At 40.5% G+C, this 144179-nt stretch overlaps 4 protein-coding genes across 7 annotated transcripts; 1 reads left to right on the top strand and 3 right to left on the bottom strand.

Annotated features, from left to right (window-relative positions):
- Positions 1–15605: 15605 nt before the first annotated feature.
- LOC128473527 (glycoprotein-N-acetylgalactosamine 3-beta-galactosyltransferase 1-like) lies at positions 15606–21570 on the bottom strand. 2 transcript variants are annotated; one of them, XM_053455778.1, is made up of 5 exons: positions 21364–21570; positions 21074–21204; positions 18720–18914; positions 17221–17882; positions 15606–15845 (listed from the first exon to the last, which is right to left on the bottom strand). In XM_053455778.1, the coding sequence occupies exons 3-5, from the start codon at positions 18910–18912 to the stop codon at positions 15618–15620; spliced, it is 1083 nt and encodes a 360-aa protein (XP_053311753.1). In that variant the 5' UTR covers positions 18913–18914; positions 21074–21204; positions 21364–21570; the 3' UTR covers positions 15606–15617. The 2 variants fall into 2 exon arrangements, with proteins under 2 accessions (XP_053311753.1, XP_053311754.1); XM_053455779.1 differs by having other exon boundaries at positions 21507–21551.
- An 8113-nt stretch (positions 21571–29683) lies between these two features.
- On the bottom strand, positions 29684–56640 carry OS9 (OS9 endoplasmic reticulum lectin). 2 transcript variants are annotated; one of them, XM_053455772.1, is made up of 15 exons: positions 56392–56612; positions 54707–54883; positions 54434–54497; positions 54032–54108; positions 52677–52775; positions 51578–51779; positions 44514–44669; positions 43825–43961; positions 41470–41512; positions 40913–41001; positions 40374–40604; positions 35884–36085; positions 33254–33421; positions 31240–31352; positions 29684–30109 (listed from the first exon to the last, which is right to left on the bottom strand). In XM_053455772.1, exons 1-15 carry the CDS (start codon positions 56542–56544, stop codon positions 29969–29971), a joined length of 2052 nt encoding a protein of 683 aa, XP_053311747.1. In that variant the 5' UTR covers positions 56545–56612; the 3' UTR covers positions 29684–29968. The 2 variants fall into 2 exon arrangements, with proteins under 2 accessions (XP_053311747.1, XP_053311748.1); XM_053455773.1 differs by lacking the exon at positions 33254–33421 and having other exon boundaries at positions 56392–56640.
- Positions 56641–71037: 14397 nt separating this feature from the next.
- On the top strand, positions 71038–119574 carry B4GALNT1 (beta-1,4-N-acetyl-galactosaminyltransferase 1). Of its 2 annotated transcripts, XM_053455775.1 has the most exons (12): positions 71038–71146; positions 85389–85440; positions 103842–104042; positions 105846–106019; positions 109193–109299; positions 109979–110016; positions 112119–112299; positions 114569–114661; positions 116222–116412; positions 117729–117869; positions 118421–118658; positions 119083–119574. In XM_053455775.1, the coding sequence occupies exons 2-12, from the start codon at positions 85436–85438 to the stop codon at positions 119295–119297; spliced, it is 1584 nt and encodes a 527-aa protein (XP_053311750.1). In that variant the 5' UTR covers positions 71038–71146; positions 85389–85435; the 3' UTR covers positions 119298–119574. The 2 variants fall into 2 exon arrangements, with proteins under 2 accessions (XP_053311750.1, XP_053311749.1); XM_053455774.1 differs by lacking the exon at positions 85389–85440.
- A 3227-nt stretch (positions 119575–122801) lies between these two features.
- LOC128473523 (solute carrier family 26 member 10-like) lies at positions 122802–141522 on the bottom strand. Its single transcript, XM_053455771.1, has 18 exons — positions 141230–141522; positions 139188–139298; positions 138519–138679; positions 133927–134091; positions 133114–133266; positions 132667–132749; positions 132348–132495; positions 131102–131215; positions 130724–130801; positions 129873–129968; positions 129526–129632; positions 129352–129421; positions 127684–127863; positions 126420–126480; positions 125775–125854; positions 125048–125102; positions 123768–123874; positions 122802–123220 (listed from the first exon to the last, which is right to left on the bottom strand). The coding sequence occupies exons 1-18, from the start codon at positions 141492–141494 to the stop codon at positions 123182–123184; spliced, it is 2073 nt and encodes a 690-aa protein (XP_053311746.1). The 5' UTR covers positions 141495–141522; the 3' UTR covers positions 122802–123181.
- Positions 141523–144179: the final 2657 nt, after the last annotated feature.

Below are 144179 nucleotides of genomic sequence, written 5' to 3'. Positions count from 1 at the left end.
CATCGGTTTTTTTTTTTGGTTTTTTTTTAAACTTTATTTAACATCATTGATGCTTTAATCTAAGTCCCGGTCGGCACCCCTTACTCTCCGTGACTCCGTCGCGGTGCCAGCATCTCATGTTGAGCGCCGGACTATACCGGCGCTCAACATGAAATGCCGGCAGAGCGAGAAGACGGATGCCTCCCGCTCTTACCGCAGGACTCCGGCAACAAGGTAAGTGGGGGGGGGTAGTTTGAAGGGGCAGAGGGGGGGGTAGTTTGAAGGGGCAGAGGGGGGGGTAGTTTGAAGGGGCAGAGGGGGGGGTAGTTTGAAGGGGTAGAGGGGAGGGGTAGTTTGAGGGGGGGTAGTTTAAAGGGGCAGAGAGGGGGGGTAGTGAGGGGGGGCGCCAGAGGAGTAGTCCGCACAGGGCGCCACAACGCCTAAGGCCGGCTCTGGTTACGGGCTGCCGTTAAATAGCTGCATCGCCTTTGCTGACCGTGGATCCGGGGAGGAGAGCCCACCCCGGAAGAAAAATGGCCGCCGTACCGATCATCAAAGATCGCGGCGCCCGGCTAAAACAGCTTAGGAAGCGATCGGAATCGCTTCCTAAACTGTAAACTGTGTTGCTGACATGCCTCGATATCGAGGCATGACAGTAACAATACCCCCTTACCCCGATAGCCTTGTGATTGCTCCAAGGAGCAACCACAAGTGCCATCCTGTAAATGACGTTGCCGTCGTTCACAGGATGGCATTAACAATAGATCTGAGTTCACAGATCGATAGATCTGAGTTGAGAACTCTCGAGCTCCTCCTGCAGGTTGAATGCAGGTACTGCATCCAACCATGCAAGGTCAATGGAGCCCATCTCACTAATGATAGTGACTAGTAAAAAAAAAAAAAAAAATGTAAAAAAAAATATTGTTCAAAAATGTTCAAAAATTTTTTTAAAAATATGGTAAAAATCCCCACTGTCACCAAAAAAAAAAGAAGTTTTTAATAAGCAAGTCCTAAAATTCTTTATCTTTACAAAAATTCCAGCATGGAAAGAGTTAAAATATTGGCATTACAAATGCCCATAGGGTGTCTAGTATTAAAAATATATGATTTGATGGGGTAAATTGAATTGGCCAGGTTCAAAAATGTCCCAAATATGGGACATGGGGCAGGGGATCAGATGTCTAAATGGCAAAAAAATACACACCTCACAAAGGCGGCCTTTTACCTCCCAAATAACCCAACAAACCCATGCATGTGGGGTATCACTGCGCTCAGGAGATGTTACTGAACACATATTGCTGCCATTGTGTTTCCTTTTATGTCACAATATATTGTATCACAATTTCATTGTGAATATATCCTCTAAATTAGACAAAAAAATTGTATAGCCAGACAAGAGCTTACTTTTCTAGTTTGGGTAGAGTTCTTAAAAATACCAAGGTGTACCAGTCTGATAAATATAATATTTAAAGAGGGCAAAGGCAATCTGTTTGGGCAAAAAGTTGGCACTGGGAAGTTGTTTGGGAACAAAGTTGTGTTAGTTCTAAGGTGCCTGTTCTATGAACCGGTGTTTATGCTGCAAGGATAATTGCATCTAGCATAGGAGTGAGTTTAAGTTGTAAACATTCTTACACAATTATTGTGACCTCAACAGTTGTTGTCATTCTTTTTTTTATTTCTTCAAAATGGGCATAAAAATGTGTATTTCTTATACTTAAACTGTATCTGTCTGTTTTAAATGTATGCTGTGTTTTGTTATTTTCTAATGTTACCTGCCAATGTTAAATGGTCAGTCTGGACTGGAACATGGTTGTTCTGGTTTGCTGCTTGCACTTTACTTTTCCCTGTACTTTGCTAAATGCTAACAAAGACCTGCCTGGCACACTGTCCTGCCTCTGTTAGCCCTAAACAGTCACAACTACATGTGTATTTTTTAAATTTACTTTTAAGGTGCTTAGTGAACTACATGGTCATTACAGAGAAAATATAGAGCACAGGAAAGCCTTTAAATTGAATGTCTCAGTGGTACCTCCTTCCTGTGACAAAAGAGATCACACTACCAAACACATTAGAAGGCTTTATAGGGCAAGCCGGCCTAGTTTTTATATGATATAAGTAAAGTTATGTTTTTGTTTTTTATTCCATCTGCTTAGATTCTACTATTGTCTGTTACGATCAGAATCTGAAAGAGTTGGCTCCAGACTTGGTGATCCTACGAATTTGACCATTTAACAGAAAATCCTGCATGTGGTGTAAAAAAGCCTGCAAACTATTTGGCAGACACAAAAGTACAATCTACTTTACAGTGAAGCTAGAACACACATGCTGGGGTAAGATTAATGGGACTGTTTACAAACATATTTAAAATATACTTAGAGCATGTCCTTTTATACATTCTGTGGAGCGCATCAGTAGTTTGGTATAAATACAAAAGCTCTATGTCTGGTTTGGGTACCAGTTCTGTTTATTACCTTGCAGGTGTAGGTCATGTGATTTCAAGAAACTTGACCTTACTTTTGGCTGAACTCTCTTCCATGATGTAAGAACTGCAGGTGGTGGGAATTTGACTGTAAACGCAGTCTGAAACGTGAAGAAAGTTATAAGGAAACCTGTTAAAACCCCAGCCAGGAAGATGATCCAAGAAAGGGAATAATGCCGCAATATCATCATGAAAAAAACCTTTAAAGAAAACACAAACATAGGATGAAATTAATATTTTGAAGTGGATGAGTGAGATTTGTAGATTGATTGGGTTAGGCTCACTATGTAGCTATGCATCTTGAATGAAAAGCTTAAATATATTCTAAGTGCATAACATAGATCAATAACACCTTTTTACTCCCAACTACCGTAGTGATAGACTGTAACAAAGAAAAAGGCTTATATAAAATGCGTGGTGTTCTGGGCTAAAGTCAGTTTTAATTATTCATTAATTATTAGTACAATATTCTGAAGAGTCATTCTACCACCAATCTGGACTTAAGTGGATAAAACATGAATATCGTTAAGCATTACCCTAGTAATGAGCAAGCACTTCTTAATTTGCTTGCTGCAGTTAAGAAAAAAAAATAGGTGAAACATTAATGCAAAAACGCATAGTAACTGGCAATTTGGATAGGCATGCATGGCAGGTATGCAGCACATGCTTCAAGTGCCACTATAGTAGAAAAGTGAGGCAGGTTGAGTACTATTCAAAAATGGGCGACGTGACGTGGAAGAACTTCACACTGTCCCAGAGAGACTCGTGAAAATATAGAGGCTCCAGGTCAAATCCGGCAAATTTTAGCTATGTACATAGATTCTGATGCCTTTAAGTGCTTCATGATACACTATATGGACAAAAGTATTGGAAAATCTGAGCAATCTCGGTTCTAGTTGATCTCAAAGATGTTGGATGAGGTTTAGATCAGGGCTCTGTGCAGGCCAGTAAAGTTCTTCCAAACCAAACTTATCCGACCATGTCTTCATGGGTTTCCTATGCTGGAATAAAAAAGACCTACCACAAACTGTTCCCACAAAGTTGAAAATGTAGCATTGTCCAAAATCCAGGCTTTCTGATCCAACGCCTGGACTCACAAATGCTCTACTGGATGAATGGGCAAAAATTCTCACAGAAACACTCCAAAATCTTGTGGAACGTCTTCCCAAAAGAAAGGAGGCTGTTATAGTGCAAAGGGGGTACCAATTTATATTAATGTCTATGTATTTGGAATGCAATGTAATGGAAGGTATAATGGTCAGGTGTCAGAACATTTTTGTCCTTATAATGTATCTGAAGTCTTGTAGAGAAGTTAAATGATAGTGTGACAGCTTAAGAATGGACTCTGGTTAATGTAATGCCGGTGTATATATTATTATAAGACAAATGGTTTTTTAGCCCCTTATGAACTGGGTTCGTGACCGATGCTCTTTTAACATATTTGGGGTACTTGCATTTAGCTGCAATGGTCTTCTATCTCATTAACTGTACCCACACACGTTATATATTGGGTTTTTTTTTCAGGAAACAGAGGGCTTTCATTATTCAAAAAATCATAAAATATGGTAAAAATTTTACAAAATATTTTACTCATCTACAAAAGCTAATGAAAAAAAATGCTAAATACCTGTTCGCTATTTCAAAACCACTTTTTCAAATCTGGTAATCCTGTCTCCATATCCTGATTCAATTTACCTCCGTCAAACCATTTATTTTCCAAAAATGGCATTTTTACACTTTCCATGCAACAATTTTTGTGATTTTAATTGTTTCCACACAACTTGTACTTTACATTTAAATTTACAGCTTCTGGTATATGTCACTTCTAAATAATACCCCAATATGTTTTCAGGAACATCTCCAGAGTACAGTGATACCACCCATGCATGGGTTTGAAGGGTTGTTTGGGGCTAAAAGGCTACATTTGGGACATGCACAATTCAGCTTTTCAACTCAAAATGTTTATTTATTTATTTTAATTTTTTTTTTTTTTTTTAGTAAGCTGGGCCCCATTGACTTGCATGGTAAAAGTAGATAGTGGAGAGGGGGGTAGATAGTGGGGAGGGAGTGAGAGAGGCAGGGAGAGGGGGTAGATAGTGAGAAGAGGTAGAAAAGGGGGAAAGGTAGATAGTGAGAATGAGTGAGAGAATGAATGAATGTGTGGATGAATTGTCTGAATGAGGGAGATAATTAATGAGTTTGTGAAAATGCATTAATGAATGTGTAAATTTGTGTGAATGAGAATAAATGATTGTGTGAATTATTTATGTGAATGAAAGTGTGAATTAGTGAGTGACTGTTAAAGTGTTTGTGTGTATGATAGATGTATAATTGATGTAGAGCAGGATGTTTGAGCCTTGGGGACCACGATGACACAGGCAGGGTGTTTATGGGACAAAGATGGCACAGGCCGGGCTGTTTGGGGACAAAGTTGACTCATGCTGGGAGGTTTGGGGACAAAGATGGAAAATACTATGTGTGTAATGTGGGTGCTGGTCAGGTTCTATGTGGGCAATGTGGACGCCAGAGCTGGCTTTAGGTTGTGCAACCTATCATCTATGCCTGTAGTTCTATCTCTTGCTATGTTTCCATACATTATTATTGTATACCTGCAAATACGGGATTTGTATGTCTGATGTGTCTGATGTGTATATGTAACCAAAGAAAAATGGGCACTCACGGGTCTTTGTAGCAAAGTGCATTAAACACTAGTTTATTTCAATCAGCACGGCCAACGTTTCGGACCACCTCCGGTCCTTTCTCAAGACCGCCTTGTCTTCTTTTAACTCCTTAAGGACAATGGGCGGTCCATAAAGCCATCAAAAACAATGCATTTTGAGCCCGTACATGTACGGGCTTTGTCATTAAGGGGTTAAAACTCCAATTGTTTGCTTCTTTGTCGTCTACACTGCTGGACCGGGAAAAAAATTTACGTATATGTATCTGTCTAGTCTGCCCCTAAGTAAAGACTTAGACCTTAAATCATTCCTTGGTATTGTCTTAATTGTCAGAATAGCTTTATGTCTATCTTACACGTTTTTATATTCCCTCGCTGTACTAAATGATGCTAGCACCCTTAAAATTGAATTTGGTAACGTTCTGCATAAGATATTTGACTATCATGGCTTGTAAACATCGCACCGAGGTAAGGAGAATGGTCAGGCCTAGGGAGCAACCTCCATAAATTACTAGTCCTTGATCATGTCTGAGATTTAGAATAATCTTATGCCTAAAGTTAATTTATCTACCTCCCTCTCAGTAAAGTAAAATGTCCTTACATTACATTTAATCCTCTGACACTCTAGTTTTAAATGATGACTTATTATTATCATATGAAATAAACTTTCTTCCTGTACCCTTTAAGTATTTAAGAGTTTCTATCACATCTGAGGGAGCTCAGTGTGTAGAATTCTATGTATGCCTTTTTCCCTCCAAGATATAAATATTGAGCTCCCTTAGTCCTTTGTTATATTTTTTAATCCTATAAATCATTCAGCCTGCCTCTCAATTTATTCCAATATTTCATTATCCTTCTGGAGATGGGGTCTCCAACTGTCCACAATACTCTAGTTAAGGTCTGACCTGAGATTTGTAAAATGGCAGAACCACCTCTCTCCTTCCACTATTAATGCCTTTAGCTATACAACCGGCACTTCGCTAGCCTTTTCCACTCAACTATGTTAACACTGCATTTGTATATATTCTACAATATATAGGGTCAGATGTCTTACTGAAATCTAGATAGTTTATGTCTACTGTTCATCCTTGGTCTATTATTTAAGTTACTCAGTCAAAGAAATAAATTAAGGTAGCTTCACAACATCTCTGTGCAGTAAACTTGTGTTGTTTCTGATCCTGCAAATATGTTTAACAAATAATGGCAGCTTGGCCTCATGAGACTTAGTCAGTTTCAAAAGCCCTAATGCATTTATCCTGAAAAATATTGATGATTTTGTAAGTATGTGGCTCATTTAGATGCTTACAGAATGAATTTGGCAGTTACAGCCACTTGGTGGAGCCCTTAGATCAATACTCACCACTTGGCTGTTAGCCCATGGCGTGCAGTGAGAGCAGCTTTAAAGGAGAAAAGGCTGCTGGTGAGGTAAGGGAGTGTGAGAGAGAGCCTTCCTATTTCATGTATATGAGTTTTTCCTCTGATATTGTAGCCCAGTCTTTTAAGCTCAAGATAATTATGTTGTACTGTACAATAGAATGTATCAATCCCTTAAGGATGTAATATTACACCCCCACAAATCCAGGACTGAAAGCTGAAGATGTGCTACCTTTACCGAACCCTGAGAATTCCTGCCGCGATTGGAGGGAGAGTCCGAGTAGACAAGCAACAGCCAATCAGAGCTGTTCTGAGTGAATCATAGGCACAATGTATTATTTGAACAACTGTGCCTGGAATACACTTCAATTAGAGAGGGGAGGCCCAGGCTTACCAGCAACAGCCGATAACTATAATTTTAAGAATTTAAAACAAAAATTAAAGAAAGGTCTACTTTCCTGAAAAATACAATATAGAAGTTGTATGGTTATTGGTTAATCTAAATGAGAGGGGAGGAAACTATAACTGAAAACAAGCAAAATGATTTTAACCTGTCACGATTCCACCCTGCCAGCCTGGACTCAGTATTTATTTGGGTGTTATGTATGTTGCAGCCTCTAGACTTTGGTGCCCTAATACATGGAACATTTTACTTGAAATGTACTGAACGTTCCAAAGGCTGGTTTTATGTATTTATTGTAACATCCTAATTTTATGCAAAGGTTTTAAATCATTTTATCATTTGAAACAGTCTATTACCGTATTTGCTCAAAAATAAGACAAGGTTTTTCAGAGCAAATGCTCTGAAAAATACCATCGTCTTATATTCGTCAAATAGAGGTCTGACTATAAGACTAAGATCCAGATCACCTACAGCACTGCAGGGGACCTGGATCCTCCTCTCTGGCAGCCGGTGAACGTTTGCGCGATATGCCGCTGCTACCCATAACTTCCGCTGGGGCTTCTACGACAGAGCACTGGCGTCACATGACCTTCCAGTTCTCCACCATAGAAGCCCCTGCTGAAATGCCGGGTAGCAGCGGAGGTTGTCTGCACGCTTGTGCAGACATTCACCGGTTGCCCCCACTAGACACCAGGGAGTCTGAAGCACAAGGGACAAGTCTGGGGATGCATTGGTAAGTCTGGGAGCTGGCAGAGTGGCATATCAGGCAGTATAAGGCATATCAGGGAGGCAGAGTGGCAAATAGAGGGGGGTATAAGTCATATCCGTGGGTGCAGAGTGACATATAGGAGGTATAAGGCATATCTCGGGGGCAGATGTGCATAACTGGGGGAGCAGGTTGGCAAATAAAAGGAAATAAAAACAAGAAATGCATTTTTCTCAATCATAAGTTTTATCAAGTATGAAAAATTAGTTTACATGTGAATTAATATTTACCAGTAAAACCTTTCCTATAGGGTACATTCAGGCTTTTCCCCCTAAATTAATATTTAAATTTTGGGGGGTCGATCAGATACGGTATATCCTTTAACCTGTTTTAAAGTATTTATTTATTGTACTGTTGCATATAGCTAATAAAATACTCTATGTTTTGGTCCTGTGCTACTGCTAAATGTTTTCTGTTGGATTCTACCCATTTTTACCATGCTTGTCCTGACCTTGCTCTCGGCTCCCGTTTTGGCTCTTGTTCTTGATCGCCTGTTATTGGCCTCGCTTGCTTAAGTTTATAACACACAAACAACGAACATCTTTCATGTCTTTATTGAACACACCTATTAAACATTTAAAGTGCTGACAGAAAAAATAAGTGAACTCTTGGATTTAATTACAGGTCCAACTTCCTTTGGCAGATTTCAGGCCATTCTTCCTTATAGAATTGCTTAAACCCAGCCATATTCCTAGGATGTCTGGTGTGAACAGCTCTCTCGAGGTCATTCTGTAGCATATTTGTCCTAAACAACTTACCAGTGCCATCTTTGACAGTGCTATCTTTGCAACCAAACTGTATCATTTTAGCCCCCAAAGCAGCATGCCTGTGTCATATTTGCCCCCAAACAGTCTACCTGGCTGATATGTGCCATCTTTGCCACCAAACAGCTTGTCTGTGCACCCAAACAGTCTGCCTGTGCCATCCTTGCCACACAAACACTTACACATCCATGCTCACACACAAACACATTCATTACATTTACTGGATATTGGAGTCCATAGCGCAGGAGTGTAAGAACACACAGTTCACAAATGAGACAAAAGCTGAATGTTTGAATATAGGTATATTAAACAAAGCAGATACATCTCACCATAAGCAACAAAGTAGGATGCGTATCAAGTATACAGACTGCTGGGGATTACAGTTAGAATAGTCCAGGTAAGAATCCAAGAGGTCCTCAGATGTATAAGGGAAAGAGGGCAAAGGTACATAAAATACAGACACGCTAGTAAACAAAACAGCAAGCTGCGGAGAGGAGTTCAACTTCAGGCAGACCAAGGGGTGGCTACGCCTGGCAGTTTGCAGGGCTGGGGCTGAATCCTGACACACATTCATTTTAACACACACATATGCATACATTCTCATTCTAACATACATACATATAGGGCTGCAACTAACGATTATTTTCATAATCGATTAGTTGGCCGATTATTTTTTCGATTAATCAGATAAAAAAAATGAATGTAAATTTTTCATTTATTTAAAATAATTTAATAAACAAATGGTTAAATACAAACAGCAGAATAAAAAAGACTTTGATAAAATGCATTTCTTGTCTTTATTTCCCAACCAGCCCCCCTAATTTATGCACATTTGAGCCCAGACATGCCACGCTGCCTCCCAGACATGCCACGCTGCCTCCCACATATTCCACTCCACGCTGCCTCCCACATATACCACGCTGCCTCCCACATATGCCATTCCACGCTGCCTCCCACATATGCCAATCCACGCTGCCTCCCACATATACCACTCCACGCTGCCTCCCACATATACCACTCCACGCTGCCTCCCACATATTCCACTCCACGCTGCCTCCCACATATTCCACTCCACGCTGCCTCCCACATATGCCACTCCACGCTGCCTCCCACATATTCCACTCCACGCTGCATCCCACATATTCCACTCCTCGCTGCATCCCACATATGCCACTGTGCCAGATACGCCTTATACCCCCTGATACACCACTCCATCCTCCCCAGACATGCCACGTTGCCCTCCCCACATATGCCACTCCACTCTACCCCCAGATATGCCACTGCGGCCCCAGATATGCCTTATACACCCGGATACACCACTCCGTCCTCCCCAGACATGAAACACTGCCCTCCCCACATATGCCTTATACCCCCAGATATGTCACTCCGTGTTCCCCAGATATGTCTTATACCCCCAGTTATCTCATAGTCCCCTCATAGAGTCACAGACCTGTTCACAGCACACTGACACCATACTTTTATAAATAAGTACAGGGTTAATCTTCACTGCCCCCAGGATTTAGATTCCCCTTAGTTTGCCCCCCCTTTATCTCTAACTGCACCGTAAGTTAACTTTATTAAATTAATTAAATTAACCCTCAGTCCTCATTAAATTAACCCTAAACACCCCATTAACCATAACTACCCCTAAATGAACTCTAAATACCCCATTAACCACAGCATCCCCTAAACTAACCCTAAAGACCCCATCAACCACAGCATCCCCTAAATTAACCCTAAAGACCCCATCAACCACAGCATCCCCTAAATTAACCCTAAAGACCCCATCAACCACAACAGCCCCTATCTTAACCCTAAACACACCATTAACCACAACTGCCTCAAATTAACCCCAAACACCCCATTAACCACAGCTGCTCCTAAATTAACCCTAAACACACACCATTAACCATAGCTGCCCCTAAATTAACCCTAAACACCCTTTTAACCATAGCTGCCCCTAAATTAACCCTAAACACCCTATTAACCATAACTGCTCCTAAATTAGCCCTAAACACCCCATTAACCATAGCTGCCCCTAAACACCCCATTAACCATAACTGCCCCTAAATTAACCCCCACCTCCCCAAACTTTCAGTAGCCCAAATATTAATTTTATACTTACAGTTAGATGAGTGTCACAGCCATGTGGTTCTGGCCTTCTGGGAGAAGGAAGGGGCGGGGCCAGTTGTCACAGTGATTACAGGGAGGGACTGGTAAGTAGGAGCTGTTGCTGTGAGTCAGACTAAACTATTATATAATGAGGGGTATTTTTCAGAGCGTTTGCTCTGAAAAAACTCATTTTATAATCGATAAAAATCGATTCAACTAATCGAAAATGAAATTCGTTGACAACGATTTTCATTATCGATTATTATCGATTAGTTGTTGCAGCCCTATAGGAAGCTGTTGGGTTATGTGAAAACTACACTTACAGTATTGCGAAAGCGAAAATTACTGTGTCACGAACGCACCCTACTCCAAGCGTGCACATGACTTGGTTCTGGTGGTAAAAGGGTTAAAATTCACTATCTGTCTGCCCTAGACCGGAAATGGTAATAAAAATATCCACCCTTAATACCACCCACAAATAACTATAATGAGGTAACTAATATCATAACGAATCAGACTAAAACCCCACACAATATTACAATTAATACACAATTATATGATTTCAAATTACCGATAAAATGGTCTCATCGGGTAACGTGAGTCTTTACCAGACAAAGGCAGAACTTAATAAAGGAATATTTATTATGAACAAAAAAGATTATAAATGGATTATTTACACCAAACAGATACAAATAAAAAGGAGAAATTACAGAAAACCCAATTACTCACTTGAATGGTAAAGTAACAGTTTTTCTGTCCGTAGGGCTCTGGCAAGGAAAGATGGCAACTTACTCAAAATTAGATTTTGGCCCCTAGTAAGCACACTTTAATTCCCAAGTACGGGATAATTTATACATGTTGACTGCAGGTCAGGACGGCCTCTGTGATGAACGGGGCGGAAAGATAGGAGCGGCTACGAGATAGGGCCACCTTTTTGACACCTAGCAAGGGGGGGTTTTCCATTTACAGCACCCTATTTCAAGAAAAGCTTGATATCTTGAAGTATGGATTTTCTAAAAAGGTTATATTTTCAGATTCAGAGTTGTCAGAATTTTCTCTTTCCATGAAGACCTTACACGGTCAGTCTGTGATCTAACTTTTGTTTATCTCTTAAACAATTGGAAATACCCCAGGAGAGGTGTCAAATTTAGACAAAAGGACTCCCATAACAACACAAAGATGGCAATTGGCTATAGTAAACCTCATGTATGGTTCATTGGGTTCACATCGCATCTCATTTAAACTCTCACCACTCCACCCGCGTACCATTTCTGCCTGAATGGGTAACCAGTCCATGTATCTACTACACACACGTTTACAATCAACTGTCCACTGGACCTGACATACTGAATTTGAAGGTTATCTTTAACAAATAACATCTGATTGCTCTCCAAAAATATCCTCTTTACTCATCTGCAAGTTTATTATTTAACCCCTTTAGATAACATAGATTTTAGTAAAAAAAATGCGTAATTCAGTCATTAACACACTCTCATTTTTTACTTACAAAGTAAGATTGCTCCTGCAGTGCCAGCGGTGTACAGAGAAATAATTACTCTGAATTTGCATTTAGAAGAAAAATGTCTTCTTATTTTTACAATGCAGTCTGTAATTGGCTCACCTTCTCTTTTGACTCACAGCCAGCCACTGATATTCAAAAAAAAGAACACAATTCAGACGTGTCCAATGCGTTATAGGTTAGAACAAAAAAAGGGTTGTATCGTGAACTCAACTTTTTTTTTAACATTTGTTAGTACTGATATATCTTATGAATTTAAAATATATCCATAATAAGTTAAAAGGGCTGTACAGTTGTAAAATAATTTCCACCTTCAAAATAATGTTTTTTTTTTGTATCCCTGGCATTTGGGAAAGGAGACGATAGGTTAATTTTCAAGTGCCTATGAAGCAAGTCCTATTTTTGATTCAAATTATTTTTCATACACAGCCTTAGGACTAGTGTTATAGGACTAGTGTGCCATTTCATTATCCAATCAAAATCAATGCACACAGCCCAGTCTTTGCAAATCGAATTAATATTTTAACTTTTTTTTTTTACTTAATTGATTTGTTCCCATTTGTTGCTTTTTGATATTTTGCAACAATCTTGTGATGAATTATTGCACTACATGACTATGTATCATTATGGTGCTCGAGAACCACCTTATTTTGTCCTGCTTGTACAGTGGATTCCATGTGTACATCGGTGTAAGATACTGAGACCTAGAAAAGTATTTAAACTTTCTATTTAAGTGTTGTGTTGCCTAAGATCTTATTATGTGTTTGCCTTAATACTGCAGCCAAAACATACATTGGTAATATGAAAACATATTTTTTATAGCACCTGACAGCCCAGACCTAATTATGCTAGTACTCCAACAATTACAATGCGTATTACCGTGATTGAAAGCAGTGGACAACAACCTACCTTATCAAAAGGTATTACAAAAAATGTAGAACCCCACAGGGCCCTGCAGCCAGGTTCATTTGTTGGATACTTCGTAGACAAAAGATATTTTGCATATACAAGGAAGAAGTCTCTTTGGCAGTGATTACTCCTTGAGTTGGGAGAAAGTCAGCCATTTTGCTAAACAGGTCAATTACCTTTGTGACAGTGGTATGGTTTTATACAGTGGCAGGCCAACAATGAAGTCAACTGATAGAGTGCTGTAGTTATTGGATCTATTTCCTCAGCCAGGGTAGACCCAAAATCAGTGGAAACAAGGGTGCTTGGACAACATCAAAGCTAGAGGCTTCGTGGTGACTTGGTTAGGAGTCTCTGTGGTGACAGGACCCAATTTTATAGAACTTCCATCAATGAGGTGGAGAGAGACAGGTCTATTCTTGGCTTGGACAGCAAACGGGAGGTTGATGGCAAAATGGCAGTGGTGTCAGGGCAAAACAACCTTACCAATGTAGGGAGATAGGTCTCCCAGCAGCAGAGAGGGCAGAGGACTCCCAGCAGCAGAGAGGGCAGAGGACTTACCTCTAGAAGCAGCACTGGCATAACTACAGGGGTCAAAGCGGTCACCTCACAGATCCAGGTGAGAAAAGAGTGTATCGGGGTCCTGTTACGTCATGTGACCCTGCTGTGAAACAGAGGCTGGCCGCACAGTGTCCAGCAAACTGCAGGAGTGGTGAGAGGTAAGCGGGGCAGTTGGGAGGTGGGATGTATGTTTGTTTTTGTTCATTTGTTTGTATGTATGTAGGCAAAACATTACTGAAAAAGACTAACCTCTGATCCCTTCAACCCCATAGTAACACAATTGTTTGCGCCCCTGGAACCGTTTACATTTTCTTACTGTTCTGATGTCACTTGTTTATAATATGTTACAGACTAACGTATAAATGATTTTTTAGTACAGTACCAACACATGAATAAGTGTTTTGATGTCTAAGATGTACCGTTTTGAATACTATTGGGTGTACACAGGTTATACTGGAATATACCATGTATGTTTGTGTTCTGGATTTCGGTGCAGCATACATTGTATATGAAATGTATGTCCTATCTATGAACAAACTCAATCAAGCCTGAAGAAGCCTTTTTCTTCTTGTTTCATTATTTCATCGGGTTGATACCTTTTCAGTTGTCCCCCAGTCCTGGATGGAGACTATCCCAGCTTTTTAATTGAAAAACGACTCAAGACAGAGTGTCCCTGGTGTTCTATGTTCAGGTTTTGTACATATTTTATATATATATATATATACATTATATACTTTACATGATTCCCTTGGATATCCTGCACAGTCTAGAAGAGCAAAGCAGTCTGGAATTAAGGGTGTACAATGATTCTGACGTTCCTGTGGGTTTCATGTTGGCTCAGTTGCTGTGTGGCATTCTCAGCAGGATGGGATCTTCCCGTCTCTTGGGAGGAAGACAAGTTCTAATCTTAAATCCTGAGTCTGAAGAGCCAACATCAAAGTCCTACAAGCATCAAACCCTATGGACATGGTAAGAAATACCAAATGGTAGATGCAGGCACAAACAGGCTGGGTCAGGATACAACCCAAAGCCAGGAAACAGAAACTCAAATATTAAAAGCAGAAGGAGCAGGGGCACTTCAAGAAACCACAGGACTGAGCACAAGTCTCCAGATCTCAAGCGGGCATTCCTGTACTAGGCATCAACACTTTGGTGACGCAGCCATAAGCATCAATACCAGACGCAGTTGCAGTTGTACTGGAGAATGTTTATAGTGTATGTTACATTTAGGTGTCTGTGTAAGTAGTGTATGTAAGTAAAAACACAATGATAATAACTTCACACAGTGAGATGTTTTAATGAATGGTTATTTTCCTACTGTAGTTGTTTCCATTACACCAGGTTTTCTGTGTGCTACACAAAAAATACCTCTGGCTTCTTTTTGGTGCAGTAACTTGTTCTGCATCCGGTCAGAGCTGCTCACAAGATTTGCCCATCGTTACAGTAAAAAGAAACCAGTTATTGATTTAATGTGCTATTAGAAGCAATGTCCTGCATGATCTGTTATCTCATGTTAATGAGTACGAAATAATTAATATTGTATTATAAAGTATTCAGTATATAAATTCGTTTCCTTTAAAAAAAAAAAACATAACAATGCCCCTTCTGCAGTACAGGTATGTAGTAAACTAATGACATCCTTTCCAACATTCATTAAAAAAAACCCACAAAGACTCATAAAAGTAGTTCAATGCAATAACATCATTAACTGTGTACAATGTTTCGGATGCCATATGATTGTCATGTATGACTATATATATATATACACACACAATTTACTTAAGTGTCTTGCAAACTGAACATTTAGTAATCCAGTTTTTGTTGATTCTTCACCAGTATATATACGATTAGCACTATGAAGTGTGCAAGAGCTCTTTTTTATATTTAGTACACCTCCTCCTGGATCAGCATAGTTGACCTTTAAACATAGTCCATAAGATACTTCTTTAGAGGGAAAGACAGCTAAAAAAAGACTTGATATTTCCCCCCATATATTAAAGTATAGTGGATAAGTCCATGATCATCCTTCGCCACAAATATATTTCCTTACACTTATAGACTTGCGGTGAGAATTCTCTTATGTTTTGAGAGATACGGTTCCATTGGGTCTCATAGTTTTCTCCTGTACTACAGTCTCCTCCTGGGTGTGAACCGGCAGTCTATTTGCATTCTCTGGTAATGGTGGCTGGTAACGATATTGGTATCCATATGGTCTAAGATGGTAGGTGAAATATTCTAAGGTATGCATGAGTTCAGGATTAACGTAATGAAATGATATTGCCAAATCTGAACAGCACTGTGGACCCTGTGGAGAAAAGACATTGAGCATATGTTATTTTTTTTTCTTTATCCTCTTTACTAAATGGTAAATATTCCATTTCAAAATATTCCATTTCTGATAAAGGTCTACTGCTCGTATGCTATTTTCATTTGCAAGCTTCCTCTTGCATCGTGATCTATCGCATTGCATAAGGCAGGGTTGTCAGCCACATCATATTTTAAGATAACACTTTTTTTTTTTACTTCCTTAATTGTTACTTCATTCTTACTTCCTTAATTAAGTTGATTTAGTTGATCTTGTAGTCCCTACTTGTACTCCTACCTCTACTGAAATGTACTTTTTCCGTTTTCATAAGTTTTCATAATTTTTCATAAATCATCCATATATCCTGTATTCCACTCTTAAAAAATGTATTTTTTTTTAAAACACTCATTTTACTCCTCCAGCACTAACTATGGTTCGTAAAATTCCACACAAAACTTTGCCGACATCAGATTTTTATTTCCAAATAAAAATATCTATAATTTGAGGTGGCCTACACTGTAATATATGTAAATACCATATATTATGGTGTATTAAAGGATAAAACGTACCATTTATAAGTTGTGTGAACATTTTTAAATAAAACACAGTGTCCTTTCGCCATGTTCCAGTGCTCACCAGTATTAAATCTTGGCAGACACTTTAAGGGAGAACTCCCACCAAATGTTCTACTTTTTGAAACAGTTTTAGATGTTGTATTTTCAGGTAGCTGCATATTTGTAGTGTCTATGTGTGTTGTAGTTGTGATATTTGAGTCCAATCTACCATGTTAACACTCCTTCTCCTTATCATAATGCTTTGTGGTAAACAATAGATTTACCACAATGGCTCAGTCTCAATCATCACAGACTACTGAAAGTCAATAGAGTTAAGGAAGAGTCTGCAGATAAAGGAAATTAAATGACACAAAAATCCTTATTTTGTTGTGTAGTCAAACCTAACCACCATTACTGTATACAGCACTGTATTTTACCTTCAAGGAGAAAAATATTTTTCCATGGGACCCCCTTTAAAGTAAGCTAACAAGTAGAAACTAATTATTAAAAAGTATAAAAAGTGCCAAATAGTGCTAGCGTCACATAGACAACTTGCTAAGTATAATATTTGGTCTATTGGTCCAGTTGGCAATTGTGGTAACCACAATTAAAGTAACCAGTATTTTAGCATAAAAATGTGCCTTAAATGCAAATAGACAATATAAGATGGTTGAGGAGGACACTTTCCCTTGGGGGGGGGCTATGCTAGAAAGTAGGCAAAAGATGTAGCACATTAAACAGTTTTAGTATTGCAAATGGTATTTTTTGTGTTCAATCATTTTGGGTTTCCCAAGGCTTTCGTGTCGTTTTTGTGTACTTACCTCAACAATAGGGTAGAAGCAGTAGCTCCAGTACCAAAAACTTTTGCTAAAATGCCCTGTCAGGTGATAATCTGGCGTGAATGGATGGAACGTTTCTCGTTTTTCAGTATCCCTGGAATCTCCAGCTACAACCCCCATCTTTTCCATGCACTGACCCAGTGCCAGGTCTTCTACAGAAGTTGTGTGGGCACAGACGCCAGAATGAAATCCTTCCACAAATCGCTTAAGGGCTTCTTTGCTCAGTACGTAGCCAGCTCCCCCACTCATGTAACCCTGTTTAGCAAAGGGTTTGAAGCGCTTGCCAAAGTAGATCGGCTGCTCAGGAGTATAGTTCGAAAGCATCCAACGTAAATTATCCACTACCACGTATGTGTCATCGTCAGCTTTGAAAAACCAGTCGGCCTGGTTGAAGTAGTGCTTGTGCACATATTGAAAGGCTCGAATTGTCTTCCAATAGAGCTGGTCTCGGCCTTCCTTGGTACCCAAACCAATCGTTGGGAAGGTTTTATTGTCAACAGAGCTCATAAATAAGACCACGTTGCAGTGACGTGTCCAGGAGTACTTTAAATGTATTGCTTTTGTATCCAGATTTGTTGGTCCTGTCATGATCCAGCAAAGCACCCTGACTTTCCTGAATAGGTCATTATTTACACTGCTATTACCTGCAACATAAAAATATAAGAAATACAAAAAAAAAATTGGCATTCCGTAACGCACATTAAAATGAAACAAAAGTAAGTTAGCAGAAGCTGCTTCATCTGAAACAAAGAAGACTAGCAAGCAGGAAATATCAACTGATACAAGGAAGAAAGGAAATACAGATTGTTTTAAGCTACATCCATATGATAAAGAGTTGATTAAACATTAAATATTTTTGGAAAGCTACATGTTTATTTGCCCTGTTTATTATCCACAGAACTTGCAAATGATTACTTTTATCCAGAAATACTTAGTATTAGGATTATACTGGTGCTCTCACAGTTGGGCTACAATGATTTTTTGGGAACTATGTGTTTGCATGTGTGTTTTATTTAGGACTAATGTGTTCTTCAAATACACTTTAAAAATATTTGGTTTGTCCCTCTTCTCATCCGAAACAATTGCACAATAATGGCACCATAAAATATGGGTCTGGTACTCAATTATTTTTGGTGCTGGTTTTTATTTCCCAAAAAGTCTCATTGTGAGATATATATATATATATATATATATATATAGGTACCGACACCCAACTGTAACATTGTGCCCTGACACCCACAGCCCTTCCCTGCCACACCTAGCCACCTACGCATACTTAAAATTGTACTTAAAAAAACAAACCTTGCCTCACAACACAAAAGGTTAAACTTACCTTAAAATAGACAGTTTCTTAGAATAGAAAATTTGATGTGTCCAACACTTGATGGTTTTACTAGCAAATATCAGAGCAATGCTGTTTTGCACGTAATTATTCACTACGTATCACCTGTATGTAAATTTTTTGCTGGAGGAAAATTTACCTGAAAAATGGCTGTGAGCATTGTGAGACAGTAAATAATCGTGCAGATTATTTTTCCACGACCGAATCTCCAAAGGTTTTTGAGTTTCACCATACTCCGTCATAACCCGAAGTAAGAAGAAAGCAGTGACAAATCCCATCAAGATACCACCGTTAAATGCCACCCATGAAGTCTTCCCAGAGATAAATGCCATTCCTTTAAAGAAAAAGAACATGGTACATTATCAGATTACATCGGTAACTTAATGAAGTCTAAATTGGCACTTATTTTGGTATAATAAAGAGGTTTAAAGAAAGCGGAGGGTTTTTTTGTTTGTTTTTTTTTACCCTCGGCCCTCAATTCCTCTACATGGCACCAGTTAAATCCTGAACTCAATCACAATGGAAAATCACCAATGATGTCCCAATGATGTACAATCTCCCAACTTAATAGGATTAAAGGAAAAAATGACACTGTGCACAGGCAGTACGTCTAAGACACACACACCCTAAACACTTGTGAACTCTTGTGAACTCCAAACTACCCAGTATCTGTAATGGGTAGCCTAGAGCTCAATGCTGCAGGGTCACACATAGTGTGTGGTCTCGCTCCTTTAGGACCCCCTCCTTTAGGAAATGTTGGTGAGTATGTCATAAGCCTTTGCAAAGCATTTACTGGTGTAAGTACAGGGTCCCGAGACCCCTTCTTCCTGTCTCCTCATACCGGTTCAAAATAGTTTAGAAAGGGCCCTTCCGACCTGGACCACACCAATTTACTTAAAATTCACAGGCTAAAGTTACAATAGCCAAAGTTGGTTAGAATAGAAAATCGGACGTATCCAACACAAATTGTTGATGGTTTTACAAGCAAACATCAGAGCAATGCGGATTGTTTTGTAGAGAATTATTCACTATGTATCGCCTGCATATAAACACAGCACTTCACGCTTTCACTGTTCCCTGAAAGAAAATGAAATGTCTCTAACCTTCATAAGTAAGAAAAGAATAACATGCACATAAATATGGTGTGCCAGATATCTGCAAATCTGTAGATCTGTGAATAAATATTATCTACGCTTGTAAAAGTCAAACCAGTACATAGCAAAGTAGTTTCACATATTGTGAAAATATAGAACATGAGCCATTTATGAGACCATGAAACAGTCTCTCTGCCAAAACACAGAGAGCTATTACAGTACAGTCCATGTAATTGCAAACAATTCCATTTCAAAGAGGTATATATATATATATATACACATATACCTATATATATATATATATATATATATATATATATATATGTATATATATATATATGTATATATATATATATATGTATATATATATATGTATGTATATATATATATGTATATATATATATATATATATGTATATATATATATATATATATATGTATATATATATATATATATGTATATATGTATATATATATATATATATATATATATGTATATATATATATATATATATATGTATATATATATATATATATATATGTATATATATATATATATATATATATATATATATTTAAAACACAGAAAATGTTACCAAGTACTCAGGTGAAAATAAGTCACCATAACCTGCAAGTACTAGTAGAGATCAAGTTGCAAACAAATTCAAATAAGTTAGCATCTCAATCTGAAGCCAAACACCTCTTCCTTGATGCCCTTTATTCCTAGGAACTGCGAATGCTCCGCAAGTCACGGAAATGTGTATATGAGCAACACATACTGTGAAAGGAAGGTATGTGAGAGTCATACGTCATCTTCGTGGAGAAGGGCTTACTTGGGATGTTAACCCCTTGATGACAGGTGACGTTCCTGACTGCATCGGTACACACTGCTAGTGCAAGGCGCTGCTGTTTTATGACAGCTTAAACATAGTGATAAATGGGGTTATATTCAAAGAAATTAGAATGCTTCGGTTTCTGTTTGGGCATTCTCTTAAAAGAGGGTCTGAGCCGAAACAGCAGGGGGGATCCCTTACAGTAACACAATATGATCAGAAAAACAGGGCTACAGAGTCCTGTGCCTGAATCATTACGTAAGATTTAACAACAATAGTTAAAGTGACTCCCCCCAGTGATGTCACTATGACATCATCAGGGGGCTCCCTCTAGTTATAATAGAGATTCCCCCCTCTACAAGTTGAATTGCTCTCTGTCAGGTGAAAATTTACATTATCCAGGTTCATCTCACTCCATACATCTCAAGGCATTTCTGAATACATGCTGTAATATAGATCATTATTATTATTTATCGTTTTATATAGCGTCATCATATTCCATAGCGCTGTACATGTATGAACCAAAAAGGGAAACAAGTTAACTTTGTTTCAAAGAACTTCATTTACCTGCTTGCTGAACAAAGGGTAACGTTCCAGTTTTTCAAACGCTGACGTTATTATTGCTTTAATAGGATGTCCCAGGGTTGCCACAAAAGCAGGACAGAGAATCGGTCACTCCGTCATTGAACTGGAAGCACCTGCAAGAGAACAAAGCATAATATAAAGGCAATTAGTAACAAAACAAATACACACATAGGTTAAGGTATAATATGAATCACAAATATATATATATATATATATATATAAAGTTTTGAGCATCAAACACATACACCGTATACAGCCTTTCTCACACACACCTGTAAAGGAAGAAACGTAGTGTGGACACACACTTATGACATCATCTAGACTTTCTGCTTCGCTGTACTGCACCCTCCTTGATTACACGTGTACAACTTATTCATTACCTTTCAGAGCACATCTCAGGCAAGCATTCACTTACAATGTGTCAGATACCGAAACCTGTAAGGCTGGTTATCCTGAGCGCAGCCACCTGCAACCACTTCTAGTGCAGCGGCTGCTATTAGGCAATCGCGCTACTACTGTATGACGGCTTACTAGAGAGTTCTCATGAACAGCCAATCCCGTGCCTGAACGTCACTTTCCATTCACTTATTGTTCCGAATAGACGCGCCCACTGTTGTGGGAAGTGTGAACGCGATGCCTGTCATCGATACGGAGGACGGGTGAAGCGGACCGCGTATGCCCGGCTTTCTTTATTGTTCGCTGATTTACTAAAGGCTGTATATAAGGGAATACTTGATATGGGAACATGCGCTGTGTGGGTTTTTCACGTGCTTGTAGTTTATTTTATTTATTTTGGGATGAAATAGTTCTGAATCATTAGTCTTGGGCACAATATTTTCTTATATATTATGATATATATTAAATTATGATATATATATATATATATATATATATATATATATATATATATATATATATATATATATATATATATATATATATATATTCTAAGGCTTGGGGATCAGGAAAACGGGGAGAAGCCATTGTTAGCAATACATGGTGCCGAAGATATTTGATGTTTGCTAAAGGGACCACTTGCAGTCCATGACAGCCTCTATAAGTAGGAAAAAAATAGCAAGCACTTTCTGAGGCTGAAGCTGCAGCTCTGCAGTTGCCCTCCTCCCCCAGCCATGGTCCAATGATTCTTTCACTGATTGGCTGCTCAGTGGGCACATTAGAAGATGACAGGCAAATATACCACCTGTCAGGAGATGTGCAAGCGAGGTCCATGTAGTCGCAGTTAGAGAGACCACACATTAGTGCATATGATGGCTGCGGCCATGAGTATTAATGACAATGTGGCTATATGTAGACCTCAGCTCTCCCTGACATTCAGTGACCCAGCCTCCTCCTGGAAGTAAGAGAGATGAAGAGATAAGTCAGAGTATGCTTCTGGCTAGCTCAGGTTGGACAATGGCCCCCATTCCCGATCCGCCACTGCGCCATCAACATTATATTCCCTACTTCAGGAGGCCCAGGGTACGACACACTATGGAGGATGTGGCGGCGAGCCACACGCCAGTATAGAGTTAATGGGCTTGTTGGGAAGATCAATCCCATTTAGCAGTTTTGGAATGTAAAACATTGGGAAAGCTAGCAAATGATGTACCCCAAAGCCTAATTCACTTGTAAAAGTAATAGAACTAGCAGGGCTGATAGTAGGGCTTCTAGCACCCTAGGAAAAGAAGGATTCTTATACCCCCCTCCTGTAATATATTTACTAATGTATTTTCTGGAATATATATTTCACTATTTTCAAGAAAAGAATTTTTTTTAAAAATCATCTTTAAGAGGCTGGTGCTTTTCTCATCAATATTTGATTTTAAACATATGGCAAAATGTGTCCTTATTTTTATAAAAAGCATGGTACGTTTTTTTACATGGAAACATTTAAACATCGGTAGCAAGTCACCTGCATGAATAGCCTACTGGTGCCCTGGACTGGTTATATTTACTGACCGGTTATTGTTTAACCAGGAAGATCACCCCGGGTCAGAATGACTTTATGAGCTAAAAAAGGGGATGTGAAACAATTAAAATTACAAAAACAATTGTACTGTGGGTCAAAGGCACTCCCGTTCATTTTAGATATATGGCATGTGGCAGCAATGTAAGTGGGAATTTGACTCTTACCAACTTGGAGGTACCTGGTTGCACCTAGACAACTGGTGTCCAGATGCTGGTAGCCTAGAAGGACAGGACATCAGATTTGTCCCAAGCACTTGTGTTGACAGAGGCCACCAGATTATGTCAATGTACACCAGGTCCTTTAAGGTTCTACATATGGTTCCAGTGTTACCAGTGGGGAACCAGTAGAGAAGAAGTTTTATCAAACATTGGTATTACAGAGGGTGTAGACATGTTCTAGCCAAGTCAGTTTAGGGCAACCCAAGGCTTCTCACAAACATTAAAAAAAAATTAGTCATGTCATTTTTTCACACCATTTTCCATTTAAATTCTGCTAAACCTCCCAAATGAGCTGATCGGCCTAACACCTTTTCATATGATGGGATTTTAGCCCATTCAGTAGAAGTTCCACTAGCTCCACCGGATCCTGGCATGTGCAGAGACCTAGTGGATGTCGTTACCTCTCAAACAATGTTCCAACTTGTAGTTTTCATATGGCTTTTAGAAGAGATAACAACGTTCAAGTGAAACAAACGCTTGGTTAGTGATGTGCAGGATACCTGAGACAGGGTGAGAGAAATTATCAAAATCCTTTCTCATACTTCTCTACAGCATGTCCATCTTAGCGGTGAATGCATCTGGAGAATGATTTGTAATAATATCCGGTCCCTTTAATTATAATTTTGACTTTTAGGAGAAAAATTACATCTAGCCATAGTAATTATCTAGCCATTACCACACACCTCTGTTATACCCGCAAGTCTTGCCTGTACAAACAATGCAAGCAAGGATATTTTATTACCACAGGGTGAAAGGAGTAGCTGCTTAGGGCCCAGAGGTCCTCAGGGGCCCATCCATAGTTGCCCTTTTGCTATCGGTTGCCCTTTAATGCACTGTCTGACTCTTGAGTGTCAACGTGGTAGTATGATGCTAAAAAAAACGGTCACTCTCATACATGGCAAAATGCATAAAAAATGAATTGTTGACATAATTATTTAACAACCTGTCGTGTTTACCAAACTATTCCAGGAACTGAGTTTCTTACATAAGTTTGTATCGTATGAAGAACCGCAAAACTCGTGTGTGGAGTATGGAAAAAAAAACGAAAGGGCCACTGAGGGCAATGGAAAATAAAATAAAATTAGCATTTCATTTTCCAAAAGATTTTGTCTTGGGCATTAACTCTTTTTCTGCATGTGTGCGACAAAACAAGTAACCAGTAACTAGAGCCGTTCCAGGTCTGGCAAACCCAGGTAACCCTATAGGGACGATGAGGAAATATAGCATATATATATAGGGAAATATAGCATGGGACAGCATTTGGGTTATATTCATAAAAAACAGAAGTTTACAGAAGAGTTGAACATTTCAGCTCCCCGATATTACAATGCATTATATATGGCCCTGTTGAGCATCTAGTGGACGAAAGGCTGGTGTGGGGAGATTGTTTGGAAGTTATATCACCAAATTAATACCGCATTGTGTATGGACGCCTCAACCCAGCCTTCCTTGCATGAAAATCTCGCTGGTTTTTGCCTTTCACAATGCGTGGTGGTTATATGCAATACCACATACACATTTAGGAGCACACGCTTAACACACACGCAAGAATACACACACTTACATCTACACACACTCACACGAAAGCATCCTCACCCTATCTTACCCTACTTATAAAAACATTCCCTAAAACAAGTGTCCTTGTTTCATTTAAAATATTGTGAAGTATGTAATGGTAAATTATTTTCATTTGTCCAGTACAGTAGATACAATATTCACCTCAGGATAGATACGGAAAAGTCTCATTTGAAGGTGTAGATAAAAAATTACTTTTATGTGGTATTATTAAGGGTTATTATGCTTCCTTCATTATTAATGTAGTTTATTTGTTATGTACCTTGGTAGGTTGAATTGTAATAGCATAAAATAATATTTAAATGATATAATTCTATAATATATAATAATATATTATATTCTACATTTTTCACTGTAGGAATGGAGAAGTTGTTTCCATTTTGACACCCAGTAGAACGCAGTTGTTGTTGCTAGAAGTAAACAGCAATGCTGCCATTTTGTTGTATGTGAGTATGTGTAGCCGAATGCGATCTTATAATGTTGTGAAAGTTGGAGAGCAACATTTGAGGTTTCTTTCTACTCATCAAGTACGTTCATTTAGATTGTGGGGGGCTGTTGCATTAAAAAAGGGGCAGGTAGACCCAAAACATCTGCTCGACGGCAATACCTTTCAATGGAGAACTTTTTAAGAACACCACAGCAGATAAAAACAGTAAACCACAGACAGGTCACAGTCACCTTGAACTTGGTAAAGCCCTGTCACCTACCTACCCCAAACCACATCCCATCAACAAGCCTTCCTCTTATATCAATGAAAGTACTTGGAGGTATGTGTTTTTAATTCAAGCTATTAACCCCTTCAGGACCGGGATTTTGATACTAACGTGTCGCTAAAGGACCGGAGCCGTTTTTGTGTTTTTGCCATGTCTTTCTTCAACTGTAATTTCTCTCTTATTAATTGGTGCACCCACACAAATCATATATTGTTTTTTTTAGGACAAGTAGGGCTTTCATTTGAAACCATATTAAGCTGGGTAGTACATTGTTTTGTTTGAAATAAACTGGAAAAAGTGGTGAAAAAATGAAAAAAACGCATTTTTTTACAGTTTTGTATACATACAAATTGTACACACATTGAACCAATGGGAAAAAATTATCCCAAATATATTCATTGAGTTGTCCTGATTTGGAAACCACCCAACATGGCCAGGATTTTCATCTATTTTGACCAGTATAGGGCAAATATTGCTAGGCATGCATCGTGTTTTTGAAATGTAATTTTTTGCAAATTTGGCATGGTAGTCTAATAACTGCAATAGTTGTCACAGATACTGATTATCCCCCCAAAATTATATGTTTATGAAAAGTAGATAAGTCAAGGTGTACAACTAGGGTCATTTTGACACTTTTCAAACAGGGATTTTATCGCCAGTTGCTGCCAAATTTTGAGGTATTTTTATATTTTTTTGGGTTTTTTTGCATATGTTGCAATGTTGCTTTAGATTTTATATTATATTTTGTATAGAATTTGTGCAACTGCAGAAAAAAACACCAAATTGTGTTCACCAACATCCCCCGGTTCCAACAAGGCCTCACATGCATGGTTCATGCATTTTTTGAGGAAGCTATGAGGGCAAAACTGGAACATGCGCATTTTCGTTTTCACATTTGGAATTTTCAGAAATTGGTTTCCTGGGCCCATATCCCATTTGGGACATTTTGGAAGCCCCCCGCTGTAAATTACCCCATAAAAGTATATATTTATGAACAGTAGACAAGTCAAGGTGTTCAACTAGGGTAGTTTTGACAGTTTTCAGCTAGCCATTTCTTCACTCGTTTCTGCCAAACTTCACAGGGAAATTATTTTATTGCGTTTTTAACGCATACATTTCAATGTTGCACTGAATTTCTTGCACACCATAAGTGCAACAGTGGAAGAAAACACCACATTTTGTTCACCAAGATCCCCTGATTCCAACAAGACCTCACATGCATGGTTCATGCATTTTTTGAGGAAGCTATGAGGGCAAAACTGGAACATGTGCATTTACATTTTTTTAAATATTTTTTTTATCAGATTGCTTGTAAGTGACAGGTTTAGGCCGCTGACATCAATCAGGGAGACCGATCAATAATCAGCGACTTAAAATGTCACCGACAAGTGATCAGGTAATAATTATGATTATTTCATTTATTAATAATTTGTGTTTTTCATAATTACCCTAGATGACCCCTCTCTCTTTGTAGAGCAGGGTCATCCGTGGGCTGCCATAATGATCCGATCACTCCTATTGGCCAGGAGCGATCTGATCAGCCCAGCATTTGACCTGGAAGCACCCTGGACTTTCAGGTCAGTGCTGGTATTTTTTTTATTATTATTTTTATTATTTTTTTATTATTTTTTTTATTTATTATTTTATTAGTATTTTTTTTAAAAAAATTATTTTTTAATTTTTTTTTTTAAACTCTTTCAATGCTGATGCTCCATTGAAGCACAGCATTGATTGATATTTAGTCCCCACAAGCTTGTGGGGACTAATATTAACCCCTGCAATGCTGCGATGGGGGTCATAAACAATCGCAGCATTGAAGGGGTTAATTGAGGAAGAGGGGGGGTAGGGGTTAACTATGGGGGGGCTGGTCTCCACACTAATGTGGAGACCAAAGAGCCCTGTCTCCCTGTCCCTGAAGCTGCCTCTGGCAGCTGGGACACAATCTCCAGTGGACTGGAGATTGTGGGAGAGGAGTCTCTCTGATCAGCCCTACAGGGCTGATCAGAGGACTTCTGGGGGTTCGTTTTTGCTGCTGGAGGTCTGCCTGGGCTTCCAGGCAGACCACCAGTAGCAGAACCCCCTAAAAAACGGGAATTAACCCCTTCAATGCCGCGATCGCGGCATTGAATGCAGCGATCGCGGCATTGAAGGGGTTAACGCTGCACTGATGCTCTCATGGAGCGATCAGGCAGCAGGGGGGTGTTGGATCAGGCCCCCACACTTGTGTGGGGACCCATTCAACACCCCCACCCCTTCCCTGAAGCTGCCTGTGGCAGCTGAAACAGCGATTGCAGATTTTTCTGCAATCGCTGTTTCTGCCTAGAGAATCACTCCGTGGGAGTGATCGTAGGCTTGGGGGCGGGCTTAGACAGGCTGTGCTGTCTGCCCAGGACTCCTGGGCAGACGGCAGCAGCAGCGCCCCCGCGATCACCGCGATTGTGGTGATGTGGGGGCGTTTTTTGGAGGAGACGTACCTGGTACGTCCCGGTCTACCGGTGACTGTTAACCAGGAAGTACCAGGTACGTCCCGGTACGGAAGGGGTTAATTGAATTATATGAAAGAAGAACAAGCAACACATACAAACAATTCTTGATACAGATTCTAGTGGTTGTAACCGTTGGTCCCATAAATCAGATTTATATAGTGTCAGTGGATTCCTTGGCACTGTGGCAATCAGTGAAAACATTTAAAACCAGACACAATAACAAACTGGTCCAAAGGACAAGAGGGTCCGGCTCTTGTGAGCTTACAATCTAGTCGGCGGTTGAGGGGGGCCAAAGTGAAACAATAGGAGAGGACTGCTTGGATGGGGATGAGTTGATAGGGTCTGGATGATCTGTAGAGGTTGTTGGCCATTCAGATGTCTTGATTAGGATGATGGCTGAGAGCGTTTGGAGGAAAGGTTGTACGCTTGTGGAAAAATGGGGGGTTTCAGAGAAGCCCCCCATTTTTTATGAATGTATGCATTTTACTTATTTGCATTGCAGTATTTGCATTGCAGGGCATGGAATTAAATATACATTAACAAAAAAAAAAAGTGTTGGCAGTATCTTAATCACTTTCCACAAACTAAAGAAGGGTTGTTCCTGGAAAGAGATGTTAGTAACCATTATGGGAACACTATAACATTGATATCACGTATTGTTCCTATCTTCTTTGTTTTACGCATTCACTAGAGATACTACAGTGATATGCTCGCCGGCCTTAAGCTCCCTGGCTATGTTCATTGGGGAAAGGCAAAGGACCTTTGTACATATCAAATACATTCAGTAAGGCTTTCCTTGTTGCAATCTGACCAAACCCAATGACCCCTGATTAATCATAACATCTACGTTTGCAGATCACTTGCCTGCATCATACTTTGTGGGGAATTTAATAAAGTCTTGGCAAATATTAGCTGTGCTAAATGTTGCGTGTATTTATTTTACGTACGTAATATGCTGTGTAGTGGGAGTTTTATTCAGCTGTACAAACTTTACATAGTGATTTAACACCTTTTCTCACCACCCTGCATTACGATACGTATCTTTTTCATAAAACAAAATTAGGAATTATCTTATCACACACATTCCAAATGTTTCCCTTTTGCACTATCCAATTGGATAGAAATACTTTAACCTGACATGTGTGTCTATATATTTGCTTATTTTAAAAGCCACAATTTATGCAGATTTTGCTAAGCCTGCAGCGAGATGTTTTTAAATTGTTATTCATACCATCAACATTATGAGCCGTTACCTCTACTCACGTCAACCTGTTGATTCTTCAGGTTTTAAAAAGAAACCTCTTTAATGAGAGCTACCATGAAAATGTTTTAAAAGGTAGCATTTTCTGCTACAAAAACTTCAAATACAATTCCTATACTTTTTTTTTTTTTTTACTTATTCAATACTTCCTGAGCTATACAATTTTTTTTTTTACAATATAGAAGAGCAATACATAACTGTCCTGTCCATCACTTGGAAATAATATTTGTTCCATTTAAAATAAATCTGAAAATGAAGAAAAAGGCAACACAATTACATTCATGGTCTTAGAATTTGGTCTAGAAATCCATTAACATTCAGCAACGGAGCTTTGTAGTTCTTGACCGAAGTGAAAGAGCATAAAAACCAGTTTAAGCCTTTAATTTTATTTTGGGAAAAACAATTCAAAGTCTTTTCACTTTAGCACCAAACACTTAAAAGGAAACCGCATTTAAAATAAAGGTCCATCTTATTATGTTTTGTAATGTCCAGCGGGTAAATTCTGGTGCTGGCTTTATCACAGGTCTTCTACAAGACCGTAATCCACGACCTATAGAATGTTGCACCTTGCCATTAAGTTTGTGATGAAGCCGTAGTCCACTATACAGTCCAATGTTTTTCGGTCTTCCTCTGGTCGCCGAGTTCAATGTTTAAGTTAAAATTCCACATCATCTGAGTCTGTTGCTGCACTGGTGCTTTTTGAATCATCTTGATCTTGGGTCCACACAAACCGGTAGTTGTCTTCCAGCTGCTGCTGCCGCTTCTGTTCTTTATGTGCCTCTTCTGTGCCTTGAACCTGAAGAGAATTTAATTGAGAAATATGAAAAATTGAGAAGTTAAACCGATACAGCGTTTAATTGAAAGTTTTCAAGACCAAGTTGTTAGGTCCCCTTCTCAGGCATTAATGAAGGTAAAACAGAATTTTCTTAAATACAAGAGCACAGTTCATAGATTTACAAAAAAGGTAAAACAAACAGGTAATGGAGAATTTCCTCAGCAGTAAATTAGCCGGTCTAAGAAAGATCTAACAGATAGATGCAGATCAGTCAGAGCATCTTTGATGGGTTTACTCCCTGGTTAGAAGGGACATAAAGCTATTTGAGACAAGCCAGATCCATGAAGGTGTTAGCAGGAATAAGTTAGTAGTTGTTGTTTCATGTGACAGGATTGTTAATTTGTAAGGTTATTTCGGGAGATAAATTTGTAATCCCCATTGAGGCCAGTGAGTAAGGCATTAAACCAGCATATCAGTTTGATTTATATATATCTCCCATATTTTTCTCTCCCACTGGGTGCGTAACAATCCCATCAGTACTAAGAGCTTCACATCATGTATGCTGTGCCCAGGTTGGCAGAAATGCTCTCCTAAAGATGTATCTATTTCTTCTGGTTGATCATATGTCTGCAGGAATTAAATCGTGGGCATTTCATACACATAAGGCATACCACGTTGGATGATTTGCACATAAAACAGCCATTGTGGTGCGAGTGTGACCCTGGTATTATATTATCCATGCTGTGGATGTCTCCCTTTTGTTGGCAGGGAGAGGTACCATTTGCCGTTTGTCTGCGAAGGGTGCTCCTCACCATCCATTATTTGAAGTTGGAGGGGGATGTGGGAATAGAGAAATGCAAAATGAAGCACACAATGGGCAATATCTGTATACCGATCCAAATTCTTGCCTTTTCCTCCGTCTACGTGACCTTGTCAGTTACCCGTGTATTCATAGTTTCTTTTACTGTTCCAAAAATACTAAGACTTGCCACAAATGATTCCATAATAATGTAAGAATTACTGTCAAATAAGTAGCAGTAATACTGACTTACATCTCCTACATAGAACATAAGTTTGTAGGGGAGGGGGTCTGCATTACAGTGTCCCTTCGAGAACCTCTGAGCCAACAGTTCTACTTTGTTATGACATACCAGTATATTGAAGACAATATCTTTCAAGGTTTTGGTATCCTCTTCTGAAAGCAAGTGTGCATTGTCATCATCTCCAAATCCACCCGTTGTGAGTATTTTTATTTCTATTTTACCTGTAAAACATAAAAATACAATAAAAGAAAAGTAGGGCATCTTATAAGATTGTGAGCAGGAGTGAAAACATCCATCATCAGGATGTTTATCCAGAGAAGCATAAGATGCGGGTGACTACAAAGAAATCTCTCAAGAATAAAAGTAAGAGGTTTCTAAATGTAAATGAAAAACAGATTTGTGTTCAGCTAAAATACTTACATAATCTTAAACCAGAAAATGAATTTGGATAACTGCAGCCTTTTAATTCAAGGATTTGACATTCTAAAAGCCAGGTTCTACAAGGGAATACTCAACTGACCTTCGTGATACCTTTGCTATTGGGATGCTGAATGGTTTAGGCATAATACCATCACGAACATAAGATCCAAGTATAGTATAAACGTGTGCTGCAAAAGGTAAAACTCAATAGGGTTTAAGAGAAATCTGGCTCTTCTAGTCTGCCCGCTTAATATCTGTTACATAATATTTAGAGAGACTGAACAGTTCTCAGAAGGCAATGTCAAGCAAGGGTGAGTAAGCCTTATCCAAGTGTCTACTGTTCAAGCAGAAATAAATGCTTTCTACCCAGGAACAGAACGCTACCCTGTTGGAATTAGGCCTGCAGGAACAAACGCAGCCCTCTACCTACAGAGACATTTGACAACTGAATTGCAAGATGGAAGAATTTCCAGGACACCACATATGTCAAATGTTGCAGAACCAAGTCTATGTCCCACTCTAAAGTGCTCATTAGGTTTTTAGGTCTCAGCACACCCCACATATGCATTGCCGGGAATTCTATACTGCTCACCAATAAATGATTGCCACAATCTTTAATAAGGTCTTTCTTTGAATGCCTGCTTATTAAAGGCAACTCACACCCTGTAAACTGACTGAATTTGGTTTGCTTTGCCCTTCATCAGTTGTAAAAGTTTTAAAAGTGCATTTCATGTCCCTTCTAGGTGTGATTAACAAATGAGTTCTTACCCATTTATCAGACTCGGCTAGAAAAACTTTATGGACAGATATAATACACACTTTTATTGAACCCTTGGAATAAAAGGCCAGCCTGGGAATATTTAGTATTTACATGAATACAAAAGAAAGTAAAGTTTGTTCCCATGGAAACTTAAAAAGCTTGTAAACCATGCCTGTTTTCATGTGATTAAATCTGGAGATTTAATGCTGGAGAAGTTAATTAACCCCTTAAGGACAATGGGCGGTCCCAAAACCCATAGTAAACAATGCATTTTGAGCCCGTACATGTACAGGCTTTGTCATTAAGGGGTTAATATTGCATAGAGGTAATAAGAATCTTTAGTAGTAAATGGTACAAATAACCAACTTCTGGTATGTGTACTCGATCTTAGTGCATTAACACTAAAGGATATCACAAAATCTTAATATTTTGCATCTAGGTTTTATTCCCTCGTTGCTGCATCATGTTATAACCAAAGTTTGAGGTAGACTCCAGATATTCAGAAAAAAAAAACATTTGAAGGAAAAATCAAATCATTGTGTGTTTCAGGATCGGACAGAAGAAAACTAAAAATTGTTAGTATTCGGAAAGGAAACAGCGCAATAATATGGCACCTGTGAAGGCAAGTATTTAGCACACGGGAAGCATTCTGTGAAAACAGGCCCGAAAGTAAGTGCAAAAGCCCCAAGTACATTAACACCTTAAGAAAGCACCAGCCCAGAGAAAAGCAAGTTACATCAGACAGCCTCCACACATTAGCAAAGCCATTTCATTAATAGTGGTGAAGCTTGGTGAGAATAACATGTCCTTGCTTTAAACAGCTGTTCAAATGCTTTGGCAGAGAAATACAAAAAGGGAGGAAGGAAGAAAAGCACTCCCGGAACAAAGAAAACGATACGCAACCGTGTGGATAGTGGAGAGTATCTTTTACGTGGGGCATACCTTCTGCCTTCAGCCCTTCCTTTTCAAGCAGGTCTTTAATAACATTCTCAATTTGTTTCAGCTGTGAGTTTTCGTGGCTCATCTCTCTCACCTTCCTTTCATTCTGCTCAGGGCTGCCTCGACGTATCTTAGTGACCCTGACTTTAACACGACCATCAGTATGATCATCTAATACGAAAAGGTAATAGTAAAAAATTAACCCTGCAGCCAAGATCTTTTTCACTGTAGAAGAATACTGTACTTCTGGATCCCTCCACTACCCAATATGGAAAGGAGTCATTGTTAAATAATTATGAAGTTGAGTGTCTGTTTAGGACAAGGGGATAAAAAGTGCATTGATACTCTATTCCTCACGGACATACAAAACAAGCATTACCTGATTTAGACTCCAAACGCATACAAAAAATATATAAATAATTAAAACCAAGCCAATTGCAACAAAGGATGACTTTTTTTTTTATTATCATGATTTTTTGGTAACATACATTTACAACTCCCAAACAACTGTATGGTTCGAACAATCTCAGAGTTCTGCTGCATTCAAGTTGTGAGTGTACATTTGAGTTGGCAGTAGTAACCATTGCATGAAAAGCCAACTACTTGCAGTTTAGAGAACAGACCTAAAATTTCCTCAATTACCTGCTCAGACTCCTCCACTTATCAACCTTCAAACTCACAAAACCTAATTATATTCAATATAAAATCTGTTCTCCCCACCTTCAAGCAGCCTGTCTCATTCCCCATCAACCTCCTAAAAGATTATCAGCTCACACAAGCAGGGCTCGCTTCTCCTGCAAGACTTACCGTGTGTTAATATTACTGGCCCACTTTACATGTTTTTGTTTTATGACATGAATTTCCACTCTCCCTTTACAATAAACAGTGTGGCGTAATGTAATATTTCAGTTAAATAGTTAACCCTAGATGCATGTGCATGCTAGTGCATAACACTGCTGTTGTTCCCGGATATACTGGTTTATGATAACCACATCCCCACCTAGGTGCTTTTTCTCCAAGGTAAACAAGCCCAATTTTAAAGCCAAGATCTTCATTACATTTGTTGCCAGTTTCAGATCTTCCAGTTCCACTAATTTTTGTACTGCATGTACAGAGTATTGTCTTAACAATAGAAGCAATATTCTTTTTTCATCATTTACCTTTCAATACAGGATAATAAACTTGCTTGGTTTTGCTTAAGAAGGGGCACTGTTAGAAAGTGTAATCGGCTAGCACCCCCAAGGTCTTTTCTCTGGGCTGTTTCTTTCTCTCCTAATTTGTTCTTGCTAGGCAACACAATTATACTAAGAACCTGTCAAAGTCTCTTAATAAAAATCATTAACATATTGATGTATAGTTATTTAGGGGAAGCCAAGATCTTTCCATTAATACATTTGATTGCTTAATATATATTTACACACACTATATGACCTATGTGGACCCCTCTCAATTATTAAGTTTAGGTGTTTCAGCCATACTTATTGCCAACAGGTGTATAAAATCAAGCACATAGGCAGCCATCTCCATAGACAAACATTGGTAGTAGAATGGGTCACCCGGAGGAGTTCCGTGAATTTAAATGTGGTCATAGAATGCCATCTTTGCCACATGATGCCCTGCGCCAGGCCACTATTACTGTGAAAACGGAGTCTATGAGTAGCACAGAAGGGCCCAGCCACGAAGCACTCAAAAAGTGCTGATGTGCGTATAACAAAACAAAATACAATGCCAAGTGTTGTCGGAGTAGCGTAAAGCCCACTGCTCTGGAGTCCAGTGGAAACGTTCTCTGATTAAACACAGAAGTCTGATGGATTCATCTGGGTTCAGCAGGTGCTGGGAGAACGCTACCTACAGGAACGCATCGTGCCTGCTGTAAAGTTTGGCAGAGGAGGGATAACGGTCTGAGGCTGTTTTTCAGGGGTTGGGCCCCTTAGTTCCAGCGAATGGTGAAGTTAATACTACAGCGTACAAAAGACATTTTAGACAATTGTACGGTTCCAACTTTGTGGCACCAATCTGGGGAAGACCTTTTTCCTGTTCTAGCATGACTGTGCCCCATGCACAAAGCAAGGTCTATAAAAACATGGTTTGTGGTCATTCAAGACCTGACCTCAACCTCAAAACACCTTTGGATTAAATAGAAACTCTGATTGCGAGCCAAGCCATCTTGTCCAACATAAGTGCCTGACCTCACAAACGCTCTACTAGATGAACAGGCAAAAATTCCCAAACATACACTCCAAGATCTTGTGAAAAAACCTTCCCAGAAGAGTGGAAGCTGTTATAGCTGCAAAGGGGGCACAACTACATGGTAATCTCACTGTTATGGAATGGTATGTCCAACAAGTTCATATAGTGGGATGGTTAGGTATCCACAAACTTTTGGTCATATAGTGGATAGATATATATATATATCTTGTATTGGTTTTTAGCACACTAGCTCAAGTACACAGTCTGAAATGAGCAGATGCCTTACAGAGATCCAAAGAACTTACAAATAAAAAGTCCTATTACCATAAAAACTGAGTGCCATGATTATTTTTAATAATTGTGAATCGGAACACACATACGTCCCACATAAAATACATAGTTATTGGGGGTAAGTCTTGTTGAGGGAAATGCATTATACATACCACTAGGTGCTTGTACCGCAGATTCGGTGCTGCTTTGGCTGAGGACATCACCATTCTCTAAAGACTCCGTCTCATCTTCTTTGCCGTTTACAGCATTATCCAGTTTGTCTATTAGTTTGTTCAGTGTTGTAGCCAGAGACGTAGATGCCTGCTTACGATCAAATTCTCCCTTCAGACCTTCAGTCTCAAGCTCTTCTTTTGCCTACAAGAAAAAAAAAAAAAAAAGACAATATTAAGAAAAAAAAAGAGAAGGTAAGAATTATGCTTATTGTCAAGGCCCTTTTGCCAATTGTTTGCTCATCGGGTGCGAAACAAACTTCGACGATGTTCAGCTAGCCAACAAAAACATTAAGATGATGAGCATCACTGGAGTTTTAGTCCCACAAAAGCTAGAGTGCCACCTGTTGGCTATCCCTGTAATTGTAAAATAAAAGTTCATGATTTTCAAGCCCAGATTTTAGTTTTCAGTACATCACTAAAATAGTAGAGCTGAAACAACGAATCGATAAAATCGATAATAATCGATAACGGAAATCGTTGCCGACGATTTCCGTTATCGATTAATCGAGTGATCGATTCGTTGTTGGAGCACTCGGCTCCTTTTACTTACCTCCGCGAGCGTTCCCCGCTTCTGCTACACGCTCTGCAGTCTCCGCCTTCTTTTAGCTACGTGACGGATGTGACGTGTTCCGGAGGTAAGTATTCTTCATGTCTATGTGCACAGATCGCACAGAGCCACTCGCACAGAGCGGTTCGCTCTGTGCGAGTGGCTCCATTCGCACAGAGCGGTTCGCTCTGTGCGAGTGGCTCCATTCGCACAGAGCGGTTCGCTCTGTGCGAGTGGCTCCATTCGCACAGAGCGGTTCGCTCTGTGCGAGTGGCTCCATTCGCACAGAGCGGTTCGCTCTGTGCGAGTGGCTCCATTCGCACAGAGCGGTTCGCTCTGTGCGAGTGGCTCCATTCGCACAGAGCGGTTCGCTCTGTGCGAGTGGCTCCATTCGCACAGAGCGGTTCGCTCTGTGCGATCGGCTCCATTCGCACAGAGCGGTTCGCTCTGTGCGAGTGGCTCCATTCGCACAGAGCGGCTCCATTCGCACAGAGCGATTCGCGGGGGTGGGGGTCCACGGCGGGGTGGGAGTGGGGTTTCAGGGGATGCAGGGCAGGGTGTGAGTGTGGGTGCAGGGCAGAGTGGGGGTGGGGGTGCAGGGCAGAGTGGGGGTGGGGGTGCAGGGCAGAGTGGGGGTGGGGGGTGCAGGGCAGGAGACTGGGTGCAGGGCAGAGTGGGGGTGGGGATGCAGGGTGTGAGTGTGGGTGCAGAGCAGAGTGGGAGACTGGGTGCAGGGCAGAGTGGGGGTGGGGATGCAGGGCAGGGTGTGAGTGTGGGTGCAGGGCAGAGTGGGTGCAGGGCAGAGTGTGAGTGTGGGGGCAGGGCAGAATGTGGGGGCAGGGCTGGGTGCAGGGCAGAGTTGGAGACTGGGTGCAGGGGCACAGTGCAAAGTGCTGGGTGCAAAGTGCCAGGGCTGGGTGCAAAGTGCCAGGGCTGGGTGCAAAGTGCTGGGTGCAAAGTGCCAGGGCTGGGGCAAAGTGCTGGGCGCAAAGTGCTGAGTGCTGGGTACAAAGTGCTGGGTGCAAAGTGCAAAGTGCTGGTGCAAAGTGCTGGGTGCAAAGTGCTGGATGCAAAGTGCCAGGGCTGGGGCAAAGTGCTGGGTGCTGAGTGCTGGGTACAAAGTGCTGGGTGCAAAGTGCCAGGGCTGGGTGCAAAGTGCTGGTGCAAAGTGCTGAATGCTGGGTGCAAAGTGCTGGATGCAAAGTGCCAGGGCTGGGGCAAAGTGCTGGGGCAAAGTGCTGGGTGCAAAGTGCCAGGGCTGGGTGCAAAGTGCTGGGTGCAAAGTGCAAAGTGCTGGGGCAAAGTTTCTTGAACAGTAATAGTCCACCTCTTTTCAGAATGTTTGGGGTTATTTTGTTTCATAAATATTGTGTTTGGGTTCTTGTACTTTGAAAATATTGTTTTTTATTACATCATAACAAAATAAGAATGTTAATGTAAATTTTAAGTTGTTTTTTAACATCCAGTTCATTAAATTCTTTTAAATAAACGAAAAATTTGCATATTGTTTTTTTTTATCCGATTAATCGATTAATCGAAAAAATAATCGGCCAACTAATCGATTATTAAAATAATCGTTAGTTGCAGCCCTATAAAATAGGTTGCGTTTCAACAAACTTCTTGTTCACTTTCTAAGCGAGCGCTGTGCCCATTAATGGCCTGGCTTACCATGAAAAGAGACACTGCATAAGAAGAAGAAAAACATCCATCCACTTTTTTGGTACTTTGATACCAGGGTCTATGTAAGTGTCCTTCCACAGATATGCAAGTTTTTTAATGGGTCATACAGAACAGCATCATTTAGGTATGACAAAGTTAGTTAAAAGACCAGTAGAGTCCTACTAAAAAAAGGGATTTCATATAAAACACCACCACATGCGCATTCTCAGCACGCTTTTTTCCTGACCATTTACACAGTCTAAACATGCCAATTACATCAGTTTAAGCAGGACCTGTTCTTTCTTTTAGAATACCTCCTTGAGCCACTAAATGATTGTTCAGTACTATACCTGTGAGCAATCTATGCAAACAAGTTATGCCTTAAAATGACTTCTCCCTGTTTATATGATGAAACATAACCTGCTTAACAGGTTGCATTTATACTCCTCAGTTTCAATTACTACAGTATTACTGTCACATTTTGTGATCTGCTAAATTGACACCTAAACTGTCAATGCAAAAGTACCCATCATGTGACAAATCTAATATATATTACACATACACACACAGGCCACTTTATTAGGTACACCTGTTCAATTGCTTGTTAACAGAAATAGCTAATCAGCCAATCACATGGCAGAAACTCAATGCATCTAGGCATGCTCAAGACAACATGCTGTTCAAACCAAGCACCAGAATGGGGAAGAAAGGGGATTTAAGCAACTTTGAACGTGGCATGGTTGTTGGTGCCAGATGCTGATCTACTGGGATTTTCACGCACAACCATCTCTAAGGTTTACAAGGAATGGTCCGAAAAAAAAAAAATATCCAGTGAGCGGCAGATGTGTGGACGAAAATGCTTTGTAGAGGTCAGAGGAGAATGGGCAGACTGGTTTGAGATGACAGAAAGGCAACAGTAACTCAGCCATTTGTTACAACCAAGCGGTTTTCTTGAACATAATAATGGCCTCCACAGACACCAGATCTCAATCCAATAGAGCACCTTTGGGATGTGTTGGGACAGGAGATTCAATCATGGATGTGCAGCCAACAAAACCTGCAGCAACTGTGTGATGCAATTTTTTTAAAATAACATTTTACCCACAGGGAAATCATTCTTTGTACATAACTACATCTTGATGACGATGCAAAATATTTAACTCTGGAGGAAGTATAATTTAAAATTCAGGAAGATGTAATTGCTCTACAAGCACAATTAAACAAAAGGTGGAGTGAAACATAAACCTAAAGCAAATGTCAGTAAACTAAGGTACAAGACACCCCTACTATAGAACAATGCATGTTAAAGTACTCTGAAGTCTAAGAAAACAGAAAAAAAGAAAATCACCTTTCCCAACACAGAAACTACAACTGTGATGCAAAATTTCCTTTATTCCTCCATAATCTCTTGCCACTGATTGGCTGCTTCAACGGTCAGTAGCACTAAAGTGTTTCCAACCAAGTCTTGATAAAGACCTCATCGTGAGGTCGAAACGTTGTTGTTCTTCTCTTTCAATAAATCTGCCTGATGGAACCCTTGAGTGCCTGGAGCCTTTTTCTATTTTGATTTACTGGGGAGCTGGCCCTTCCTGGCACAGCTAAGCACCTGAGTTCCTGTGGGGAGTGTGTGCAGATTCCTAATTCTGGTGACTTCCAATGGGAGTATGTCCTGTGACTGACAGCTTAAGCAACCAATTAAAAATCAATGGGAAGACTTTAAACATGCGCACTGTAGTCCACACAGACCTCTGCATGCATCATTAAGCAGAACCAGCACTGGGTCACATGCAGTCAGACAAATGCATCTCCCATAGGGCACTTAGCTGGGGGACAAGAAACTGACAAATGCTTCGGATTTCTGACGAATGCCCATGCACTTGCAGAACAGAGCCACACGCCGATCATATGCTTTAAAGTGCACAGGGTGGCTGGACAGCCCCTTTAACAGGGCAGGGATAACACAATAGAGGGGCATAATCCCACAGATCCTCAGAATAGGAATTTAAGATGCACGGCCCCATAGTATAGACGTAAGGCAGGGTTTTATTCCAATGTGTAAAACACAATGATACATTTATCCAGTGTAGAGAATTGTACATGTTGGAGATAGTAATCCCCACCACCTGAATATCCATTTCTTTTAAGCATATATAGCCTAAATAAAAAAAAAATCTCATGATGTATTAATATTGGGAAGAAAACTTCACACATGTGGAAAACGTACCTCATTTATAATGTTATCAAATTCCTTCTCCATCTCAGTTTTCACATTGTCCTTTATCTGAGACACATCCGATTTGGGCAGCAGAATATTTTCCAGTTCCTTCTCAAACTCTTGCATTATTATCTGTTCATCTTCCTCTTCTTCCGTTTGTCTATCTGCTAAAGAGCCCGAGTCTTCTTCACTGTGTGCACCCTGTAAACTTCTGTCATTTCCATCAGTTTTCTTCTCCGTCTGCCATTGAAAGTAAAAATGGTGCAAAAGACAATGAAATATTCAATATGAATATCAAAAATGTTTGACTTTGCGAGATGGTTGTGTCCTTCCTTGCCCACAACAGAGAGTTGCAGTAAATGGTAAATGTGTGTGGTGTGTGTGTATAAATACGCTATAGGGCACACGGACTCCTGGATAGTTGCTATACATGTGGACTTTGATATACCATCTTTAAGGTACACTCAGAACGAACTCGACACATTTGCGGCCCTTGCTTAAAAGCACAGAAATGGGACGGTACAGTACTGCCAATAACCACGGCCTACCTTTTTAGGAGTCTGTTTTAGTTCCGTGATGAATTTCATCAGGTCTTCCGGATTCCGTATTACTCTATAGCGAAGCTTCTTTGACAAATCTAAAAATAATAATTTTCTGTCATTTAGTTTTCATCCTGCTTGAACCGATGTATCTATTATAGACTAACACTATGAAGCGTACATTTTGCAGACAACCAATGTAGCATCAAATCAATGTGCAGAGAGAAAATACACAGTCTGTATCTGGTTCTAGAATTGGTAACCACATATAGGCAACTGTATTTTAACCATCTTTCAAAATGAATAGGCCGGTTATCATACTTACTGAAATTTTTTACTGTAAATCAACATTATGGATTAAAGCAAATGGAAGGGGTGGGGGGGTCAAGATCATCCTACTCTCCCAACTTTCAGCAGTAACAGACAAGCATTGATTGTGTGTGTGTGTGTGTGTGTGTGTATCTATAAACTGCCTGGAAATTATATCAATAAACTTGGAATAAATTCAATTTACAAAAGAACATGGGAGAAATAAAAAAAAATAAATAAAAAAAAAAATCACTAACCTGCAGGTGCATCCGGTGGCTTATTTAAACTGGGGAATGCTTCCTATATGAAAAAGAAAAAAAAACAAAAACAGATTGCATTACATTTAATGTACTTGGTGCCAGCAGATTCCATAGCGCTGTTAATCACACACAACAATAAATTGGTACAAAAGGAGAAGACAGTCCTGCCCTTGCACGCTTACAAAAGGTTGTATGCACGGGTAAAATCCTTAATACGGGAGTGAGGAGAAATGCAAGCCATGAGAGGAACGAAGAGGGCTATACTTGGATAGGACCCTGCATAATGCAGAAGTTAAATCTTTATTTACATAAAATGTAACCATACTATAAAAGGGCCAACTCAGCTTTTCTGGCTGGGTTTGGCCCTTCATCAAGGTATCAGGGCATTATGTAGATAAAACCAACAAATGAAACCACCCCTTAGAGTCAGACAGGCTATACTAGAGGAAACTAAATCATACAACAAATCAATTCAATAACTACAGAAAAAAATTATTATCAGTGAAATATATAGCCTCTAACTTGTAGGTAGTTATTGCAAAATGTAGATCCATGCATCCCCAAGCAGCGGTGTGGGTCCCGCAAAGACTCTTGTGTATATGTACATCCATTGAACCGGCTGTTAGCCCCTTCAGTCCCCTATGGACGTACCGGTACGTCCAAAAGACGCATCCCAAGAATCCCCCATGGACGTACCGGTACGTCCTGTCCTTCTGTGACACGGGAGATCAGGCTGTCGTTTGACAGCCTGGAGTCCCCTCTGACAGCAGAAGCCAGCATTGCTGGCTTTCTGGTGTCCGATCTCACGTAACAGCTTCCGTCACGATCGGGCATTAAATGCCGATCAGGCATTCCCTTCCAGGAGGCACAGTCCCTTACATCCCATTGCCCTAACACAACATCCAAACAATATAACCCTCCTACCCCCGTTCATAACCCCCAAACCCGTTAAGCCATAAGCATAACAATTCTACAAATAATGTACACCTTATAGTATGTTCCCCATAAGTGCTGGGAAAGTATGGAAAATCTATATAAATCAGGTATTTCTGAAATCAGGGCACCTGAATTGATAAACTTGGAGGGGATTTTCCATCACTTTACCTAATTTTGTGAGGATCCAGAGGGAAAATTTATAAAAAAAATTAGATTTTTTTTCTAGTTTTCGCTAGTTTTTACTAAATTTCTAATCCTAAATTTTCAGCTAATCATCTAACTATGGTATCAAAAGAAAGCTCTATCTCTCCTTGAAAAAACAATACATTTACATTGGTACACTATTCACAGGAAAAGAGAATAATCGCTGAACCGACATACCGCAAAAATGGCAAGATTGCTCTGGGACTTGAGGCACCAAAAACCCTTGGGATTGAAAGGGTTAATGAGAGCTACTAAAGACTTTTGTGATTATGTATTACCAGCTGTGTACAAGGTGTTGATGTCTACTGCTGCAACACTCAACCTTACCCATACTTTTAACAACTTCAAGTTCTCGAAGCAGGATCCTGAACAATCCAAAACACGGAAAGCTTCCAAACACGTGCAGTTCCACTGTGGCATCGACTCATAAGCAACTTACCACACTTCCAATATACATCCAACCCTTTTTTCTACACACACAAATCCACACTAAACACATATAACCAGTGGCTTGCCCATCTGACTTTATATTTACAACTAGTTAACTAGTGTGCCAACCACTGTGTAAATTCTAGGCGCAGTGTGGAATACAGATCAACCCATCCTATAGACATCTTAGATCAGGCACGTCCAAACTTTTTTCGAAGAGTGCCAGATTTCATGAAGCGAACATGTGCGAGGGCCGACCGTTTTGCCTGACACTATGAACCATTAAAATTAAATGCAAAATAACTATTTTATGCAAAGCTTATTGAAAACGGCATGCTTTTCGTTTTGTGACTTGGATGACAAATCTAAACAGGTGTTAAATCACTCTGCCTTTAATATAAAAGAAACAGATCTATATTTGAGCAACTTATCTGTGGGGCCTTATCAGTCCGGAACGCGGGCCGCAATTGGCCCTCGGGCCGGACTTTGGACGCGCCTGTCTTAAATCAATGCAATACCTTGAGAAATCTCACTGGTTCAGCTATGCATTACGCAACTCAGTCTTGCAGAAGAAGCTTGTGTAGGGATTGTTTTAAGTGCCAACCAATATAAAAGTTGCATAGTTTACATGTTACAGATGGTTTAGTGAATAGTATGTGTCAGAGGGGGAACAGACCACTGATCCCCTTTGGAAAAACAGGGGAACTGAAGTCTCAAGGTAAACCACAGTAAGTTCCTTCACATTTACAATGATAACATGCTCTAGAGAAGATGTTATTTTACCGTGTCATCTGCCTCTGTCGCCTGCCCTTCTTCATTCTGCTGTCCAAGTATCTTATTCCAGAAGTCTGCTTCCGGGTCCTCCTGGACGAAAGCTGCATCATCCTCCAAGCCTTGTTCTTCTACAGATGCTATAGGTACTAAAAAAAATAAAATAAATATAAATATATATATATCCATGCGGGTGAAACTACAAGGCCTGTGATGCAGACTTATTCATTTATTCTTTACACTTCCCCCTTAACTCAAAACATGTGCTTAATGTGTTGTGCTCGCTAGACAACGTTTTCTGTTCTAGCAAGTTAAACAAACTGACATTTCTTTCATCAAAAAGGTACCAGCTTCAAAACAGAGCAAAAAAAACCAAAGCAAGCAAACCCAAACATTTAAAAAGTTACTCCTGTTACTATGGCAACAAAACTTTTCAACCTATCAATGCCCCATGCTTTTGTTATACAACTAAAGGTTAGATCTTTTGGCCCCAACAAAAATGATAAATGGTACAAAAACCGACAGGACAAAATGCAAAATGTTGCTGAAGCAGAAATATATTTTTAAAGAGCCAGTAAGGTTTACTTTTATTATTTAAGAAATTATAAAACAATGTTAGTACATTTTGTATTCCAAAGCCTGGCATGCTGAAAAAAGCTGGTGAAATTAGTGGGTGTTAAATATTTACCCTTATTACATACCATCTTCTTCACTTTGCTGTTCTGGACTTGTAGATATAGATTCTTCAACTTCATTTCTCTTCAAGCCTTGGTTTGAAGAAGAGGTAATTTTATTTGCTTTAAGGTCAAGCGTTTTGAGCTCCTCTGATAGTTCCTCTACTATCCGCTTTGTGTCAGCTGTAAGAAGTTTAGCAAATCAAGATTAGACGGCACAAAACAGGTATGTATCCACACATACAAAGGTAATAAACTATTTATGTGAGTTATTCCGTATTAAAGACTCCAGTGTGTACTCCAGTGGCATTTGTTGGGGGTATGTTGGGTTTGCAACGCAGAGAGGTCCCAAGTCTCCCGGAAATTACATATATCTCTCTCTCTATTCCCCTACCTTTTCCACCAATCACTTCTCATGTCCCGCAGTTCTACTTCTTCTCTAGCCTCTTCTGACTTCTTTGTTCGCTTCTCCCCTGTATCATCTGTGTCGACCAGGCCTCCCGGGGTACTTCTGCAAAAGGGCGGAGCCAAGCAGCAGTTCCTTCCCTTTTCCTCCAATCAGGGGAAAGGCTGTGCCCTTTTGCAGAAGTATTTGGGTAGGTCTGATCACCAGAGTAGATACTGCAGAGAAGTGGATAAAAGAAAGAAGGCAGAAGAGGCAAGAGAAGAAGAGCTGCAGGAAAGGAGACAGGGGCATGAAAGACAGATAGGGAGACAGAGCAAGAGCATGTGTTTTTACATTTTAAAGTGGGGGGGGGATGCGCGAAGTATAGAATGGACCAGAGCACCAGCACGTTGAAAGCGTTAACTTCCTGACTTTACACGGGCCAGCCTCCAGTAAATAGGTAATGCAAAGAAGGCTTAGTGGGCCCTGCAAATCAAAATTAAAGAAGGGAGAGGGGAGTTCTTGATACCATATTACTTGTTTAGCAATGGACCAAAACAAATCTACACTGGCCCAGTAAAGGGAGACATTGGAATCCTGTTCAGCTGAGTAGCATTTAAAATAAATAACGTGTTTTAGTAAGCCAACACATGCAAGCAGCTTGTCTAATATCTGTATATCAATCCAAAAAAATAAATAAAATAAAAAAGTCATACGGGTGCGGTTTTGTCCCGTAAGACTGGCTTCCAAAAGATTAATCCTGTAGCTGACTAAAGGAGGACATCTTGTGGCAACTTTTGATTACTGCACAAAAACTGGACTCGTGTACTGGGCGTGTTTTATTTGTCTCACTCAGAAACACGACGTGTTTGTAAGCCTATTTCTTTCCAGTTAAGTAAGAGCTTGAAAACCGTACAGATATAGATCATACCCCAATCATAAATTGGGACGGTTTTCAGATGTTGGTTAGTAAGCAGTTCAGTATGGGAGGACAGAGCTGGCCTCTTGCTTCTTCTAACCCCTAACTGTTTGTTCCATCACTAGCAGTTTCGGAAAAAAAACCCTGTAAAGTTTAATACAATCCTGGAATGTGACACCATCCAACATGAGGCTGCCCCTCAAAAAGGGAATGCATACACTATAGCCAACACACTCACATTGATAATTACTGCGACAATAAGGGGAGCGGTGGCTCGCTAACTGGAGGACTGAAACAGGAAGTTCTACTTACCGAGAGCTTCTTTTCCCCGTCAATCCCTGGTGACACTAAGGATAGACTCCTCCTCCGTACCTTATAGGGCAGGACTCAAAACTTTAAAAAGGGCCCTCCCTCCTACTAACACCAGTAAATACCAAAGACCACACAGGCAAAGCAATCTGATGCAACAAAATTTATTGAAAAGAAGGGAGGGAAAAAAAAACGTGTCACCAGGGATTGACAGGGAAAAGAAGCTCTCGGTAAGTAGAACTTCCTGTTTCCCTGCCATCCCAGGTGACACTAAGGATAGAATTACCAAAGAAGAAGGGTGGGAAACTAAGGAGACAAAACAGCCTCAAGGACCTTCCGACCGAAAAGAGAGTCCTCCTGAGTCATCTGGTCGAGACGGTAATGCCGCACAAAAGCGTGGAGAGTCCGCCAAGTAGCCGCCTTGCAGATCAGGTCGGGCGAAAGACAACATCTTTCGGCCCAGGAAGTGGAGACTGCCCTAGTAGAGTGGGCACGGATCCCCACAGGAGCAGGTTGGCCGGCTGCAGAATACGCCAAGTTGATGGTTGCAACAATCCACTTCGCGATGGAAGACTTGGAGATGCTGATGCCCCTGTTGGGCCCTGACGAGGCCACGAACAAACGAGAGGACTTACGCAAGGGTAGAGTCCGTTCCAAATAGATGGTGAGGCATCTCTTCAGATCCAAAGTGTGAAGAACTTCCTCTTCAGCCGAGCCAGGAGCAGGAAAAAAGGTAGGCAACACGATCTCCTGGTTCTTGTGGAAAGCCGACTGGACCTTGGGTGCGAACTCTGGCGGCAGAGAGAGAACCACCTTACCCGGGAAAAAACGGAGAAACGTTTCCATCATAGACAAAGCCTGGAGTTCACAAATCCGACGAGCGGAAGTAATGGCTACTAAGAAGGCCGTCTTCAGCGATAATAGATACAGAGAAAGCGACTGAAGAGGCTCAAAAGGAGGTAATGTGAGTCTTCGAAGGACAAGAGTCAGGTCCCACGGAACCATCCTGGTGACCGAACGAGGACGAATCCGGACGATGGCCTTGGCAAAACGTCTGATCACAGGCAGAGATATAAGCTCGAACCCGAGGAGAGCACTGATGGCAGAAATCTGCACCCGGATCGTAGAAGGCTGAAGTCCATAGTCGAAGCCTTCCTGGAGGAAGTCCAGAATAGAGGCAGAGGAACAGGAAGTTAGCAAAATCCCCTTGGAACAACACCAACTGTGAAATCTCTTCCAGATCTTAATATATCGCAGAGAGGTAACCTTCTTTCTACTCTGCAGAAGAGTCTCAGCCACATGATAAGAAAAACCTTGCGCTCTCAGCAGTCCGCGTTCAATCTACAGGCCGTCACGGCAGGGTTTGGGTGTAGGAACGGACCTTGATGTAGAAGGTCTTTCCAAGCTGGGAGCTTCAGAGGGGTAGAGAGACCTAGAGCAATCAAGTCGGAATACCAGACTCGCTTCGGCCAGTCCGGTGCTATCAGGATCACGGAGGCGTGGTCCTTCTTGATCTTCTGCAGGACCCTGGAGATTAGGGCAAACGTATGCGAGACGGAAATTCCATTCCTGTGAGAAGGCATCTATTGCCAAGGGACGATCCCGAGGCCTGAGGGAAAAGAAGACGGGAATCTGAGCATTGTCTCTGGATGCCATCGGGTCGATCTTGGGCAAGCCCCACCGTTGGACAATTAGATTGAAGGCCATCGGATGCAGAGCCCACTCGCCGCTTAGCACAGGAGTTCCGCTCAGGAAATCTGCTTGAGAATTCAAAGTTCCTCTGAGGTGAACAGCGGACAGAGTCATGTGATGGGACTCTGCCCAAAAAGAAATCCTGAGCGATATACGGAGAAGCCAAGGACTTCTTGTGCCCGCTTGTCTGTTGATATAGGCCACCACTGTCTGATTGTCGGAACGAAGCAAAATGTCCTTGCCGGCGAGCAGATGCCCCCAGTGATGCAAAGCTTTTTCTACTGCAAGCAACTCCAGACAGTTCGAGGGAAGAAGTTTTGCCGCTGGAGACCAGAGACCCTGCACAAACAGGTCTTGATACGTAGCTCCCCATCCCTTGATGCTGGCGTCGGTGGTGAGAAGTACCTTGGAGACAAGAGACCATCTTCTTCCTGCGGCAGGGACGTTCTGATGGAGCCACCAGGAGAGGGAAGCTCTGACCTGCGGAGGAAGACAGACACGCCTGTCCAGAGCCAATGGGTTGTCTTCTAGATGGTTGAGGACAAATCCCTGATGTATTCTCATGTGGGCCAGGGCCCAGGGCACTGCATACTTTGCGGAGACCATCTTGCCCAGCAGGGACATACATAACCGTAAGGAGCTGCGGCGTGCAGAGCGAATCCTGCGTACTAGGAATCGAATCCCCTCTATTCTGGCAGTCGGAAGGAAAGCTTTCCCGGAGCAGGAATCCAGATGAAGACCCAGGAACACTAGATGTTGAGAGGGAACAGTGCAGGATTTGTCCCAGTTCAGAATCCAGCCGAGATCTTGTAATGTGTTGACCACCGTGGAAAGATGAACCCGAAGAATCTGTGCCGACCGGGCATGGATTAGCCAATAGTCCAGATAAGGAATGACTGAGATTCCCTGGACACGGAGATGGGCCGCCACGACTGCCAATCGTGAAGACTCTTGGTGCTGCTGACAATCCGAATGGAAGGGCTTTTTGACTGAAAATGCTGGATAGTTGAACCCCGAGGAATCGCCACTCTCCGGAAACGTTGATGAGATGGATGGATGGGAACGTGGAAATATGCATCTTTTAGGTCTAATGAGGCCATGAAGTCGTTGAGGCATAAGGTGTCGAGGGTGGATCTTACGGTTTCCCTCTTGAACCTGATGAATTGGAGGTGGCTGTTCAAAAAACGCAAGTCTATGATTAGGCGAAGACCACCCGGTCTCTTGGGGACCAGAAAAAACGGAGAATAAACCCCTTGGCCACGTTCTGGCCAGGGGACAGGAACCAGGACTCTGAGGTCTGACAACTGCTGGATGGTGGATAACAGGACCGACCGCCTTGCCTGGTCTGGAGGAAGGTGGGAGATCAAAAAACGGTGTGAAGGTCTGGTCCGGAATTGAAGTTGATAACCGTGTGATACAATGGCTCTCACCCAAGGGTCTCGGGTGAGTGAGAACCAACTGTCGGTGAAAAAAACGGAGCCTTCCTCCCACCAGAATGGAGGAGGCGTCATGCAGCGTTCTTGGGGTCTTGAAACGCTTTGGGAAAGGCAATCCTGTCAAATCTCCCCCTTCCACGAGGGAATCTGCCTCGGAAGTTCTGTTCTCTGGACGAGGGGTTGAATCTAGAACTATGGCCTCTAGAATGTCCCGGGAAGAAAGGCCGAAAGGACTGCCGTCTTTTCGAAGGAGGCTTACGTTGAGGCATCCAATGCTTGTCCCCTGTGGTTTTCTCCAAAAGGGACTCCAGCTCTTCCCCAAATAAAGTCTTACCCTTAAAAGGGATATTAAGAAGCCTGTTTTTAGAGGCATTATCCGCCGCCCAGGCTTTGAGCCACAAGGCTCTTCTAGCCGCAACCGAAAGCGCTGAAGCCCTGGCCGTCATTCTGATGTTTTCAATGGAGGCATCACAGAGAAAATCCACGGCCAATTTCACGGCAGCAACGTTTTTGAGGATAGTCTCCCTGGAGGTTTTGGCAGCAATATCCTCTTCGATCTGGGAGAGCCAAATCTTGACAGCTCTGGAAACTGAGGCAGAAGCAATTCCCGGCTTAAAGACAGCAGCTGAGGCCTCGAAAGATTTCTTAACTGCAGCTTCGGCTTTCTTTTCCATCTGGTCAGAAAAATGAGAGCCATCCTCCAGAGGCAGAGTAGTCTTCCTGGAGACCTTCATAACAGCAGTATCCACCAGCGGGGTAGCACAAAACTCAGCAAAGTTGTCATCAAAGGGAAACATGCGTTTAACCCGCCTGGACAGGTTAACCCTCCTTTCCGGGTGGTTCCATTCCTGCTTGATAATGTCAGAAAGCGCAGAATGAACAGGAAACGAGGCAGACTGTTTGGAGAAGCTGGCACCAAAGAAAGCGTCATCTTTTTGGGTGGAGACCTCCTCCAAATGCATAGCTGACCTCAAAGCAGAAATTAAGGTCTCAATTTCTTCCACCGGGAACAAAAAAGAACTTTCCTCCCGGATCTCTCCTTCCTCTGAGGAACCTTCCTCTACCTCAGGATAGTCAAACTCAGAGTCTGAGTACAAAGGCTGACGTCCCAGGAGAGCGGGGTCTTGTACCACTGGAAGGTGATGATAGGCAGGAACAGTCTGATGGAAGGCAGAGAAGGTAGACTGCATCTCCTCTTTAAGCCAGGTCAAAAACTCCCTACCCCCAGACGGCTCAGAATCCGCTACAGATCTCAGGCAAGCGGAGCAGAGTTTCTTTCTTGAATCCTGCAAAGCCTTGTGACACCCGGAGCATTGGGCATGCTTAGACTTCATAGCAGCTTTCTTAGGCTTGTCCTCAACAGAGGGCGGCTCAGAATTATCAGGGGCCGACATAATGAAAGATGCAACAGCACCTGACCAAAAGAAAACAGCAGGAACACACATAGCAGCCAAATCACTTACCTTCTATATATATAGTGAAAAGGAGCTGAAATTAGGCTGTAATCTGCAACAGCAGAGAGTTTGGCACCAAAAATTTTAATTGTGACCAAAACGAGGCTTGGAACGCACAACCGGAAGTGCAGAAGCCTGAACCGGAAGTCTATAGACGCCATAATGGCTAAAGCCAGTAAGCCGCAACAGCGGCGTCTAGCCGCTGAATCTTCAGACCGGCGTCTAGCCGCTGAATCTTCAGACCGGCAGGCGTCCCCGGCCATAGGAGGTCCCGGCAAACATGCTGGCAACTCCGCAACACGACCGGCGGAACTGCCGTGCTAACCGCTGAGACGACGGCGGTGCAGCCGCGATCACCGCCAGAACAACGGCGATCACCGCCGGGACGACGGCGCCACCGCGGCCACGATCACCGCCGGGACGACGGCGCACCGCGGCCACGATCACCGCCGGGACGACGGCACCGCAGCAGTGTCCAGGAACCGGGACAAGCGCTGAGCAACGCAGCACCAGCCAACCGGCTAAGGTGCAAGGTATCCCCCAGGAATGGGGGCTTAGCCCGGGGAAAAACAGCTCAACCTAGAGCCGAAGAAAATAATAAAAGGTAGACGAGTCCTCCTACCTGGTAGGGCAGGAAAGAAAACTGGTGTTAGTAGGAGGGAGGGCCCTTTTTAAAGTTTTGAGCCCTGCCCTATCAGGTACGGAGGAGGAGTCTATCCTTAGTGTCACCTGGGATGGTAGGGAAACACTTATTTGGATGTCTCACATTTTGGTGTGCCCTCGAGACACCATTCTGATAAAGGAATTCCTAATAAATACAATGCTTTGATGCCAATAACAATTGTATTACTTTTTGACAGGATATCTACCAGTTTACTTCACCAAGTTTCACTTACACACTTGTGCCTTCACATATTCAACATATTGCTCTGGACTGAGGGCTGGATGGCATCTTATGGACTGTGGCATGCCAGTGGAAGGCGGACGTAAGAAGGGATGATGGCAGATGCGAGTGGTGTGCACAGTCAGGACGTATGTACAAGACTGAGGCTCATCAACACGTGCAATGTAATCTCCGGAGCCTTCTTCACACATAAACTGCAGGTAGACAAAATGACAATGTTCTGCATATTATATAATAAAATGTTTAATTTCCAAATACAAACAAAGGAATAGTATCAGTAATAAACATAGCTTCAACCAACCATTTATGTACCCTTAAATCTGGATTCCAACCAATCCCAAAATTCATCCAGCCACCATAACTAATTACTCGCAGGAAACAAAAAGAAAAAATGGGGCTTTGCTTTGGCCCATATCAGTAAGCAGACAGCACAGCATCAACACACAAGAACTTAAAGGGACAATGTTTTTAATGGTTTAGAGCAGAGGTAGGCAACCTTCAGCAGATGTTGTGAACTACATTTCCCTTGATGCTTTGCCAGCATTATGACTGTAAGAGCATTATGTGAGATGTAGTCCACAACATCAGGAGTGCCGAAGGTTGCCTACCCCTGGTCTAGAGGGGAAAAAAAGGAAATCTCTCCATAGTACATAACACTTATATTAAGTAATGCATGCATTTAATGTTCATCTATCACCACTAGGTGTAGTATATAGAAATCTGCAAATGACATTGCAGTACAAGTGAAGGACATGGGATGTGAAACAGATACACAGACACAATAAAACCAAAAGAGCTTGCATTCTAAGTAAAGTGAAGTTAAAAAAAAAAAGTTTTACATCTGTAATTGAAACAGGATCCCAAAATTTTGTATTTATATATTTAGTGTGCTTTTTTTGATTTTGCATGTTTGATGCCAATACGCTAAATTAATTTAGTGTCAGCCTTTCATCTCGGTCACCATTTTCCATGTAAATAGACACAAAATGGACAACTCCATATGCTTCATGAAACAATAACATCCACAAAAACATGTATTATAAACATGTAAATATGCTGGGTCTATTGGCTGACAATGTCATCTTTCTTACCCTGACTTCTGTTTCCCTGGACTTTCCATTCAAATCACATTTGGAGCCATTGACATACATCTGGCTGTGATAACGTTTCAGTCGATGATGCTTTGAAGCCTACAAAAAAAAAAAAAAAAAAAAGGTTTAACAAACATGAAGACTAAGAGGTTCTCTTTATTTAATAAGAAAAGGCAGAGGTATGTTGTCTGTTTGGGATGATTATTTTGTGTAAACAATATTACATAACCACGTAAATCAAGAAATCCAAGGTTACCAGAGTTTACAAAATAAACAGAAAAAGTTATGTAAATCTTTGTTTCACCTTTCGAGACAACAAAGTGCCATTTTTCACTGGGGTTGGAAAGGGGGGAACACACATCTGATAATGCAGACTGCTCCCTTTATGGTGTGTTTGGCATAGGTAATGTTAATGGTTTTAATTTCATACAACTCATTATGTCTGCAGGCAGTTCTTTGTATGGCAATTAAATGTTTATAAAACTAGAGTGCCCACTAGACACCTGCAAATGGGCGAAAATGATTCAGACACATTCTTCGTTTTGGCCCAATTCGTTGCCTGGTGCCCACACTCTCGTTCAACTCTCTCAAGGTTTCCTTACCTTCTCTGCCGACCCCTTCCACATCTTCTATTTTTTATCTTCTTGTGGTCCGCATCTCTAAGGACATAACCCGACGGGAACTCGGATCCTCCAATGTGGGGAGAGGACGTCACCACAAGCACAACCGTTTTGCCCCGAGTTCAAGTAAGGGCAAAATGATGGCTGGGTTATGTCTGCGGAGATGCGGACGAAGATAGCAGATTTAAGAGAGAAGGGAGGAGATAGAAGATGAAGAAGATGCGGAAATGGTGAATGCGGAATCCGAGCTTTTTGCTTGGTTTTTGGAAAACTCATGGGGGAGTCTGGCCTCCTTTTTAAGACTGCATACGAATGGACAAAAGTACCAAAATTCTGTACGTTTGTACGAATCCGAATGCACAAGTCCAGCGACCACCCAAGTACAAGATCCTGCAAATGGGTTTTCATTGTAGCTGAAGGCTGAAATATGCCATAGGTTTTCAAATGGTGAAACTTTAGTGGGTCCAACCTTGAGAGTGTCTATATCAGGGGTGTCCAAACTGTGGCCCTCCAGCTGCTGCAGGACTACATCTCCCATAATGCTCTTTCAGCTAAGGGGCTGGCTGAGGAGTATGGGAGATGTAGTCCTGCAGCAGCTGGAGGGCCGCAGTTTGGACACCCCTGGTCTATATACTTACATACTGTAGTGAAACTCTTTTATTTTGTACTGATCAAATAGAAGTACATTAGGGTTTTACATGTTAGCAGCAATAACGGAGAAGCAAAGTGACATACCTTTGCAGTTTCATTGTTCCAGTCAAACTCAGACTGGTAATTCCCGAGGTACAATATGTCCCCCTTCACCTCAGATTCTAGGAAGAAATGAAAAAACCCAGTAGTTATGAATCAGTCGCAAGATGATCAGCAAAACCCAAACAAAATGGTGTAGAAAACATTAATATTAATCTTAATTATGTTTATTTACACATTCTACTTCAAATTTACACTAATGGCTGGTACCACTAAGCAATGCAGTGTGTTCTGAGAGGTTAGGTCATCATTTATTTCCAAAGAGCTGTCCAGATAGAATTTTACGTGAACGGATGCCCTGGATTCTATATTCTGTTTTATGCACCCACTCAGTGAACTCATTGGAAGCTTTAGGCACAACGCTGCATCATCCATACACAAGCATACCTTCAACATGGTACTGATGTATATGTTTTCCGTAACAGAACTCATACGTCCACCAATCTTTAGTCTGTAAAACAGGTTAAAAAAGAAAAAAAATCTTTAACATTTTACATGATAAATTTAAGCTTCTGCATGTGACATAAATTTCAGAAGTGTCGCTACAATAGTTGGTTCAAATCTCGCAGTCTTGGGGGGGGGGTTTATCATGTACTAAATCATACAACACACTGTGTAATAATACAAACCACACAGAGTCCATTCCAATTTTGGAAATACCTTGATGAGACACGGAGCTGCTTCCATGGGCTTAAGCAGATCAGATATCCCAAGCCCTGAATACGTCTGCTGTTCTTCATCTTTGTCTTGATGAAACTTGACAGCAATAGCTGGAAGCTTGCACTCATAATTTTGCTTGTACTTGGAGGAGATGGTGACTATGTTGTCTGATTTGCTCTGCGTTTCAAACAGAAGAAAAACAAATAAAATTATATTTTTTTTGCTTGGATAGCACATTGCCCAAGCTACCAATCACCCTTTGGCACACAAGTCTTTGGCCCGCTAAGGGCTCAGCATGCACACGTGTTTAGTGAAGGGGCAAAAAGGGAAATGAAACATTCAGAAGAGGACGTGGTAAATATATTTACATGTAAGTTACGATATTATGCAGCGGCTGTAATTTTATCTCGCCGAATCCTGTTATTTCCAAACAGCCGTACTAGAGCGGTTTACACAAACTGAAAAAAAACTTGTTAACAATGAGGCATCTCCTATTTGTTTATTATCTCATTTACTTAGAATACACTGACTAGATTTGTCAGCAAGATATAGGAAAGCTTAATGCAGTTCTCTACGCCACTGACTTCACTGTATAATACAAGGGTCCATACCGGGCCAAGCTCAGCCCTTCTTGTTGGAGAAACCCATCCAAATATTACTCGCTGCCGGCTCCAACTTCTATTTAAGCTTTCAAAATACCTAAGGAAACGTTTTGGTAACCCCCTGAGCTGCTTCACGTACAGAAAAACCCAATTTAATAAAAAAAAAAAAAAAAAAAAAGTAAAACGTCCCATAAGAAAAACAGTACCGTGCTATCTCCAAAAGCTACGAGTTCAACATCAAGAGCACAAGGTCGAAAATAATCCGTGGGAATCTCCAGACGTTATTGTCTTGTCAAAATAATGTTTTTTTTTGTTTTTGTTTTTTAACAAATCTCACAGTACATCGCATAATAGAATTGCAAAGAGTACATATATTATGCAGAGGCAATAATATATTATTACAGTCTTTTAGTTATATAAAGCTTCATCATAATCCAAAGCGCGCTGCGTGGGATAATCACAACCCAGCAAGTAGTGTATCGCGCACGCATCCGAACGTACAGAAAAGTAGAGGAAACGTGATGTCATGGCGCCTTGGATGAACACATTTATCACAGTAAGTATTTGTGAGGTGGGCTGCCACAAAAGGTCCATCCCAGTGATTACCACCAACAAGGCTGGACTGACTCAATAAAGCGTAATAAATCACAAACTTTTTTTCATACCGTTCAGTGACACTAGCGGAATATTTGCTATAGAGATAACACAATTCAGACTTTGCACCAGATCCACTGAATTGTTTTTACCACTTCAAATCCTCACACACACTAATATATATATATATATATATATGGCAGGGCCCTCTTCAGCTGTTTCTGTAAGTCGAATTGTTATGCTGTATATTACCTGTCATGTCTGTTTTTACCATTGTACAGCGCTACAGAATATGATGGCCCTATATAAAACAATACACTCATGCTCATACACCTGCTCTGGTATTTAAGCAAGGCTCTTTTGTCGGCCACGGGGATCCTATTATAAATACCTAATATGTTAAGATAGAGGTGCAGGTTTTGAAGGTATAGCACAAGTACACTATGTTAACAGCTGCTCCAGTAAGGCGCCACTTCCACTCTTTATTACCTGCCCTTTGATCACCGGTTCTGAGAGGATCTCGATACCGTATTTCATCTCCGTCAGCTCCTCGAGGTTGAGGAAGCCCAATGAACCCGAGGCGACACCGCAGAGGAAACATGACACTATAAAAAGAAGCCCGCAGCGAACATACACCGCCATCTTCACTCTCCTTGGTACAATAACATGCACCTTCCTGTGTAAACTCTAGAACACGATCCTTTCATCAGCCGCCAAGCCATTGGCTAATGAGGTGACAGCCAATGCGACCATTGGTCCAGGTAGCTGCTCTTCATTGATCACCGCCCACAGCCAGCTTCCTTAGCTGTTGCTCCACCCCTTAACCAATCCATAGAGCGAACCTCAGGGAATGTTCTCGTCTGATTGGGTAAACTTTCCATCACTCACACCACCCTGTCATTCTCGATTGGTTGGAAAATGTCCGGCGTGGGCTTGTTTTGGCTGTCTCTTGGGTTGGCATCAATTGGTCAGAATCAGCCGTACCGAAGACCAATCAGGCGAAGCTTTAAATAATAGACGTAGCGGAAGGTTATTCTAGTAGGGCGCTGTGACATTTTGCAGAGTTACGGCTGCGGGAGTTCCGGTGCTGGGCTCGCTGTGTTATGTAATGTGAATTAGATTAAAACACAAAAATACAGGAGCGCATCAGCGGGTGAAATAATCCGCGCCAATCAAACTAATATAGAATAATGGGAGTGAGAAATGCCCATAGATTATAATGAGAATGAGAAATGCCTATAGATTATAATGAAAATGAGAGATGCCTATAGACTATAATGGGAATGAGGAATGCCCATAGGTGGTAATGGAAATGATAAATGCCCATAAACTATAATGGGAGAAATAAATGTCCATAGGCTATAATGGGAATAATAAATGCTCATAGACTATAATGGGAATGAGAAATGCCCATAGATTATAATAGGAATGAGTAATGACCATAGACCACAATGAGAATGAGAAATGTCTATAGATTATAATGGGAATGAGAAATGCCCATAGACTATAATGGGAAGAGAAATGCCCGTAGACTATACATTCTTTAAGTAAGTAAATTCTAAAAAAAAACCAAAAAATGAAAGTGTAAATATACTGAAAACAGAGATAGGCATGTTAGTTAATGAGAACCAGGAAAAAGCAGAAATAACTTATATATAATAAGTATATATGAAGGTGGAACCTATGGCAATAGATGAGAAAATGCTTACTGCAAAAAAACTTGCAAACCAATTGTGATTGGATGACTCAGGACAAGGTTCTGCAGCAACTAAAGAAAGTTAATGTAAGCAAAGCTCCGGGGGTATGGCGGTATTCACCCACGAGTACTTAAGGAGCTAAGTGTGGAAATGTCCTTCCAGGATTCTTTTCTTTCAGGAATTGTACCAGAAGATTGGAGGAAGGCAGATGGGGTTCCTATATTCAAGAAGGGTTATTAAGGGATAATATTCAGGAATTAATTGGGAAGAACAGTGTTATTAGCAAAAATTACAAAGAACAATAAGGATATGGAATTCTCTGCCTGCTGAGGTAGTTTTATCAGAGTCTGTACAGATGCTTAAACAGCAACTGGATGAATACTTGCAAAAACTAAATATTCAGGGATATAATTTTTTTTGGAAAGAGCAACAAACTGGATTTTTTGCCTTATTTTGGATCAACAGCAAATAAAAGATGTGGGAGAGGCTGAACTTGATAGATGCATGTCCTTTTTAAGCCTATGTAACTATAATACAAACTAGAAATGACCAATACAGTGGCAGGTTTTAAGGGGTGGTAGTTACAGACAATATGTGCATTTTTAGTACCCTACATGTCGTGCGTTTTGCCATTTTTACCATATGTTGGTTTAATGGATCCACACAAATACATCCTTTATCAGGGGAGGGCTGACAGCCAAAGGCCTGGGGGGCAAGTCTAGTCGAGTGGCCTGTTGCGCCACCGAATCAGCCCACCATCCATGCCCATCTTCTCCTTATTTTCTAACGCATATTGATGAAATGTGATGGAACTGGGAGTAATAAGCACACAAAAAAAGTCATCATACACGGGATGCCTGAACCCACAATTTAATGCAACTAATCCTTTTCAATAAAATATGCAGATTGAAATAGAGTAAATAACACAAAACCTTTACTTTTCCTCTCACTGATTTCTGGGCCTTCAAAGTTTTGTCCTCTGAAGTAACTACAAATTCAGGAGGGCGTTTTATCTCTGGGTAACTAAATATTAAATTTGTTCAATTTACTCCTACAGAAATTAAAGTGCCAGGAAACAGATGACCAAATACACACACCAGGACAGGCTCTGCCTTACAGACACCCAAACACACACACACAGCAGGATAGGCTCTACCACACCGACACCCAAACACACACACCAGGACAGGCTCTGCCACACCGACACCCAAACAAACACACACACACCAGGACAAGCTCTGCCACACCGACATCCAAACACACACACCAGGACAGTCTCTGCCACACCAACACCCAAACACACACACCAGGACAGGCTCTGACACCCAAACACACACACCAGGACAGGTTCTGCACACCGATGCCCAAACACACACACCAGGACAGGCTCTGCCACATCAACACCCGAACACACACGCCATCCGACACCCGAACACACGCGCCATGACAGGCTCTGCCACACAGAAACCAGACACACACCAGGACAGGCTCTGTCAAATGGACACCCAAACACACACACCAGGACAGGTTCTGCCACACCGACACCAAAACACATACACCAGGACAGGCTCTGCCACACTGACACCTAAACACACACACCAGGACAGTCTCTGCCACACCGACACCCGAACACGCCAGAACAGGCGCTGCCACACGGACTCCAGACACACACACACACCAGGACAGACTCTGCCACACTGACACCCACAACTGGACGGGCTAAGCTACAACAATAAAAAAAAAGTACCGTATTTGCTCGATTATAAGATGACCCTGATTATAAGACGACCCCCCCCCCAAATCTGAATATTAATTTAGGAAAAAAAGAAAAAGCCTGAATATAAGACGACCCTATAGGAAAAAAGTTTTACCAGTAAATGTTAATTCATCTAAACTATTTTTTTTAAAATAAAAGCTATGATTGAGAAAAATATTTTGGTTTTATTTCCTTCTATTCTCCAACCTGCCCCTCAGTTATGCACATCTGCCCCAGAAATGCCTTATACCCCCTATATGCGACTGTGCCCCATGATATGCCTTTTAACCCTTTAAATGGAACTGTGCCCCATGATATGCCTTTTAACCCTATATGCCACTGTGCCTCATGATATGCCTTTTGACCCCCTATGTGCCACTCTGCCTCCAGAAATGCCTTATACCCCTAGATGCCACTCTGGCATTTAGAGGGTTAAAATGCATATTATGGGGAAGAGTGGCATTTAGGGAGGTTTAAGGCATTCAGGAGGCAGAGTGGCGTATAGAGGGTTAAAAAGGCATTTCTGGAGGCAGAGTGGCATTAAAGGGGTTAAAAGGCATTTCACAGAGCACTCTGCCTCCAGAAATGCCTTATGTCCCCCATTTAACACTCCCCGGGCCCCCCCCCAAACTTACCGGTGCTTCTGACTTCCCTGTCATGTAGCCGGGGCAGCGTGTAGATCCCACGCACTTTTACGCTGCAGCCGGAAGGAGGCGTGGCTAGCAGAGGGGGTTGTCTGTGTCCATCCCGCAGACCTTCCCCGACTGTCAGAGATCAGAGTTCCCAGAGTTCCCCGCTGCTAGCCACACCTCCTTCCTGCTGCAGCGGAAGTTGTATATCTGACTAGTTGGTTCCTTCCATGAGTCTGTGCATCCCCATACTGCAGGGCAGCATTTTTTGGGACTGGTTAGCAATATGTAAAGGTTATATGTGTCCTGGAAAACATGGCCAATATAGTCACCCTAATGCCCCACACCCTTCTGTATTTCCAGCTAGCCCTACATTGTACCGTATTTGCTCGATTATAAGACGAGGTTTTTTCCAGAGCAAATGCTCTGAAAAATACCCCTCGTCTTATAATCGGGGTCGTCTTCTCAGACCCCCCAAAAAATGTCTGCTGGGTTCATGCTGCTTACCGGTCGCGAGCAGCGTCTCTTCTGTTAGAAGCAGGAGGACAGGAAGCTTGCAGCGTCCTCACAGAGCTCTATCTCCCCCTCCCTCCTCTGGGGGCGGGGCCAGAGAAGTTGCTCTACAGCCGGTCCCCTGCAGAAGTCTTCGAGTGAGAGATCTGCAGTTCAGGTAAGGGGGTGGGGGAGGGTTTTTGGGTAAGTATGTGTGATTAATGTGTGTTTAATGTGTGAAGTATGTGTGATTAATGGAATGAATGAGTATTTAAATGTGTTTGTGTGTGATAGCATGGATGTGTAAGGGGGGTGGGGGTTGTAGCATGGCATAGGGAGGCTGTAATCCCACTACTATCATCCCCAGGTTCCAGCATGTACTGGCTGCCTTGGCTTGATAGGAGTGTGATTGCTGTTAGCAGTTTGATATAGATATATATATATATATATATATATATATATATCTATATCAAACTGCTAACAGCAATCACACTCCTATCAAGCCAAGGCAGCCAGTACATGCTGGGTTAAAAGGCATATCATGGGGCTGAGTGGCATATAGGAGGTTAAAATGCATTTCTGGACCTCCAGAAATGCATTTTAACCCCCTATATGCCACTCAGCCCCATGATATGCCTATATACCTCCAGAAATGCATTTTAACCCCCTATATGCCACTCAGCCCCATGATATGCCTTTTAACCCCCTATATGCCAGAGTGGCATATAGGGGTATAAGGCATATCATGGGGCAGAGTGGCAAATAGGGGGGTATAAAGCATTTCTGGGGGCAGAGTGGCATAACTGGGGGGAGGCAGGTTGGCAAATAAAAGGAAATTTAAAAAATATATTTTTCTCAATCATAGCTTTTATTAAACATGAAAAAATAATTTACATGAATTAATATTTACTGGTAAAACTTTTTTCCTATAGGGTCGTCTTATATTCAGGCTTTTTGTTTTTTTCCTAAATTAATATTTTGATTTTGGGGGGTCGTCTTATAATCGGGGTCGTCTTATAATCGAGCAAATACGGTATATTTATCCCATAGACATCCTCCTCCTTTAGTATTGATTTATGTGATGCCCCCAGCTTGTGCCCCCTTGTGAATGAATGCCCTCACTGATTTAGTTATACATTATACAGGGCCAGCAAAGCCCACTTGGTGAACTCAACCAGTTGAAACCAGAACCCTATTGCAAACTCTTCTGTCAACTTCCCTTTGCCCACTCAAGAATGAGAGGTAAGCCACAAGTTAGCCTGGTAGTATTTATGATCAGTAACGTATGACCAGGCGTCTAAGCCTTAATGTCTTAATTCTTTTCATGTGTCATCTTCTGATAAAACGAAGAAAAATCCTCCTCCCTGATGGTTTGACAGTGGCATATAAAACTCCCATTGAATGAGTAACAATGCCTGTATTCAGAGTACATTGAATTACTTAATGATTAGCATATGTTTTGCAATAGTTGGAAATTTAATTATTTGAAAACCAGTGGTTTTTTGGAGAACGCATAAGAAGCAATTTGTTTACTGCACTGGAATATGTTTAGGTCATAAACTATTAATAACCCCAAATATTCGTGTAAGAAATGAATACATGAATTAATTTGGTTGAGAACTGTTTTTTCATAGCTTTTAAATTAATTTATTAACCCCTTAAGGACAGAGGATGTTTCAACATTTTTACGGTGCTCACGTTTAGCTGTAATTTTTTTCTCTTATTTATCGTACCTACACAAGTTATATATTGTTTTTTTTTTCAGAACCAAAAGGACTCTCTGTTTTTTTTTTCAGAACCAAAAGGACTCTCCAGATACCATTTTTTGATCATATAATTGAATTGCCTATTTAATTTTTTTTTTAAATCTTGAAAAATTGAAAAAGCACCTTTTCTCACTTATTTGAAAAATCTTTTACTCATCTACAAAAGCTAATAAACTGTTAAACTGATTCTACTATTTGTCCTGAGTTTAAAAATACCCAATATGGCAATAACTACAAGTAGCATATTGCTAGTTCAAAACCACTTTTTTCAAATCTGGTAATCCTGTCCCCATGCCCTAATTAAGACATCTTCAATTTCCTCTGATCAAACCATATATTTTTAAAAAACTAGACCTCCCTGCCAAACAACACCCCAATATGTGGTCAGCAACATCTCCAACAAGTGATAGCACCCATGCATGGGTTTCTCGGGCTGTTTGGGGCTAAAAGACTATATTTAAGAAGTGCACATTTTTTCAATTTCGAATTTTACCATGTGGTAATCCTGCCTCCCATGTCCTATTTGGTATATCTTTGAACCTGGCCAATTAATTTCCTCTGATCAATCCATATATTTTTGAAAACTAGATGTCCCAGTGTATTTCAAATGGTGATATTTTAACCCTTTCCACACACCAATTCTACCACCAGCCTTTATCAAGGTTTTTGGTAGTAATTCTTTGTTGATTTTTTTCCACACACATCATTGCATGAATTTTCAGCCCTTGGTACATGTCACTGACAAACAACACCCCAATATGTATTCAGCTCAGCAACATCCCCTGAGTACAGTGATACCACACATGCATAGGTTTATCAGGTTTTTTAGGGGCTAACAAGCCACATTTGGGGAGTGCACATATTTTTCTTTTCATTTTGGCATCTGGTCCATCTGTGCCCAATTCAATTTACCCCATCAAACCATACAAATTTTTAAACTAGACATCTCATGGGTATTTGAAGTGGTGGTATTTTAACTCTTTCCATGCCAGGATTGTTTTGATACAATGATAATTTTGGCACTTGCTATTAAAAATATACTTTTTTTATATTTTTTTGAACTGGATGCTGACATCACCGCATAATTATTTATTTATTTATTTATTTATTTTAACTATTTTTATTTATTTTAATTATTATTTTTGATATTTAACTCACATTGTGATTAGAAAGCTGGGCTCCATTGACTTTATGGTTGAATGCAGTACTTCCATTCAACTTGCAGAGTTTTCAGAAGTGTCTGGAGAGACCCACCTGGAAACTTTTTTATCAGGAAGAAACTGTATCAAGAGGAATTGCTTACTAGGCTTACTTTGAAACTAACGTGATTTATTTTGTTTGACTGGGTAACGAAATAATATTTCGAGGAGGGGCAGTACATATAGTCTATCCAGGCCCATGTGCAAGCATTTTCTTCGACCTCCCTGTCCCATACTCCCTGGTGTACAATCTCGCCCTCCACTCCAACACCAAAAAAAACCCATAACAAAATAAAAGTACTTGCCACACAGACTCTACAGATTATGAGAAGACCGGCAGAGTCTTCCCTCCATCTGACCCTAATGTGCACCCTGCATGAAACGTCCTCACTCCACATTTGCGGACCAGGGGAGGAGCACACATAATATACAGATTTTATAGCAAATGAATGGTGTGCGTCTAAGGTATAGATCAAATAAAGAAAACATGGAAACACAGCATTGCAGGTATACAGTAGATCAACCGAATAAGACATACAAACCCTGTATTTGCAGGTTTTGTTAAGTATTACATGGAAACACCACTGTAACTACACCTGCATACCTGGTTGCTTGTATCCATTTACTGTATAATCACATTGTACCTGGATGTTATTATGACTTGTATTGTCAATAAACGAAGAACGTATTCGGTATTTCTGGGGATTTTGCCAAAATCGTAAATAATAAATATTAAGTATAGTATATAGTATAGTATAATAAGTATAGTGCAACTGAATATCACACAAACCCAGCCTTGCAGGTATAGATCAACAGAACAATCCCAAGCAAACTCAGCATTGAAGGTATAGATCAAATAAATAATGCATGCAACCCTACATTGCAGACATAGATCACAGGTCACAAACCCAAAGGCCAGCCCTGACACCCGGATTGCACACATAAAACCTGCCTAGCACCCAGATTTAATTCATAGGAATTGCCATCTTTGTCACCAAAGAGCAAGACTGTGCCATCTTTGCCCCAAACAGCCTTTTTGTGTCATCCTTGCCCCATCTCAGTTGTGATTCCTGCTGCCCCTTTTGCCCCATGTTAAAGACGGCTCTGTGTCTCTCTAGATTTCAGTAAGGCATTTGACACTGTCCCAGTAAAAAATCCCAATGCAGAATATAGCGTTCAAGTCAGCGAACTAATTAGGTCTGGAGACTAAAAGGTAAGCAGGCACTGGGTTGTATACCATTAGTGCTATAAAGATAGGTGGTTCTGCCACAGATCTCTAGTATTGTGTACAGTTCCGAGGACCCCATCTCCAGAAGGATATTAACATTTCTCCTAGTGAGGTTCGGATCCTGTATGAAGGAGAACAGATCCTGCTACACAAGCAGATACCTTTGGAGTATATACTTTCTATCTTACACTGTGCAAGCAACGTTTCTTGTACCGCAAAGGGGATGCTGGAACCCAGCAGAGTCACGTCACATTAGGTTACGTCACTTGACCCTGATGCATTCCTGCTTCCCCTGAGCAATAAAACAGAAGTGAGTAACACAGAGTGATGCAACGGGCCCCTGCGAAAGTCTGCGAGCAGCACAGAAAGATCTGCAGTTCAGGTAAGGGGGTGAAAGAGGACGTGTGAATGAGTATGTGTGATTGAGTGAATGAATGGATATCTGAATGAGGGAATATTTGTGAATGAGTATGTGTGAATGAGGGAATTAATGAGTATCTGAATGAGCAAATGAATGCATATCTGAATGAAGGAATATTTGTGAATGAGTATCTGTGAATGAGAACTACTATTTGTGAATGAATGAATATGTGTGTGATGTGTAAGTGGGGGGCATGGCACAGGGAGGCTGTTTGAGGCAAGGCTGGCACAGTGGCAAAGATGCCATCCTATGCTTCCAGTATGAGTGCTAGGCAGGTCCTGTGGATGCAATCTGGGTACCAGGACTGACATGATACTAAAGGAGGGGGCTGGCTGGGTGGCATAAATACTCAATGTGGGGATGGCTGGGGGCAATATGCAAGGTTGTAGGGGGCAATGGGGCATTAATTCACAATGCTGGGGGATCACACAAAGCAATACTAAAGGGTGGGCTGTCTGTGGGATAAATATACAATGTGGGACTCATTAAGTTAATAATCTTGTATGACCCGCAAATGATGTTATACAGTAAATGTCCAACTGGTCCTTCCCACCACTGATATAGTTTATATCTGAAGAAACAATGGGACACATAACATAATCCTTTTATTGGGCAACCTTTTGTTTTTTGTTTATGTTATATGAGACAGTGGGGGTTCTGTGCACTCCGGGACAAAGGAAACCAAACTGGAACCAGAATTTGTATTTTTTGCAAATCAATTGCTACAATACCTGATGCAGGTCCATATGCAATGGGTTGGTATCACAGTGCTCCAGAGCCATTAATTACATTTGTGGAGCACAGAAATTATAAGTGTTAAGAGAACATGTTTTCCTCTGTGTTGACTTATCCTATTATTTAAATTACCAGTAAATAAAAAAGGGACTACACATTCACATCAGTGAATTATGTGCATCAGCATCTAGCTACAGTCGCAGAGTATCTATGTGCTATGGTTGTCTGTAAGCTGGGTCAAGAAGAGAATTTGTCCAAAACCTTGAGAAGCTATCAGGGTGTCATCCAAGGCATTCTCCGTAAGCAGGGATCTTCTCGTGCAACCAACAACTTAGTGTTGCTGCTAGATACCATGGTAACAAACTACAGCCAGATCACATTGTCAGCGTGCAGAAAGAATTGCCCAATCACAGGAGGTATAGTCACATGTCCCTGCCGCACTGCGTTGACGTTTAATAACAACATGGATCATATTCCTGTAGCAGATGGCCACCCCTTTAGAAACATTTTTGATCAGCACAACAAATTCACAGACCTATAATTACCCCATGTGCAAAGTGGCAAGGAATAGAGATCCTTTCCATCTTTTTGCTAGACAAACATGGACTGCATTTCTAAGCAAACTATGACATGGCTAGTGTGGGCGCAAGTTAAGTATGGGCTAAACGCTTGGCCCAGTTCAGTTTGGAAGTCAAGCCCTAAGTAGTGTAGGCTGTAGGTCAGATCTTTGATCAGACAGGACTATTTCAAGAAAGGAGGACACAGTTCATGTCATACTGACTGGATCCCATTTACTTAAAAAATACTCAGCAGCACAATCAATCTAAAATAAAGGCAGTCAATGAATGTCTTACAAGTTAAAGAAACTAATGAGTCTCGGTGGTCTCATTAGACAGGTATATAAACTCACAATCTCAGCCTGTAGGCAGACAGTCATCAAAACACTTGCCCAGGTGAAAGCAGATGATTCCTAAAAGATGGCCTTATCCTTTACGGTTTTAATCCTGTTACATTTGAAGAGTAACAAGAACCTAATTGAAGAATGGGGTCCTACCGTGGACTTTCTCTTTAGTAGTATCTTGCCAAATACCATCGGCCATAACCAAACCCCAACTGATGGGTCAGCACTGCCCACCAGAATTCTACAACTGTGGGAATTTTGTCCAAAGTACTTGATCCAATCAACCACAGATCTAGATTGCCCCCACTCCATATGGGCTCATCTGACGCCCCAAGCTCCATCTCTCAAAGGCAAGCGCTCAAGGCTAACACCTGACCTCAAGTGATAACATAAATCCGGGGAGGGTGGGTGAGATAATTTGCTGAGTGAATAATAATCTCAAATTAGGAAGCCCCTATCTAGCAGGTCCTTTTAAACACTTCCATCCCAAAATCCGCCCCTTGTGAGCTCTCCGTATCAGTATCACATACAGTGCAAACAATAATCCGAGTGACCGAAAATAAAGTTAGGCAGATGACAATCATGGAATCAACCATAAGGTGTAAAGAACAAAAACAAACATGTTACACACATGTACAAACCCGTCCGTCAATGAGATCAAAACCCTGGTATGGGGCGAGTACCTTTCAAGACCTGAAGGCAAAACCACCCAGTAGTAGTAAATGTTTGAAATAACGACAGCCTGGTATCGCCATCTAGTGTCGCAATATACGGGGACCAACGATTAAACAAAAATTTAACTTTGCTCTCTTTATGAAGAACGGCTTCAAGCCAATCCACTTGAAACAAAAAGCGCAACCGCGACAGGACCAAAGGTAGCGTCGGCGGCTGGGGAGCAATCCATTGTGACAATATAGCCCGTTTTGCCACTGCTGAGAGAATGAGCAAGAGAAATTTAGCTCTCGCTACAGTGGGAGGAACATGGTCAGGAAGTACACCAAAAATTGCCCAATCTACAGAGATTGCAAAACGAATGCCCAGGGTGTCTGTAATGTACAATTGTAATGCATTCCAAAATGAGGCAATAGAGCTACAGGACCAAAGGCCATGAAGAAGATCGGCCTCAGGCAATTGGCACTTGAAACACCGGGAATGGTCTGATAAGCCCATTAAAAACCGAAGCTTCAAATATAATATATATATTATATATTAAAATATATATTTTATAAATTAATAAGTACATTAATAAATTATATATTTATTTATATTTTATATTTATCTTCTCTTTATAAATTGAATAGTAAGATGTATCCTGAAATAAGTACCAACAAATTCTAGGTATGATAAGTAGCTTTGAAACCCCAAATTGTCCTAAATCTTCTTATATATTTCATGTCATTTTGTGCATGTCTATAATATTGTCATTTTCTGTTTTGGGAGGTATTATGAAGGAATTTAATAATATAAGTAATCATGAGGAGATAAGGAGACAGGCTGTTAGTTTACCTAGTAAGAGAACATACATTAATACAATAATCAATGAGGTCATCACATTAATTTAACCAAATAAACACGTATTTTCCCAACTCGTTGTTTTTTTAATAGAATCTGTTGTTAAATGTCAGATCTATGCCCTTAATTCTTCATGTGCTATGCTACATAATACACTATATACGGATTTGCCTTACACAATATGGACAGCATTTAAAATAATAAAAATGGCTCTTATGCATATAACAATGGACAGAAGAAAAAAATATTAAATTGGTCAATCCGGTAGTTAAACTCAACCTTATTACAGCGCTGCGTAGTATGTTTGCGTTGTATAAATATATGAATATTATAAATATTATATGTGTGATTTTATTTGGAAGCTTATAGAAGCAGACTAGGGAATGTTCCTAACAAACCGGATTGATGGCCATTAGGAACATCTGCTCCTTTTATTCCCATTAGGATTAAACACAAAAAAAGCCACGTGCACTAATTACAATCCACATACAAAGGCTCTGTCATCTCAGGGAGATGCCACATAATGGAAAAAAGCACCTCTTGCAGCTGCTGCAATTAACCCTTATGTTGCCAGAGCAGTCTTTTATATATATATATATATTAATATTTAGTGTATGCTTCACAACAACAGCAGCAAAACTGTCCATTATCATAATTGCCTAGGAAATTTGTTGGAACGTCCCTCATTGTGGCGCTAAATCAAATATTAATGTGTGTGTCTGTTAGGTAGCACATCATTATCCTTACAGTGGCTATCTAAGAATATCTTATGTTGACAATAATGCATATGATATCTATCTATCTATCTATCTATCTATCTATCTATCTATCTATCTATATACAGCACATATTGACAATAATTTATATGCAGCATAAAAATAAGTGAGAAGAAAATGTAATGGTTGTTTTCCTATGGAATTTTGTTTTTTCAAATTTCTTATTTTCTCTTCTCAAGAACTAGAAAAATTGCACTCTGAAAGTTTTATTTCTTATAAGGCCGCCAATGCAGCTACAGCCATATTCTGTTGGCTTCGCATAAATATATGTAGACATACTGTCTCTGATACTACATATATAGACAGAAATCAAACAGGCACCCACAGACGTGCACCCACATACATGTGTATTATCCATCATACATTAAGGTGACCAGATTTTTTAAATTACACCCAGGGACATTTTTTTCTTTTAATTGGCAAATGGTAAAAAAAATTATATTTTATAAGCATATTTTCTTCAAATATGCAGTGTATTTGGTATGTGGTTACAAAGTGGTCGTATAATTTATGTTATTTATCACATTCTTTCCATGAGATGAAAAAAATACTTCTTAGAATCTTTTGATCTGGGGAAATAATTTGTCTGGGAGCAGTGTCCTCAATCCGGGGACTGTCCTCAGGAAACAAAGGACATCTGGCCACACCCTATCATACATGCATAGTCCAGGTTGGTGGCCACACAAGACAAAGCTGGTGGCTGCACCTTACAAATATATTTTTTTAAGAACTGCTCTATATAATGGAATTTAATTACACACTGGTTAGACTGTGCTTCGTCAGTGTTATCACATTGTAGCGCAGTTCAGCACGTAAGGACGCAGATGAGTCTGTGGGCCATTGTACATAGTGGATCCATGAGTTCTAAGAATTTAGGGTAAATCAGATTTTCTTTATTTTAAATCGTTTTTGGTGGATGGAGGGTACAGAAGGAAAAATTAGGGAGGCGGGGGGAGTCAGAACAGCAACACAAGGTTCCAGCGAAGAGGCACCAGACAGCATTGTGGTAACAAAATGAGAAACATCATGACAGTTGAGCAGTAGGGCACGAGCAATCATGAGCAAGGTACACAGTGAGACATGGTAAAGTACACAACACTCTCAGAGAAATTCGCTGTGAGCCCACTCGGAGAGACGAGGGAGGTAAACAAACAGGGAACAACAAAGCAACCAAATTAGAGAGGGGGGAAGTCATGACAGCAGCCTCGGGCGCCAGTCGAAAAGCCCCAGACAGTAGTGTGATAACGAAACGAGAAACATCATGACCATAGATGAACTGGAGCAGGCACACGCGGGCAGCACAGCGAAACGTGTCATAGTACAGAACTGCGAGCCCAGTGGGAGGAGGAGGAGGAGGGAAGGAAAAAAAAAAAAAAAAAGGAATGAAAGAGATAGAAAACGGAGAGAATGAAAGAGAGGAAGAATGAAAGAAGGGATGAAAGCCCAGCTACCCAGCCGCACAACCCAGGGGGAACATGTCTATGCCGTTAGTCCAATAAAGGGCGAATATCAGACCCCAAAACAAATTCCACCCGTAGAACCCAGTCTTTAAGGGTGGGGCAGGGCTGTCCCAGCGTTGTAAGAATTTAGTGTCCTACTGGAGACAAACACAATGATAAACTTCCATATGCCAACATAATTTCAGGTTTAGAAAAGGATACTGACTGCATACTGATGCAAGAATGTATTGCAGGATATAGCATATGAAAAGAAAAACAATGGGATTCGGTTAAAACCAGAACTGTTCTTTTACACTTTTAACATCTGTGATGTTATTGCAATAACATGTCTAATTCCAGAAAAGCACATGTTGTTGTTATCACATAGGTGAATAAGGCACTTGTAAACAGCTTGCGTCAGGCTTTTATTGGCTGCCCCACGGCATTTGCATCAGTGACGGTCACTTTGTCTTATGGGGAAAAAATGCATGCAGCTTTTCCATGCAGCACTAGATATATGCCGCACCGCGCATTTGTCGCCACAAGGGGCGCTAGTTAGCAAATGTCATTCGCTGAACAGATTTAGAGGGTGTGCAACGCCGAGCGAAAGGGGACATCGAGGCAGATGCTATAAAGAGTGGTATGCGGACAATTGTGTTCTTCAATGCCCATCTCTCTCGTTAAGAAAACAAGGTAAGCTCTGCTTATTGTATCCAATCCGTAGCTTGATGTACGTTACATGTAACAGCTGTATGGATGGGGATCAGAGTCTATCTTTTTGTGTGCGTGAGATATGCTCATAGAATGTCGACATTTGTATTGGGATCGGGTGCTTTTGTTCAGAATGTTAACTAATTCATTGCTGATCTTATCCAAGGCGAGACATAGCATCAGTGTGGCACGCTGGCCTGATGGTCAGAGGCTACGCTACTGCTATAGGGTCTCACCAAAGCATTACAGGGGCGATCGAAGTGATGGAAACCCTGTGCTTGCGTTTAAAAGGCCATTGATGTAATGTGGTGACCTGATTTTGAGGATTCCATAACGAGAATGACAATTGCGTCATATGCATTAGGTTATATGTATTAAATGAATATGTTTTACCTTGAGTGATTGGGAGCAAACCATTTATGGAATCTTACCTCTGATCTTTCAAATCTTTATATGGTGTCACATTGTGTTGGATGCATGTAGAAGGATAGTGGGAATTGATAAACCGTGGGACTGACATTCTCAAGATCTGCCCCACCATCTAGGATTATGAGGTTGCAATAGATGTAAAGAGTTTGCTTTGGACCCATAGGCATAAACAAGATGGCTAATACTGATATCAGAACTGTTGGATAAAATTTACACAGTACCTCAAATGTATAATTAAGGAAAGCCCTGCTAGTGATGTCAGCAATCCAGACAAATGTGTTGACTGTACATAGCATAAAGTCAGCAGACATCCAAGCTTCAATGGGATACTTTGCATATGAGGCTGTTTGCTCATCCTTACCCTTGTGAAAAGAAATGAAGACAATAACCTGAACCTGCCTTCACATGTTGTCTATGAGTCTACATGAGGTAATCTGTCCCACAAGAAACAAAAAATATTGTCTCAACAGGATTAGAATGTGAAGTTCCTGGCGCAGGCCACCTATATTAATTCTGTGGGGCTGCTTTACTATATTAAAAAATGGCATACATATAATTAGAATCTGTGGTCAGTTTTACAATAAGGGGTCATTATTTTGTTTGCTTACAACACTGTAGTTCTGGTTTTAGCGGTGTTACTGGTGGCATTGCTAGGTTGAGGGGTTTATAATAAGCAGAGATCTGTTTCTTGTGAGGTCAAAGAAAATGAAAGCACCGATTGATAACAGGTGGCATTAGCAGACCCATGCTGTAGGGTTGAAGTCTTCTATAGAAGCTTGATCTTGTCCTACTATCTGTAGGTTGGGCACTGCCCTAGGTCAAACCTTATATCTCTGAAGGTTGTGTTCTGGGTATAGCATGCTATAGAGGCTGAGCTTACCAGGAACTAATTTCCATAACGTCAATATGTCCATTAGAACCAGTCCATCAAGCACCAGTGCACTGCGGAGCTCGATCACTTAACAGGACGATTTACCACATGGAAATTGGGCAAATCTAACAAATGGAAGAAGATGTACATCTTGGGAGATAGATGGGGAAGCGAAAATAAGATAGCCGTCTCTAAACCATTTCTATTTATCTAGTGGTCAGGGTAAAGGTGTATGATTTGAAGATGGAGGATAAACAAATTGCACATTTTCAGCAGAATTACATTATGTAGCTCACATGATTCCTTTAAAGAAAAGATCTTCAGGAATAATAATTGAAGAACATCACTGACTTGCTAGAAGCACTGAGCCAGACCTCAACATTCATGGGGCATCTGGATCATTGAAATAATGTGGAAACACAAGTAGGGAATGGAAAGTTGGGAAAGAGGTGACATGGGATATTTTGTTGTAGAAAATCAACCATTTACCTTTTTTTTACTTTAAATTTAAACATACATGAGGTAAGGATAAGCTGTCCTAAATCTAAGAACAATGACTGATTAAGGTCTGAGTTTCTACATCAGGAAAAATGGGCAGACTAGATGGGCCAAATTATTTTTATCTGCCACCAAATTCTGTTTCAAATTTTATTAAATAATAGCTGTTCATTTTTTTATTTTATTTTTTTGGGAACTCACAGCATTCAGGGTATGTGAGTGTCTCACAACACAGCTCTTTTCTCAATCATAGTTTTTATGAAATATGAAAAAATATTACTAGTAAAATGTTTTTCTTATAGGTAGTCTTATATTCAGGCTTTTTCTTTTTTCCCTAAATTAATATTCAAATTTTGGGAGGGTCGTCTTATAATTGAGCAAATATGGTAATTACCTGTGTCTACAAGAGAGGGCTAGCATTTTAATTATAATTTCGCACATGATGATCATAGTCTTTAGTTGACAGTGATGCTGTTTCTGGTATACTCCATAAGCAGCGTGATATGCTGTGTATGTTAATACTTTCAGTGAAACCTGTCTTCTGATTCCAGGCTTGCCCTGGTGGCAACCGTAGACTAAACGTCCCTCTGATACAGGCTCCCTAGATTCCTGCTGGGTACGTCTGGCTCTAACACCAGCTCTGACCCTCGGAATACATTCCTTGAGTATTGTGTATATAAGCATATTACTGTACCAAATAGCTATTTATTAAAACATAATTAATAAATAATAAGATTAAGGTTACAATTGACGACAGCGGAACTTCCTGCCTGCATTCCGCAAGGGGGCCTCCGGGTAGCCATAAAATTCCCAGTTATGCTGATATACCAACTTTGCTGAGCACCTCATTTGTGCGCATAAGATGGACATATTTATCCCGTACATCTGGAATACAACATGTTTTGTGGTCCACAATGACCCACCTGATCCTGAGGGAACAGTTCACTGTCCAAGACTACTGGAGGTACATCCTTGGCTTGCTAAAAGACTATTCCATTATTGAGGAGGACTAATATCCACCCCCTCTCTTGGCCTCTTCAACTCCTGAATTTCGTTGTAACTCTTTCCCCCTGCAATTGCAACATTTTCACCTTCCCGCCATCGCCAGTTGTCATTCCTATGGTGACTCCACGATCTCTGTGCCCCTGTAACTATTTCACATTTTACTTTTTGTCATGGTGATTGCTGCTTCTATGTACTTCTGTCTTGCATCCATGCCTGAATGTTTGTGCTATTCTGCGCCACTTACAGATGTACATCTTATTATTGAATGTACACTTTGTGCCTGTATACACTTGGTTATGCTCTTAACGATTGTGTTCTACACTGCTTCATATTATGCCATATATTGTGATTTGTAGATTTTGTCTTAGAAAAAAACTGAACATTAAAAACCAAACAAAAAAATGCTGTCAACAAGTTACAGTGTGTTAAGAAGTTTTGGTAAAGTCCTGCTCCTTCCCAACACATCAAAACAACATAATTTCAGGAGGTTTGTATCCGGAGTCTCTGGAAATAAATAGAGAGTTTCCAGGTATGGCCAATAGTGTGTGATAAAAATGAGAAATTAAACTGCATTCATATTAAGTTTAAGAAAAAGCTTCTCAGCACTCAGCAATTTTTAGCAATGTTTGGCTAGGGACAATACCAGTCAGGATCTGTGGATGGCTCAAATCAGCCTGTGTGTGATGTCAATTAAACATAAATTATACAATTAGGAATTGTCCTGTAAGTAACCATATTCACAATGATCCTAGACAATAACTATTTAATGTTCTTATTGTGGTGCTTATGAAAACATTACTTATCTGACATCCTGATATTGCTTTCAGTGGGGATCATTGGTCAGCTCGAAAGACCAAAGCATCTCCCCTGTCAGGCCAACCAATCTGTGATATCTATTTGGGGTGCTCAATTAAATCTTCCAACATGACACCATAATGTCATACCCAAGTGTTCTGCTTTATTATGTTGCAAAGATGTAAATGCTTGGACCTTCCTCGAACCATGCCACTGTCCGCAAATAACTATTCTCTGCAACAAAGGTGTCCCGATTTGGGAGCCAGAAATGTTGAGGGTATAAACTAACCCTTGTACTTTAGCAATTACAGGCCTGTAAGCTTTTTGGAATCATAGGTATTTGGGCCTTTGTTCTGTACCGGAAAGACAAGTCATTCAACAATTCTTGCAAGACTATCCTTAACAGCAAGGGTGGGCCTAGGGTTAGTGGTTCCTGGGTAGAGTATTTCTTTACCCTACTCAGTAAATAGCACACATGCTCACACTAATACAATATACTTACACATACATACTTACATACATACTCTCCCAGCGATCACTAGGCTCACCATTGGCACCATACGCTGAAACACACACTCATGCAAACATACACTAACAAACATCCTAACATTATACAGTATGTTCAAACACAGTTAACACTATATGCTCACACATATTCCCATATTCTAACACCATACACTTATAGACACACTCTAACATTATACACTCATACACTCACCCTCTCCTTCTCTTACCCTCTCCTCCTCTTCCTCCCCTCCTCTCTCTCGCCTTCTCTTGCTTTTCTGTCACTCTCTGTTCCTCTCCATTCTCCATGTCTTTCCCTCATCCATTAGCAGTGTAGCATGCTTGCTCTCCCTCCCTCTTATCTCTCTAGTGGAGCTCTCCCTTCCGTGCAGGTTGCGCTCACCATAGGGTCATGTAATGTGTCTTATGTCACACCACAAGGTGCCTCTGTTCCCGGGTGCCTGGGTGTTGAAAACCTGCCAAGTCTTAGAACGGTTTACACATCTAATTTCATGAATCTTTTTTTTAAAGAATTTGACAACAGATAGCCTGCCCATTTTTTTGTTGTAAATAGCTCTAAACTCACTTGGCCTTGGGTCTTGTCTTATAATAAAGATGGGCATATCTATATTCAATTTTTAAATTCTCACTCTGCATTAACCTCTACCACTTCTTCTGGGATACTGTTCCATGGATCGACCCTGAAGCCCTTTAAGCTCTAATTATAGACCATTTTGAAATAAACTGTGTGTCGTTATGTATTTAATTTGATAGCCTAGTGTCCAACAAATAATGCATATTAAAGCAATTTGTGAGTACTTAATAAGAAGAAATGATTTCGCCTGTAAGAATGCATGTGTATTTCATTGTTCTGCTTCTTCATTTCCATATGAAGTGTTTGCAGTGTTATACAATTCTTCTTTTGTTCTTTTCAAAAATGGAATTTGCGGTGTTATGGGGGCAGTACGATGACAAGGACACCATGTAATATTGTTACTTTTATGTGGGCAGATAACAATACATTAGTATTCTCCTACAGTTTAACAAATTTGGCATAGTATACAATGTACCTTTGTTAAAAAGTTTTGATATTAAAAACAGGCGTGTCATTTGGGGGAATTTAGTTACCCTTTATTGGTAGGTGTCTACAGGTGCAGATTGTTTAAACATATACACTGATCAGCCATAACATTATGACCACCTGCTAATATTGTGTAGGTCCCCCTTTTGCCACCAAAACAGCCCTGACCCGTTGAGGCATGGACTCCACTAGACCTCTGAAGGTGGTCCTGTAAGTCCCGTAAGTTGCGAGGTGGGGCCTCCATGGATGCATCCTGGTGCCATGTGTTCTCCAAAGTAAGCGTCGCACCCGACCATTGAAGGCGCTTTCGTCAGCAGACAGGGGTCAGCATGGGCACCCTGACTGGTCTGCGGATATGCAGCCCCATACACAAACAAAAACTGTGATGCACTGTGTGCTCTGTCACTTTTCTAAAAGAACCAGCATTACCTTTTCAGCAATTTGAGGTACAGTATCTTGTCTGTTGAATTTGACCACACACGGATCAGCCTTTGCCACCACGTGCATCAATGAGCCTTGGCTGCTCATGACCTTGTCACCGATTTTCCTTCCTTGGACTACTTTTGTTAGGTACTAACCTCTGCAGACAGAGAAACCCCAAAAGAGATGCTGTTTTGGAGATCCTGATGTCAATGTGGGATTCCCTCACTCTAACAAGATCAGGTCTCCTAGCAGGTTTCCCTGCTGATGATCACACTTCATAGTGTGATCAGGAGAGCAGGGTTACGCAGTCGTGCCTCCTGGTAACAGTGTCATCAGAGACAGGGAAAAGCTGCAGGCCCTGTAACAGTCTGTCACAGGAGTAGAAGGAGAGGGAGAAACACAGTAGTATGAACTCTGTCTACATTGACGGCACAAGGAGACTGTCATTATTATTATTATCTTTTATTTATATAGCGCCAACAATTTACGCAGCGCTTAATACAATACATATATTCAAGGGGTATGACAAGACAAGAATTGACAGACTAAGACAAACCGATACATTAGGTGGAGAGAGCCCTGCTCGCAAGCTTACAATCTTGAGGGTCATTTCATCGAAAGGGTTTTCCATATTTCAAAAGATATCCCTGGGGTCTCAAAAGCCCTCATATAGGATCTAAAATTATGCTTAACTGCTCTTTCCTAGAGAGCAGTGGAAAAAATATGAAAATACAAAAAATATAAAAAAAATGTATTTTAAAACTGTATAAAATAAAATAAAAAGCATAAAAAAACAAAACACAAACATTCATACCATCCTGTATCCCTCACCTAACAAAAAATAAAATAAGCTTCCCCAAACCTGCCAAACCTATGCATGTGGGACATTGTTGTACCCGGGAACAAATCATTTTTTTTCCCAGCTCTACATATCCTGGGAAAGAAACCCTAAGCAACATTGTAGAGTGTGTTTGAAAAACAGTTTGTATTTATTATTATTATTATTTGTTTTTACCACTAAAGTGTGCAAGAGAGAACAAGGAACAAGGAAGAGAGAACCAGGAAATATAGAAACAAGGAGTGCAAAAAACACAATTGTCATTTAGACAGATATGTAAAAAAAAAATGTTAAAAATGTGTGGGTGTATCGATGCAACTCATATACATCGTTTGTTTAGGCACAGACACTCCCTCTCAGACGTCTTCTTTCTTTAACCGCAGTCCTTAAGACAATAATTTGTATAAAAATACAAAATATTATGACTTGATTTCAATCTCAGGACAATATATGTAAAATGTTATTTTTTATATATATATATAAACATTTTATATATTCACATTTGTAGCTAATAAATGTTTATAAATTACTTTTTGTATTTTTTTATTTGAGTGTATATATATATATATATATATATATATATATATACATATAGTATTTCATGTAATATATTTTTTTATAGGGATTAAAATAAAATTATATAATTTTATGTTCATAGAAATTATTGTATTCATTTATCATTGAATAAGACTCTGTATATACACATCTTCCTTTGTTCTTAAGCTTTATGTTGGTTATGGATAAATGCAATACAAGACACTCCCAATGAACAATAACTATCTACAAGTGAATAGAATTACAAACGGGTGGAGGGATCGTGAATGGAGATGCTTAACCCTATAAAAGATAAACGCTAGAGAAGGGGGGCATGCACTTGAGTTAGGCCTGTGTGGTGAAACGCATCTCACGTGCCCCCCTTTGGTTTCTATATACTTGCCTCCTCCTAAGGACTGGCACCAATGTTGACTGCAGGACCCAGCATCTAAAGCAAGAGGAAGTCCGAGAGGCAGTGTCTGTGCCTAAACAAACGCTGTATGTTGTATTGCTACACTCACATTATAAAAGTAAGCCTCAGTTTTTCATTGATTAAACTGGAGATGTTTTAACAATACACACAGTGGTCTGCTTTTTGTTACTTTGTATGGATACAGCGCCTGCCACCTGATGTAATCCAGAGCTCAGCCATATTGCCTTTAATTGGAAAAGCCACAAGTTGCCACAACAAGATTCTCAATACATAGAGCTGTGAACACCAGAGTGGTGTTTTCATTTATTTATTTATTTTAAATGGAGAGCCCGAGGATTCATGCTCTTCGTCAGTCTACTACAGTGCCAGTGAAAAAGGGTGGTCAGTGCTCCAAACAGTAATAGGTCCACAGTGCAGCCGAGTCCCCAACCTTACTCTTCTCGGGCTGCACTCCCCCAAAGGCATATGCAGCCCCTTCTTACCCAGGCATAAGTCTTGGGTGGGCTGGATCTTGAAGGAGTCTTCAAGCTCATTAACGGGAGTCTTCAAGGGGGATAGGAGGCCAGAAGGCGTAATCCACTCCCCCCAGCCAAACCGGAAAAAGTCTACTGTGACCTTTGGCGACCCAATGGTGTTTAGCTCACTAATGAAACCAAAAAGCACACATGCACTGAAAACCAAAAAAACTGAAAGGTGCAGGTGCGATAAGTACCAGTGTTGACCATAGGCCCAAGCCGAATGGCTGGTAAATTAAAAAAAATCCCCCTCCACCACTAGCCATAGGAAAGGGCAATTTTAAGGCTGGGAAAAATAACCCCTTAAGGACAACGGGTTGTACTTTAACCCATTAAGCACAATACATTGTGAGCACGTACATTTATGGACTTTGTTGTATAGGCGTTAAAAGCCAGCATCAAAAAGGGATCCAGGTGAATAGTGCGCCTACCGACCCATGCACAGTGAGAAAAAATAATGTGCCCCCCGCACACCACTCAAAGTGCCCAGTGCCCCAGCGGATTCATGACAGGGGACACTAAAACAACCTCAAACTCTTGGACGCAACTCCCAGCCTTAAGGCCAGATGACCAAGCTTTTCCTGTCTCACAGGTATTCACTTGATCTTAACCAAAAGGCCAAGAAGCGATGTATTACTCTTAAAAATTGTGTTTTTTGTGCTGCTTGTATCATTTAAACATAGATAGCGGTTTATCTACTTGACTTAGTGAGCTGCATTCAATTATCTACACTTATTCCACTTAGTGCCTTATCACCTTTTTCATTTATTTATGTTACATTTAGGTATAGAGTGCCAGCAGACTTCTTACTGTCATTACAATAGGGGAGGGGGTAGTGAAAATTAACAATATCAATAATCATAGAAATCACAGAAATCAATTTCACGTGACCAAGATAATTCGTATAAGCATTGTCTTTGCCTCTAGGTCAAACACAATGACTGTGAAGTAGAGAGACAGAAAAGGTGTTATAATGTTACAAAGTTAAAAGAAATTTTGTAAACTATAAATAAATTAGACTTTTATAATAACCCCTTGATCTTTACAAAGATGGTATGTTAGCCGGTTCTACTTTTTTGTGCATGTTTTTTATTATTGCAACTTTAAAGAGAATGACGAAGGAAGCAAGAACACAATCTAAAAAAAAACAAAACTTTTTTATTTATATGTTTTTTTATATATAATCTTTTTAGCGGTTTCGCATATCTTGTGTAAGAAATCCACTCCACACCAATTTTGCAAACAGTCTATGAAAAATGTGTATTTTGTTTGTCTCAAAGTTTGGAAGAAACCGGTGGTGAAACGGTGCATGAAAAGTGACAAAATGAACCTAGATGGTTGATTTTCCAGAAACACATACCATTGCTGAGCAGTTTTGGTTTCTGTCTCACCTATTCATGTTTAAGTGCTAGTATTCCAAATTTGAATATTTACAGCTTGGAAAAGGTCATGAGTACCTTGCAATATTTGCCCTGATATTTCCAAAGTTGAAAATCCTATGTGTATGAGATGGTTTCCAAATCTAGTAAATAATTATATTTTGGGTGATTTGTATTAAATGGAAATATACTGTGTTTATATACTATGTGGGTAGAAGTATGTGGACACCTGACCATCACACCTGTAGTAGCTTGTTTGACGTCCCATTCCAAAACCATTAATATGTAGTCGGTCACCCTTTTGCAGCTATAACAGCTTCCACTCTTCTGGGGAGGATTTCCACAAAATTTTGGAGTGTTTCTTGCCCATCCAGTAGAGCATTTGTGAGGTCAGGCACTGATTTTGCACAAGACTGCCTGGCTCGCAATCTCCATTCCAGTTCATCCCAAAGTTGTCTGTGGGGTTAATGTCAGGGCTCTGTGTAGGCCATTCGAGTGCCTCCTCACCAAAAACTATACTATACATCATTAATGTAACTTTCAGGGAAATGTCTGTCGGTGTGTTGTCCTCAAAGTATGAGTGCAGTGTTTTCATCAGTTATGAGAAGTGTTCAAATAAGGAGTGATTCCTTGATCCTCTAAATATTGTCATTGCAACGGCAATGAGAGGATGTGGTCAATCTAAGTAATTGTACCAGTTATTTTAAGCGGGTGGTATGAAGAAATAGGCCAGTTGGGTGAAAAGTAAAGTGTTTCTGGCAAGGTTGTAGTTCTCTCCAGCCATCAACGAGGAAGGCCTGTCAGTGTAAGTTTTAGGATTCGGGTGTTGACCCAGAGAAGCGTTGTTTCACCCGGAGAGTTCCCAGGTATGTCAATATCACTTCGCAACAACACAAAAATAACAAGCGCCAGGGTAAAACCTTTTGCGTGCAAAATGTTGTGCAGACATCAATCACGTCGAGTAAGAAATCATTTTTAATGAATATTGATTGTTACATATAGTTTGTGTTCAGATCATTATAAGGACTTTGGTGCTTGGTATTGATTGTTATGATAAAGCCTGAACAAATAGGGCAGGCTGACATGAGGTTGTGGGGACAAGGTAGGGTTTATACAGTATTGGGCAGGTTAGGCAGATAGGTCACAGAAAGGTCAGGTTAGTGGTTATGTAAAAAAAAAAAAAAATAGGTTATATAACTTTATTTTCATTTGCGCCTGCGCTAGCGCATTGCCGCTCTTTTTGAGTGGCTCGTGCTGCCTTTTAGTGTCTGCGCGGGTGCCTCGCGCCGCGCTAAAGGACGGGAATTGCACCTATAAATAGGTGCGTTCTGAGGGGCTTTATCACTTACCTGGCGATCCACTGAGCGATTACTGCACTGACCGTAGAGTCTGGTGAGCGGTAGCGAAGTGGTGAACCGAAGAGTCAGCATGGAAGAGCTGATGAAGATGCGACCTCCCACCCACCCTTATGTTTTCTTTATTGTCGTGGCTTTTATCGGGGTAAAGTTGCCCTATGGGTGAACTGTAATTATTGATATGCTGGCTGGCTTTCAGGGCGGTTGGCAAGGTTTAAAGGTTTATATGGTGCTCTGGGCTTACGGTTACGGTATATGGTTTTGTTATATTGGTGAAACTAAATACTAAATAAAAAAAATTGGTGAAACTAAATAAAAGCCACGGCCTGATTCATCCAAATTTCAGTGTGCGTGTCTTTATTTTAGTATGGTTTTATTATTTAGTATTCTTATGTCCCTTACAACTTCATGCGAAAAACATTTTATTTGAGCTTCTTATATGATGTGATTTTGGTATATGTATTGTTTATCATGTGTATTTGTATGTATTCAAAGCACTTTGGGTTTGGTTTATGATATACATTGGTGTATTTATTTACTATATCATTTGTGTGAAATGCTAGTGCGGAAGCTTTATGAATTTAAGCCACAATGTTTAATGATATAGTAAATGAGTTTATTACGAATGAAGGGAGAAATAAAAAAAACCCTTATATTTCTGGGGTGGTGCATTCCTATCTCATATACTTATACAATTAGTCATTTCAATATGATTAACCTATTTTACTGTGCAAGTAGATTGCAACTGTGATCAGAGGGTATTTCCATTGCGCCTTGACATGAAAGGCAAAGGGCACATTTTGGAAGAAGATGATTGCAAATCCTTGAGATTTGGAACCGTCTGAGTTTGCAAAGAAGCCCAAGGGAAAAATGGCATCTGAGAGTCCAGGAGCCCTCCCATCCCGGAACTCTGGTTCCTGTAGAAAAACAACCAAAGTGTTTTGTAATGTAAGATCCCTGAGGGCGCAAGTTATTTTCTTAAATGTAACCCTTTTGCATTAACCCCTTAACGACAAAGCCTGTGCATGTACGGGCTTGCGGTGCAACGTGATAACGACAATGCCCTTACATGTTGCATCGCCGCGGAAACGCAGAGATCTGGGGCTTTGCAGCATCCACGGAAGCCTCACAAGTGAGGCTGACCGTGGATCCGCAAGAAAAATGTCGGCAGGCTAAAACAGCTTAGGAAGCGATGGGAATCGCTTCCTAAGCATAAACGGTGTTGCTGATGTGCCTTGATATCGAGGCATGTAGCAACACAACCCCCCTACCCTGATAGCCTTGTGATTGCTCCGAAGAGCAACCACAAGTACAATCATGCAAATGACGTTGCCGCCATTCACAAGATGGCGTCAACAACAGAGAACTGAATGAGTTCACAGAGGGTCTATCCAGACCCTCTCGAGAACTCTTGAGCTCTTCCTGCAGATCAATGGAGCCCAGCTCACTAATCAGTGAGATAAGTTAAAAAACATTTTTTTAAAAAAATATGGTAACGTAAAAATTCCCCAATGTCACCAAAAAAGATGAACAAAAATACATTTTTTATAATTCACGCCATAGCTTCAGAAAAATTCTCACATGGAAAGGGTTAAAATATTGGGATTATAAATGCTCATAGGGTGCCTAGTCCTAAAAAAATGTATGATTTGATGTGGTAAATTGAATTGGCCGGCTTCAAAGATGTCCCAAGTATGAGACGTGGGCACAGACTGACCAGATGTCTAAATGGCAAAAAATGCACACCTCTCAAAAAGGGCCTTTTAGTCCCTGAACAACCTAACAAACCCATGCATGTGGGGTATCACTGCGCTCAGGAGATGTTGCGGAACACATATTGGGGTGTTGACAGTAACATATACCAGGAGCGGTGAATTTATACCTGGGGTACAAAAATTTGTATACTACCATAAAGTTTGACAAAGGCTGATGGTAGAATTAGTGCATGGAAATGGTTAAAATACCAGCATTTGAAATACCTTGGGGTGTCTAGTTTTTAATAATATATGGTTTGAAGGGGTACATTTCATTGGCCGGCTTCAAAGATACCCGAAGTAGCACATGGGGCAGAATGACCAGCTTTGGGGAAAAATGGTTTTGACAAACATATAACGTGCAGAAAAAAAGCAAGAAAAAAAAAACATAAAAACAATGGGTATTTCTGAACTCAGGACAAATAGTAGAATCTATTTAACAGATTTTTTCATTAGTTATTGCAGATGAGTAAAAGTTTATTTTAAAAAAAGTGAGAAAAAGTCATTTTTTAACAAAAAAAATCACCATATTTTATCATTATTTTATAGTAAATTATATAGTATGATAAAAATAATGGTATCTAAAGAAAGCCCTGTTTGTCCTGAAAAAAAAAACCAATATATAATGTGTGTGGGTGCACGAAATGAGAAAAAAGAAAATCACAGCTAAACCGCAACACTGAAAAATGTTAAAAGAGCCATTGTCCCACAATGTACTACGGGTAAGAAACGGTCTTGTCATTAAGGGGTTAATCATGAAGATTATTATTTGATATTTTATATAGCGCCATCATAATCCGTAGTGCTGTACAATGGGTAGACAGGACATAATAAGTAGTATACAATGTAACCAGGGCCGGCCCTATAATGGGGCAGACTGGGGCAATTGCCCCAGGCGGCACTTTAGAAGGGGCGGCACTTTGCCGCCCCAAGCACTTTTTTTTTGTTTTTTGAAGCGGGAGAGAGAGAGAGAGGGGCACCGAGTGGTTTTCGCTTACCCGCTCGGCGCCCCTCTCTCTCTCTCCTCTGCGGCGAGTCTCCCTGTTCGGTCCCGGTGCCGGCTTGTAATGCAGAGCGCCGGACGTGACGTCAATTTCCGGCGCTCAGCATTACAAGCCGGCACCGTGGCAGAGCAGGGAGACTCGCCGCAGGACTGTTTAAAGGTAAGTACCGGGGGGGGGTTATGGCGTCGGCGAAGTTTAAAATGCCCCCCCGGCGTCGGCGGGGGGGGCGGCGTTTTAAACTTCGCCCCAGGCGGCGTTAAGTCTTCGGCCGGCCCTGAATGTAACAATTACAGAAACAACAGGTGAGGAGGGTTACTGTGCACGCTGACGTGGTACATCAGTAGAATGACGTGCGCAACAACGCTATTCACTTGGGCCGCTCGCGATGATGTCATTCTCGTTTCCTATTGGTTGTATTCCCCCTTTAAGAGAGTGCTCCTAATCTCAGCTCGTCACCTGTATAAAAGACATCTGGGAGCCAGACATCTGGCTGATTGATAGGGGATCAAATACCTATTTCACTAAGTAAAATGCTAATTAATTTAAACTCTTTTTGAAATCTGTTATTCTGGATTTTATTTTTGTAGTTATTCTGTCTCTCAGTGTTCAAATAAACCTACCATTAAAATTATAGACTGATCATGTATTTTTCAGTAGGCAAATGTACAGAATCAACAGCGGTTCAAATACTGTAATTTTTTCCTTCACTGTATATGTGTGTGTGTGTATTTTTATTTTATTTTATTTTTTTAAGGGGGGAGAGCGGACACCCTAAGGTAACTGAGTTGTCTTTGTGATTATTTTAGGTCTGTGTGCCTCGACCAACTGTATGCTGTCCTGATCCCATTTCAGAATGAGGTAAACATCATATTTTTGATCTCTGTATGTTTAACTACGGAAGTGGAGCCAATAATAATTAGAATTGTGCATTCGTATTCGGGCGAACATGAAAACGGACACGAAGTGTGCGTTTTCGTTGTTCAGCCCGAATACCGAACATACGAACATGACGGCGGCAAAAGGTAGACGAAGACGAGGAGACGCACAACACAAAGAATCTTCGTCTTCGTTTATTAATCTCCCTGGTCCCTTCCCCATCGAACCTACCTTATCTACACAGCATTTCATGGGTTGATGGAAGCGAAAATCCGTAGGTTCGCTGTCAGGGGCCGTGCGAACGACTCTATTGGTCCCCTGCAGGGGCCTCCTCTGGCATCAACCAATAAACTCGCTTGTACGGACCTTTAACTGTTGGAGCAGGGAGACCAGTGGTCTCTGCCAGCCAAGTTGCAACACCAGGATTTTAATAACAACACCGTTTATTGACAAAGCAGACGATAAAATGACAGTGGACATATCAAGTATATCGGTACAAAGTAGGTCAAAAGCAACATGAGTACATAGTTTCAAAGGAGCATATAAATGCGGGTCACATAGCGTCCGAAAATACATCAAAAACCGCGATAGGCAGAGATACAATGACCGAGCCAGCGTTATCCGTAACCGCAGTACGACCCAGCAGCAATGCAGCGAGCAGAAAAGTATCAAAATAAACATTATAGCAATACACATGTTACAATGTCGTTATTCCAAGATAAACAGTGAGTGGAAAAGAACAAACAAAAAAGAAAAAACATAACCATGCTCCAGGGAGATAACACATCCGAAAACAAAATGTATATTAGCGCAGACCCAAGGGCCCGAAAGCGGAAGACTAGGAGAGTCCCGAAAGTAGTATCGACCCACCAGCCACACCGTGAGGCGACCATAATTAGTGCGAAAGATAAAGGTCCACTACGCGAGGAGAGGAGACGAAAGTCGACCATGGGAGCCATTTGAGCCCATTGGCATATTCACGGCCCTGAGCAGAGGCCACCAAGTCCTCCATGTGAGACAGAAAGTTAACCCTCGCTACCCAAGCAGACAGTGGGGGGGGGCGCGGGTTTTCCAGAACCGGGGGATAACGGCCTTCGCCGCTTGAATCAGGTGTATGGTCAATGATTTTTTATAGGAGGTGAAGGAGGAGTGTGTGTGGTGTAAGAGGAGACCCTGGGGAGAGGCCACACAGTCGGGATCGATAACATCCTGAATGACCTTCACAACAGCCTGCCAAAAGGGACGGATATCAGCGCAGTCCCACCATATGTGCCTATAGGTGCCGTCCTCGGCCCCGCACCTCCAACAAAGGGGGGAAATTTGGGGGAGAAAACGATGTAATTCAGCCGGAACTTTGTACCAGCGGGACAGGAGCTTGTAGTTACACTCCTGTACCAGACTGGCAATGGCACCTTTGTGACTGAGCTGTAATACCTTGTCCCAATCAGCATCAGACAAGGAGATTTGTAAGTCCCGTTCCCACAGACTGAAATAAAAGGGCTTAGAGTGCCCATAGGCCTCCTGCAGCAGAGAGTATAGCCGAGATAGTAAATGAGCGGGTTCAGAACCCAACATGCAAAGTTGCTCAAAGCCCGTTAAGGGGCAACACCAGGATTTTAAAAGTCTGTACAAGCGACTCTATTGGTCACCAGCAGGGGGCTCGTCTGGCATCAACCAATCTGTACAAACGACCAATAAAGTCACTTGTACTGACCTTTAGCTGTTGGAGCAGGGAGACCAGTGGTCTCTGCCGGCCAAGTTGCAGCACCAGGATTTTAAAGAGCAACACTGTTGCTGACATTGGTTGTAAAAAAGCAGGCTAAATAACACATGTACATATACTGTATGAGATATCACCTGAAACACATTTAATATCATTAAATCAATGAACTATATGCAAATATGCAGTAATTTAAGGAGACCCAAGCAAGGGTGGATCCAGAGCCTGACCTTGGGAGGGGCACTTACACTAACCCAGGCACCCAGACATTCAGCACTATCACACACAAACACTCAGGGGAGGGCTGGCAGCCTAAGGCCTGGGGGGCAAGTCTAGTCAACTGGCCCATTGCACCATCAAAGCGGCTGCGAGCGACATTGAAAGTGGCCGTCGTGCGGCAGTCACTCCACCAGCGCCTAATGAAATTAAAGGGGCCGGCGTGCATGCACCGCATGCCTCAGCTCTTCATCACACCCCTTTTAAGACGTGGGAAGAGGAGCTGAGGCATGGCCGTTGGGTCTGACAGCCGCATGATGCAGGGGCGTACCTAGAGTATTTGGCACCTGTGGCAGACCCTGTATGTGGCACCCCCCCCCACACACACACACACACTTTAAAACTGCATAGTTTCTATGGTTAGGCAAACATTGACAGGGGTACAGCATAACTGTTATCATTATATACTTAGGGATTACGCAGCACCACGGTCAATGTGTGCCTATACATTGAGCCAGACACTGACAACCCCTATCACTATATACTAAGCCAAACATTGATGAGGTGTAGGCCTAACACTTTAGTGACTGGCATAGTATATAGTAGGGATGCACCGAAATGAAAATTCTGGACTGAAACTAAAAATTCAGCATTCACTTGGCGAAAACTGAAAAAAAAAAAAAAACTTTAAAATACTTTATTAAAAGTAACACCAAAATTAGACAAAAAAATCAACAACAATATTAACATATATATATATATACATATACACACACACATATATATAACAACAATCACAATCCTATCATGCCCAGGTTCTAGCATGTGCTGGCTGACTTAGCATGATAGGAGTGTGACTGCTGTTTGCAATTATATATATATATATATATATATATATATTAATACTGTCATTGAATTATTCTGTCCAATAAAAGTGTTAACACACCGAAGTTGGACCAAAAAATAATTTAGAACAGCAATCACACTCCTATCATGCCTAGGCAGCCACTACATGCTGAAATCTGAGCATGAAAGGAATGTGATTACGGACTCCCTATGCCAAGCTATCCCCCAAAACTTACACATCCATGCTATCTGAAACCCTCATTCACAAACATTCAGCATAACACCCATCACTCTCACACACTTACATTCAGCATAACACCCATCACTCTCACACACTTACATTAGGCATAACACCCATCATTCTCACACACTTACATTCAGCATAACACCCATCACTCTCACACACTTACATTCAGCATAACACCCATCACTCTCACACACTTACATTCAGCATAACACCCATCACTCTCACACACTTACTAATCCACTCTCTCCTACCTTTTCTTCTTTCACTCTCACTTTTCCTCCTCTTCTTCTTCCTGTCCTGTGCACTGAGCGCGGAATACGGTGGGCGTGGCTTCAGTGTTGTGCGCCGGGATTTGACATCAAGTCTCGGCGCACAGCCACAGTTGCTGCGCGCATCGTTTCTGAAGGCGTGCCGGCATGGTGGCACCCCTGAGATGAGCGGCAGGCGGGGCGGACGGCCCCCTCCCCCCCGCCAGGTACGCATGATGACCGCACTCAATCCTGCTCGCGGCCGCTTAGTTTTTAACTTTGCGGCCACAGCCGCATTGAATGTCGTCCGTCCGGCCCACCGGCCCAGATTTAGGGCGGCCTGGGGGGCAATTGCCCCCCTGCCCCCCGGCCCAGCCCGCCCCTGCAAACACTTGACACTAATGTTCACAACCAGACACTGATACAAACATATAAACATAATATAAATGAGAGGTTTTGGTTATATGAATTGGCCAAAGCATAATTAAGCTCACCCGCCACGTGGCGGGTGAGCTTAATTATGCTTTGGCCAATACATATAACCAAAACCTCTCATTTATATTATGTTTATATATTTGTTGCCAACTTTATTAGGGTAAGAAGCGCAGACAGTTTTTGTTTCTTGTATACTTTGTACAGCCAATACACTGTTTCTTGCAGCATGCTTACACCTGTTTGGTAGGCCTCGTATTACACATTTGTATTATTTGAGCCTGTGACTAGCTTAGCGCACCGACATTTTTTCTTTTCCCTGTTTACTGATACAAACATACCCAGACACTCAAACTAACACAACAAGTCACACACATACTAAAATACCTAAAGACACGTGTACACACACTACCATACAAATACTAACATCACCAGACATATGTTCACACATTAAAATCCCCCCTACACACACACATTCACAAACATACCCAAGCACACACATACTAACATACCTAGATAAATACACATGTTCATATACTAAAATAGCCATATACACTCACCTTAACATCCTACAACAACGACACATGTTCACACACTAAAATACTCACATATACACACTCACTAACATACCCAGACACACACATACTAACATACCCAGGCACTCACACTAACATACCCTGACAAAGACACCTGTTAAAAGATCAGTACTGGTCACTTGGATTGGACTAGTAGATTTGATAAGGGCTGGAGGCCACAGATAACTATAAAAGAGGCATCATGGGGGAAACATTGGCATACGGATGCCTCTTGTATTTCTGTTTTCTAGAAGCTTGGAATGTTTTGTAGGTATGAGTGTGTCACAATGTTAAGCATCCCTAAAAGTCAAAATAATGTGTATGGAAACAACAGAAAGTGTGGATAATTTGCAAAAACAAATCACGTCCTGGGCCTAGATTATATAATCAGTTGCTATCAACAAGCCATAAATCCACATAAAGAGCCTTGTCAAAGACCTGTCTTGATTGGCAGTTTCAAATGTTGTTTGAATGTGGTTTTGTTAGGAAAACCCTTTGCCTTTGTATTGATCTAGGTGTTCTATATTTGCATATACAGAGAGATATTTGCTTGCTATATACCGTGTTTCCTGAACACTTTATTTTGTTTATTATGTTGACAGGTACATATTAATGCACAGAAATGTATCTATACAAATGACTCAATCATTTTTGGTCTCCTTTGCTCACTCATATTGCGACATTATTTGCCTATAAAATAAGATTTGGGTTTTATTGCATGTATGTTAAAGGATAACTCCTAAGTATCCCTCTTTAGGACCCAAAACTTTTAGTCTGTCTGTATGCCTTCCTTACTATGGAATGGGACAAAGGGACATTTGTTGTGTATGAGTTAATCACATAACAAAAACAGTTTCAATGGGGTCCATCTCAGACACAAGCAATAGATTTAAACGTAAAGATTTTTACCACTCCCCTGGACCTGTCACTCTAGACTATATACCATGGCAAGATGACGTAGTTATACAGCATCAGCAGTCTCTATCAACGCAGACAGGGGTTTTCAGATGTTCTGTCCACTTCCTTAGTTTGACAAAGCAAAATATAGACAGTGTATGTGTCAGGCGCAGAACAGCACAGAAACAGCAGAATCAGGGAGGCAGGCACTTATCAGGGTCACGGTATCCTGAACTAGTAGCACAATGGCTTGCCCTTGCCACCTGACAGAAGTAAGCTTGTTGTTTGTGTGTATCCAATGATTATCTACTGGATTAATGTACATGATGTTCAAATGGGGTTGACTGAGCCTCTTGGGAGTGCACAGCAGTGCACTCCTCATATACAAAAAACAAAATACTGTCTGTCTCATTTATATTATGTTTATATATTTGTTGCCAACTTTATTAGGGTAAGAAGCGCAGACAGTATTTTGTTTTTTGTATACATTGTACAACCAATACACTGTATTTGCAGCATGCTCACATTGTTTGATAGGCCTCATATTATACATTTGTATTATTTGAGCCTGAGTCTAGCTTACCGCACCGACATTTTTTCTTTTCCCTGTTTGCACTCCTCATATACCTGCGCGCATGTGTGGAAAGTCCTCCCCTTGATTTCAATGAGAGAACGTTCCTGCCACTGATTGACTGCTTTGTGTGTGTGTGTGTGTGCGTGTCCACTGATTCTCTATCTGAGCTTTATTAATGTACATTTTTTTTCAAATGGGTATGACTGAGCCTCTTGGGAGCACTAGTGCACAGCAACTGCAATGATATTTCTCTCCGCAAGATGATCATGAAATGGTCAGCATAGATTGCAACCGGAAACCAGGTGCATGCGATGTTTATTTCATGAGATTCCAGATTCCACCTAACAGGTCTGTACATGTGCTGTGCAGACTGTCTGCGTTCTTCCTCCTTTACTACACGCTGAGAGTCTCCCACCAATACTTTTTTTCTTTTAGTCATCATTAAAGTTTTTAAAGCGCAAACATTTTTTCCTTGTGAATCTAAATTTGCCTAATGTGAGCTAACCTATATGTATATATGCAGAGCCGGCCTTAGGTGTTCTGGCGCCCTGTGCGAACTACTCCTCCGGCGCCCCCCCTCACTACCCCCCCTCTGCCCCTTCAAACTACCCCCTCCTCTGCCCCTTCAAACTAAAAAAAACCCGATGTTTTAATCTAGGTCCAGAGGAGGCGGCAGCGGACCCCGCGGCGGCGTCGACGTCGTCGGACCCCGCGTCGTCGGGCCGGCCCTGTATATATGCCACATATTTATTTTTTTAGATGAGTTCTAGTGCTGATTTAGGTCATGTGGTTTTAATCTTTATACCAGCTTAAGTAGATTTAAAACTCTAAGATGTGTCCTTGAGTAGCTTTAAAGACAGCAAAGTATATTATTTTCCTGCAGAGATCCAGTGCTGAAGTGGAGACCATTTTACATACTTTTTTAAAATTTATATTGCATTTTCATGAAAAATAACAAGCAAGCAATTAACATCAATAAGGTCTATGAAATGTAGATACTGCTACAAAAACAGTTTTTGTTTTTTGTATGCATGTTACAGCATGCTCACACCTGTTTGGTAGGCTTCGCTTTATACATTTGTATTATTTGAGCCGGTGACAACATCCCCGGTACAACATCCCTGTATGTACTTGCGCCCCAACGATTTACAAATACAACAAAAACCTTACAACATAAAACGCACATCTTTAAACCCAAAGAGCATCCTGATGCATTGAGAAACTGGAAACAAAAAAAAAAGAAAGAAACCTCTACGGGCCTGGAGAGCACCCCACTCGGTAAAACCTGTCCTGGAACCTGCATCAATCTCCTTGTGTCTGTTCACACAGTGTTCAGGAGGAAGATCTGTGCAGCTCTGCGGTTCTGCTCACACTATCTAGTAAAAAATGTTAATGTGCCCAAACAAAATACAATTTAAACATTACCTTCCTGTGATGTCCAACATCTCAGGAGCACCTCTCTATCTAGACATCGCCCAGGGAGGGCCTGCCAGCATACACCAATAGTCAGGACGTAAGATGGAACACAGATCTGGTTGTCAGGTCTGCCAGGCTTACTCATGACAGTTGTCTTAGAATAGTGAAACTGCATACACAAAAAGAAAGGTTGGGATGCAGCACTCAGCAGTGAAATGGTGCACGAGCCAGGGTACCACCAAGTCCCTCAATAAATCCAAAACAAAGAAGCAGAGGCTCAGCACTCAAATGATAAGGTTTATTTCACGCAGGCAACGTTTTGACGCACAGGTCTTTCTCAAGCCTAAATCAGCACTAGAACTCAGGCTTGAGAAAGACCTGTGCGTCGAAACGTTGCCTGCGTGAAATAAACTCACCTTATCATTTGAGTGCTGAGCCTCTGCTTCTTTGTTTTGGAATAGTGAAACTGTGATGCTCCAACCCGCAAGAGATTCAAGATTCTCCAGGCCAACACCTGAATCCTCCGAGTGGCGGGAGCGGGGTCCTGACACACTCTATTGAAAGTTTATTGAAATACCAGTTTCCTAGAAACTGAGTCCTGACATTCCTCCAAAGCCTCTCCTCTATGTATTACATCACAGCAGGCTAACCACCTACAGCCACTTCCCCCTGCCATTTCATTCTCATGCACGGGAAACAGCAAAGCTTTACAGATCCTAATATACAGTAATAGCCACATTGGCCAGTGATGGGGAGTGAGTGTTATTAAGTGAGGTGTTTTGTGTGATAGGTGTGATGAGAGAGATTATAGCTAAACACAAACAGTAGAAACACCACAGAACAGCCTCGGTCATAAAGGGTACAAAAATTAAAAACACAGTCCTTCATATACAAATGAGAGAAACTGGAGGAAAACCAATTGTCGGCTGTTAGATATGTGATTTGTCTTTCTTGACCCAATTTAAAAATAAATCACAACTTTTATGTATATATATATATATATATATATATATATATATATATATATATATATATATATATATATATATATATATATATATATATATACACACACTAGGGCTGCAACTAACGATTATTTTAATAATCGATTAGTTGGCCGATTATTTTTACAATTAATCGATTAATCGGATAAAAAAATGCAATTTTTTAAAATGTAAAATAATGTAATAAAAACGTACAATTTACACTTTCATCTCTTTATTGCAATGGCCTCTCTCTATTCACCTTCTTATTTTACTGACATAATAATAAAAGCTACAAGAACCCAAACACGGTGCTTCTCAAACTAGTTTTTAATACAAAGTTATTAGTAAATATTAATTCATATGTTAACTATTTTTCATATTTAATAAAAACTATGAGAAAAAAAGCCTTGTTTAAAGTTTTTTTATTTACCAAACTGCCCCCGGTTATGCACATCAGACCCCCAGCTTGCCACTCTGCCCCCATATATGCCTTATACCTCTTATATGCCAGATTCCACTGTGCCCCCTGATATGCCACTGTGCCCCTGATATGCCTTATACTCCTTATATGCCAGTGATATGCAACTGAGCCCCTGATATACCTTTTACCCCCAGATGTTTTATGACCCCCTGATATGCCTAATATCGATATGCCTTATACCCCCTATATGCCCTGAAAATCATAATACCCCCCATACACCACTATAACTCACCCATACACAACTTTGGCTCCTCCCCCTCCCATACACCACTCTGGCTCCTCCCCCCCATACACCACTCTGGCTCCTCCCCTCCCATACACCACTCTGGCTCCTCCCCCTCCCATACACCATGCTGGCTCCTCCCCCTCCCATACACCACTCTGGCTCCTCCCCCTCCCATACACCACTCTGCCTCCTCCCCCTCGCATACATCACTTTGGCTCCTCCCCCTCCCATACTCCACTCTGCCTCCTCCCCCCTCCCATAAACCACTCTGGCTCCTCCCCTCTCCCATACAACTCTGTCTCCTCCCCCTCCTATACTCCACTCTGCCTCCTCCCCCTCCCATACTCCACTCTGCCTCCTGTCAGCAATGGATCTTCACTAGACAAGGACTTTCACTGCAGCTTCATAGAAGCCACAGTGTAAGTGAAGTGCAGTAACGGAGGCTGTCTGTGCGATGCAGACACTCACAGGCTGACAGAGAATCATCCTCTCTGTCAGCTGGTGGGGGTCTGCATCGCACAGACAGCCTCCGTTACTGTCAGTAACGGAGCCAGGTAGAGAGGCGTATGGGAGGGGGAGGAGCCACAGTGGTGTATGGGAGGGTGGCTCCCATACACCCTTCTGACTCCTCCCCCCTCCCATACACCGCTCTGCCTCTCTACCCGGCTCCGTTACTGACAGTTCACTTACACTGTAGCTTCATAGAAGCCACAGTGTAAGTGAAGTGCAGTAACTGAGGCTGTCTGTGCGATGCAGACCCCCACCAGCTGACAGAGAGGATGATTCTCTGTCAGCCTGTGAGTGTCTGCATCGCACAGACAGCCTCCGTTACTGCACTTCACTTACACTGTGGCTTCTATGAAGCTGCAGTGAAAGTCCTCGTTAGTAATGGAGCCGGGAGAGAGGCAGAGTGACGTATGGGAGGGGGAGGAGTCAGAGGGGGGAGAGAGACGGAAGTGAGAGACCGGCCGACAGTGAGGGGAATCCAGGTCTCCTGCAGCGTTGCGGGGGATCTGGATTCCGGTGTTATAATCCGATCTCTGAGATCGGATTATTATAAGGAGAGGAGTTTTTCAGAGCATTTGCTCTGAAAAAAAACCTCTTTTTATAATCGATAAAAATCGATTAGATTAATCGATGATGAAATTCGTTGCCAACGATTTTCATAATCGATTATTATCGATTAGTTGTTTCAGCCCTAATATATACACACACACACACACACATGGATTTCTTATAACCTTTCTCTGTAAAAGCCGAAGTATGAACTAGATCTTTATCCTCATTTTTATAACTCCCTTAATTTTTCTTTATTCTTTTTTTGTTTAAAGTATTTTATTTGCATTTTGACATAGAAAAAGCAACAGTCACCATATCCAAAGTGTTGCATAAAACATATCATGATACATTGACATGAATGCATACCACAGTATAAACAAAACAAAACTGCGAACATTGTCATGAAATTGCAACACGGGCACAACAGTGATTAGTGTCATGTACATCAAAGCCCGATTGGGCGCTGTGTTCGCCCGAAGAAAGGGAGTATGGTAAGCAGTCAAGCAACTGGCAAACACTTCACGTGCAGGGGGGAAGGGAAAGGGGGTAGAAGGAGAGAAGAGAAAAGAAAAGAGTGAAGAAAAGAAAGGAGAGAAAAAGAAAAAGAGGAGGACCTCCTTTGCCGGTTTATAGGTGGAGCAGTGAATGAACTGGCCTAGGACCAGGGTACGTAGAGAGCTAAGGCTCTGTCACGAACCGAGGACACCGATAGATAAGGAGCCCAGGTGCAGGGGATACAACATACATGAACAAGACAGGACACACTATACAGAAACTAGCCTAGGACTATTAGATAACTATTGGAGATTCCGTCACATCTTATGGCCATAGTATGCTTAGCCCACCACTACGCCAAAGTACTCCAATGACGGTGGGTCCTAACACTAATCCCTGCATGACATAGATACGGAACAAACCAGACATGTAATCAAAACACATAACACAGAGACATACCTTTGGACTACAGACTGAGACAAACAGAACACACTGATGGGGCAAACCTCATAGGGGAAGCAGAACTGAAGCAAGGAATGTCTCTTGGCTGGAAGCCCTCGGAATGGGGCACTCTCGGCAGGAAGCCCAATTGCAGGGCACACGGCAGGAAGCCCATTTGCAGGGCACACGGCAGGAAGCCCAATTGCAGGGCACACGGCAGGAAGCCCAATTGCAGGGCACACGGCAGGAAGCCCAATTGCAGGGCACACGGCAGGAAGCCCAATTGCAGGGCACACGGCAGGAAGCCCCATTGCAGGGCACACGGCAGGAAGCCCCATTGCAGGGCACACGGCAGGAAGCCCCATTGCAGGGCACACGGCAGGAAGCCCAATTGCAGGGCACACGGCAGGAAGCCCAATTGCAGGGCACACGGCAGGAAGCCCAATTGCAGGGCACACGGCAGGAAGCCCAATTGCAGGGCACACGGCAGGAAGCCCAATTGCAGGGCACACGGCAGGAAGCCCAATTGCAGGGCACACGGCAGGAAGCCCACTTGCAGGGCACACGGCAGGAAGCCCACTTGCAGGGCACACGGCAGGAAGCCCACTTGCAGGGCACACGGCAGGAAGCCCACTTGCAGGGCACACAGCACGGCAGGAAGCCCTCTTGCGGGGCACACAGCACGGCAGGAAGCCCTCTTGCGGGGCACACAGCACGGCAGGAAGCCCTCTTGCGGGGCACACGGCAGGTTGCCCACTTGCAGGGCACTCAACCAGGGTAGTCCACTAGTGGCAGTCATCCTGGGAGTCGCGATGCAGGGCACTCCTCTTGGGAGTCCACTAGTGGGGCGCTGGCCGCAACTCAGGAACACGGCAGATTGCCCACTTGCAGGGCACACGGCAGGTTGCCCACTTGCAGGGCACTCAACCAGGGTAGCCCGCTAGTGGCAGTCATCCTGGGAGTCGCGATGCAGGGCACTCCTCTTGGGAGTCCACTAGTGGGGCGCTGGCCGCAACTCAGGAACACGGCAGATTGCCCACTTGCAGGGCACACGGCAGGTTGCCCACTTGCAGGGCACTCAACCAGGGTAGTCCGCTAGTGGCAGTCATCCTGGGAGTCGCGATGCATGGCACTCCTCTTGGGAGTCCACTTAGTGGGGCGCTGGCCACAACTCAGGAACACGGCAGGTTCTGGAACACGGCAGGTTCTGGAACACGGCAGGTTCTGGAACACGGCAGGTTCTGGAACACGGCAGGTTCTGGAACACGGCAGGTTCTGGAACACGGCAGGTTCTGGAACAAATCAGGTACTGGAACAAATCAGGTACTGGAACAAATCAGGTACTGGAACAAATCAGGTACTGGAACAAATCAGGTACTGGAACAAATCAGGTACTGGAACAAATCAGGTACTGGAACAAATCAGGTACTGGAACAAATCAGGTACTGGAACACGTAGTCCTCTAACTTCAATGTCAAGGCCCAGACTGCAGGGCTGGGCAGGTTTATAAAGGCTGACTTGATCAGGTAAGCCACTGCAGCTGGACCTGATAATTAGTCTGAGAGGTTCTGAATGGCAAGGGCGGCCACTAGTGGCTGGAAACGTAATATGAACGGCACAAAGTTTAACCAAGTCCATACAGCGAAAGGGTGAACGTTACAGGCTCCCATATAGCCTCGAACTTTGGCATGCTATCATGCAATTTGGCAGTAATCTTCTCCATATTAATGATGTGCCATATGTTAGACTGGATTTCACTGAGGGTTGGAGGGGGTCCCTTCCATCTTTTAGCAATAGCCTGTTTGACAGCCGCGCATATCCTGTGAATAAGTTGCTGATTTGGTGTGGATAAAGTGCCGCCTGGGATGTTCATCATAAGAAGAGCGACTTCTGGGGATAAGCGAATGTCGGTGTGTGATGCTCTGGACAACTGAACAGAAAAAGAGGACCAAAGGGGCTGAACTAAGCCGCAAGTCCACCACGCGTGAAGGTAGATGCCCCGCTCTCCGCATCCTCGAAAACAGCAATCACTGGAATCCTTGACCATATGCAACAATTGTACGGGTGAAGTATACCATCTGGCGACCACCTTATAGGCCCTTGCTTTAATCAGTGTGTTAATCGTGGTTTTATGTAACGTAATCCCCCCCGAATCCCATTCATTGTCAGGGTAAGTAGTGAGTAGGTCTGTGTGCCATTGGGAACGATATAGGGGAGGATGAGCAGACGTAACTGAAATAAAGCTGGAGTAATGCGCCGAGATAGATCCCTTAAGCCTTTTTCTTGCCATTAAACGGCGCTCAAAGATCGTCAGAGTAGACATCTCGCCCCTAGCCAATAAAGAGCGTATAAAATGGCGTACTTGTAGATAGCGGAACGTTTCATTTGGAGGTATATGTTTGGATTCCCGGAGTGTAGCAAAAGAGAACATCTGTCCACCCCGAACCAGGTCGCCGAGAGTGACTAAGCCAGCATCCGACCACCACCGGAATATCGACGTATGCATGCCTTCAGGGAACAGAGGGTTGGACAACAAAGACGTGAGCGGAGAGAGTGGACCAGCTAGACGTAGTTTGAAGCGCCAGGCCCGCCAGAGAAGGAGTGCAGCTGATATGGTAGCGGAGGAGGAAGGACAGAGAAGCGTCGGGCTATCCAGCCACAGGATCTGGCGAAGGTTCTGGTGCGGGAAGTACGTTTGCTCTATATCTACCCACGGAAGAGTATTGGTTGGGTAAGACCAGGCTTCTAACTGAGAGACTCTAGCCGCCACGTAGTATAATAAGTCTGGAACAGCCAAACCACCTGATTGCTTTGGTTTATACATGGTGGACTTTTTAATGTGCGCTCTTCTGGTGGCCCACACATACTTGAAGACAGTAGATTGAAAGGCCGCAATCTCCTCTTTCTTGACTGGTATGGGTAGTGCTCGAAAGAGATACAAGAGCCTGGGCAATAAATTCATCTTGACAGCACATATGCGCCCTAGCCACGATATATTCTAGCGGGCCCATTGTCGCAACTCCGAGCGCAAAGTTCCCATGAGAGGCGGATAATTGGCTTGATAAAGTGTTGTAAAGTCCCTGGTGAGACGTATGCCTAAGTATTTTATAGACGAAGGCTGCCAGGAGAATTTAAAATTAGTCGCAATGAGTTGTTGGATTTGTGGCTCCAGATTAACATCCAACGCCTCACACTTGGAATCATTTATTTTATAACCAGAGATTAGGGAGAAATCTGTCAAGAGGCAAAAATGGTTAGGCAGTGAGATTAGGGGGTTTGTCAAGGTGAGCAGAATGTCGTCGGCAAACAGGCTTAATTTGTAATGTACTCTGTGCACAGCAATCCCCTGAATGTCCGGACTGGCTCTGATAGCTGCTGCAAGGGGTTCCAAACATAAGGCGAACAGAAGTGGGGAAAGGGGGCAACCTTGACGCGTGCCATTTTTAATGTCCAGTGCCGAAGACTCACAACCCATCAGGGCCACCGTCGCCGTCGGACAGCTGTATAGCGCTCGAACACCGATCAGAAAGCTACCACGAAAGCCAAACCGGTTCAGCACCTCCCACATATATGACCAGTCAATTCTATCAAAGGCTTTCTCGGCGTCTAAAGCCAATAGCATAGATCTCTGAGTAGTAGCCTTGGCTGCTTCAATCAGATCAATTGTGCGCCGAATGTTGTCAGGAGCCTCTCTGTTAGGGATAAAACCAACTTGGTCTGGATGTATCAGGGATGAGATGACTGAACTTAAACGAGCTGATAGCAATTTAGCATAAAGTTTGATGTCGGAGTTAATAAGTGAAATGGGGCGATAGCTCCCGCATGCAGAAGGGTCTTTACCGTCCTTATGTATAACAACAATTTAATTTTTCTTTATTCTAATTACCCCTTAATATCCCTTTATTACATGTTTTCCTTTTCTTCTCACTCAATCTAAAGATGTCCAGGCCATCAAAGACTCACCTAAATATCTTTACATGTTAGGAAAATCAGCCTATTGAAAATCGAAAACCTTAGTTTTGGTCTTTTTATTAAACCACACTGATGCTCACTGCAAGGTTCTGTGATAAGATGCAGTTAGTCAGGTCGAGAAATGTCATCCCTGCTAGATATTTTGTGGTCAACCATAAGTGGTATTATTGGAAGTGGAAAATCAGCCACGAACCAGAAGACCAGGTATATAAATCTCTCTCTCTCTCTCTCTCTCTCTCTCTCTCTATCTATATATATATATATATATATACATGTAATGTGTGTGTATATATATATATATATATATATATATATATATATATATATATATATATATACACATGTAATGTATGTATGTATGTATATAAATTTACATTTACCTAAAACCAACTGAAAGGAATTAGTCTGCTGCTGAAACTGAAGCAAGTAATGCACCCTACTCAAGCAGATACTTGTTAGACGCATTTGGGTATTATGACATAGTATGGGAGGGGGCTGATTTCAAGTGCTTAAGAGTTGGTTTTGGTGTAATCTACAACAAAGGAAGGTGCCTGTCTTGGATTTTACGTTCTTCAACTGAATTGAAAACTCTACTCTAAAAAAGGTGATGTAATCAGTTTTTGATTTAAATAGATTTTTTTTTGGAACAAGACAAGATATATTATCTCAAACAGTTGCTTTCTCTGCACAAATGTATTGATTTTACCATTTTGATTGTTATATAATTGCAACATGCCAAACGAATGCATTGTACACCCTTTAGGCGCTCAAGAGATTGAAATTATGTTTTTTTCAGATTGTTTCTTTTAATGACTACATTAAAGTGTGTAGAAGAATGTTAGACCTGTGAATATTTATATTTTACGAGACGCCACGGGATCAGATTATGCGTGTCTTAATACATATGCAGCAGTTACATAATTGTCTTAGATTATGGATGTTATATTTATATTACTAGTTAGTTGAGAATTTTGTCTGTGTGCTCTCACTATTATTTGTTTTAAAATCAGTGAAGATTAGGCATTGTTCTCGGACCATGTTTGTACAGAGGTACATAATTGAAAGGATTTTTTTTCGTGTTTGGTTTGGAAGGGCCATTCCTGTTTTAGTGTAATAAAGAATTTGAGGTTTTAATAAATATAACAACGGTAACATTGTTTCTCTGTAATAAAGGATACACTACTTAAACCTGTTGTGACTCTTTAGTGCCATATTCTGCTTGAGATCGTGTAGTTAGAAGCAAGATGTCTTTTTACTGTAATTTGTAAATTGCCACAACATTTATATATCATTATTATAGTATAAGCAAGAACATGATAAGAATTTTGTATAATTTACAGAATGCTACACATTTTCCAGTGTTTGTGGGAGGGAGTATTTGACCTTATTTTGTAATAAACAGCAAAACCGGTTCAGTCATCATGCTTTCCTGATCTAGCTAAATGCACCAGCCACACCACTGGCTGACTCACCCACCACTCATAGTTACCAAATACCATAATACAGGGGCTTCTGGGGGCTGACGTCTGCTGATAACACAAATCTTGCCACCCCTATCACTTGCCAGGTCACTTAATTGTTAACCAAGAGGTAAGCACACCCTAGCACTTTCCTCCACCAGTGCTGGTGAACAGTGCGAGGAGACAGTTCCTTTACACAATCCCATCAGATGGTTGTCCTGTTAGTAAGTGGCTAGGGACAGTATGTTCAGATTTACTGATCACAGAAATGATTACTCAAACTATTTTATTGGTATGTCAACTTCTTAAGCTAAACACACGAGGGGGGGGTGCAGGTGGCCATGTCAGTGACTTTTTACCTTTCCAAAATGGGGTTTATATGGCTACTTTTTGTGAACTGAAACAGTTACAGCGGATGTAGTATTTCTGATTAATCATAGATAAAATCTGGACTGCTGATGGCTACTTCAGTAACAATGTTCTCTACTGTCCTTTCATTCCCTTGCCATCAAGACATTGAAACCATCTGCTCTGCCATTTTTTCCCTTCTTTAAAGATTCATTTTAAAGGTACAATACAGGTAGGTCAGTGTCCCTGTGCACTTTGTGTGGAAACTCTAAAAATGGCAGTGTACATTTTGGTTTGGCTTTGTTATAGGCCTTGTGCTCCCACCACAGGACTTTAGCAAGGTGAGAAAAAGGGGGGGGGGTAGATAGTAAAAAAACGGAGATATAAAAGAAACACATAGAAGGGAGAGGTGATGAAGATGATGATGAGGAAGAAAATACATATGACAAGTCGTGTGTGTGTGTGTGTGTTTGTGTGTGCAATCTGAGTGCGGAGCAAGTCCTGTGGATGCAATCTGGGTGCGGAGCAAGTCCTGTGGATGCAATCTGGGTGCTGGGGCAACTCCTAGTTGTGCAATCTGGGTGTTGGGCAAGTCCTGTGGATGCTATCTGCAGCCTGGCCTTTGTGGTGTACAACCTGTGATCTATGTCTGCTATGTGGGTCAATGAATATTAACCCCTTAATGACAAAGCCCGTACATGTACTAAGAAGTGAAGATAAAACTGGATAAAATATTAAAGGCACACATTCACATAAATTCACCTATTAACTGTTACTCAATGCTGATGAGTATCAAGGAGTTAACAGCTAGGTCTACCTCCAAACTGATCTCCACCTTGCTAGGAGGACCTCACAAGCAGTTAGACTATGCCTGCAATCTAAATTTGCCTGCTAACATAGAATTAAAAAAAACTGACCAGCCTATTGCTTTTCTAAAAAAGCCTTTTGTCGTATAGAAAAAGTGCTTTTTACATACATTTTTAGTTTCTGACCTCTCCCTATATAGTACTGATGAAACTACAAATAGGCCTGTGCCTCTAGGGGGCCGGTGAGACCCCCGCGACCCTTTCTTCCAGTCTTCTTGTACCGGTTCAAAATAGTTTAGATAGGGCCCTTCTGACCTGGACCGCACAGATCCAAGTCGGAAGGGCCCTTTCTAAACTATTTTGAACCAGCACAGGGAGACAGGAACATTTCACAGGTGAAACCGAGGCTGCTCGCATACTGTGAGCGAGCAGCCAGAGAGAAAGATGCAGGAGCGGTGAGAGGTAAGCAGGGGCAGGAGGTGGGAATTATGTATATGTGGCTTTATACAGTATCTCACAAAAGTGGGTACACCTCTCAGATTTTTGTAAATATTTTATTATATATTTTCATGTGACAACACTGAAGAAATGTAGTGAGTATACAGCCTGTATAACCACCAGCTCTGTGATGTCATCATGGAGGAGTGGAAAAGGACTCCAGTGGCAACCTGTGAAGCTCTGGTGAACTCCATGCCCAAGGTTAAGTCAGTGCTGGAAAATAATGGTGGCCACACTACAATAATTTGTTCTTATGGATGACTGATTAGGGCAAGAGACACTCCATCTTACTGTTTCTCATGGTGGGAAGATGGCGAAGCCCTAGTGTGTCTGTGTGTGTGTGCACAACATATGTTAAAAAAGATGCATTTCTGCATGTAGACCTGTTCTAATATTTATTGCAGTGCATATTAACATGCTATCTGTACCTTTCTTTTTAGAATGCGTACCACCACGAAATGCGTTGTCTTAGTTGCCCTGGTGTCCCTCTGCCTTCTCTTCATTCGTATGCTGAACAAGCCAGACAAAGTGGTGGGAATCTGGAATAGAGGAGCCCCTGAGGACATCCTTCAAAACACTCTTTTGCAGCCATCTGAGAAATTGGCTCACATACCATTGAAGTGGAAAGATGACATTTTACAGTATGTATCCCTAGAAAGTCCTTGAAACGTTGCCAATCCCTTCCCTTATACAAAGGACTAATGCACACAGTTGCAGTATGTAGTTTTGTTTCTGTTATTAAACACTGGTTTTTGTAGAAGTGATAAATAGGAATACATTATCATACAGATCCTGAGAATAGGAAGTTAAGATATACCGTATTTGCTCGATTATAAGACGACCCTGATTATAAGACGACCCCCCAAAATCTGAATATTAACTGAGGAAAAAAAGAAAAAGCCTGAATATAAGACGACCCCAAAGGAAAAAAGTTTTACCAGTAAATGTTAATTCATGTAAACTATTTTTTTAAATAAAAGCTATGATTGAGAAAAATATTTTTTTTGTTTTTATTTCTTGTATTTTCCAACCTGTCCCCCAGTTACGCACATCTGCCCCCAGGCTTGCCACTCCAATATGGCACTGTGGCCCATGATATGCCTTTTAACCCTCTATATGCCACTGTGCCCCATGGTATGCCTTTTGACCCCCTATGTGCCACTCTGCCTCCAGAAATGCCTTATACCCCTATATCCCATTCTGGCATTTAGGGGGTTAAAATGCATATTATGGGGCAGAGTGGCATATAGGGAGGTATAAGGCATTTCAGGAGGCAGAGTGGCATTAAGGGAGTTAAAAGGCATTGTATAGAGCACTCTGCCTCCAGAAATGCCTTATACCCCTATATGCCACTCTAGCATTTAGGGGGTTAAAAGGCATATTATGGGGCAGAGTGGCATATAGGGAGGTATAAGGCATTTCAGGAGGCAGAGTGCTCTACTAAATGCCCCCTTATCGCCACTCCAGAAATGCCCTATGCCCCCATTTAACACACACACACACCCTATACCCCCATTTAACTAACACACACACTCTCTCTCCCCCTTCCCCCTCTCTCACCCCCCTTCCCTCTCTCTCATCCCTCTCTTACCGGTGCTTCCAGCCGGGGCAGCGGGTTGACGTCGCTGCAGCCGGAAGGAGGTATACTTTCCCCGGCTGTCAGAGATCAGAATTCTGATCTCTGACAGTCGGGGAAGGTCTACGCGACGGACGCAGACAACCCCCGCTGCTAGCCACACCTCCTTCCGGCTGCAGCGGACGTTGTCTACGCGGATCGCGTAGACGTCAACCCGCTGCCCCGGCAATACAGCAGGAAGCACCGGTAAGTGTGTGTATGATGGGGGGGGGGTGAGACAGGAGGATCCAGGTCCCCTGCAGCGGTGCGGGGGATCTGGATCTTAGTCTCCTAATCAGACCTCTATTTGAGGTCTGATTAGAAGACGACCCCGATTAGAAGACGAGGGGTATTTTTCAGAGCGTTTGAGCTATGCTCCTGATGCATATCTTATTTTAGCTTGATTAACAGAAAATACATTGTATGGTATTCGTCCATAACACAAGTACAATATGGGTCAGGGGCAAAAAAAACATCAATACTCCCAATGTCTGGGGGGTACAACTCAGTGGTGCCTTTGGACCCACGCCCCCAACATAAAATACACATTTGCACGCACACATACTAACATTAACAAACACTCTAACGCACACTCACAAATATACACTCACATTAACATACACACTGACATTTACACACACTAACACAAACTTACACACTCCATCACACACACACACTTACACTAAACATACTCACTCCATCACATCTAACTCTGTCAATCACATATCACATCCGTACCTTGCCTACTGTCTTTAACTACAACCTTGCTATTATGTAACATTGTGTGAGCCGACTGGCCCTTTTGAGGACAATTTTATTTGTTTTACAGGCTTCTTCCAAAGAACAGCTGCAAGTGTGAGGTCGAACCAACTATGGACATTCCTTTTAGGAAAGAACTCTTTGGCAAACCCTTTGCAGTCAACTTTACTTCATCTTTGGATCCGTCATTGCTAGATAAAACCTACAAGATAAGAGAGAAAGAATACCAAAAATTTAAGATGAGGTACCGTAACATTGTGGAGACTTGCTACCACTGTGTATTGAATCACACACATTATATTAGTTTTATTTCTGCTAAGTACTGAAATACACATACAGTGTCATATACACCAAGAGCACAATCTCCTAAAACAGTTGCATCCCAGTGCTGGAAAAGAAACAGAAACTTGGGTGTCAAAGGTGGATTGACCCTCCTAATTAGTGTATTTGGAGGTGTGACATACTGTATATACCTTGAGATTTTATAAATAATACTTTCCAAATATTAAACCCTTTTAATTTTCTATATCGCAAAGTAGTAACCAAATAGTCATAACAGTCCTTCTGAAAACCATTTCGTCTTCAACCAGTTGGGTTGGTGAGATTATTAAATCAGAGTAGAATTTGAAGGAGACATCTCTAGACAGAGTGGCATTGAGGGTCAAATCTTAAGAGAATGTAATGGATGAGATGTGCAGAGCCCTAGAATGGTAACACTTTTATCAGGAATGACTGTACTGGGTTGAGCTGATTATCAGCGTTTGCTTAGCGTTCATATTTATTCATAGTTGAAACCACAGATTAGCGAACAATGAACAAAGTTAACAGCAGAATTATCTAGGGTAAGGTCACTAGTAAAGAGGCTGAGAAAGCTAGAAAATTAACTGAAGTTAACTGAAGCTGGAAATGACACACAACAGCAAAAACATATAATATTAATGAAAAACTGTACACTTAAGGTGAGTCTTTGAGCTCATCATGAACTACTCGGTATGTATAAAAAGTGATTCTGGTCATTATTCACACATGATTTTTTTGTACAACTATCTATACGTAACCTCTGAAGTGTGCTGCCCCTTGACGGGGGCAAGTAAGCTTTCTCTCCTGGACCCCAATGCAGAAGACCATGCATTGTTACTGCTTAATGCTGTCTCCCTCATGTTTGTGAAGGGGCAGTTATATGTTTTTAACCACACTAAATGTATATATAAATGAATGTCAAACTAAACAGATTCTAAGTGATTTAACCGCAATATTAATCAACATTCCTTGGCCCTAGGTTTTTAATGCCCTAGCCAAACGATGTCTTCAATGCCCTGCCCTTCCATGGAATTGCTTTTAATATGGTAAAGAACTAAATGACAGCAACCACCAGATCTGTATTTTTTCCTACATGTAATATATGAGGGGGGAGTCAAAATCGGTTCAAAATACTAAAAACAGTGTACACAGGCTCTTCAATGGTTAATATTATAGTGCTGCAATCTCCTGTGAACTCCTCTCAAGTGCTCTCAATGTGTAACAGTGGTGAATAATAGGAATGGCATGCTGTTTAATTACACTGGTACGCCCTTCTGCAGTAATATCAATTTAAAAAAATGCTTATGATTAATGCTGTAACTCAAAAGAAGAACGCTGTATAAAAACTGAATGATTTCTTCAGGAGAGACTAAGAGGTCCTTCTGCAGAAGAACAAATAGCAGAAGATCATGGGTACGCAGCAATAGATTATAAGGTTACTTTGTATGCAATGTTTTGCTGCATGTAGTACATCAGGGCTTGACAAATTTGTTGTGAATCTAGGCGCCAGCTAAAAAAGTTAGGAGCCAGGATTTTTTTTCAAACTAACATTTGGTTAGGCGTGATCTAATCATGATCAGCCCTCTTACTAAACTCACATCATTTGACCTGGAAGCACCCTGGACTTTCAGGTCAGTGCTGTTTTTTGTTGTTGTTTTTTTTAATAATGTTTAAATGTTAACCCCTGCAATGCCACGAATGTGTTATACACAATTGTGGAATTGAAGGGGTTAACGCTGCACTGTCGCTCTCATAGAGCGATCAGGCAGCAGGGGGTGTTGGGGCTGGTCTCCACACTCATGTGGAGACCAAAGAACCCTCTCCTCCTGTCCCTGAAGCTGCCTCTGGCAGCTGGGAAGCAATTGCTGGTCTATAGAGCAGCCATTGCAGGGGGAGTCTCTGATGACTGCTGTAGGCTTCCATGCCTACAGGAATCATCAAAGGGCTTGTGGGGGCTCGTTTTTGCTGTTGCTGGCCTGCCTGGGCTTCCAGGCAGACCACCAGCAGCAGAGCCCCTTACAAAACGGGAATTAACCCCTAAAATGATCTCAGGCTCGGGGGCGGGCTCAGAGTGGCTGTGCGCCTGGAATTTGTTGAGCCCTGTATTACATACATATTCCTTACAACCATAAGACAATAACAAAACAATAGAAAGGTTTGGTGAGTATGTCCCTTTAACAATTTGCAAGCATTCCGTATGCAATGTTATCTGAAGGCTGAGATGCAAATATGTATTTCCAAGGTAAAGCCTTATCGGTAGTTTCTGTGGTTAGGTTGTATGTTGACTTTAATCAGCCCATATATTCCAGCAGTGATTGTTCTCAGCTTCCATATATTTTGTTCTTATCATAGTAAAGGAATTAGAGAACATTTTCATTCTAAATTAATAAAGAAAGAACAAGTCTCAAACAGCAGCAATAGGAAAATCAAAATGAAGACTCTGGATTGGGAAATAAAAGGGCGATGTGAAATAAAATCAAACAAATGTTATTGATGTCCTTGGACAATAGCAAAATCACAGCATTACAAAGGATCCAGCAGGAGCAAGGTCAATGCTTTGACGCGTTTCGCACCTTTTGGAAACTTGTTTATTTTTTAGGGCAAGGTCATCATGCGAGAGGCAAAATCTCTCACAATTGCGCCTGTGACCCCTTAGGAGGCAAGCTCTTTTAAATTAGGCGTCCACCACCATATTATGTATGGTGGGGTTTGACGCTTCAGGAAGGGGGCACACGGAGCCCCTGCTTCAGATTTCGGTGTTGCTAAATGGCTCAACATTGAGGCATTAAAGCAACACTTTTAAGCAAAGAAAGCAATCTTAGAAGGTGGTCAACTATTTACCTCCAATAAATGAAATGATCATTTAAAAGCTGCATTTTTTTTTTAAATGTGACAATTAAGAAAAATAGAATTAATCAGGAAGGGACAAATACTTTCCACAGCACTGTACCTTTTAACACAAGAGTTCATTTCTATAAAAAGGCTTTACTGTTACTGGTTATGATTAAAACTCATTATTACAGTTATTATACATTACAGCTAATATACATTTAGAACTAAACAGCCAGAACAGTTTAACATACCCTCTAAAATGACTATTCTTCCTTTTTTTATTAGGTCTCATCATCCAATGGACAAACTTATTATAGCAAAAGCTAATTCTCCACTGGAGTATCCAATTCAGGGGGTGGAGGTCCAACCACTGAAAACCATACTTATACCAGGTGAGAAAAGTTGTTTTGCTGTTTAGTAAATGGAGCTCTCTAGATATTTCTTGGATGAAGAAGGAAACCTTGACAACAATGATGGCAAATTAAGGAAAAATAGTTTGATATTCGCTTGCAATACCTTTGATGGAGGCACACGAGAGCTGGCGAATATACATACATTATAATTAACATACCTAGGAACAGGTGCGGGCTGACCATCTAGCATTTGCCTGGTGACCTGCTACCCAACATTGCTCGATGCTCACCCAATCTGCCACTCCAGCCCTGCTTCACCAGGTCTCCAGGTCAATTGCTTCTTTCTCTTGGATATCTCCGGGTGAAGCATCGCTTCTCCAGGTCAACACCTGAATTCTCCGGGTCGCTGGGTCTTGATACGCCCTGGTCCCCGGCCATTTCCCCTTTAAATGGGGGTGTTTCCCGTGATATCAGTGGGGACGCTCCAGACGTCAGCAAGAACGCCCACCGATGTCAACGGGAATGTCCACCGACATCATCGGGAATGCCCGCCGATGTCAGCTAAGAAGCTCACCCACTTTCCTGTTCCACTCCTAGTTTGCTCCCACTAAAGGCATTTTGGGGCATGATAATAGGTTTTCAGTACTCAATTTAGGTATAATTTTGTAAAGTGACATTCCATTTTTTAAGTAAATCTCACTGGTTTTTTTTAATACAGGTCTAAGTTTACAGGATACCCTTAGAAAAGTTTACAAGGTAAGCAGCGATTGTAAGGACCATATTTGCTCCTTTGCATCATTGTATAAACAAAAATATTTGTAAGCCTTTGGTGTTATCAGTGTGTAAAAGTGTTAAGGGAGCTTGTACATTTTGAGAAGCAATTTTCACAGTTATTTTCTCTCGATAGTAGTGCATATACATTGCCCTACATCAAAAACTTCTATAGGTGAAATGCTCAGCTCATGTAATTCCAATTTCTTGATGCGTCAAAAGGCAGGTCTGAAAGAGCAGACGTATGTGAATGAATGAGCCGTGGTTAAGAATCAAAAACATGTCTGTTTTACTGTAAGTGTATTTTATTTTGCTTGCTGTGGTCTTCTTAGGGTGTTTGCCACTCTTCACCCACCATAGTCATGTAGAATTGTAGACAAGTACATAATGTACATAATTTCAAAGCGATGTCTCCATTATATTAACAGAAAGCACTTACGTTTAGAAAATCTCAGCCTTGTGTGAAAGGACCGTGATATTAAACAAACTGTGCTAGCATTAGTCCCACCTATGTGGTGCTTTCTGTTAATGCACTACACAGAGCACAGCAAACAAAATACACAGTGAAAGGGCATATCGCTTTTTGATTCCTTACCAAAGGCTTTCAATCTTTGGCAGATATCCTTTGGGCAGACAATATGCATAATAACATTTTATTCCATGAGCTCTAAGTATAAGAAGTTTTAGCTAGTATTTATGTAGAGTACATACAGTTGAGGATAGCCAGTGTGTCTGCTGGGAGCACTAGAGGTCACATTCTGTGTAAGAAATGTTTTTTTGTAAAAATGGTTTTGTGATGGTTTTTTTTAGTTTATAAAAGGAATCAAACTTTAGATTGCAGACAATTGCCAACCATGAGTAATCTTATCCACAACCAGAGAACATTTGAAACATCCATAAAAAAAATAAGTTTATACTCATGCCTTTTCATCATGCTAAGTAATTAGCAAGGCATGATGAACCATGAGATGGAGGGAAATGGAGTGCAAATTGGCAGTGCCAGGATAAATGTAGCCAGGAGCAGTTTCCTACCCCTCCCCGACATGGCATTGACACTACATATTAGGAGGAGACTGTAAGAGTCATTCCCTCTTCCTGACCCTAATGTGACTCCGCGTGAGATGTCCTCACGCTACACACGCAGGTCAAGGGAAGAGCACAATACTACATCACTCGCATAGCAAATTAATGGTGTGGGTCTGACGAGTGACCTGAAACGGAGTGCGAGTTGTGATCAGGGCAGGCTTTAGGTGTTCAGGCGGATCATGGATGTGGCCAAAGGCCAGCCCTGGCACCCAGATTGCACACATAGGACTTGTCCCAGCACCTAGATTACATCCATAGGATCTGCCCAGCACTCAGATTGCATCCACAGGACCTGCCTAGCACCCAGATTGGAGACAAAGGTCTTGCCATTTTGTCCTCAAACAGGCTCCCTGTACCATCTTTGTCCCCAAAGAGCATCCCTGTGCCATCTTTGTCCCCAAAGAGCATCCCTGTGCCATCTTTGCCCAAAACAGCATCCCTGTGCCATCCTTGCCCCAAACAGCATCCCTGTGCCATCCTTGCCCCAAACAGCATCCCTGTGCCATGTTTGCCCCAAATAGCCTCCTTGTGCCATCTTTGTCCCCCACTTACACATCCATGCTATTGCACACATACTCATTCATTCGCTCACTCACAGATACTCATTGTAAATATTAATTCACTTATTCACACATTCATTCACAAATACTCATTCATTCACTCATTCGCACATCTTCATTCACAAAAACTCATTCATATGTACTAGTCTTGGAGAAGAAGCTTACTGGAGTTGGTGCCTCATAATGCTTAGTTTATTATTTTCACAATGTAGTGAATAAACTGCTCACATTTGTTTTATTTCATGAGCATATTTTTGTGTGTAGGCTGTGCTGAAAGTGTTCCTTTTTAACATAACACTCATGAACATTAAAACATACTAGTAACAGAAAACACCAACCTGCGTTTTTCACAAAGTCTACTTAATGTGGCTTGTTGCCAAAAAAAGATTTTCATTGTTATTCATTTTTTAACATATTATGTTTATTTGATGCTTATTGTAGGTGAGCCTTTCATCCACCATTGGGACATTTGACACTGTTGCAGAAGTAGAAGGTGTAACAGTTAAAGGAATAGGAGAAAAGCATATCACATTATCTAGCCCTCATATGGACAACCTCAATCGACAGCTCCAGTTAATCACATATACGAACACAGCATTCCACCCCAATACAGCAGACACAGGTATGGAACACCGTGACTCATATTTTACTGTAGCTAAGCGGAGAAGGGCCAGGTTATAATATGTCTTATGTCACACTGCAAGAATATGGTTATTTAAATTGAAAGCTGAAAATTAAATCTGTGTTCAAGAAGGTGTGCTCGGGCAAGGGGTTTGCTTTAGTCAGGTCCAGCAGAGATTTGCCTTGGCCTTTCCCCTTGCACATGGCTAATTCATTTTTAGTACCCTTGTTGCAGCCACAGACCTTGTAGATGCTACTGACTTTTCTGCTACCCGGTAATCATATTTCATATAATTAATCCAGAAAAACACTTTGGTTGTTTTTTTTTCTTTGAGGTCATGTTCTGATTACAGGAAATACCCAATACACAAAATCCCAGCACAGCAGGGAACTTGGCACAGCGATGGAGTCTAAAAAAAAGGAAACAATGATTAAGTAGGTGAATCAGAAGGAAGAGAAGTTAAGTGATGGGATAGATGTTTTAGGCTTGGACTTAGCTTGGACTTTAGCCCTTGGACTCTTCAAACTCCACAATTAAAGGAGATAAGTCTTTGGGACCAGGTGACACTGACCCAGAAATATAAGAGGAATTTCAGATTCTGTTTTGCCGCACTCTTAAACCGTCACAATTCATGAAAGTTTGACATCAGTGGAGAACTGTATTCTGGTACTTCACTGAAGTGGTATTAACATGCAATCTGCCAACAAGTAAGTTTCATATGGGTGAACTAACAAAAAATGCAGTTTGTTGAATAACACAACTGTTGGGAAACCTAAGCAACCAAAATTGATCACATTTCAGGATAGTCATATCAAACAAATATCTCCAATCTTTGTTTTAGATTTTGCATGGAAATTTTTGATGTAGAGGTAAATTAATGTGAATTGTGTAATGTAACTTTCCAAAAATATATACCTATACCTAAAAGGCCAGCCTTAACAAAAACTGAGGCACACTAGCACTCACTAAACTGGACTGCATACACACTTCAAAGAAAAAATCCAGTCGGGCTACAACTGTTAGTAATACTTGCCTCTATGTGTCAAAGAAAGAGCCAGGCCCCGGCAGTGATGTAGCGACATAGTAGTTTAGGTTGAAAAGAGCTCTTAAGTCCAAGTTCAATTCGTTCTCCTTTTGATCCAAAAGAAGGCAAAAAACCCCAAGTATTTTTTTGAATTTTGCCACTTAGGCAAAAATTATTTTCTAAAAAAAAAGAAAATATCCAGACCATTGTTGAAGGCATCTGTTGTATTTGATTCACCTCTCTTCGCAGTGAATTCCAAACCTTTATTACCCTTACTGTGAAGAATCCCTTCCTTTGTTGTCGATTTACTCTTCACTATTTCAGTCTCAGAGGATGACCCCTGGTTCTTTGTACATTTTGGTTAATAAACAGGTCACTGGAGAGCTCTTTATATTGGCCCTGCACATATTTACACAATATTAAAATAGCCTCTCCAAGATGTTGTATATAAACGTATATTGATGCAACTTCTTTAGTCGCTCTTCATCTTCCAATCTCCGTATTCATTTTGTTGCCCTGTTTGTACTTTTTCTAGTTCCATAGTGTCCTTTTTAAGGAACGGTGCCCAGAATTGTACCGCATGTTCAAGGGGAGGTCTTACCATTTATTTGTAAAGAGGCAAGATGATATCCTCCTCCCGTATATCAATACCCCATTTTATACTTGTCAATATTTATTGGCCTTTGCAGCTGCTGACTGGCATTGCGCACTGTTGCTAAGTCTGTTGTCAAGAATTGTTCCTAAATCTTTCTTCTTTCCTATACCTCTTTGCCATTGGTGGCAGTGTGATTTGTGAGGACAGGCCACTTCCCAAGTGTGAAAGATCACCCCTAGTGCTAAACGTAGAGGGTAGTATGTTTGTGGGGCAGACACTACCTTAGGCAACAGCTTCGGCCTACTCCGCGATCACGGTTGAGTATTTTTTCTGCTGGTTAGGCAGGCGACAGAAGAGGGGGACCCCCCCCAGCATGTGAGCTAAGGGCCAGAGAGGCCTGAAAGCCCATTTGCAAAACACTAGCACATACTCTAGTATAGAGTGAAGTATGCGTGGTGCCATATCACTTCAGATTAGCATCTAGTCCTGGTCATCACGTGATAAAATGACCTAGAACATACTCCAGAGTGACACAGAAATAGAGCTGATACTCATCAGCAGAGAAGTTGACAATGCAACAAGTTTTTACCAGTCATAGCTGGTTATTATATAAAACAAAAATAGTTAAAAAATGTGTTCTTGTGTTTCAGTGCAGTTCCAGACAAATGAGCACACAGCAATGTTTAACATCAAGGTCCGCCACCCCACCATGCCGAAACTATACAACCCAGGCTCCATTGACTGTAAGTAATATACTGTAATAAATGTTACATGAAGCCCATGTTATCAATGTGCACAAATCAAAGATTCTCATAAATGTACTCAGTAGCAGTGCTAATGTATTCAGCACATTTTTGTTTTTGGTGTCTGAACAGTACAACCACAAAATGTACGAACCATGGGAAAAATAAGGCTAATTTACATCTCATTTTACTAACCGTGTCAGCAGATTCTATAGCACCCTTCCAAAAACAAACAACATTAAAATTGCCAATACAGAAATTGCCAATAGCATTAAGACACATTAAGACATGATGGGACAGACGGAGAAGATGGTCCTGCCCTTGTGATTTTATACTCTATGGTAGAACCAATAATCAGAATTAGGAATTACGAGGGGAAAAAAACCTCAATGTAGTGGTCTGGTGAATTGCTGTACAAAATGTAATTTCCTGTAGCCAAGAATACGTGTTGTCTTGGTCTTACCTTATTTGTGTAAGTGTATATTTTCTATGCTTATTTCATTCTGTCCTTTAATATAGTCTGTTAGCTTCCCTTGTCTGGAACTTGCTTGTGTGCAATATTTCCACTATTCAAAAAATGTGTAAATCGTGTCAGACTTTTTTGTTTTGTGTATGGTAGGAGCCAGATTAGGATCCATAAATAATTACCCTTTTGTTTTTAAAAATATTTTGACTATAATTTAACCTTGAAGACTTATTTTGCCTGTGTGATGCATAATAGAACCAATATATGCAAGGAGAAATGCCTTATTTTATAGGTCACACAGAGCTTGCTTATTATTGTAGCTAGATATAGTGCCTGGTTAAAGTAACATGGATCGGGCCCCTGTCATCAGAGTGTGTCACAGTGTGCCAGGCGCTTATGCCAGAGGTGCAGGGGCATTGTCACTGGGTGGCTCAAGTGCACCCATCACCTTGCAGAGCTTGGAGCACCTGCCCCCCTTGCGGCACTGGAAATAAAGCTGCAGGAGCGGTGAGGGGTAAGAAGGGACGGACAGGAAGTGGGATGTATGATGTGTAATTGTGTGTGTTTGTGAGTATTTAGGTGTAATGGTGTGTGTTTGAGCATAAATGTCTAATTGTGTGTGTGTGAGCATGGATGTGTAATGGTGTGTGTGTGAGCATGAATGTGTAATTGTGTGGGAGCATGGATGTGTAGGTGTTTGTGTGTGAGATAGAGTGTGTGTTAGAATGAATGTGTATGCATGTGTATGAATGTGTCATTTGTGTAAGCGTGTTTCTATGTGTGCCAGAGTCTTGGAAGGGGGACAACGGGCAAAGAAGGCACAGAAAAGTTTTTCAGGGGCAATTATGGCACAGACCAGTTGTTGTGGGGCCCCAGGGCAATTTCAGTGCTGGGACCCTGTGGTTTCTGGTTATGCCCCTGGCTGAACGTTTCTTACAGGGGCCTGTTTAGACCTTAATGCGCATGTGTAAAGTTTTGCTATTGATTTCATGGGAAATACTTTACTGCCACTGATTGTCATCTTAAACAGACAGTTTTGGGATTTATATGGGACATCAAATTAAGCCTATGATGTTGATTTTTATTTTATTTAGCCAGCTACAACATCAGCGCCCTTGTCACCATTGCAACCAAGACATTCCTCCGCTATGATAAGTTACAGAACTTAATAGACAGCATCAGGAAATCTTATCCTACTGTGAAAATTATAATTGCGGATGACAGTGAAACACCTCAGAAGGTTGAAGGACCCTTTATTGAACAGTACATAATGCCGTTTGGGAAGGTACAGTATACTATTAATCAACAAATAATGCTTTGTGTTGCAATCAAACGCTGATGTGGAGATTCATAAAGGCAAAAACTAAGCATCAAAGTAGATATAGCATGCACTAAGGTATCTGGTGGTCACTTCTTCACAATGTTATGATTTTAGATTATTTTGATTCATGTTTCTGAATGTTATTAGGACGTTCTGGCTTGACGTATGATAGTAAAGGTCTCTTGCACGCAAAACCTGCCATAAAATATACATACAAGACAGTTGCCTTACTTTTAGATGACTATTTCATCCTGTAGCCTCTCTTTAATTGAATGTGTGTCTCACATGGATCTTGTGATGAACTAAGCTCCCAGTTTAATTACGTTCAATTAATGGAGTTGAAAATAGAATACTTTAGTAATTCATTTTGTGAATTTATGATAATATGCTAAATCCAGTTGTATCAAGTGTTGTTAGCTTTTCATGTGACATATTATACTGTAGACAGGGCCGGACTGGGAGCAATAAGGTGGCCCAGGCTCTTTAAAGCAGGACGCCCCCTAATGCCATAGGCACAGCCTACGGCTGAATATATATAGTGTGCAGCCGGGCATATCCAGCTATGCACCACAGCACCCAGTCTGCCACTGGAGCAGCAGATCGGTGGGTACGTAGACATGTGAGGCAGCAGCCCACTGGGCAGTTGCCTGGTTCCACGTCTAGGCAGTCCAAGCCTGACTGAACGTCCTTAGCGAGGTTTCTGCAGCCATGCAGTGCAGATGGTGCTTAGGTCCTCGGGGGCACAAGCTAATACAATGCTGGCTGTCTATAGAGATAAAGGACAAGAGGCTCAAAGACGTTTAATCGTAAGCCAGAAAAAAGATCTACAAAAAATGAAGAACAAAAAAACTTGTATGAGAAAGCTCTCATCTCACATATAGTGTTACCGACTTCCCAGTCCACTTAACCTATTATATATTAAGACTGTACGGTAGCAAGAATGTATAACTGCAATGGGTTGTGACAGTTTCTTAGTATTTCTCTTTGCAATAGGGAGACCACCTCTGTAGCATCGGCCCCCAAACAGAAACCTTATGAACACCAGGATAAATAAATCACTAATTGCATTTGGGACATTATTTTTTTTCTTATAATTGATTCATGTAACATTAATATAATATTATTCATAATAATGTTTTTGATATATCTTTGCTTTCTTGATTTTGTAGTGCAGATTTTTTATTTTCTGAACTGGTCCAGTTTTGCAAATGAGAAGATAAAAACATGAGTCAATTTTGTACTTCCTCTCAATTGATTTGATTTATTGTTATCGTTCATAGGGGTGGTTTGCGGGGAGAAACCTAGCCGTATCCCAGGTTTCTACAAAGTACTTCTTGTGGGTTGATGATGACTTCATATTTGGTCCTCGCACAAACATCGAGAAGTTGGTGGATGTTCTAGAGAAGACGACATTGGATTTAGTGAGTGTCTTTATCAGAAAACTTTGACAAACCAGTATGGGAAACGTGTACTTAAATTATCTTCTTCTTTGGCAGGAAATAGGAAAATTTGAGTCTGTTACTTTACTAATGATATAGAAAATATGTAGAGATCTCCTAGGGGAGTGTTCGAGTAAGTAACATGTTGACCGAAGATCAAATGAATTTTCAACAGATAACAAATATGTAATTAATTGATTTACTATGTAAAATTTGTGTTCATAATCTGATCATTTATGTTTTCTTTCTGCCAATTTCACAATTTAAATTGAGAGATATTACATTGAATATAATTGAATGTGGAATTTGATGCATTTATCTAAACAATATGGATATCGTATACAAACCTAAGTGCAAATTACATCTCAAAATCCAAAATGTCAGTGCCTACAGATTTCAGACCCGTGGCTGGTTACAATGTTTTTTAATATACCTTTGAAAACGGCTATGATTAAATCTGCATGTTTATGTGACCTTTATTAAACACATTGATTGTATTGTGAAGCTGACTGATAGCACGTTCTATTTAATAGGTTGGTGGTGCAGTACGAGAGGTCACAGGATATTATACTACTTACCGACAAAAGATTAATGTCATGCCTGGTGGAAAGACTGGGGATTGTCTCATGACTCAACAAGGATATCATCACCTTATTGAGGGCTTTCCGAACTGTGTGGTAACAGATGGTGTTGTGAACTTCTTCCTAGCACGAACAGAAAAGGTTTTAGAAGTTGGCTTCGACCCAAAATTGTCTAGGACTGGTCATTTAGGTAAGTGAAAACATTCTGAAGCCTTGCAAATTAATTTCATTCCTTAAACAAATACCTGATGATGAGTTCTTCCTTGGAGGATGTATAAACAATGACACCTTCTGTAGGAAGGTAGTAATAAATGGGCAACTGCAGTAAGTGACGTGATGTCTCCCAAACATGTATTAATGATCGTCTAGTGGGAGTGACATGTGATATATCTGCTTTCTATAATGTCCTCTAAAAAACTTTTAGGAGCCAAGCAAGGGAGACACACCAGAATAATTAATAATCATCCTATGCACTAGACCTCAGTTTCTGGACCTCTTCCGTTCCACGTATGAATTTGTGTGGGCAAGCATGTATTCACCATATATACCATATGCTAAAAGTCACTGGTGCTTAATCCACTTGTACACATGTAACATATTTATTTATTTTGCAGAATTCTTCATAGATGGGCTGGGAAAACTGCATGTTGGTTCCTGTGATAATGTTATTGTGGAGCATGCTTCTAAAATCCATTTGTCATGGTCCAAGACCGAAGTGGATAAACAGTATGACAAATTTCGCTACCCCAAATCTTCTGATCATAGTAAGAACATTAAGCACCATCTGTATTATTTTAAAAACCGTTTACAATGCATGACTGGCAACTGAAAGAAGAACAGAAATCAGACGGGAAGAGTATACAAGACATAATGTATTTTACCGTATGAAGCCCCAAACAAAACATGTTTAGGTCATCAAATGATTACAAGCAGCGGGCATCACTGAACTATATTCTGTGCAATATTTGTGCAGACTTTATATTAATTTATATTGACACAAATTAAGTAATTGTGCGTGGATATGCTCTGTATCCAAAAAAGATGAAAAATCAAATGCCTGCATAGAGCTGGTTCTCGTTTCACCACTGGAACTGGATCGTGTAACATATTGAAGAAAGTACTACTCAAAAATAAGGATTTATGGTGGCTTATTTTAGCACTTAACTGATAGAAGTGCTGATAATACATTGTAAGGTTGTATGATAATGTAGAATACCCAAGTTTAAGGACTGAACCACTTGGTTCCAACTAAGAATGAAACAAGGAAGAAGACAATTACCATTCAAACTCAACATCCATGTGGTTTGGTTGGATTCACAGTAAAGGAACAAAGGTGACACTTCTTCAGCATTTCTACACTATGTTTACTTAACCATGATTCTCCTTTTCAGTTTTTTGCACACCCTCACAAATTATATATAGTTTTTCCAAGGACATATAGAGCTCTTTTTTTTTTTTTACGATTTTCAGATATACAGTCCAACATTTAATGTGAATAATACATTTACATAATGAAAATATTTGAGAGAAAACATTTTATTATCTATGAAGTTGGTCCTCAAATCAGTTCAGTTCAAAATGCTACAAAATATATCAATGTAGGTGTCTTGAATTTGAAAAAAAAACACATGCAAAGGATTGGTTTTTTTTTTATTAACGTTATAGGGCACAAAAGGGAAAATAACCCTTCTCTTTTCCAAACTTGAAAATTTTAAGTATATATTTTTATTGGTTTATTTTTTTTTTACTTTTCTCGAGCTCCTGATCATTATCCTTTGTGGCAAGTCCTAATGACTAGGGTTAATTTGCAATTTGTGTTAGTTACAAGATTTTTATTAACCATGTCACATTTTCCTGTTTGATATGTGTGTTTGTATGTAATTACGTAACATAATATCTCCGCGACTATGAAGTCTCATAGTCAGTATCATAAAACACAGGATAGCAAACTCCTAAGGCATTTCTTAATGGTTGTAATTATGTGTGTTAAGATTTCCTTAATTAACATTAAAATATATATGTAACACAGAGATTTTGGGGGGTTGTAGTTTATGAGGGGTTATGCCTTATATACAGCGACCACTAACCATTTCCCTCTCAAATCTGTCCCGATAATTCTCCTGGCACTGTGCTCACCATGCTCCCTTTTCATTGTTGGTCTCCTCCATCATAAATAGAACATTTCTCTCACTCCAGCATAAGCACACTGTATTTATATTGCTCCTTAATTGCTTACTTCACCCTTGATCTAATTGCCTTGATCTAATTGACCTTCCTGAAACATCTCAATTGTATCATTGTACCTTGCCACTCCTGACCTTCTTTTAACTTTGCCATCTGGAATGCCCATTCTGTGCATAATAATCTAACAGCCCTACACGGCTATTTCACCTCTAGCTCCCTGCATCTAACCACTCTAATAGAAACTCGGCTAACCTACACTGACACTGCTTCCCCTGCTGTTGTCTTCTACACCCGGTCTATCAATCTTCAGCAACCCTCCACCAATATATTACCTTTCCTCTCTCCCATCTCAAAGCATCTCCTTCATAAACCTCAAATTGTTTTTACAACTTCATTGTTGTATCTGCTCTTGAGAAAATGAGCCCAACCACCCTTTACAATCCTCACACAAAATCTCCGAACAGTCTCCTGTTAGATGACTCTATTTAAAACAATATTTCCTGATGGACGGTCTGAACAGGTTCTTCAGTTTGCACAAGACTGTGTTCTTTGCGGTTGTTTGATTTCATAATTTCCATGCTGAATAGGTGTGTACTAGAGGACTGCACTGGGAGGCGGGTCCCGCGGGACCCACCAAAAAACTTGCGGGCGCGGGCGGTCTTGCTGGGGCTGCGGACGGGAGCGGGTGGTCAGGCACTGTACCTGCGGGTCCCGGTAATCCCGCGCAGTCCCGCAAGGCTGCCTTCTTGCTGCTCCCTTACAGTGTCTCCTAGCTTGCTCCGCCCAGGAACAAAACGGAGTCACGTGATGTGACGTCACTTTCTGTGACTCCGCCTTGTTCCTGGGCGGAGCAAGAGAAGAGACGCCGTGAGGGAACAACTCGAGGGCAGCCGCGCGGGACTGCGCGGGAAATTAGGTAAGGAGGCGGGCATGATTGGCCACAAATGTGGCGGGAGCGGGCGGGATTGGCCACAAAAGTGGCGGGCGGGAGCGGAACACCCACATTGCGGTAGCGGGAATAACAAAGTAGTCCCGCGCAGGTCTCTAGTGTGTACTCCATTCTGACAATTGAGTTAAAAAATGGAATGTGCCTCATTTCAACTACTTTCTAAACATAAGAATGCACACAAATAAAAGGTTATTACCTTCCCAAAGCATACAAATTCAATTTTTAAAAAAAAAATACTACCTCTTAAATGGGACCTTAAAGAAAGGCATTCCAGACAAAAAGGTATCACCTCCACTTTATTAATTGTCTCCAGTGCACGGACATGAAATAAGCCTTTCCTCGTGTTTTTGTTTGTGGACTTAATAAAAGAGTTCACTAGGTAAGATATATAAAGCAATTTATATTGAATCCCAAATCATGTCTGTCCAAGAGTGAGAATTTAAAGTTTACAACATTATTTTTTTTAATTAAAAGGAGCCTTAGATATTCGGCCATGTTATAAATCAGGAATTGTGATGGAATAAGCAGAACCTTATTTTACAACCACTAAGTGGAAAATGGAACCAATGAGGAGCATCTACCAGCAATAACGGTGTGTGTACTTTTTAAGATAAGGAAGACAAATTTATATGGCCTGGAAGAAAGACGTGACAGGGGGGATATCATAGAAACATTTAAATACTTAAAGGGAATCAACAAGGTAAAGGAAGAGAGTTTATTTAAGCAGTCTTAAGCTAGCGGGGCAAAGGTTTTCTAATATTACTTTAGTGAAAGGGTAGTGGACACATGGAATAGCCTTCCAGCAGAAGTGGTAGATGTTCATACAGTAAAGACATTTAATCAAGCATGGGATAGGCATAAGGTCAAGCTAGATATAGGATAAGGGCAGGTACTGAGGAAAGTACTCAGAGGTTGGGCAGGCTGGATGGGCCTAATGGTTCTTATCTGCCCTCACTTTCTATGTTTCTGTGTTTCTATGTTAAAATGATATCTTTGTTGGTTACCGGAGTTGGAAAAATAGACTTTTGTCTCATTTGTATTCACCTCCTGTCTCAAGTATGCTTCCTACTCATTCTGTATAGCACTCTCTTTTTGGGAACTGGACTGTCATTTTACGTGCATGCTTTCACTCAAACTATGGGTAACACAAATTCCTTGAGAATTGTGAATGACTATAGAATGTTCATCATTACTAAAGTATTTATTACATAAATAAAACATTTTTAATAAGAACACATAAATAGCATAACATATTCCTGCATGCCATGGAGGCCACATTGCCATGGATGTCTCATTAGCCATTAACTGTGAGACCACATACCATTCAGGGTTGCGATTAATATCTGATTAATGTGCTGTAACACAACCTGTTTATTTCTCAGCAGTTTCTTCGTATCTGACTGCAAACAAACCATACTGGTTTTCATTGATGTTTTCCCCCTTTCTACTTTGGGTTAGTAAAAGGTTACATGCTCTTTTTTATCCAAGTTCATTCATTCACAGTGTGAACTAACTCCTGCTTCATGGCCAGCAATGGCGTTGTGCATTATTTCATCATATGGAAAACACAAATGAGTTTTTCACACCCACACCATGGAGCTATTTGAGGCAAAGCTGTCCTGTGCAAGAAAAAGAAAGATGTGGCAAGAAATTAAATATTTATAATCTTGGAAAAAAACAAGTTAAAAAATAAATGTTATGCACCGTCTATTTTACATAATACTTACTTGGAGGAGTAGTCTTTAGCAAAAGTAAACTTGATACCTTATCCCATGTTCTCTAGACTTTTTTCAAGAGCTCTGCATGAGAAGCCTTAATAAAACTGGGGCTGTTTTTCAGATTTTCCCTACTTTTATAACCAGTGTCCTATGGCTTTTAAAGAAAAAGTAGGTGCAAAACATTACTAGAGTTTTTGTACATAAATAAACTTGGTATAGCTAGGTAAGCCAGAGTTTGCCCGAGTCCATGTCTGACAGGGCCCAGCCTAGCATGAGTGGAAGAATGAAACCACTGCTCTCATTTGGTATTTTAGTGCTTATGTAGGGGGTATATCTAGCTGATCTTACATGTGGCCTAGTCCAGCCCTTGCTTGGTTCATGCTATGCTACCTCTGAGCGGAAGCAGTTTTACATGTCCTTTCAATACTATTCCTGAGGATCAACTTACCATGTTCTGTTCAGCGTAGCAGGCAGCATCATGCACAGTAACAAACACCTGATTCTCACTTAAATGTTCCATGATTCCACTGCATACCAACGTTCTCAGCACCTTCTCTACAAAGGATACACGAGAAACTCATATAAATTATACCCAAATATGATAAGTTCCAGAAAGTATTATCAACTTCTGAATACGATATATCTCAGCTTATATTAGGCCGCAATCAGATGTACTCAAATATAAAAATAAAATAATATCAGGGAGAATTGTATTGGTGGAAAAGGCTGAATAACAATAAAGTGTTTCTTTAAAGTGTTGTTTTATTGTGTAAAGATGAATGCAGTAGTATTCTCAAATGCAGCTTTTTTCCACCCCCAAAGGCTACTTGAGGATTTGGGGGTTATAATGAGATTTCTTTTACAGGGAGAGAATGTATATTAAAGTATTTACTACTATTATTTAAATGCATTCTTTGTTGATGGGAATGTACAGGGCATTGAAGTGTCCTTCAGCAAGAGCAGCTTATGGGACACATATGTAGTTCGCTCAACTGCCAATTAACCGCCTATTAGACTTTTAACTTGCAAAAGCAGGGTCTTCTTCTCTATCTACTAGTATGTCTTAACATGTGTTAATAATGTGGCCAATTTTGTATATCATAAAGTTTAATGTTATTGTTCATTGTAAGCTTGTGAGCAGGGCTCTCTCCACCTAATGTATCGGTTTGTCTTAGTCTGTCGATTCTCGTCTTGTCACACCCCTAGAATATATGTATTGTATTAAGCGCTGCGTAAATTGTTGGCGCTATATAAATAAAAGATAATAATAATAATTGTAATGGTGCTCCAAAATAAAATGAAGAGCAAAGAGGTCTACACAGAGGTCTACTTCCTGATGGACATAAGATTTACTTGTGACGTGACAATCCTCATCAGCAAATTCCAATGACACTTTTCACTAGCAAAGTCTGGGATCTGAATGGACAGTAAGCTAGGATGTCCCAGATATACCATTATAACCAAAAAAGAATATAGCGTATATAGTGCCACGTGAGTAGAGCTGTTTGAGGAAGAATGAGGAAGTCCTCTAATTTGAATTGCATACATTGAATGCATTGGTAAACATCAATATAGTTAAGTAAAAGTGTTGCAAATGTTACAGCAAAAAAACAAGAGAGGCAAGAGATCAACAAATCCAGTGAATAAATTAAGAGGACTCCACGTCCTTTTAGGACAAATGCATCCATATAAAGATTTTACTAACAATTAAGAACCTTTATAGCTCACCATTGCAACCAGAAAGTAGTAAGTGCATCCCTGCCTTCTGACACGCAATGCACATCTAGATTAAAGAAAAAAAAGTTATAATAATGAACGAGAAGAACCACCTTCACAAAAGGAAGAAAATGTACTTAATAAAAGTCTGATGTCATAAATTTGAGCGTTCAGTAAAGTGAACCTGGATGCAATTTCATTCGTCAGGTAAGATAAGGAGTAAGGAGGAAGGGCTATTTTATTAAAATAGTATATACTAGGAGGTATTTGTAATGCATATGTATTTGACTATCAAGCTCATACAAATACATGTGTGTAATATTTCATGTTATAATGTCAGTCTATTACATCACCATATTTCTTTTCAGTAGAATGAATATTATAGGATGCATAGCACATGTTATGCATTTAGTGCATCAGCCACAAAAGCCAACCATAAACCAGTATTAATAATAATATTCTAACACATTTCTGGGTAAACGTGTATACTGCATCAATGACCAAAGCCATTCCATGGATGGAAAAAAGGAGTGCATGCCAGTGTTTTGTGTACAATATTATTTTTTTACCCTAAAAATTGTTAGACATAATTAAAGTGCGTAAGAAAATAAATATATGTTGTAGACATTGTTTCACAAGAAGTATTTTGTGTAACAAAATTATTTTTGTTCCAGAAATGGTTAGGTAAAATATTTTTATCATGTCACGCACAGTATATTTAGGATAGAATCATGTGTACCTGTATAAACAGACGAGCTCCAGCAATGTCAATAAAAATAACCCCAGTGCAGTCAATGATAAGTGACTTGATCTCTGTATCTAAAGAGGAAAATGTGAATATATTTATAGTAAATATGTTTGAGTTTAAGTCATAGACTTTACTTTGCATTATGAAATGCCAACCCCAATGGCCCCGCGTAATGTATAGGAGATTTCTTGCCCCCTTTATAATGCATAGTAAAGCCTATTAGCCTAAAATGCAAGCAAACTCCCTTTTTTGAGAATATCGCTAGCAGAGACAGGGGGAGCACATTAAAGGAACATCCATAACCCACACGTATATACCGTGAGACCTGGCAATTTATACTATAGCGCTTTCGTTTTTCAACTGATAAACACCAACAAAAAAACTAAACTGGTCTCAATTTTTACTAATGAACATAACATCACAAAAGCATGTTAATGAAAATGTCAGCGTTTCAGTAAAATATAAATACATTTAACAGGGGACCACGACATAATACTTTAGTCCAATATATATATATATATATATATATAATTTTCATATAGTCCTGTGGATGCTTGTGCAGATACTGACACAGGATAAATCATACATGGATTTCTTACATTCTCTCTATTAAACAGAGCCTAGGAGTTACCGTACCTGTTTCTGGCTTTATGCTGGAACCGTCGGCATTATAAACAGGATTTGCTATTCCGCAGTCCTGAAAAGCAATAATATTATATTCACTGCCCCTAAAAGAATACAATGGAATGGAAAGTTTGGTACAAGTACTACGCTATTTTTAAATATCCCTGCAAAGAGTGACAAGTTGCTTAACCTATATAAGGTTTCAAAATATTCAACTTTATTTTGGGCCTTGTTTGTATCCCTTGTCCTTCTTGAACAATTCAGATTGATACAGATGCAGAAATCCAGTTGTTTCTCAAATATATTGTAAACACTTGCAATATTTGGCAGGGGGACATAAAGCTGGTCTTAATTATAGTTACAAGAAAAAATAAAATTTAATAGATTAGACTGTGTTATATGATGCTGCATTATAAATAAATAATACTTTCATTATTTACAGAAGACTCGGACTGTCCAACAGGTGGCGCTACTTCTATGAAAATGAATTAATAAATAATTTGTGTAGCAAACTTATCACTACTTTCTAAAAGAAATTATTTATATCACTGATATTTATGTACCGTGTAGGGGATCACTCACTCCAACATACACTTCAGACCCGCACTAAAACATACTTATTCTATAACGCACCACCGATCTCACACTGTGTGAGTAGCTACGCTATTACAGTGCGGTCATCTAATGCCACATTACGTGACCCCACTCCACTGTACTAAAGCTTTGCCTCCCTGAATCCTTTTTTGAAACTCAATGCCCTCACCGTTTGTTTGTTTAACTTGTTTTTTTTCTTATGAACGTTGCCGTGTTCATATATATTACCAGACAATAAGAAACTAATATATAGAATATTTTAGATATTTTTTAATATAGAAATTTATATATAGTATATTTAACTTTTGTTTTAATGTAGAAACTTATATATGGTATATTTTACATTTGTTTTTGCGCAACAACAAAACAAATTTCTGGTTATATTTTGAGTGGTCGGGGAATATACTATTGTGTTTGCTGCACTTTTTTAAGGAAGGTCCTAAATCACGTAATATCACATGTGTTTCCTTATTTGTGCCTGGGCTGGTCCAAAGCCCTACTAGCCCTGTTTAAAGAATTTTAGACTAGTATAGGGGCAATTGCCCTCTGCACCCCCTCGGCCATCCCACCCTTGATAGCATGTTTGTAGCAATGCTGATGCATTCAGTGTCCTTACATGCACAAATTGTATGTATATGAAGACACCGGCAAAATATATATATGTACATAGAGGTTCATTTACCACAACTGAAATGCTCATCTTCCTGCCATTCTCTAAGGCCCTTAACGCTTTCTCTCTTTTTCGTATCTTCTCTTGCGTCAGTCCAACAATCCTGCTCATTTCTTCTTTGAAGATGTCTCTGTTACCATAGTAGATGGGGGAATTATACGATAGGATCTTTAGGCCTGGGATTTCAAAGCACTGCAAACAAGCAGAATACTTAAAAATGTATATGTAAAAGGGGAACTGCCAACTTAATGGCTTTTAGCATTCACAAATAACCATGTTACCCAACTTGTCTTTGTTTTGGGAATATCTTACTTAGACTGCCATAGTCACTGATGCATAATACTGATTCAGCCAAAATAAATACTATACACCGCATATTTGTGCCTTTGGATGTAATCTGTTCATCTTTGGTTTAAAAGTTGACTTAATGTAAGTTATGTTGATCAATTTCCTGTCATATCAATCTTTCCATTCTCCTTAAATAACCATTACAAGTGCTGTGTAAACCAATCAATAACACTCAGCAACTTAACAGAAAGGTTGGCGATAACATCATGGGCAGGGGTGATGATAATAATAGGTTTCTTTACTGCATGGTACTGGGAAACATCACATACATCGTAATGCTTCACCGCCAAAACATGTGTAACAGAATCAATGAGATGGATTAGTACAAGGAAGTAAAAATAGAAGAAACAGAGTAAAGTTCAAGCTATGGTGTGATCTTGATGTCCACAAGTCTCCAGAATGTCTTTTGACATTGGACTTGTCCTCTCTAATAGACGGGCACTCAGCATGGTCTCAAAACGCTTTGTCACATGACCCTGCACTAGTAGCATTATTATTATTATTTATTGTTTTATATAGCGCCATCAAAGTCTGTATCGCTGTACAATGGGTAGACAGGACATAACAAGTAGTATGTAACATAACAAATTGACTTACAGAAACAACAGGTGAGGAGGGCCCTGCTCAAACGAGCTTACAGTCTAGAGGGATTTAGGGTGTATTACACAAAGGTAAAAGGTAAATTAGTGGCATAGTGGTTGCCACTGTGTGCGATCAGAAAGAATGTGTCTGAAAGAGAGAGTGTGTATTGGGGTGAGGTTAGCTGAATTTTTTTAACAAAATCCACCAATATCCCAAGATTTATCATCTTAATTGCTTGTATGAGAGGGCGGTAAACGCTAATACAGTGAGGGAATTTTAACGTACATGGGATAGACATAAAGCTGAATCTAAGACAAGACCATGGACTGATTAAGGCTTGAGTCTCTACATCAGGAAAAATGGGCAATTGCAATTGCAGACTTTTTACTTTCCATTATTACAAACCAAATGAATCCTATTCAGGGTTCGGCTCTGTCTTCAGATGGTCTGGCACTTTATTTCAGTGGGTTAACGGTAGCTTGGTCCCTCGAACTAATACAAATTATTGTGTTTTAAACCGATTATAAAAATGGTTAATCAAAAGCATATGCATCCTAAGGTTGCTGTATAATTATTATAATAACATATAATGACAATGTGCATCAGTTTGGTTTAAAAGCAGTCGGGATTAACAGGTTTGACTTTATAAGCATTGTCATTGAGAGTTTAGCTTGAGTAGAATAGAAACCTGAGGTTAGAATGTGATAAAGGGATATGTAAGGGATGTACCGACTAGCATATAATACTTACCTTGTCATTTTTCTCCAGAGGACGGTATATCTCAGTGTTTACAGCTCTTCCCAGCACTGTACATTGTGCCCTATGAAATAATCAACACAAACAGTGTGATCGCTTAGCATGCCAGCTGCACGGGTAAAGTAGACTACCATATTAATCAATGGTCCTTGATATAGGAAACTTTACCTCTGGGTTCGGCAGACCACGGTCATCATCGAAAACACAACTCCCACTGCTAGTCCCACTTCCACATTCAAGATTACAACAGCCAGCCACGTGACCACCCAAACTGACTACAAAAAAGAGAGCAAGCCACTGTAGCATTGTGTCAGGTGATTGAATGACCATACACGTTTACAAAGGTGTACAATACTAAATATGTGAGTGAATTATACAGCCCAGACATCAATGTATGTGTGTGTGAATTACAATCTTTAAATAAGTTATTTATTGTTGTGTTGAATGCAGGGGTATACATAGTGTTTTCAGACAGAATGTATGTTTCTCTGTGCTGTATGACCTGGTGGACTCACAAAGTCGGTCTTGCTGATTCTCCATAGTTCTGGAAGATCTTGAAATTGCAGGAACATTTGTCTGAGGCTCACAACATTGATACAAGCGAGTACAGCCTGGAAAAAAAAGACATTTCTTTTTTATTTGTTGCTGGTGATTTTCTACCAAATTGAGCTGAGCTCTGTAGCTGTCCAGATAGCTGGGGTCTCATTCAATGAGCCGTCTAAAATCCAGGCAAAATTTAAAAACCCTTTACACATATTTGTGTATGAGTAGTAATTTAAATATATTTATATGTCATATACATATAATTTGATGTCATAATAAATAACAATAACAAAAAAAGTAGTGATGCCTAGTGCTGGAAATGCAGATTAGAATGCTAATAGTCTGACATTTCTAGAAAAATATCATTAGAAATAACCACATGAAGCTTTTTATTGCACTATATGCTAAAAATGTCTCAATGTAAAGTATAAGAGGACTTTCACCAATTATGAAGATTTACATCTGGGGACTTCATTCCGTCACTCTTGATTAGTGAAAGCACTAACACATTGTCACTAAAGTTGCTAAATACATTGTGACAAGTTGAGCAATAAAAAGCTTTTCATGTGGTTCATTCTAATAATGCTTTTGAAGCATTGCTGGCAAATATTTTTTTTAATAAAAACAACACATTTTGAGCAACTTGGAAACTATAGAAATGTTTTAAAAACAACCCTTGCAATAATCGCAGGGCAAAAAGGTGTTTTATTTATAACCCTTGCAATGTTGGTACCTTTTAACCGTTGCTATTAATTAAACCCAGGCTTCCCTTGTACTATATACAACACTCTATTCTGTTTTGTATTGAGATAATTTTCCTCACCTTTGGAAGATAATTAAAGAGAGGTCCAACCCAAAGCAGAACCACCAAAACCACACAACTTGTGAATAATCCTGAAAGCTAAGGAAGAATTTGTTATACATTATATATATATATAAAGACTTTCTGTAAATTAGAATCTATTCCAAGTCCTGACACATATACCTTATATATAATAAATACAGTCTCTATACATATTAAAGTTACCTGCAGAATAAAATAACAGGAAAATGATTAGATTTGCAGGAGAATCATTTGATTTGAATATTCTCATGCTTATTACTCATGCTTATTATTTAAAACAGGTATTAAGAGCATTGTGAGTGTATCTCTCTGTCGTGGTTTTGACAGGTGGTACATATTCTGTTGTTGGAACCTCACCTGCGTGTGTCCTCCTGCACTCTCAAGAATATTAGTTGTGGCCAGAGTAGCCGAGCTGGGGAAGCAGTTAAACAAAGACGATACAATGTTGGAGATCCCATGAGCAAAAAGTTCCTGGAATGTAAAAAAAACAAAATTACGAGAAAAAAGAAAGCGGAACTATCTAAAAGCTAATTGATGTAAAAAGTGATGGAAATGACTTCTATATTCTAGACCAGCAGTTCTCAACCTGTGGGTCGTGACCCCTTTGGGGGTCGAACGACCCTTTCACAGGGGTCGCCTAGGACCGTTGGAAAACACATATTTCACAATATATAATTACATCATTTTATGGTTGGGGGTCACCACAACATGAGGAACTGTATTAAAGGGTTGCGGCATTAGGAAGGTTGAGAACCACTGTCCTAGACCCTTCTGAACTAAGGATACATGCAAATCAATAGGAAACAACGTCTAAGTTATTTATTTGGGTGTGTATTAGAGTAACTACTATGGATACGTTTTACACATACATTCAACAGTATTAAAAACCTTATCTAGAATTTACATGCACTGGAGAAAATATAGGATGCAGGTAACAATTTAACCCTTTTAGTGCCAACATAGGGAGTGCAGCCTAAAAAATAAGACTAAAAGAACACTAACATTATGGCACTGAATTTGGCGCTACATAGACTCATCGCATCCACAGTCACTTGGCTTCTTATTCAATAATATATTTTTCCTTTCATTGTAATATTTGTCACAAATGTAATGTTATAACAAAGCGAAACTACAGAGAAGGTAAAAGCCTCCAGCATGCCCAATCCCAAGAGACCCCGAGGTCATCTGTTCAGCTGTAAATACGCTTTATTGCATAATAACATCACACAATAATGACATGCGCCAACGTCTGTTAAAACTTTTTCTTTAATGGTAGAAGGAATTAGCACACACTGAGATAATGAGATGAATTTGAACAATTAGAGATAGTTTTATCGCCTTGGTACTAGAATTGCTTTTCACTGGTCAAATGGACATATTCCGAAGTCATGTAGGTAGAATCCGAGTTCCCCATCGCTTGAATAGTACCAAGAAGTTGAAATCCAATTTCTAGAAAGGGGATCTTTCACAGCTACTAGTTGTTACTAGACATTAAAAAAAAACTAAGAACTAAATTAATTTTTACATTTTAAACTATCTATATCTTCCATTTTTGTGTCAGTATATTTACGGTAATTTTGGAGACAATGTCCTGAAGACTCACCTGATTTGGATCAATGGCATATTGATGCTTTTCTGCATAGATCATAGCAAGGGACACAGACACTGCATAACCAACAAAGGTTATGGCGATTGTATCACCAATCACATCAGGAATGACTTTCAGGGTTGGCACTTTTGGGGTTGGAAAACTGTGACAAGAGAAGCGAATGTTAGCTATAGTCAATAAGTATACATTTCCTTCTTGGATATAGCTGATGCCTAGGCCAAGGAGAACTGTCGAATCTGAGATAAAAACTTAACTAAATACAGCACTGAAAACCTTTTATTTAAAAAAAATGATTTAAAAAAATCCAAATTACCCTGCTGGGATGCTTCCAACAATCTGAACATTGTATCGGACATCCAAAGAAGAGGCAAATGTAATTCCTGTGGCTACTAAGACCTGAAAAGCACGAAATACAAACAGACATCATATATTGTGTTATTCTCCCAAGGCCCCAATAAGCAAAAGTTACCTATTGTCTAACACAAAAAATTTCCTCAACAAAAGAGTTTTTACTATTGATACAAGTTCATGAAACCTGTATGGGGTTTGTGTTCGGAAACGAATGAAATATCAGTGAAATATAACATACACTGTAAATGTATCATTTAATTGATTAATAACTTAGTGAAATGTTAGCCTTTTGGTTAACCATAAACCTCTTATCCCATAAACATATTCTCATGAGATACTTATTGATTACCTTGATTTCATCATCACATTATGCCCTTGTATTTTTACAACTGGCAAATAAGAGACATACCATAATGATCTCCCCAGGAATGGGAGTCCTTAGCTTGGTGCGAAATCGGGCATTAAGTTCCTTAATGGGAATGAGCACCACCAAACACAGGATCGATATCACCAGCTCAGCAATATTTGTCAAGTGCAGAGCGCTGAAAACGGATGACAGTGTCTAAACAAGTAGAAAGACAGGATGAAAAGGACATTCATTTGCTTTCCCAACATCTTATGGATGTAATCTTGTGCTCCTAGGTTATATATATGCACCAAACAGCCATGTTTTCAAGTCCACAGTTCCCTTTAGACCTAAGTTTATCAACTTGCAAACTGTAACAATCATTGCAATTGGGATACTTTGGATAAATCCCCTAGTACTTAGGGACAGGTCATAGGCCAATAAACCGTCAAATTGTTTATAGAGGAGAAAGGGGTATATTGCCCTCCACTCTGTATTGTGGATAACCAAGGACCAGTCACTTTGTTATGTGGGAACAAAGATAAGAAAACACAGTGTAGGAGAGAAGCTATGATACATTTTCCCCTCACTCTTCAATTTCCCATTGCAAAGTCTTTTATTCCAGGGCAAATACTTCAGGATTAGGTTTCTACTTAACAAAAATGCAAGCATAAGAGTAATCACAGCACACGAACATACAGACATGAAAATGTAGACAAGGAACCAGCAAACAACTTGTTGGTGAGACTTTTCTGGATCTTGTCTAACCCTAGGCATCTACTGCCTCTAAATGATTTCTACTCCAATTTCAATTCCAACTGAATTGAAATTAATCTGAATTAACCTCTTCCTTGTATAAGCACCAGTGACCAGTACCTTGAAGATGGTGAAAGAGCCAGTAGGACGTGGAAGTGGAAGCCCCATCATATTCTGAATTTGAGAAATGGTGACATGGAAAGCAGCAGCATTGGTGAACGCTTTCACTATTGGCTCTGATAGGTATGTGGAGAGGAAGCCAAGCTGAAGCACAAACATAACAACCTAGAGAAAAAGGGGAGGGTAACAAAACAAAAAATATCAGGACAGTTTACAACAGGGCAACATGGACGTGCCATTTTATATTTCAGAGGCAGACAATCTCTTGCTTTTGTATGTGTCTTCGTTGACAACTACTTATAAATCCAAAAGTAAATATTTAAACAAAATGTAATTCGTAAACCTCATTTCTAAACATTTTGAATTGATATACTCAAACTTATGCTTCGAAAACTTTCTAAGCTCTTAGAAAAAGAAGAACATCATGAGGGGAAAATGGGGAAGAGAAATTTGAGTTCAAAGAGGGGCTGTCCTTCCTGAAGAGGGAAAGTCAGGAAAGTATCCTACGGCTTTAAAGCATTATTATTATTATTATTATTATTATTCATTTATATAGCCGCATCATATTCAGCAGCGCTGTACAATGGATAAACAGGACATAACAATTTGACTTACAGAAACAACAGGTAAGGAGGGCCCTGCCCAAATGAGCTTACAGATTATGAGAGTTCTATAAATAAAAATGTTTGTAACCAATGGAATTGTCCAATCTGAAAGGAACATTCCATTGTTTGTTGATAAGATCACGTGTAAAACGTCATACCAGATAGCCCTATGTTTTATTGCTAGTGCATAATATACAGTTGCGCTAACTTTATGAAACAGCGCTGTGATTATTTTTTTCAATTGCATGGTGTATCTGATGTTCTTTAAATGTTCTTTTAATGTTCATGATATCCTTATTAAAGAAGAATGCATAGTAAAGTACTTAATATGCATTCTTCAAAAATTAAAAGCCCTTATCCGAGGTACTAGCCGCAGCTGCCCTCCTCCCTTCGTGGTCTGACAGTTCTTGAAATCAATGGTGCACTTTACACACATTCATACAGGGGTCTAAACGGGCCCACAGCGTTCACAGAGCCGGCCCTGGAGCTGACTGGTGGTAAATATATTATATTTATGTTGAAGAGCACATATCCCCTCTGTGGAAAATAGCTGAGAGGTAGAGGAAGGAATAAATGCATAGGGAGGGGGGATTATGCAGAATAACCTCATGCATTTGCAAAGGGGGTGGCACCATGAAAATTTAAAGGGACAATGCATCTATCATATGCATTAAATTGCATATGATGGCTAGAGTGTCCCCTTAAAGGTCCGAGGCATTATTTTTACCATACTTCAATCCTGTTACTATTTAGGGATTTAAAACAGGCACCAGTATCATCGTGAGCCTCAATTTATTGGAGAACAAAGTGGGTATTTTGAAAATCATACTAATGATATTTTCTAAAAATGTCAACTGTATTTATTTATTACCAGACATGCCTGTATTTGTTATCATATCACTGGCTTTTTTGTGGGCGAACAAAAATTGTTATTGCCCCATAATATAATGACGTGCACAATGACTTCTTCAGAGATTTGGCCACCTGTATCACATACATGGAGTAGGGGTCCTCTTAACAGTGCTTATGGGGATGTGGACAGCATTTGTATTATACCGCTTTTACTATAAAGGTATTAAAATTTTTGGTAACACCCTTAAAATGTATTTATTATAATATTTGAAAACAAAAAGATTTCTTTCATACATGTGATTATTTTTTTGCTGCACTCTTGTTTAATGTTGAATTATTATGTTTTTTGGGGGTTACAGTTCTACTTAAAAAGAATCATGTTCATGAGGGTAAATTTAAATGACACCAGAATGTTTTTACCAGGGGAAAGAAGGCAAAGTATTAAGCCTGCCCAAAGTGTGCACCACAGGCATAAAGAGGAAGCCAACATCTGGAGAGGACTGGCATGCTCGTACCAATGTATGGGCATCAGCAGAATAACGTAGAGTTTTGGCAGAGCTAAACGTTTCCCAAACTCATAACAAAGCCTAGTTTGTTATGAGAATGATCTAATGGCAGTCAATGTTTACTATGATAGATAGATAGATAGATAGATAGATAGATAGATAGATAGATAGATAGATAGATCAGAGTGATTATCATGTCCAGCTGCAATTTATTACCTGATCAAGACAGCCTTTATAACCTGCCCAGCCCTTCAGTCTGGGCCTTGACATTAATGTTTCTGGACTACCTGTTTTGATCCTGTACCTGATTTGTTCCTGTTCCTGAATTGCGGCCAGCACCCCACAAGCGGACTCCCAAGCCGAGTGCCCTGCAAGCAGACTCCCAAGCTGAGTACCCTGTAAGTGGGCAAATCTGCTGTGTGCCCTGCAAGTGGGCAACCTGTCGTATGCACCCTATCCAGAGGGCTACCCGATCTGTTCCTGAGTTGCGGCCAGCACCCCACAAGTGGACTCCCAAGCCAAGTGCCCTGCAAACGGACTCCCAAGCTGAGTACCCTGCAAGTGGGCAATCTGCCGTGTGCCCTGCAAGAGGGCTTCCAGCCAAGAGACTTTCCTGGTTTATATGTTGTACCATCATCTGAAATACAACCATTATCCGCATCTTCTGTCTGTGATTTATTTCCTGCGCCTGTCTGTACCAACCCCAAGCCATCATGCATCGTGGTGTACAGACAGAGACCCTCGTATCCCCTGCACCTGGGCTCCTATCAGACCTGCTCACCCGGTCCGTGACAAAAACAGTGCTGATATCCTGTCTGTGCCTGTCTAGGGATGGCCCTGTCAGGGAATTTATTTTGGTGCAAAGTTTGAAAAGCAGTCTTCTTTAGCAGGTTGACTGAACCAATTGTTGCTATTGTGATAGGAAACCCTATTCAAACAGAAAAGATCAGAATCACTTTTACTACATAACCTCCTGTGTCCTTTATTTTGCCAAAGCAGAAAAGTAGCTCCCCTTCTACCAGCTTCTACCCTTCTACCAGCCCAGTTCTGAACAGAAATCCACCAGATTGTTTGCTACAGTAGCCACGTGTAAAAATGCAAGACATTTAAGGTTAATTTGCCTAAGACATTAGACTATATATTATCTACTTTGTTCTAACTCGCCGCTTTTAATTCTCATGGGCAGTTAAAGTTTTGCTTTATTATCATGAGTATCTGTGTAATATTTTTGTACTGGTAAATACCAGTATGTATCTTCTTTATAAGGTCAGAGATGAAATTGTGATTTTCTAAAATGTACCCAAATGCTACGTATCCACTTCACTGTTGCACTTCGGAGAAGATGGACGTCTCACTGCACCCCTAAGTACTCTACAATACTGGCTGCCGAAATAAACTTCCATGGTTCATGACAACCCACTTCTGCGCTAAAACACAGCCTTTCATTTTTAGCTGTATAAACAATCAAGTACCACAAGCTACACTTATGAACACAACACCCGACTGCTAACTTTTTTCAGTATATGCACTTAATTAAAAGTTATAAAGTTCTACAAATAAATAGATAACAAAGCGTCTTCTTATCTGTCTATAATAAACCAACAGGATGTATTGAAAAACTCTGCAGTATGGTCACAAATGTTATATTTTTTTCCCCTAGAATACCGCTAGAGTTTTGTTATTTTTAAATACAAGATATTGTTTTCCTTTTTTTACTTTCTCAGACCATTTAATAGATATTCTGTATCACTTTCAATCCATGCAGACTATATATATATATATATATATATATATATATATATATATATTATAACCATGTTCACTCCCAATGTTGCTGTAAAAGTTTCTTCCAACCAAATACATTTATTAACAGATTCTCACAGTCAAATTTTCCTAATACTAACAGTATGTGGAGCATGTACTCCTGAAGGCAGCGGTCTACATTCAGACACCAGTAAAAGCCAAATATCATTAAGCTAGTCGTTTCATAACCAGTCAATCAGACCATTAAAATCCAGGTTTCATTGATTTCCATGCTTGATCACAATAAACTAATCCTGATTAACAGATGAACCTGCCAAGTTTTGAAGAAAATCTTCTACATGATCCTAACCTCACACTCTTACTTTTGATCAGGATGGTCTGAATTATTCTTCATTTTGGGGGATTGCATGAGACTTTTCAGGTGAGTTTTACACATTGATTTAGGACATGGCTAGACAAAACACAGGTTGCAATGGCTACTAGGAATAACATGCTAGACAGACACATGATTCAACTCTATACGAAGCGGATTATTACATATAGTGCCATGATGTAGTAGCATGGCAGCTCTCGGCTCCTAGATTCTGTGGAGCAGATTTGTTAAGCACTGAGTTACCAACTTATCATTAGAATATTGAAAGAACAGTATTGTTTAGTTAAACATCAAGATAAACCATATCCATTCAACAATAGATTATGTATCTGTTCAAGGTGGGGGAGTAGAAGTCTCTCACAAGATTGTAAGTAAAATAGTAGAATTTACCAAAAAAATAACCTTTGTATATGTTTTAGATGTCAAAATCTATTGGTCTCCTTCTACAGATACTTCTTTGGAGTCTTATTTCAGTATATGGTATGTATTTACCATTATAAGGCCCATAAGAAAGGCAATAGCAGCTGCCATCCCAATTCGCTGGCCATATATTTCAGACTGCTCATCAGCGGTGAGGTTTCTGTCCAATGGATTCTGGAGAAGATGTTCATCTATCACAGAACCAGTCATTAGGCTCAGCACAGCAAAGGTACCTATGAATCAGACAATTGTTTTAAGCCCAGTACCGATGGGATGGTAAGCAGAATGGATATAATATACCTAAATAGATAGAATACACACTACCTGCATAGAATACATACTACCTGCAAATATACAAGTGTACTAGTTTATTAACTTCATGAAATAGTGTTTCCATCCCAAGTAGCTGAGTGACCACCCTCACAAGGACAGGAGAATGACTTGGAGCCAAGCCTGATAAAATGTCTTCTACCTTTACATGGTTGAGTTTCTCCAGGTCTGGTTTTGCTCCAGTTCTGCTCTGTTTGAGCCACAGACATCCTCAATCACCTTGCATTCAGGTACAGTAAAGCATTATAGCAATTTTGTTTTTCATTTAAGACAAAGGGGGCTACTTTAATGCATTCCCTGTTCTGGCTTTAACCTTGAAATTGTCACATTGTGCATTGGGAACAGCTACCCCCAGGCCTTTAATGCCTCTGACAAAGACAGCTATATTTGACTTATTTTCATGCAGTTTACCAGTAGAAACATGATGTCCGGTTCCAAGGAGCATGTAGAGTAAAACAGGGAAAAAAGACGTATAAAGACCATAAACAGGTGGCACTGACGTCAAGAGGGCAAAAGCCATACCTACAAGAAAAACATACAGCAGGTAAGTAAAAGTACCGGAACATATTTTTACTTTAATACTTTACAATAGTATTCCATAAAATAAATTGACCTGTTTTGCTATTCCACTTTCTGTGTGGGCCCATTATAAACTTCAACATGGACTAAAGACTCAATAGAGAGAACAAAACCTTTTTTTCCATTTTCTAAGGCAATAAATTAGTGACTAATTGAGTATTTCATGGCCAACATTACCTAAGAAAAGTGTAAATGAGGTAAAATATTACATTATTAAGCAATTATTTCTATGAATGGTTTGGGCAACAGTAACAAGAATGTTAAAATTATGGAATTCAGTGGAGCAGCACCTTTGGCCAACAATATGCCATAAAGCATATAGTACATTAAAAAAGTATCTAAGAACAGTACAATAGAAATTACTGACAATGCTTTTGTTCCTTATATGCTCTCCTACTCACCAAAGCATCGAAAGTCTATGTAATATAAATGTCACTATTCTGATGAAGAATGAGTATATTTTATGCATGGTAGACAACACTGTCCAGGGTTTGTCCCTCTACCAGCACTGGACAGGGTGGCTAAGCATTATATATATATGTATTTCAGGAGGGTATTGACTAGCCCTGTCTTTGTTTAAATACATTTCAAATATAACATTAACATTATTGGTTTGGAATCTTTTGGTAGCCACCGTTAGCAAGTCATCGTCACAAAACCTTTAGAATGGACCGTTCAATGTTTAAGTCATTTAGAGTTCCCAGTCATAACCGTAATGAATGCTTTACTTTGTGACATTAAGTGCTACTTGCATTTTAGACATGGCTGTCTACAGACAAGGGCAAGTGGTAACAACTGACCCTCATGTAAGGTCATTTGGAGCTGTGGAGATGCATTCAGTAGGTTTGAACTACGGTGAAAATAAATATTGGAAAGAATGTCATGAAATAAAAGAAACATAAGGTTTTAGATTGGGTAGGGTTATTAATACGAGTTTGGTTTAGGGTTTCCTTAACGGTTTTGGTGCATGTCTCTACCGTCTAATACCTTATGATGCAAGAATGTATCAAAATGTTTAAGATTTTACACACAAGCATGTAAAAATATGCTCATAGTATTATGGGGCACAGATTCACATTATCTATGGTTTTATCAGTCATCAAAGAACAGTCAAGTTTCCTTAGAGCCTTAGGCAAGGTACCAAATTAGCACCTAAATGCAAAAAAATCTTTAGTTAGACATAACCAACAGTCAGCAATGCGTATGCAAGCCCCCATAATGCTTCCTGTGTCTCTAGAAAGGAGCCAAAGTTGGCTTGAGGTTGATGCACCCAATCCTGACCTTCCGTGCCTTATGGTAACAATAAAAGGGTAATTTATTTTTATTCACGTACTTGCTCACAAAAGGAAACATTGAGTTATGTGCTAATCAATAGATTGTTACCTGTATTAAGCATTATATTAATTTTAACAATATTATATTTTTAATTACATTTTAGAATCATTTTCTGTGTAATTTAATACTGTAAATTAGACATGATCGATAGAAAGACCTATTTTTACAATGTCAATTAATTTGAGTTATATAATTATTTTAATCTCTTTGATAAACGCTATAGCTACAATTTTCAAAGGATGAACATTTTCCGGCTGTCAAATGATTGCCTACGTAAAAAGATACTTCAGGTTTAAAATTATGAGATATACGGTTTTCTATTACAAATATTTCCCTTTAGAACTACAATTTCTGATGATTCATAGCCAGAATTTTGGCTAACAACAGAGATTTTACCAAATTTACTAATTTCCAAATGCATGAAAATCCCCAGGTGTGAAATATCTTTCATACTAGTTCTATCACACTTGTACATACCTGCTAAAATGCAAACTTGGAACATAATTACAGTTAAAACAAAAAAATATATATATGCTTACCTTGTGGAATATGAACTATACCCACTGTTAGGCCAGCTATTAGATCCCCCAAAATCCATTTTCTGAACTTGTACCTGGGTAGCCAGCCCACAATTGGGATCCTTCTTTTTAGATATTTGTGGAAAGCATGAGAAGAACATTCACAGCTCCTTGTGAATCTATCCCTAAGCTTCAGTGGAGGCCTCTCCAGATCTTTAGACGTGCCATAGATCTTCTTGAACTGTTCTTCCGTGTAGATGCTCCTGTACACTGCCAGCGTACTCATAGTGATTGCTGTGACAATGTAACATGAGATCACTAGAGATGGAGAGGAGGGAAGTCCTTATATATTTCTCTCTAATCTTTTTTGGCTTTCCTGCTTGGGCCAGTAGACCAATGAAAGCCAGGTCTGGATTGGGAATATCCTCCCTGGAAACATCCTTTATTAACCAATTCGTCTTAAAGAATAACATTTCAGGAAAATGAATGATATCCTCTATTAAAACCTCAAGGTTGAGGCATCAAAGAGCAGTAAAAGCAAAAACAGGGAATACAAAAGGCTTCATTAAAATTATGACATTTTTGTTTATAAATACTATTAGGATCAAAGAAGTGATATGTATTAAGGTGTGACAAGGGTAAGTCCCATGGGCTATGTAGTAACTTGATAGAAGTGATATTTTATTTTCAGGATAGATTTTAGACACTAATATTAAGCTCTTTTGTTGTCATTTAATGCACCTCTTCATGTAGTTTGAAATTTAATGATCACTATAATAATCTGATGCTGAAAAAACAAAATACATGAAGACCAAATTTTGGTACAAGAATGGATGAATATCTAGCAATAAGATAACTTCATCTAGTAACTTACAAGAAACGTTACAAAGGTAGGATTTCGACAGTCACTACTGTCATCAGTGAGGTGGTAACCAAATCTTATATCTATAAATAGATTAATTAAATAACCAACCAGTGAACCTAAAATATGGGACCAACTTCCAGACACACCTTCCCAACACCGTCAGGGAGAAAGAAATTGCTGTATACAGTTAGCTACATACAGTTACAATACAAAGGTCAGCCTCAAGAGCGGCCAGAAAGAGGGCTAGTTGCTAAAAAAGAAAGAAACCGTGTTTGATGCGTGTTTTGCGGATCCAACCATTAGTGTTTAGTTTTATCTTTAATGGATTTGTTATAGGGACTTCAGTCATTCTCTATTTTGATTGTTAAAAATAATCTTTGTTAATATGCTACATTTCTGAGTTGCTCTGTCTAGTTGTGATGCACTATGCATCTCTATCTATGTATGTTGGACAACGCTAATTCAGGGCCCCTTTCTAAATCAATAATATCCTGATTCCTTCCTTGTAGAGTGGTTACTTTGTTACCCTAACCAGGCTCTGTATACGAACATGGTTGCAGAAGTTGTAGAGGTGAATACAATTAGATAATGTAGGCATGCATGGCATAGACAAAATTCTAGTCTGAACATAAGAATAGGTGAAGGACCATGTAAGGTTTGAGGTTTGACTGAAGGCAAACAATAAGGTAAACTAGTTGTCCCTTTCTGCCACACATCTTGATGTTACTGGAGCCACATGGTTGGAGGCCTGATTTATGCTGAGGTTTATGAAGTAGCAGGGACTGTTTGATTTTAGTACAACTTATGAATGGGATGCAGTAGGGAGGTCAGGTGCATGTGTAAGAACTAGAAACAAGCGCTAGAATTGGAAATAAAAGTTTCTTAAAGTACTGAACCATTAAAGAAATAAAATATTGTATTAATTTAGCGCTTTGAGTCCCACCGGGAGAAAAGCGCTTTATAAATACTTGTTGTTGTTATTGTTGAATGTAACATTTTATTACACTGAAAATATACATTCGCTGGATATACTAAAGGTATTTTTTTGAAGACATTTTTTAACCACTTTTGGAATAATTTTGTCATTTTAGAAAATATTAGCCGTTAGTAAGAGTCATGGTTGGTTACTATATAGTATACTACCGGTATTAAAAAACATGTTGAATTTGTGCAATAAGGACTGATTCTCAAAAGTGTTTTAGTAACAACATCCTGACTGTATGCTACAGTCCCTACGAATCACAAAAAGGAGAAGTTCTAAAATATCTTGCATTCTAGTAATACAGGGGTTAATAGCTCTGTCGGATGTCTTTTAAACAAAACTTCTGTGGATATAGGGTGAGGCATTCTCTAGAGACTTATTGTCTGCTCTGGCTACGTGCTACCACGAACAATATTAGGGTCATGTAACATTTATTAACCCCATGGATGAAGTGGAGATGACTTCAAAGAACACATAAAGATGTCATTGGTGTGCAACTTCAAAAGGTCCACAGCTCATTAAGAATGTGGGACATTCACATATAATGTAAGCACAGGTGGCCGAGCCAAAAATGGAGGCACACGAGAAGAGAATGACCTGCTAACTCATGGAAACTGTTTTGAATTGTGTGCCATTAGTGAACACATGAAGAAATCTAGAGATCAACAATAGAGTCTACAGACCTAGAGACCTATGGTAACAATGCTCGCTTCATGATTAAGTTTTCCAAATTTAATTTTAGTAACCTAGAGGTCAACCCAAGCAACTCATGATTTAGAGATAAATTCTGGCATCTAGCGATTTCAAAGTCCTAGAGATAATCTAGAACTTTAAAAAAAAGATGACATAGCACAAAAAAGATGACATAGCACAAAAAAGTGTTAAAGGCTTAAAACTACCCGCAAGACAGAAGTATATTTTTACAGGAAGAGAAATGGTAGACCAAAATGATTTAGATAGATTGTTTGATTAGATTGTTTTGATTTTTAGATCAGAGGTTTGGGTACAAATGCATTTATCACTAAGAAGGTGGTAGAAAAGTGGAACATGTGGGGAAAAAAACAAAACAAAAAATAGCTTTTATTGCTTTCAACACATAAAAATTAATGTAGATAATAAGGAAA

This window comes from Spea bombifrons, chromosome 2, assembly GCF_027358695.1.
Source record: "Spea bombifrons isolate aSpeBom1 chromosome 2, aSpeBom1.2.pri, whole genome shotgun sequence".
NCBI lineage: Eukaryota > Metazoa > Chordata > Amphibia > Anura > Pelobatidae > Spea > Spea bombifrons.
Note: the sequence above shows the minus strand (reverse complement) of the source record. Positions and strands in the feature narration are given on the sequence as shown.

Coding starts and splice junctions, on each gene's coding strand:
- LOC128473527 (XM_053455778.1), bottom strand. CDS start 18,912: ATGGCATTTATCTCTGGGAAGACTTCATGGGTGGCATTTAACGGTGGT. Junction 17,883..18,719: donor TGCTCACAGCCATTTTTCAG/GTAAATTTTCCT, acceptor TTTATGTTGCAG/GTAATAGCAGTGTAAATAAT. Junction 15,846..17,220: donor GCTTCTACCCTATTGTTGAG/GTAAGTACACAA, acceptor TTTTCTCCACAG/GGTCCACAGTGCTGTTCAGA.
- OS9 (XM_053455772.1), bottom strand. CDS start 56,544: ATGGCGGTGTATGTTCGCTGCGGGCTTCTTTTTATAGTGTCATGTTTC. Junction 41,513..43,824: donor CGACAGAGGCAGATGACACG/GTAAAATAACAT, acceptor TTTTTCATATAG/GAAGCATTCCCCAGTTTAAA. Junction 40,605..40,912: donor TAAAACAGACTCCTAAAAAG/GTAGGCCGTGGT, acceptor TTTCAATGGCAG/ACGGAGAAGAAAACTGATGG.
- B4GALNT1 (XM_053455774.1), top strand. CDS start 71,118: ATGCCCATCTCTCTCGTTAAGAAAACAAG. Junction 110,017..112,118: donor CCCTTAGAAAAGTTTACAAG/GTAAGCAGCGAT, acceptor TGCTTATTGTAG/GTGAGCCTTTCATCCACCAT. Junction 114,662..116,221: donor CAACCCAGGCTCCATTGACT/GTAAGTAATATA, acceptor TATTTTATTTAG/CCAGCTACAACATCAGCGCC.
- LOC128473523 (XM_053455771.1), bottom strand. CDS start 141,494: ATGAGTACGCTGGCAGTGTACAGGAGCATCTACACGGAAGAACAGTTC. Junction 132,750..133,113: donor TTCCTGGGGAGATCATTATG/GTATGTCTCTTA, acceptor CGTGCTTTTCAG/GTCTTAGTAGCCACAGGAAT. Junction 126,481..127,683: donor AGATGAGCATTTCAGTTGTG/GTAAATGAACCT, acceptor ATTGCTTTTCAG/GACTGCGGAATAGCAAATCC.